Raw genomic sequence first — 144,179 nt, 5'->3', positions numbered from 1 at the left:
TAGCTATGAACATCAATAACAAAAAAAAAAAAATGCTATTTTTTTATCTATTTATTTTTATTTTTTTCTATAAAGAGTGTTATTTGTGGGTTTTAACGTTTTGGTACTTAAGGAACTTAAAAACACACATAATACACGTTTCTCGTTATGTCCTTTCGTTTCCCAAACATAAAGTTCTTTGCATCTATTTAAGCGTTTTTATAGGTAACATGATCAAAAACACTGAAAATACGTTTTTGGTAATGTTATTCTGTTTCTCCATAAAAGGTTTTTTGCTTGCGTTTTAGTATTTCCGTATGTAAGGATCTCAAAAACACTTCAAGGCAAGTTTTTGGTAAAAGTTGTTTTTATTCACATGTAATGTGATTGCTTTGTTTTTTAGTGCTATATTGCCTAACACGCTCAAAAACACTCAAAAGACATTTCTGGTAATGTCATTTTTTTCCCACATAAAGCTAGTTTCGCAAGCTATTTGGGGTTTTGCTACGAATGTGAAAAACACTCAAAATACACGCAATTGGTAAGGTTGTTCTGTTTCTGTATTAAGATTGTTATTCATGTTTCAGCATTTTGGTATTTAAGAAACTTCTTTATATACACGAGTTTTTGCGTTTTTCTACGTAAAACACTGAGAAGATACGTTTTCAGTAATTTCGTTTTGGATTCCCATATACAGTGAGTTCCTTATTATTTATCGTTTTGGTGCCTAACATGCAGAAAAACACTTAGAGGACAGATTTCTGGTAGGGTCGTTGAATTTTCTCGTATAGGAGGCTTTGCATGCATTTTAGGGTTTGGTACATAAAGTCCGAAAAAAAATCTACAATTAACTTTTTTGATAAAATTCTTTTATCATATAATTGCCGTGAATTTTCTCAGAATTTTGGCTTCTCAGTACCTATGGAGATGAATAACAAAAAAAAAAAAAATCCTAATTTTTATTTTTTTATTTATTTTTTATTTTTTTTCTAAATAAAGAGTGTTATTTGTGGGTTTTAGCTTTTTGGTACTTAAGGAACTTAAAAACACTCATAATACACGCTTCTCGTAATGTCCTTTCGTTTCCCAAACATTAGGTTTTTTACGTGTATTTAAGCGTTTTTATAGATAACATGATTAAAAACACTGAAAATACGTTTTTGGTAATGTTATTCTGTTTCTCCATAAAAGGTTTTTTGCTTGCGTTTTAGCATTTCCGTATGTAAGGATCTCAAAAACACTTCAAGGCAAGTTTTTGGTAAAAGTTGTTTTTATTCACATGTAATGTGATTGGTTTGTTTTTTAGTGCTATATTGCCTAACACGCTCAAAAACCCGCAAAAGTCACTTTTCTGGTAATGTCATTTTTTTCACACATAAAGCTAGTTTCGCATGGAATTTGGAATTTTGGTAACTAAGAATGTGAAAAACACTCAAAATACACGCATTTAGTAAGGCTGTTCTATTTCTTAATTACGAGTGTTTTTCATGAGTTTCAGCATTTTGGTATCTTAGAAACTTTTCCATACACACGAGTTTTTGCGTTTTTTGCCTTGTGATTCTTGTGAAACTATGAAACACTGATTATACACGTTTCTCGTGATGTCCTTTCTTTTTTTTCCTAATATAGACTGCTTTGCATCCATTTTCGCGTTTTTTTTATGTAACAAGCTCAAAAACACTCAAAATATACCTTTTTGGTAATGTTATTTTATCTCTTCATATTGGTTTCATTGCATCCGTTGTAGCGTTTTTCTACGTTAAACTTTGAAAAGACACGTTTTTAGTAATTTTGTTTTGGATTTTCATATAGAGTGACTTTCATATTATTTATCGTTTTGGTGCCTAACATGCGGAAAAACACTCAAAAGACAGGTTTCTTGTAAAGTCGCTTAATTTCCCCATATAGATGGCTTTGCATACACTTTAGGGTTTGTTAGTAAACTCAGAAAAAAAAGCTAAAATTAATTTTTTCGATAATGTTCTTTTTTCCACATAATTTCATTGAATTTTGGCAGAATTTTGGCATCTTGGTAACTATGAGCATCAATAAAAAAAAAAATGGTATTTTTTTATTTATTAATTTATTTTTTTTTCTCTCTATAAAGAGTTTTTTTATTGGGTTTTAACGTTTTGGTACTTAAGGAACTTAAACACACACATAATACACGTTTCTCGTAATGTCCTTTCGTTTCATAAACATAGGGTTCTTTGCATGTATTTAAACGTTTTTATAGGTAACAAGATCAAAAACACTTTAAACACATGTTGGTAATGTTATTCTGCTTCTCCATAAAGGAGTGTTTTGCATGCGTTTTAACGTTTTGGTATATAAGGAGTTCAAATACACTTAAAGGCAAATTCTTGGTAAAAATTGGTTTTATTCCTATGTAATGTGATTGCCCTGCTTTTAAGTGCTTTATTACCTATCACCCTCAAAAACACTCAACAGACATTTTTCTGGTAATGTCATTTTTTTCTCCCATAAAGCTGGTTTTGCATGCAATTTGGGGTTTTGGTAATTAAGAATGTGAAAAGCACTCAAAATACAGGCATTTAGTAAGGTTGTTCTGTTTCTCAATTAAAAGTGTTATTCATGAGTTTCAGTATTTTGGTATCTAGGAAACTTCTCCATATACAAGAGTTTTTGCGTTTTTTGCCTTTTTGTTCTTTTGAACTATAAAATACTCATTATCCTGTTTTCTTGCAATGTCCTTTTTTTCTTAATATGGAGTGCTTTGCATCAATTTTCGCGTTTTTTGTAGGTAACAAGCTCAAAAACACTCAAAATATACCTTTTTGGTAATGTTTTTCTATTTCTTGATATTGGTTGATTTGCATCCGTTTTAGCGTTCTTCTACGTAAAACACTGAGAAGACACGTTTTTAGTAATTTTTTTTTGGATTCCCATATAGAGTGAGTTCCTTATTATTTATCGTTTTGGTGCTTAACATGCTGAAAAACACTCAAAACACAGATTTCTGATAAGGTCGTTTCATTTCCTCACATAGGAGGCTTTGCATGCACTTTAGGGTTTGGTACATAACACTCCAAAAAAAAGCTAAAATTAACTGTTTTGATAATATTCTTTTATCATATAATTGCCCTGAATTTTCCCAGAATTTTGGCATTTCAGTACCTATGAATATAAATAAAAAAATAAAAAATAAATAAATACAACCTAATTTTTTTATTTTCTATTTCTTTATTTTTTTTTCTAAATAAAGAGTGTTATTTGTGGGTTTTACCTTTTTGGTACTCAAGGAGCTTAAAAACACTGTTAATACACATTTCTCGTAATGTCCTTTCGTTTCCCAAACATAAGGTTCTTTGCATGTATTTAAGCCTTTTTATAGAAAACATGATCAAAAACACTCAAAATACATGTTTCTGGTAATGTTATTCTGTTTCTCCATAAAAGGTGTTTTGCATGCGTTTTAGCGTTTCGGTATGTAAGGAGCTCAAAAACACTTAAAGGCAAGTTCTTGGTAAAAGTTGGTTTTATTTCCATGTAAAGTGATTGCCCTGCTTTTTAGCACTTTATTGCCTAACACGCTCAAAAACTTGCAAAAGACACTTTTCTGGTATTGTCATTTTTTTCACACATAAAGCTATTTTCGCATGGAATTTGGGGTTTTGGTAACTAACAATGTGAAAAACACTCAAAATATACACATTTAGTAAGGTTGTTCTTTTTCATAATGAAGAGTGTTATTCATGAGTTTCAGCTTTTTGGAATCTGAGAAACTTTTCCATACACACGAGGTTTTGCGTTTTTTTGCCTTGTGATTCTTGTGAAACTATGAAACACACATTATGCACGTTTCTCGTTATGTCCTTTTTTTTTTTTTCCTAATATAGAGTGCTCTGCATCTATTTTCGCATTTTTTTTTTATATAACAAGCTCAAAAACACTCAAAATATAACTTTTTTGTAATGTTATTCTATTTCTTCATATTGGTTGGTTTGCATCCGTTTTAGCGTTTTTCTACGTAAAACTTTGAAAAGACTCGTTTTTAGTATTTTTTTTTTTTTTGTTTTCCATATAGAGTGACTTTCATATTATTTATCGTTTTGGTGCCTAACATTCGGAAAAAACACTCAAAAGACAGGTTTCTTGTAAAGTCGTTTAATTTCCCCATATAGATGGCTTTGCATACACTTTAGGGTTTGGTACAAAACTCAGAAAAAAAAGCTAAAATTAACTTTTTCGATAATGTTTTTTTTTCCACATAATTTCTCAGAATTTTGGCAGAATTTTGACATCTTGGTAACTATGAACATCAATAAAAAAATAAAAAAAATCGCTATTTTTTATTTTTTTATTTTTTTCTCTCTATAAAGAGTGTTATTTTTTGGGTTTTAACGTTTTGGTACTTAAGGAACTTAAAAACACACATAATACACGTTTCTCGTTATGTCCTTTCGTTTCATAAACATAGGGTTCTTTGCATGTATTTAAGCGTTTTTATAGGTAACATGATCAAAAACACTTAAAACACATGTTGTTGGTAATGTTATTCTGCTTCCCCTTAAAGGAGTGTTTTGCATGCGTTTTAGCGTTTTGGTATGTAAGGAACTCAAAAACACTTAAAGGCAAGTTTTTGGTAAAAATTGGTTTTATTTCTATATAATTTGATTGCCCTGCTTTTTAGTGCTTTATTGCCTATCACGCTCAAAAACACTCAAAAGATATTTTTTTTCTGGTAATGTAATTTTTTTTTTCTCATATAAAGCTGCTTTGCATGCAATTTTGGGTTTTCAGTAACTAAGAATGTGAAAAGCACTCAAAATACACGCATTTAGTAAGGTTGTTCTGTTTCTCAATTAATAGTGTTATTCATGAGTTTCAGGATTTTGGTATCTAGGAAACTTCTCCATATACAAGAGTTTTTCCGTTTTTTGCCTTTTGGTTCTTTTGAACTATAAAACACTCATTATCCACTTTTCTTGCAATGTCCTTTTTTTCTTAATATAGAGTGCTTTGCATCAATATATGCGTTTTTTGTAGGTAACAAGCTCAAAAACACTCAAAATATACCTTCTTGATAATGTTATTCTATTTCTTCATATTGGTTGGTTTGCATCCGTTTTAGCGTTTTTCTACGTAAAACACTGAGATGACACGTTTTCAGTAATTTTGTTTTGGATTCCCATATAAAGTGAGTTCCTTATGTTTTATAGTTTTCGTGCCTAACATGCTAAAAAACACTCAAAAGACAGATTTCTGGTAAGGTCGTTTAATTTCTTCAAATAGGAGGCTTTTCATGCATTTCAGGGTTTAGTACATAACAGTCCGAAAAAAAAGCTAAAATTAACTTTTTTGATAATTTTCTTTTATCATATTTTCCCAGAATTTTGGCATCTCGGTACCTATGAAGATGAATAACAAAAAAAAAAAATACTATTTTTATATATTTTTATATATTTTTCTTCTAAATAAAGAGTGTTATTTGTGGGTTTTAGCTTCTTGGTACTTAAGGAACTTAAAAACACTCATAATACACGTTTCTCGTAATGTCCTTTCGTTTCCCAAACATAAGGTTCTTTTCATGTATTTAAGCGTTTTTATAGATAACATGATCAAAAACACTCAAAATACATGGTTTTGGTAATGTTATTCTATTTCTCCATAAAGTGTGTTTTGCATGCGTTTTAGCGGTTTGGTATATAATGAGCTCAAAAAACCTTTAAGGCAAATTCTTGGTAAAAATTGGTTTTATTCCAATGTAATGTGATTGCATTGCTTTTTAGTGCTTTATTGCTTATCACGCTCAAAAACACCCAAAAGACACTTTTCTGGTAATGTCATTTTTTTTTCATACAAAGCTGGTTTCGGATGCAATTTTGGGTTTTAGTAACTAAGAATGTGAAAAGCACTCAAAATTCACGCATTTAGAAAGGTTGTTCTGTTTCTTAATTGAAAGTGTTATTCATGAGTTTTAGCATTTTGGTATGGAAGAAACTTCTCTAATACACACATTTGGTAAAGTAGTTCGGTTTCTGAATTAAAAGTTATTCATGAGTTTCAGCTTTTTGGTATGTAAGAAACTTCTCTATGTAAACGAGTTTTTCGTATTTTTGCCTTGTGGTTCTTGTGAATCTATAAAACACTCATAATACACGTTTCTCGTAATGTCCTTTCTCAATTTAGAGTGCTTCTCCATCCATTTTCGCATTTCTTGTAGGTAAAAAGTTGAAAAACAAAAAAATATATATCTTTTTGGTAATGTTATTCTGTTTCTTCATATTGGTTGATTTCCATCCGTTTTAGCGTTTTTCTACGTAAATCACTAAAAAGACACTTTTTCAGTAATATTGTTGAAATTGCTGAAAAACACTCAAAAGACAGGTTTCTGGTAAAGTTTTGTAATTTCCGGAAAAAAGCTAAAATTGTTTTTTTTTATATAATGATTATTTTACAAAATTTCCCTGAATTATGCCAGAATTTGGGCATCTCGGTACCTATGAAGATAAATAACAATTTTTTTAAAATTTTTTTCTCTCTATAAAGAGTGTTATTTGTGGGTTTTAGCTTTTTGGTACATAAGGAACTTAAAAACACTCATAATACACGATTTTCGTAATGTTCTTTTGTTATACAAACATAGTGTTCTTTACATGTATTTAAGCGTTTTTATAGGTAATATGATCAAAAACACTCAAAATACATGATTTTGGTAATGTTATACTGTTTCTCCATAAAGAGTGTTTTGCATGCGTTTTAGCGTTTAGGTATGTAAGGAGTTAAAAAAAACACTTAAAGGCAATTTCTTCGTAAAAGTTGGTTTTATTCTCATGTAATGTGATTGTTCTGCTTTTTAGTGCTTTGTTGCATATCACGCTCAAAAACACTGAAAATAAACTTTTATGGTAATGTCATTTATTTTTCCCACATAAAGCTAATTTTGCATGTAATTTGGCATTTTCGTAACTATGAATGTGAAAAACATTCAAAGTACACAATTTGGTAAGGTGGTTCTATTTCTCGATAAAAAGTGTTATTTAGGCATTTCATCATTTTGGTATGTAAGAAACTTCTTTATATACCCGAGTTTTTGCGTTTATTGCCTTGTGGTTCTTGTGAAACTATAAAACACTCATTATACACGTTTTTCGTAATGTCCTTTTTGTATCCTAATATAGTGTGCTTTCCATTCATTTTTGCATTTTTTGTAGGTAACAAGCTCAAAAACACTCAAAATATATCTTTTTGGTAATGTTATTCTATTTCTTCATAATGGTTGGTTTGCATCCGTTTTAGCGTTTTTTACGTAAAACACTGAAAAGACACGTTTTCAGTAATTTTGTTTTGGATTCACATATTGAATGACTTCCCTGTTATTTATCGTTTTGGTGCCTAACATGCTGAAAAACACTGAAAAGACAGGTTTTTGGTAAAGTCGTTTAACTTCCCTATATAGATGGCTTTGCATGCACTTTAGGGTTTGGTACATAACAATCCGAAAAAAAAGCTATAATTAACTTTTTTGATAATGTTTTTTTTCCAAATAAATTCTTTGAATTTTGGAAGAATTTTGGAATCTAGCTACCTATGAAGATGAATAACAAAAAAAAAAAAATCCTATTTTTTAATTTTTTTTATTATTTATTTATTTTTTTTCAATAATGAGTGTTATTTGTGTTTTTGCTTTTTAGTACTGAACGAACTTAAAAAAAGCACTCATAATACACGTTTCTCGTAATGTCCTTTCGTTTCCCAAACATAAGGTTCTTTGCATGTATTTAAGCGTTTTTATAAATAACATGATCAAAAACACTCAAAATACATGTTTCTGGCAATGCAAAAGGTGTTTTCCATGCGTTTTAGCGTTTTGGTATGTAAGGAGGTAGAAAACACTTAAAGGCAAGTTATAGGTAAAATTTAGTTTTATTCCCATGTAATGTGATTGCCCTGCCTTTTAGGGCAATTTTTATTGCCTAACACGCTCAAAAACACTTAAAAGACATGCAAAGCCTCTCATATGAGGAAATTAAACGACCTTACCAGAAATCTGTCTTTTGAGTGTTTTTCAGCATGTTAGGAACCAAAACTATAAATAATAAGGAACTCACTCTATATGGGAATCCAAAACAAAATTACTGAAAACGTGTCTTCTCAGTGTTTTACATAGAAAAACGCTAAAACGGATTCAAACCAACCAATATCAAGAAGTAAAAAAACATTACCAAAAATGTCTATTTTGAGTTTTTTTGAGCTCGTTACCTACAAAAAAAAAAAAAAAACGCGAAATTTGATAAAAAGCACTCTATATTGGGAAAGAAAGGGACATTGCAAGAAAAGTGTATAATGAATGTTATATAGTTGAAAAGAACCACAAGGCAAAAAACGCAAAAAGTCATGTATATGGAGAAATTTCCTAGATACCAAAAAGCTGAAACTCATGAATAACATTCTTAATTGAGAAACAGAAAAACCTTACTAAATGCGTGTCAAAAACACTTAAAGGCAAGTTCTAGGTAAAAGTTTGTTTTATTCCCATGTAATGTGATTGCCCTGGTTTTTAGTGCTTTATTGCCTAACACGCTGAAAAACACTCAAAGACACTTTTCTGGTAATGTTATTTTTTTCCCACAAAGTTAGTTTCACATAAGATTTGGGATTTTGGAAACTAAGAATGTAAAAAAAACACTCAAAATACACGCATTTAGTAAGTTTGTTCTGTCTCTTAATTAAGAGTGTTATTCATGAGTTTCAGCATTTTGGTATCTTGGAAAATTCTCCTTACACACGAATTTTTGCGTTTTTTGCCTTGTCATTCTTGTGAAACTATAAAACACTCATTATACATGTTTCTTGTTATGTCCTTTTTTTCATAATATACAGTGCTTTGCAGCCATTTTGGCGTTTTTTTACATTTTTATATAACAAGCTCAAAAACACTCAAAATATACCATTTTGGTAATGTTATTCTATTACTTCATTTTGGTTGGTTTGCATCCGTTTTAAGCGTTTTTCTGCGTAAATCTTTGAAAAGACACCTTTTTTTTAGTAATTTTGTTTTGGATTTCCATATAGAGTGACTTTCATATTATTTATCGTTTTGGTGCCTAACATGCGGAAAAACACTCAAAAGACAGGTTTCCTGTAAAGTCGTTTAATTTCCAAATTGCATACACTTTAGGGTTTGATACATTACTCCGAAAAATTAAAAATTAAAATTAACTTTTTCTATAATGTTCTTTTTTCCACATAATTTCCCTGAATTTTCACAGAATTTTGGCATCTTGGTACCTATGAACATCAATAAAAAAAAATTGCTATTGTTTTATTTATTTATTTTTTTTTTCTCTATAAAGAGTGTTATTAACGTTTTGGTACTTAAAGAACTTAAAAATATTCATAATACACATTTCTCGTAATGTCCTTTCCTTTCACAAATATAGGGATCTTTGCATGTATTTAAGCGTTTTTATAGGTAACATAATAAAAAACACTCAAAACACATGTCTTTGGTAATGTTATTCTGATTTTCCATAAAGAAGTGTTTTGCAAGCGTTTTACCGTTTTGGTATGTAAGGAGCTCAAAAATACTTCAAGGCAAGTTCTTGGTAAAAGTTGGTTTTATTCCTATGTAATGTGATTGCCCTGCTTTTTAGTGCTTTATTGCCGAACACGCTGAAAAACACTCAAAAGACACTTTCGGTTATATCAATTTTTTTCCCACATAAAGCTAGTTTCGCATGCTATTTCGGATTTTGCTAAGAAGTTGAAAAACACTCTAAATACACGCATTTGGTAAGGTTCTTTTGTTTCTCAATTAAGATTGTTATTCATGAGTTTCAGCATTTTGGTATCTAAGAAACTTCTTTATATACACGAGTTTTTGCGTTTGTTGCCTTGTGGTTCTTGTGAACCACAAGTTCTTTTGTCCGAAAATATTAAGACACTCATTATACACATTTCTCGTAATGTCCTTTTGTTTCCCAATAAAAAGTGCTTTGCATCCATTTTCGCGTTTTTTGTAGGTAAGAAGCTCAAAAACACTCAAAATATAGCTTTTTCGTAATGTTATTCTATTTCTTCATATTGGTTGGTTTGTATCCGTTTTAGCGTTTTTCTACGTAAAACACCGAAAAGACACGTTTTCAGTAATTCCCAAAGAATTTTCCCAGAATTTTGGCATCTCGGTACCTATGAAGATAAATAAAATAAAAAAAAATATATATTTTTTTTTCTCTATAAACAGTGTTATTTGTGGGTTTTAGCTTTTTGGTACAAAAAGAAATTAAAAACACTCATAATACACGTTTCTCGTAATGTCCTTTAGTTTCCCAAACATAATGCTCTTTGCATGTATTTAAACGTTTTTATAGATAACATGATCAAAAACACTCAAAATACATGTCTTTGGTAATGTTATTCTTTTTCTCCATAAAGTGTGTTTTGCATGCGTTTTAGCGTTTTGGTATGTAAGGAGTTAAAAACACTTAAAGGCAAGTTCTTCGTCAAAGTTGGTTTTATTGCCATATAATGTGATTGTTCTGCTTTTTAGTGCTTTTCTGCATATCACGCTCAAAAACACTCAAAAGACACTTTTCTGATAATGTCATTTTTTTTTCCATATAAAGCTAGTTTCGCATGTAATTTGGGATTTTCGTAACTAAGAATGTGAAAAACACTCAAAATACACACATTAGGTAAGGTAGTTCTGTTTCTCAATTAAAAGTGTTATTCATGCATTTCAGCATTTTGGTATGTAAGAAAATTTTTTTTTGCGTTTTTTTTTTTGCGTTTTTTTTTTGCGTTTTTTGCATAATGGTTCTTGTTAAACTATAAAACAATCATTATACACGTTTCTCGTAATGTCCTTTTGTTTCCCAATATAGAGTGTTTTCTATCCATTTTCGCATTTTTTGTAGGTAACACGCTCAAAAACACTCAAAATATATCTTTTTGGTAATGTTATTTTATTTCTTCATATTGGTTGGTTTACATCCGTTTTAGCGTTTTTCTTAGTAAATCTCTGAAAAGACACGTTTTCAGTAATATTGTTGAAATTGCTGAAAAACACTCAAACGACAGGTTTCTGGTAAAGTCGTGTAATTTCCCCATATAGGTGGCATTGCATGCACTTCATTGTTTGGTACATAACTCCGAAAAAAGCTAAAATTATTTTTTTTGACAATGATTTTTTTTATCTAATTTCCCTGAATTTTGCCAGAATTTTGGCATCTCCGTATCTATGAAGATGAATAACAAAAAAAAAATCTTATTTTTTTATTGATATATTTATTTATTTATTTATTTTTTTTTTCTCTATAAAGAGTGTTATTTGTGGGTTTTAGCTTTGGTACTTAAGGAACTTAAAAACACTCATAATACACAATTTTCATAATGTCGTTTCGTTTCACAAACATAGGGTTCTTTGCATGTATTTAAGTGTTTTTTATAGGTAACATGATCAAAAACACTCAAAATTCATGTTTTTGGTAATGTTATTTTGTTTCTCCATAATGGGTGTAATGCATGCGTTTTAGTGTTTTCGTATGTAAGGAGTTCTGTTTCACCATAAAGGGTATTTTGCCTGCGTTTTAGTGTTTTGGTATATAAGGAGTTAAAAAACACTTAAAGGCAAGATCTTGGTAAAAATTGGTCCTATTCCAATGTTTTTTTTTTTTTTTTTTTTTATGTAGGAAGGACACTGGCCAAGGGCAACAAAAATCTAATAAAAAAAATGCCCACTGAAATGCCAGTCCCTAAAAGGGTCAAAGCAGTGGTCAAAAATTGGTGGATAAGTGTCTTGAAACCTCCCTCTTGAAGGAATTCAAGTCATAGGAAGGTGGAAATACAGAAGCAGGCAAGGAGTTCCAGAGTTTACCAGAGAAAGGGATGAATGATTGAGAATACTGGTTAACTCTTGCGTTAGAGAGGTGGACAGAATAGGAGTGAGAGAAAGAAGAAAGTCTTGTGCAGCGAGGCCGCGGAAGGAGGGGAGGCATGCAGTTAGCAAGATCAGAAGAGCAGTTAGCATGAAAATAGCGGTAGAAGACAGCAAGAGATGCAACATTGCGGCGGTGAGAGAGAGGCTGAAGACAGTCAGTTAGAGGAGAGGAGTTGATGAGACGAAAAGCTTTTGATTCCACCCTGTCTAGAACAGCAGTATGAGTGGAACCCCCCCAGACATGTGAAGCATACTCCATACATGGACGGATAAGGCCCTTGTACAGAGTTAGCAGCTGGGGGGGTGAGAAAAACTGGCGGAGACGTCTCAGAACACCTAACTTCATAGAAGCTGTTTTAGCTAGAGATGAGATGTGAAGTTTCCAGTTCAGATTATAAGTAAAGGACAGACCGAGGATGTTCAGTGTAGAAGAGGGGGACAGTTGAGTGTCATTGAAGAAGAGGGGATAGTTGTCTGGAAGATTGTGTCGAGTTGATAGATGGAGGAATTGAGTTTTTGAGGCATTGAACAATACCAAGTTTGCTCTGCCCCAATCAGAAATTTTAGAAAGATCAGAAGTCAGGCGTTCTGTGGCTTCCCTGCGTGATATGTTTACCTCCTGAAGGGTTGGACGTCTATGAAAAGACGTGGAAAAGTGCAGGGTGGTATCATCAGCATAGGAGTGGATAGGACAAGAAGTTTGGTTTAGAAGATCATTAATGAATAATAAGAAGAGAGTGGGTGACAGGACAGAACCCTGAGGAACACCACTGTTAATAGATTTAGGAGAAGAACAGTGACCGTCTACCACAGCAGCAATAGAACGGTCAGAAAGGAAACTTGAGATGAAGTTACAGAGAGAAGGATAGAAACCGTAGGAGGGTAGTTTGGAGATCAAAGCTTTGTGCCAGACTCTATCAAAAGCTTTTGATATGTCCAAGGCAACAGCAAAAGTTTCACCAAAGTCTCTAAAAGAGGATGACCAAGACTCAGTAAGGAAAGCCAGAAGATCACCAGTAGAGCGGCCTTGACGGAACCCATACTGGCGATCAGATAGAAGGTTGTGAAGTGATAGATGTTTAAGAATCTTCCTGTTGAGGATAGATTCAAAAACTTTAGATAAGCAGGAAATTAAAGCAATAGGACGGTAGTTTGAGGGATTAGAGCGGTCACCCTTTTTAGGAACAGGTTGAATGTAGGCAAACTTCCAGCAAGAAGGAAAGGTAGATGTTGACAGACAGAGCTGAAAGAGTTTGACTAGGCAAGGTGCAAGCACGGAGGCACAGTTTCGGAGAACAATAGGAGGGACCCCATCAGGTCCATAAGCCTTCTGAGGGTTTAGGCCAGCGAGGGCATGGAAAACATCATTACGAAGAATTTTAATACGAGGCATGAAGTAGTCAGAGGGTGGAGGAGAGGGAGGAACAAGCCCAGAATCGTCCAAGGTAGAGTTTTTAGCAAAGGTTTGAGCAAAGAGTTCAGCTTTAGAAATAGATGTGATAGCAGTGGTGCCATCTGGTTGAAGTAGAGGAGGGAAAGAAGAAGAAGCAAAGTTATTGGAGATATTTTTGGCTAGATGCCAGAAATCACGAGGGGAGTTAGATCTTGAAAGGTTTTGACATTTTCTGTTAATGAAGGAGTTTTTGGCTAGTTGGAGAACAGACTTGGCATGGTTCCGGGCAGAAATATAAAGTGCGTGAGATTCTGGTGAAGGAAGGCTTAAGTACCTTTTGTGGGCCACCTCTCTATCATGTATAGCACGAGAACAAGCTGTGTTAAACCAAGGTTTAGAAGGTTTAGGACGAGAAAAAGAGTGAGGAATGTACGCCTCCATGCCAGACACTATCACCTCTGTTATGCGCTCAGCACACAAAGACGGGTCTCTGACACGGAAGCAGTAGTCATTCCAAGGAAAATCAGCAAAATACCGCCTCAGGTCCCCCCAACTAGCAGAGGCAAAACGCCAGAGGCACCTTCGCTTAGGGGGATCCTGAGGAGGGATTGGAGTGATAGGACAAGATAAAGATATGAGATTGTGATCGGAGGAGCCCAACGGAGAAGAAAGGGTGACAGCATAAGCAGAAGGATTAGAGGTCAGGAAAAGGTCAAGAATGTTGGGCGTATCTCCAAGACGGTCAGGAATACGAGTAGGGTGTTGCACCAATTGCTCTAGGTCATGGAGGATAGCAAAGTTGTAGGCTAGTTCACCAGGATGGTCAGTGAAGGGAGAGGAAAGCCAAAGCTGGTGGTGAACATTGAAGTCTCCAAGAATGGAGATCTCTGCAAAAGGGAAGAGGGTCAGAATGTGCTCCACTTTGGAAGTTAAGTAGTCAAAGAATTTCTTATAGTCAGAGGAGTTAGGAGAGAGGTATACAGCACAGATAAATTTAGTATGAGAATGACTTTTCTGGTATTGTCATTTTTTTCACACATAAAGCTATTTTCGCATGGAATTTGGGGTTTTGGTAACTAACAATGTGAAAAACACTCAAAATATACACATTTAGTAAGGTTGTTCTTTTTCATAATGAAGAGTGTTATTCATGAGTTTCAGCTTTTTGGAATCTGAGAAACTTTTCCATACACACGAGGTTTTGCGTTTTTTTGCCTTGTGATTCTTGTGAAACTATGAAACACACATTATGCACGTTTCTCGTTATGTCCTTTTTTTTTTTTCCTAATATAGAGTGCTCTGCATCTATTTTCGCATTTTTTTTTTATATAACAAGCTCAAAAACACTCAAAATATAACTTTTTTGTAATGTTATTCTATTTCTTCATATTGGTTGGTTTGCATCCGTTTTAGCGTTTTTCTACGTAAAACTTTGAAAAGACTCGTTTTTAGTAATTTTTTTTTTTTTGTTTTCCATATAGAGTGACTTTCATATTATTTATCGTTTTGGTGCCTAACATTCGGAAAAAACACTCAAAAGACAGGTTTCTTGTAAAGTCGTTTAATTTCCCCATATAGATGGCTTTGCATACACTTTAGGGTTTGGTACAAAACTCAGAAAAAAAAGCTAAAATTAACTTTTTCGATAATGTTTTTTTTTCCACATAATTTCTCAGAATTTTGGCAGAATTTTGACATCTTGGTAACTATGAACATCAATAAAAAAATAAAAAAAATCGCTATTTTTTATTTTTTTATTTTTTTCTCTCTATAAAGAGTGTTATTTTTTGGGTTTTAACGTTTTGGTACTTAAGGAACTTAAAAACACACATAATACACGTTTCTCGTTATGTCCTTTCGTTTCATAAACATAGGGTTCTTTGCATGTATTTAAGCGTTTTTATAGGTAACATGATCAAAAACACTTAAAACACATGTTGTTGGTAATGTTATTCTGCTTCCCCTTAAAGGAGTGTTTTGCATGCGTTTTAGCGTTTTGGTATGTAAGGAACTCAAAAACACTTAAAGGCAAGTTTTTGGTAAAAATTGGTTTTATTTCTATATAATTTGATTGCCCTGCTTTTTAGTGCTTTATTGCCTATCACGCTCAAAAACACTCAAAAGATATTTTTTTTCTGGTAATGTAATTTTTTTTTTCTCATATAAAGCTGCTTTGCATGCAATTTTGGGTTTTCAGTAACTAAGAATGTGAAAAGCACTCAAAATACACGCATTTAGTAAGGTTGTTCTGTTTCTCAATTAATAGTGTTATTCATGAGTTTCAGGATTTTGGTATCTAGGAAACTTCTCCATATACAAGAGTTTTTCCGTTTTTTGCCTTTTGGTTCTTTTGAACTATAAAACACTCATTATCCACTTTTCTTGCAATGTCCTTTTTTTCTTAATATAGAGTGCTTTGCATCAATATATGCGTTTTTTGTAGGTAACAAGCTCAAAAACACTCAAAATATACCTTCTTGATAATGTTATTCTATTTCTTCATATTGGTTGGTTTGCATCCGTTTTAGCGTTTTTCTACGTAAAACACTGAGATGACACGTTTTCAGTAATTTTGTTTTGGATTCCCATATAAAGTGAGTTCCTTATGTTTTATAGTTTTCGTGCCTAACATGCTAAAAAACACTCAAAAGACAGATTTCTGGTAAGGTCGTTTAATTTCTTCAAATAGGAGGCTTTTCATGCATTTCAGGGTTTAGTACATAACAGTCCGAAAAAAAAGCTAAAATTAACTTTTTTGATCATTTTCTTTTATCATATTTTCCCAGAATTTTGGCATCTCGGTACCTATGAAGATGAATAACAAAAAAAAAAAATACTATTTTTATATATTTTTATATATTTTTCTTCTAAATAAAGAGTGTTATTTGTGGGTTTTAGCTTCTTGGTACTTAAGGAACTTAAAAACACTCATAATACACGTTTCTCGTAATGTCCTTTCGTTTCCCAAACATAAGGTTCTTTTCATGTATTTAAGCGTTTTTATAGATAACATGATCAAAAACACTCAAAATACATGGTTTTGGTAATGTTATTCTATTTCTCCATAAAGTGTGTTTTGCATGCGTTTTAGCGGTTTGGTATATAATGAGCTCAAAAAACCTTTAAGGCAAATTCTTGGTAAAAATTGGTTTTATTCCAATGTAATGTGATTGCATTGCTTTTTAGTGCTTTATTGCTTATCACGCTCAAAAACACCCAAAAGACACTTTTCTGGTAATGTCATTTTTTTTTCATACAAAGCTGGTTTCGGATGCAATTTTGGGTTTTAGTAACTAAGAATGTGAAAAGCACTCAAAATTCACGCATTTAGAAAGGTTGTTCTGTTTCTTAATTGAAAGTGTTATTCATGAGTTTTAGCATTTTGGTATGGAAGAAACTTCTCTAATACACACATTTGGTAAAGTAGTTCGGTTTCTGAATTAAAAGTTATTCATGAGTTTCAGCTTTTTGGTATGTAAGAAACTTCTCTATGTAAACGAGTTTTTCGTATTTTTGCCTTGTGGTTCTTGTGAATCTATAAAACACTCATAATACACGTTTCTCGTAATGTCCTTTCTCAATTTAGAGTGCTTCTCCATCCATTTTCGCATTTCTTGTAGGTAAAAAGTTGAAAAACAAAAAAATATATATCTTTTTGGTAATGTTATTCTGTTTCTTCATATTGGTTGATTTCCATCCGTTTTAGCGTTTTTCTACGTAAATCACTAAAAAGACACTTTTTCAGTAATATTGTTGAAATTGCTGAAAAACACTCAAAAGACAGGTTTCTGGTAAAGTTTTGTAATTTCCGGAAAAAAGCTAAAATTGTTTTTTTTTATATAATGATTATTTTACAAAATTTCCCTGAATTATGCCAGAATTTGGGCATCTCGGTACCTATGAAGATAAATAACAATTTTTTTAAAATTTTTTTCTCTCTATAAAGAGTGTTATTTGTGGGTTTTAGCTTTTTGGTACATAAGGAACTTAAAAACACTCATAATACACGATTTTCGTAATGTTCTTTTGTTATACAAACATAGTGTTCTTTACATGTATTTAAGCGTTTTTATAGGTAATATGATCAAAAACACTCAAAATACATGATTTTGGTAATGTTATACTGTTTCTCCATAAAGAGTGTTTTGCATGCGTTTTAGCGTTTAGGTATGTAAGGAGTTAAAAAAAAACACTTAAAGGCAATTTCTTCGTAAAAGTTGGTTTTATTCTCATGTAATGTGATTGTTCTGCTTTTTAGTGCTTTGTTGCATATCACGCTCAAAAACACTGAAAATAAACTTTTATGGTAATGTCATTTATTTTTCCCACATAAAGCTAATTTTGCATGTAATTTGGCATTTTCGTAACTATGAATGTGAAAAACATTCAAAGTACACAATTTGGTAAGGTGGTTCTATTTCTCGATAAAAAGTGTTATTTAGGCATTTCATCATTTTGGTATGTAAGAAACTTCTTTATATACCCGAGTTTTTGCGTTTATTGCCTTGTGGTTCTTGTGAAACTATAAAACACTCATTATACACGTTTTTCGTAATGTCCTTTTTGTATCCTAATATAGTGTGCTTTCCATTCATTTTTGCATTTTTTGTAGGTAACAAGCTCAAAAACACTCAAAATATATCTTTTTGGTAATGTTATTCTATTTCTTCATAATGGTTGGTTTGCATCCGTTTTAGCGTTTTTTACGTAAAACACTGAAAAGACACGTTTTCAGTAATTTTGTTTTGGATTCACATATTGAATGACTTCCCTGTTATTTATCGTTTTGGTGCCTAACATGCTGAAAAACACTGAAAAGACAGGTTTTTGGTAAAGTCGTTTAACTTCCCTATATAGATGGCTTTGCATGCACTTTAGGGTTTGGTACATAACAATCCGAAAAAAAAGCTATAATTAACTTTTTTGATAATGTTTTTTTTCCAAATAAATTCTTTGAATTTTGGAAGAATTTTGGAATCTAGCTACCTATGAAGATGAATAACAAAAAAAAAAAAATCCTATTTTTTAATTTTTTTTATTATTTATTTATTTTTTTTTCAATAATGAGTGTTATTTGTGTTTTTGCTTTTTAGTACTGAACGAACTTAAAAAAAGCACTCATAATACACGTTTCTCGTAATGTCCTTTCGTTTCCCAAACATAAGGTTCTTTGCATGTATTTAAGCGTTTTTATAAATAACATGATCAAAAACACTCAAAATACATGTTTCTGGCAATGCAAAAGGTGTTTTCCATGCGTTTTAGCGTTTTGGTATGTAAGGAGGTAGAAAACACTTAAAGGCAAGTTATAGGTAAAATTTAGTTTTATTCCCATGTAATGTGATTGCCCTGCCTTTTAGGGCAATTTTTATTGCCTAACACGCTCAAAAACACTTAAAAGACATGCAAAGCCTCTCATATGAGGAAATTAAACGACCTTACCAGAAATCTGTCTTTTGAGTGTTTTTCAGCATGTTAGGAACCAAAACTATAAATAATAAGGAACTCACTCTATATGGGAATCCAAAACAAAATTACTGAAAACGTGTCTTCTCAGTGTTTTACATAGAAAAACGCTAAAACGGATTCAAACCAACCAATATCAAGAAGTAAAAAAACATTACCAAAAATGTCTATTTTGAGTTTTTTTGAGCTCGTTACCTACAAAAAAAAAAAAAAAACGCGAAATTTGATAAAAAGCACTCTATATTGGGAAAGAAAGGGACATTGCAAGAAAAGTGTATAATGAATGTTATATAGTTGAAAAGAACCACAAGGCAAAAAACGCAAAAAGTCATGTATATGGAGAAATTTCCTAGATACCAAAAAGCTGAAACTCATGAATAACATTCTTAATTGAGAAACAGAAAAACCTTACTAAATGCGTGTCAAAAACACTTAAAGGCAAGTTCTAGGTAAAAGTTTGTTTTATTCCCATGTAATGTGATTGCCCTGGTTTTTAGTGCTTTATTGCCTAACACGCTGAAAAACACTCAAAGACACTTTTCTGGTAATGTTATTTTTTTCCCACAAAGTTAGTTTCACATAAGATTTGGGATTTTGGAAACTAAGAATGTAAAAAAAACACTCAAAATACACGCATTTAGTAAGTTTGTTCTGTCTCTTAATTAAGAGTGTTATTCATGAGTTTCAGCATTTTGGTATCTTGGAAAATTCTCCTTACACACGAATTTTTGCGTTTTTTGCCTTGTCATTCTTGTGAAACTATAAAACACTCATTATACATGTTTCTTGTTATGTCCTTTTTTTCATAATATACAGTGCTTTGCAGCCATTTTGGCGTTTTTTTACATTTTTATATAACAAGCTCAAAAACACTCAAAATATACCATTTTGGTAATGTTATTCTATTACTTCATTTTGGTTGGTTTGCATCCGTTTTAAGCGTTTTTCTGCGTAAATCTTTGAAAAGACACCTTTTTTTTAGTAATTTTGTTTTGGATTTCCATATAGAGTGACTTTCATATTATTTATCGTTTTGGTGCCTAACATGCGGAAAAACACTCAAAAGACAGGTTTCCTGTAAAGTCGTTTAATTTCCAAATTGCATACACTTTAGGGTTTGATACATTACTCCGAAAAATTAAAAATTAAAATTAACTTTTTCTATAATGTTCTTTTTTCCACATAATTTCCCTGAATTTTCACAGAATTTTGGCATCTTGGTACCTATGAACATCAATAAAAAAAAATTGCTATTGTTTTATTTATTTATTTTTTTTTTCTCTATAAAGAGTGTTATTAACGTTTTGGTACTTAAAGAACTTAAAAATATTCATAATACACATTTCTCGTAATGTCCTTTCCTTTCACAAATATAGGGATCTTTGCATGTATTTAAGCGTTTTTATAGGTAACATAATAAAAAACACTCAAAACACATGTCTTTGGTAATGTTATTCTGATTTTCCATAAAGAAGTGTTTTGCAAGCGTTTTACCGTTTTGGTATGTAAGGAGCTCAAAAATACTTCAAGGCAAGTTCTTGGTAAAAGTTGGTTTTATTCCTATGTAATGTGATTGCCCTGCTTTTTAGTGCTTTATTGCCGAACACGCTGAAAAACACTCAAAAGACACTTTCGGTTATATCAATTTTTTTCCCACATAAAGCTAGTTTCGCATGCTATTTCGGATTTTGCTAAGAAGTTGAAAAACACTCTAAATACACGCATTTGGTAAGGTTCTTTTGTTTCTCAATTAAGATTGTTATTCATGAGTTTCAGCATTTTGGTATCTAAGAAACTTCTTTATATACACGAGTTTTTGCGTTTGTTGCCTTGTGGTTCTTGTGAACCACAAGTTCTTTTGTCCGAAAATATTAAGACACTCATTATACACATTTCTCGTAATGTCCTTTTGTTTCCCAATAAAAAGTGCTTTGCATCCATTTTCGCGTTTTTTGTAGGTAAGAAGCTCAAAAACACTCAAAATATAGCTTTTTCGTAATGTTATTCTATTTCTTCATATTGGTTGGTTTGTATCCGTTTTAGCGTTTTTCTACGTAAAACACCGAAAAGACACGTTTTCAGTAATTCCCAAAGAATTTTCCCAGAATTTTGGCATCTCGGTACCTATGAAGATAAATAAAATAAAAAAAAATATATATTTTTTTTTCTCTATAAACAGTGTTATTTGTGGGTTTTAGCTTTTTGGTACAAAAAGAAATTAAAAACACTCATAATACACGTTTCTCGTAATGTCCTTTAGTTTCCCAAACATAATGCTCTTTGCATGTATTTAAACGTTTTTATAGATAACATGATCAAAAACACTCAAAATACATGTCTTTGGTAATGTTATTCTTTTTCTCCATAAAGTGTGTTTTGCATGCGTTTTAGCGTTTTGGTATGTAAGGAGTTAAAAACACTTAAAGGCAAGTTCTTCGTCAAAGTTGGTTTTATTGCCATATAATGTGATTGTTCTGCTTTTTAGTGCTTTTCTGCATATCACGCTCAAAAACACTCAAAAGACACTTTTCTGATAATGTCATTTTTTTTTCCATATAAAGCTAGTTTCGCATGTAATTTGGGATTTTCGTAACTAAGAATGTGAAAAACACTCAAAATACACACATTAGGTAAGGTAGTTCTGTTTCTCAATTAAAAGTGTTATTCATGCATTTCAGCATTTTGGTATGTAAGAAAATTTTTTTTTGCGTTTTTTTTTTTGCGTTTTTTTTTTGCGTTTTTTGCATAATGGTTCTTGTTAAACTATAAAACAATCATTATACACGTTTCTCGTAATGTCCTTTTGTTTCCCAATATAGAGTGTTTTCTATCCATTTTCGCATTTTTTGTAGGTAACACGCTCAAAAACACTCAAAATATATCTTTTTGGTAATGTTATTTTATTTCTTCATATTGGTTGGTTTACATCCGTTTTAGCGTTTTTCTTAGTAAATCTCTGAAAAGACACGTTTTCAGTAATATTGTTGAAATTGCTGAAAAACACTCAAACGACAGGTTTCTGGTAAAGTCGTGTAATTTCCCCATATAGGTGGCATTGCATGCACTTCATTGTTTGGTACATAACTCCGAAAAAAGCTAAAATTATTTTTTTTGACAATGATTTTTTTTATCTAATTTCCCTGAATTTTGCCAGAATTTTGGCATCTCCGTATCTATGAAGATGAATAACAAAAAAAAAATCTTATTTTTTTATTGATATATTTATTTATTTATTTATTTTTTTTTTCTCTATAAAGAGTGTTATTTGTGGGTTTTAGCTTTGGTACTTAAGGAACTTAAAAACACTCATAATACACAATTTTCATAATGTCGTTTCGTTTCACAAACATAGGGTTCTTTGCATGTATTTAAGTGTTTTTTATAGGTAACATGATCAAAAACACTCAAAATTCATGTTTTTGGTAATGTTATTTTGTTTCTCCATAATGGGTGTAATGCATGCGTTTTAGTGTTTTCGTATGTAAGGAGTTCTGTTTCACCATAAAGGGTATTTTGCCTGCGTTTTAGTGTTTTGGTATATAAGGAGTTAAAAAACACTTAAAGGCAAGATCTTGGTAAAAATTGGTCCTATTCCAATGTTTTTTTTTTTTTTTTTTTTTATGTAGGAAGGACACTGGCCAAGGGCAACAAAAATCTAATAAAAAAAATGCCCACTGAAATGCCAGTCCCTAAAAGGGTCAAAGCAGTGGTCAAAAATTGGTGGATAAGTGTCTTGAAACCTCCCTCTTGAAGGAATTCAAGTCATAGGAAGGTGGAAATACAGAAGCAGGCAAGGAGTTCCAGAGTTTACCAGAGAAAGGGATGAATGATTGAGAATACTGGTTAACTCTTGCGTTAGAGAGGTGGACAGAATAGGAGTGAGAGAAAGAAGAAAGTCTTGTGCAGCGAGGCCGCGGAAGGAGGGGAGGCATGCAGTTAGCAAGATCAGAAGAGCAGTTAGCATGAAAATAGCGGTAGAAGACAGCAAGAGATGCAACATTGCGGCGGTGAGAGAGAGGCTGAAGACAGTCAGTTAGAGGAGAGGAGTTGATGAGACGAAAAGCTTTTGATTCCACCCTGTCTAGAACAGCAGTATGAGTGGAACCCCCCCAGACATGTGAAGCATACTCCATACATGGACGGATAAGGCCCTTGTACAGAGTTAGCAGCTGGGGGGGTGAGAAAAACTGGCGGAGACGTCTCAGAACACCTAACTTCATAGAAGCTGTTTTAGCTAGAGATGAGATGTGAAGTTTCCAGTTCAGATTATAAGTAAAGGACAGACCGAGGATGTTCAGTGTAGAAGAGGGGGACAGTTGAGTGTCATTGAAGAAGAGGGGATAGTTGTCTGGAAGATTGTGTCGAGTTGATAGATGGAGGAATTGAGTTTTTGAGGCATTGAACAATACCAAGTTTGCTCTGCCCCAATCAGAAATTTTAGAAAGATCAGAAGTCAGGCGTTCTGTGGCTTCCCTGCGTGATATGTTTACCTCCTGAAGGGTTGGACGTCTATGAAAAGACGTGGAAAAGTGCAGGGTGGTATCATCAGCATAGGAGTGGATAGGACAAGAAGTTTGGTTTAGAAGATCATTAATGAATAATAAGAAGAGAGTGGGTGACAGGACAGAACCCTGAGGAACACCACTGTTAATAGATTTAGGAGAAGAACAGTGACCGTCTACCACAGCAGCAATAGAACGGTCAGAAAGGAAACTTGAGATGAAGTTACAGAGAGAAGGATAGAAACCGTAGGAGGGTAGTTTGGAGATCAAAGCTTTGTGCCAGACTCTATCAAAAGCTTTTGATATGTCCAAGGCAACAGCAAAAGTTTCACCAAAGTCTCTAAAAGAGGATGACCAAGACTCAGTAAGGAAAGCCAGAAGATCACCAGTAGAGCGGCCTTGACGGAACCCATACTGGCGATCAGATAGAAGGTTGTGAAGTGATAGATGTTTAAGAATCTTCCTGTTGAGGATAGATTCAAAAACTTTAGATAAGCAGGAAATTAAAGCAATAGGACGGTAGTTTGAGGGATTAGAGCGGTCACCCTTTTTAGGAACAGGTTGAATGTAGGCAAACTTCCAGCAAGAAGGAAAGGTAGATGTTGACAGACAGAGCTGAAAGAGTTTGACTAGGCAAGGTGCAAGCACGGAGGCACAGTTTCGGAGAACAATAGGAGGGACCCCATCAGGTCCATAAGCCTTCTGAGGGTTTAGGCCAGCGAGGGCATGGAAAACATCATTACGAAGAATTTTAATACGAGGCATGAAGTAGTCAGAGGGTGGAGGAGAGGGAGGAACAAGCCCAGAATCGTCCAAGGTAGAGTTTTTAGCAAAGGTTTGAGCAAAGAGTTCAGCTTTAGAAATAGATGTGATAGCAGTGGTGCCATCTGGTTGAAGTAGAGGAGGGAAAGAAGAAGAAGCAAAGTTATTGGAGATATTTTTGGCTAGATGCCAGAAATCACGAGGGGAGTTAGATCTTGAAAGGTTTTGACATTTTCTGTTAATGAAGGAGTTTTTGGCTAGTTGGAGAACAGACTTGGCATGGTTCCGGGCAGAAATATAAAGTGCGTGAGATTCTGGTGAAGGAAGGCTTAAGTACCTTTTGTGGGCCACCTCTCTATCATGTATAGCACGAGAACAAGCTGTGTTAAACCAAGGTTTAGAAGGTTTAGGACGAGAAAAAGAGTGAGGAATGTACGCCTCCATGCCAGACACTATCACCTCTGTTATGCGCTCAGCACACAAAGACGGGTCTCTGACACGGAAGCAGTAGTCATTCCAAGGAAAATCAGCAAAATACCGCCTCAGGTCCCCCCAACTAGCAGAGGCAAAACGCCAGAGGCACCTTCGCTTAGGGGGATCCTGAGGAGGGATTGGAGTGATAGGACAAGATAAAGATATGAGATTGTGATCGGAGGAGCCCAACGGAGAAGAAAGGGTGACAGCATAAGCAGAAGGATTAGAGGTCAGGAAAAGGTCAAGAATGTTGGGCGTATCTCCAAGACGGTCAGGAATACGAGTAGGGTGTTGCACCAATTGCTCTAGGTCATGGAGGATAGCAAAGTTGTAGGCTAGTTCACCAGGATGGTCAGTGAAGGGAGAGGAAAGCCAAAGCTGGTGGTGAACATTGAAGTCTCCAAGAATGGAGATCTCTGCAAAAGGGAAGAGGGTCAGAATGTGCTCCACTTTGGAAGTTAAGTAGTCAAAGAATTTCTTATAGTCAGAGGAGTTAGGAGAGAGGTATACAGCACAGATAAATTTAGTATGAGAATGACTCTGTAGTCGTAGCCAGATGGTGGAAAACTCGGAAGATTCAAGAGCGTGGGCACGAGAGCAGGTTAAGTCATTGCGCACATAAACGCAGCATCCAGCTTTGGATCGAAAATGAGGATAGAGAAAGTAGGAGGGAACAGAAAAGGGGCTACTGTCAGTTGCCTCAGACACCTGAGTTTCAGTGAGGAAAAGAAGGTGAGGTTTAGAAGAGGAGAGGTGGTGTTCTACAGATTGAAAATTAGATCTGTGATTGCCCTGCTTTTTAGTGCTTTATCAGGCTCAAAAACACTCAAAAGACATTTTCCTGCTAATGTCATTTTTTTCCCACATAAAGCTTGTTTCGCATGCAATTTAGGGTTTTAGTAACTAAAAATGTGAAAAGCACTTAAAATACACGCATTTAGTAAGGATGTTCTGTTTCTCAATTAAGAGTGTTGTTCATGAGTTTCAGCATTTTGGTATCTAGGAAACTTCTTCATTTACAATATTTTTTGTATTCTTTGCCTTGTGGTTGTTTTGATCTATAAAACACTCATTATACACTTTTCTTGCAATTTTCTTTTCTTTCCCATTATAGAGTGCTTTCCATCAATTTTCCCGTTTTTTATAGGTAAGAAGCTATAAAACACTCAAAATATACCTTTTTGGTAATTTTTTTCTATTTTTTTTATATTGGTTGCTTTGCATCACTTTTAGCGTTTTTATACGTAAAACACTGAGAAGATACGTTTTCAGTAATTTTTTGAATTCCCATATAGAGTGAGTTCCTTATTATTTATCTTTTTGGTGCCTAACATGCTGAACAACACTCAAAAGACCGATTTCTGATAAGGTCGTTTAATATCCTCTTATAGGAGGCTTTGCAAGCACTTTAGGGTTTGGTACATAGGAGTTCGAAAAAAAAACTAAAATTAACATCATTTTCTTTTATCATATAATTAACTTGAATTTTCCCAGAATTTTGGCAACTCGGTACCTATGAAGATGAATAACAAAAAAAAATCCTATTTTTTTATTGATTTTTATTTCTAAAGAGTGTTATTTGTGGGTTTTAGCTTTTTCGTACTTAAGGAACTTAAAAACACTTATAATACACATTTCTCGTAATGTCCTTTCGTTTCCCAAACATAAGGTTCTTTGCATGTATTTAAACGTTTTTATAGAGAACATAATCAAAAACACTCAAAATATATGTTTTTGGTAATTTTATTCTGAATCTCCATAAAAGGATTTTTGCATGCGTTTTAGCGTTTTGGTATGTAATGAGCTCAAAAACACTTAAAGGCAAGTTTTGGTAAAAGTTCTTTTTATTCCCATGTAATGTAATTCCTCTGTTTTTTAGTGCTTTATTGCCTAACCCGCTCAAAAACACTCAAAAGACACCTTTCTGTTAATATAATTTTTTTCCCACATAAAGTTAGTTTTGCATGGAATTTGGGGTTTTGGTAACTAAGAATGTGAAAAACACTCAAAATACAGGCATTTAGAAAGGTTGTTCTGTTTCTTAATTAAAAGTGTTATTCATGAGTTTCAGCATTATGGTATGTAAGAAACTTTTCTAAAACACACATTTGGTAAGGTAGTTCTGTTTCTCAATTAAAAGTGTTATTCATGAGTTTCAGCATTTTGGTATGTAAAAAACTTCTCTATGTATATGAACTTTTGAGTTTTTTGCCTTGTGGTTCTAGTGAAACTATAAAACACTCATTATACACGTTTCTCGTTATGTCCTCTTTTTCCCAATATAAAGGGCTTTTCATCCATTTTCGCATTTTTTGTAGGTAACAAGCTCAAAAACACATCAAAATATATCTTTTTGGTAATGTTATTCTATTTCTTCATATTGGTTGGTTTATATCCGTTTTAGCGTTTTTCTACGTAAATCACTGAAAAGACACGTTTTCAGTAATATTGTTGAAATTCCCCCAAAAAAAAATACACTCAAAAGACAGGTTTCTGGTAAAGTCGTGTAATTTCCCCCTATAGGTGGCTTTGCATGCACTTCAGGGTTTTGGTACATAACTCCGGAAAAAAGCTAAAATTATTGTTTTTATAATGATTTTTTTTTTTTTACAAAATTTCCCTGAATTTTGCCAGAATTTTGGCATCTCGGTACCTTTGAAGATGAATAACTAAAAAAAAAAAGATTTCTCTATAAAGAGTGTTATTTGTGGGTGTTACCTTTTTGGTACTTAAGGAACTTAAAAACACTCATAATACACGATTTTCGTAATGTCCTTTTGTTATACAAACATAGGGTTCTTTACATGAATTTAAGCGTTTTTATAGGTAACATCATCAAAAACACTCAAAATACATGTTTTTGGTAATGTTATTTTGTTTCTTCATAAAGGGTGTTTTGCATGCGTTTTAGCGTTTTGGTATGTAATGAGTTAAAAAAAAACACTTAAACGCAAGTTCTTCGTAAAAGTTGGTTTTATTCCTATGTAATGAGATTGTTCTGCTTTTTAGTGCTTTGTTCCATATCACGCTTAAAAACACTCAAAAGACACTTTTCTGGTAATGTCATTTTTTTCCCACATGAAGCTAGTTTCGCATGTAATTTGGCATTTTCGTAACTAAGAATGTGAAAAAACATTGAAAGTACAAAATTTGGTAAGGTAGTTCTGTTTATCGATTAAAAGTGTTATTCATGCATTTCATCATTTTGGTATGTAAGAAACTTCTCTATATACCCGAGTTTTTGCGTTTATTGCCTTGTGGTTCTTTTAAAACCATAAAACACTCATTATACACGTTTCTCGTAGTGTCCTTTTGTTTCCTAATATAGAGTGCTTTACATCCATTTTTGCATTTTTTGTAGGTAACAAGCTCAAAAACACTCAAAATATATATTTTTGGTAATGTTATTTTATTTCTTCATATACTCGTAGGTAGGTTTGCATCCTCTTTAGCGTTTTACTACGCAAAACACTGAAAAGACATGTTTTCACTAATTTTGTTTTGGATTTACATAATGACTGACTTCCATATTATTTATCGTTTTGGTGCCTAACATGGTGAAAAACGCTGAAAAGACAGGTTTCTGGTAAAGTCGTTTAACTTCCCTATATGTCTTTGCATGCACTTTAGGGTTTGGTACATAACAATCGGAAAAAAAGCTATAATTAACTTTTTTGATAATGTTCTTTTTTCCACATAAATTCCCTGAATTTTTAAAGAATTATGGCATCTCGATACCTATGAAGATGAATAACAAAAAAAATCCTTTTTTTTTTTTATTTTCTTATTAAAAGAAAGTGTTATTTGTGTGTTTTAGCTTTTTGGTACTAAAGGAACTTAAAAAACACTCTTAATACACGTTTCTCGTAATGTCCTTTCGTTTCCCAAACATAAGGTTCTTTGCATGTATTTAAGCGTTTTTATAGATAACATAATAAAAAAACATTCAAAATACATTTATTTGTTAATGTTATTTTGTTTGTCCATAAAATGTGTTTTTCATGCATTTTAGCGTTTTCGTATGTAGGGAGCTCAAAAACACTTAAAGTTCTTGTTATAATTTGGTTTTATTCCCATGTAATGTGATTGCCCTGCCTTATAGTGCTTTATTGTCTAACACGCTCAAAAACACTCAAAAGACATGCAAAGCCTCCCATATGAGGAAATTAAAGAACTTTCCAGAAATCTGTCTTTTGAGTGTTTTTCACCATGTTAGGCATCAAAAAGATAAATAATAAGGAACTCACTCTATATTGGAATCCAAAACAAAATTACTGAAAACATGTGTTCTTAGTGTTTTACGTAGAAAAACGCTAAAACTGATGCAAACCAACTAATATCAAGAAGCAGAAAAACATTACCAAAAATGTATATTTTGAGTGTTTTTGAGCTTGTTACCTACAAAAAAAAAACGCAAAAATTGATATAAAGCACTCTATATTGGGGAACAAAGGGACATTGCGAAAAAAAGGGAATGTTTTATAGTTAAAAAAAAAAAAAAAACACAAGGCAAAAAACGCAAAAACTCCTGTATATGGAGAAGTTTCCTAGATACCAAAATGCTGAAACTCAAGAATAACACTCTTAATTAAGAAACAGAACAACCTTACTAAATGCGTGTCAAAAACACTTAAAGGCAAGTTCTTGGTAAAAGTTGGTTTTATTCCCATGTAATGTGATTGCCCTGCTTTTTAGTGCTTTATTGCCTAACACGCTCAAAAACACTCAAAGACACTTTTCTGGTAGTAATTTTTTTCCCACGTAAAGCTAGTTTCGCATGGAATTTGGGGTTTTGGTAACTAAGAATGTAAAAAACAATCAAATTACACGCATTTAGTAAGGTTGTTCTGTTTCTTATATAAGAGTGTTATTTCCTGAGTTTCAGCATTTTGGTATCTTAGAAACTTCTCCATACACACGAGTTTTTGCGTTTTTTGCCTTGTGATTCTAGTGAAACTATAAAAGACTCATTATACACGTTTTTAGTTATGTCCATTTTTTTTCCTAATATAGAGAGCTTTGTATCCATTTTCGCGTTTTTTTTTTTTTATTTAACAAGCTCAAAAACATTCAAAATATACCTTTTTTGTAATATTGTTCTATTTCTTCATATTGGCTGGTTTGCATCCGTTTTAGCGTTTTTCTACGTAAATCTTTTAAAAGACACGTTTTCATTAATTTTATTTTGGATTTCCATATAAAGTGACTTTCATATTATTTATCGTTTTTTGTGCCTAACATGCGGAAAAACACTCAAAAGACAGGTTTCTTGTAAAGTCGTTAAATTTCCCCATATAGGTGGCTTTGCATACACTTTAGGGTTTGGTACATAACTAAAAATTAACTTTTTCGATAATGTTCTTTTTTCAACATAATTTCCCTGAATTTTGGCAGAATTTTGGCATCTTGGTACCTATAAACATCAATAACAAAAAAATAAAAATGCTATTTTTTTATTTATTTTTAAATTTTTTTCTCTATAAAGAGTATTATTGGTAGGTTTTAACGTTTTGGTACTTAAGGAACTTAAAAACATTCATAATACACATTTCTCGTAATGTCCTTTCGTTTCCCAAATATAAGGATCTTTGCATATATTTAAGCGTTTTTATAGATAACATGATAAAAAACACTCAAAACACTTGTTTTTGGTAATGCTATTTTGCTTCTCAATAAAGGAGTGTTTTGCATGCATTTTAGCGATTTGGTATGTAAGGAGCTTAAAACACTTCAAGGCAAGTTCTTGGTAAAAGTTGGTTTTATTCCCATGTAATATGATTGCCCTGCTTTTAAGTGCTTTATTGCCTAACACGCTCAAAAACACTCAAAAGACACTTCTGGTAATGTCATTTATTTTCCCACATAAAATTGTTTCGCATGCTATTTGGGGTTTTGCTAACTAAGAATTTGAAAAAAAAAACACTCAAAATACACGCATTTGGTAAGGTTGTTCTGTTTCTCAATTAAGATTGTTATTCATGAGTTTCAGCATCTTGGTATCTAAGAAAGTTCTTTATATACACGAGTTTTTGCGTTTTTTGCCTTGTGTTTCTTTTGAACCACAAGTTCTTTTTGGCCGAAATTAATAAGACTCTCATTATATACGTTTCTCGTAATGTCCTTTTGTGTCCCACTAGGGAGTGCTTTGCATCCATTTTCGCGTTTTTTGTAGGTAACAAGCTCAAAAACACTCAAAATATACCTTTTTGGTAATGTTATTCTATTTCTTCTTATTGGTTGTTTTCATCCGTTTTATCGTTTTTCTACGTAAAACACCGAAAAGACACGTTTTCAATATTTTTGTTTTCGATTCCCAAAGAATTTTGCCAGAATTTTGGCATCTCAGTACTTATGAAGATGAATAAGAAAAAAAAAATGTATTTATTTATTTATTTATTTTTTCCCTCTATAAAGAGTGTTATTTGTGGGTTTTAGCTTTTTGGTACTTAAGGAACTTAAAAACGCTCACGTTTCTCGTAATGTCCTTTCGTTTCCCAAACTTAAAGTTCTTTGTATGTTTTTAAGCGTTTTATGTAAGGAGTTAAAAACACTCAAAAGCAAGTTCTTCGTAAAAGTTGGTTTTATTGCCATATAATGTGATTGTTCTGCTTTTTAGTGCTTTGTTGCATATCACGCTCAAAAACACTCAAAAGACACTTTTCTGATAAAGTCTTTTTTTTCCCGCATAACGCTTGTTTCGCATGTAATTTGGGATTTTTATAACTAAGAATGTGAAAAACACTCAAAATACACACATTTGGTAAGATAGTTTTGTTTCTCAATTAAATGTGTTATTCATGTATTTCAGCAATTTGGTATGTAAAAAACTTTTCTCTATACACGAGTGTTTGCGTTTTTTGCCTTGTGGTTCTTGTGAAACTATAAAACACTCATTATACACGTTTCTCGTAATGTCCTTTTGTTTCCCAAAATAGAGTGCTTTCCATCTATTTTCGCATTTTTTTTTAGGTAACATGCTCATAAACATTCATTATCTATCTTTTTGGTAATTTTATTCTATTTCTTCATATTGGTTGGTTTGCATCGGTTTTAGCGTTTTTCTTCGTAAATCTCTGAAAAGACACGTTTTCAGTAATATTGTTGAAATTGCTGAAAAACACTTCAAAGACAGGTTTCTGGTAAAGTCGTGTAATTTTCCCATATAGGTGGCTTTGCATGCACTTCAGGGTTTGGTATATAACTCCAGAAAAAAATCTAAATTATTTTTTTTGCTAATGTTTACTTTTTTTTTATCCCATTTCCCTGAATTTTGCCTGAATTTTGGCATCTCGGTACTTATGAAGATGAATAACAAAAAAAAATCATTTTATTTATTTATTTATTTATTTATTTTTATTTATTTATTTATTTTTTTTTTTTTTTGTCTATAAAGAGTGTTATTTATGGGTTTTAGCTTTTTGGTACTTAAGGAACTTAAAAACACTCATAATGCACAATTTTCGGAATGTCCTTTCGTTTCACAAACATAGAGTTCTTTGCATGTATTTAAGCGTTTTTATAAGTAACATAATCAAAAACACTCAAAATTCATGTTTTTGGTAATGTTATTTTTTTTTCTCCATAAAGGGTGTTTTGCATGCGTTTTAGCGTTTTGGTATATAAGTAGTTAAAAAACACTTAAAGGCAATTTCTTGATAAAAGTTGGTTTTATTTCCATGTAATGTGATTCTTCTGCTTTTTAGTGCTTTGTTGCATATCACGCTCAAAAACACTCAAAAGACACTTTTCTGGTAATGATTTCTCGTAATGTCCTTTCGTTTCCCAAACATAAGGTTCATTGCATGTATTTAAGCGTTTTATAGATAACATAATCAAAAACACTTATAATATATGTTTTTGTTAATTTTATTCTGTTTTTCCATAAAAGGTGTTTTGAATGCGTTTCAACGTTTCGGTATGTAATGAGCTCAAAAACATTTAAAGGCAAGTTCTTGGTAAAAGTTGTTTTTATTCCCATGTAATGTGATTCCCCTGAGTTTTAGTGCTTTATTACGTAACACGCTCAAAAACACTCTAAAGACACTTTTCTGTTAATATCATTTTTTCCCACATAAAGCTAGTTTTGCATGGAGTTTGGGGTTTTCGTAACTAAGAATGTGAAAAACACTCAAAATACAGGCATTTAGGAAGGTTGTTCTGTTTCTTAATTAAAAGTGTTATTCATGAGTTTTAGCATTTTGGTATGTAAGAAAATTTTCTAATACACACATTTGGTTAGGTAGTTCTGTTTCTGAATTAAAAGTGTTATTCATGAGTTTCAGCATTTTGGTATGTAAGAAACTTCTCTATGTACACGAGTTTTTTAGTTTTTTGCCTTGTGGTTCTAGTGAAACTATAAAAGATTCATGATACACTTGTCTGGAATGTCCTTTTCTTTCCCAATATAATGTGTTTTCCATCCATTTTCGCATTTTTTGTAGGTAACAAGCTCAAAAACACATCAAAATATATCTTTTTGGTAATGTTATTCTATTTCTTCATATTGGTTGGTTTACATCCATTTTAGCGTTTTAACGTAAATCACTGAAAAGACACGTTTTCAGTAATATTGTTGAAATTGCTAAAAATACATAGAAGTTTCCTAGATACCAAAATGCTGAAACTCATGAATAACACTCTTAATTGAGAAACAGAACAACCTTACTAAATGCGTGTCAAAAACACTTAAAGGCAAGTTCTTGGTAAAAGTTGGTTCTATTCCCATGTAATGTGATTGCCCTGCTTTTTAGTGCTATATTGCCTAACACGCTCAAAAACACTCAAAGACACTTTTCTGGTAATGCCATTTTTTTCCCACATAAAGCAAGTTTTGCCTGGAATTTGGGGTTTTGGTAACTAAGAATGTAAAAAACACTCAAAATACACGCATTTAGTAAGGTTGTTCTGTTTCTTAATTTAGAGTGTTATTTCATGAGTTTCAGCATTTTGGTATCTTAGAAACTTCCTCATACACACGAGTTTTTGCGTTTTTTGCCTTGTGATTCTAGTGAAACTATAAAAGAGTCATTATACACGTTTCTCGTTATATCCTTTTTTTCCTAATATAGAGAGCTTTGCATCCATTTTCGCGTTTTTTTTTTTTTTATGTAACAAGCTCAAAAACACTCAAAATATACCTTTTTGGTAATGTTATACTATTTCTTCATATTGGTTGGTTTGCATCCGTTTTAGCGTTTTTCTACGTAAATCTTTTAAAAAACACGTTTTCAGTAATTTTGTTTTGGATTTCCATATAGAGTGACTTTCATATTATTTATCGTTTTGGTGCCTAACATGTGGAAAAACACTCAAAAGACAGGTTTCTTGTAAATTCGTTAAATTTCCCCAAATAGGTGGCTTTGCATACAGTTTAGGGTTTGGTACATAACTCCGAAAAAAAAACTAAAATTAACTTTATCGATAATGTTTTTTTTTTTCCACATAATTTCCCTGAATTTTGGCAGAGTTTTGGCATCTTGGTACCTATGAACATCAATAACAAAAAAATAAAAATGCTATTTTTTATTATTTATTTATTTATTTTTTTCTCTATAAAGAGATTTATTTGTAAGTTTTAACGTTTTGGTACTTAAGGAACTTAAAAACATTCATAATACACATTTCTCGTAAAGTCCCTTCGTTTTCCAAATATAGGGATCTTTGCATGTATTTAAGCGTTTTTATAGGTAACATGATAAAAAACACTCAACACACTTGTTTTTGGTAATGTTATTCTGTTTCTCCATAAAGGGGTGTTTTGCATGCGTTTTAGCGATTTGGTATGTAAGGAGCTCAAAACACTTCAAGGCAAGTTCTTGGTAAAAGTTGGTTTTATTCCCATGTAATATGATTGCCCTGCTTTTTAGTGCTTTATTGGCTAACACGCTCAAAAACACTGAAAAGACACTTCTGGTAATGTCATTTTTTTCCCCACATAAAGCTAGTTTCGCATGCTATTTGGGATTTTGCTAAGAATGTGAAAAAACACTCAAAATACAGGCATTTGGTAAGGTTGTTCTGTTTCTCAATTAACATTGTTATTCATGAGTTTCAGCATTTTGGTATCTAAGAAAGTTCTTTATATACACGAGTTTTTGCGTTTTTTGCCTTTTGACTTCCATATTATTTATCGGTTTGGTGCTTAACATGCTGAAAAACATTGAAAAGACAGGTTTTTGGTAAAGTCGTTTAATTTCCTCATATAGGTGGCTTTGCATGCACTTTAATGTTTGGTACATAACAACCCGAAAAAAAAGCTATAATTAACTTTTTTGATAATGTTCTTTTTTCCAATTCCAAATTCCAATTTTCCAAAAATTCTGCGAAAATTCCATGAATTTTGGCAGAATTTTTGGCATTTCGGTACCTATGAAAATCAATAAAAAAATGCTATTTTTTTTTTTTTTCTCTTTAATGTGTGTGTTATTTGTGGGTTTTAACGTTTTGGTACTTAAGGAACTTAAAAACAGTCATAATACACGTTTCTCGTAATGTCCTTTCGTTTCTCAAACATAGGATTCTTTGCATGTATTTAAGCGTTTTTATAGGTAATATAATCAAAAACACTTAAAACACATGTTTTCTGTAATGTTTTTCTGCTTCTCCATAAAGGAGTGTTTTGCATGCGTTTTTGCGTTTTGGTATGTAAGGAGCTCAAAAACACATAATGACAAGTTCTTGGTACAAGTTGGTTTTATTCCCATGTAATGTGATTGCACTGCTTTTTAGTTCTTTATTGCCTAACACGCTCAAAAACATTCAAAAGACACTTCTGGTAATGTAATTTTTTTCCCACATAAAGCTAGTTTTGCATACTTTTTGGGATTTTGCTAATAATGTGTAAAACATTGATAATACACACAGTATGTAAGGTTGTTCTTTTTCTCAATTAAGATTGTTATTGATGAGTTTCAGCATTTTGGTATCTAGGAAACTTCTTTATATACACGAGTATTTTGCGTTTATTGCCTTGTGGTTCTTGTGAACCACAAGTCCTTTGCCCGAAAATAATAAGACAGTCATTATACACGTTTCTCGTAATGTCCTTTTGCTTCTCAATAGGGAGTGCTTTGCATCAATTTTCACCTTTTTTGTTGGTAACAAGCTCAAAAACACTCAAAATATACCTTTTTTTGGTAATGTTATTCTATTTTTTTTTATATTGGTTGGTTTGCATCCATTTTAGAGTTTTTCTACGTAAAACACCGAATAGACATGTTTTCACTAATTTTGTTTTGGATTCCCATATAGAGTGACTTCCATGTTATTTATCGTTTTGGTGCCTAGCATGCTGAAAAACACTCATAAGACAGTTTTCTGGCAAAGGCGTTTAATTTCCCCATATAGGTGGCTTTAAATGCACTTTTAGCTAAAATTAACTTTTTTGATAATGTTTTTATTTCACAAAATTTCCAGAATTTTGCCCGAATTTTGGCATCTTGGTACCTTTGAAGATGAATAAGAAAGAAAAAAAATATCGTATGTTTTTATTTATTTATTTATTTTTTTCTCAATAGAGAGTGTTATTTGTGGGTTCTAGCTTTTTGGTACTTAATGAATTTAAAAACACTCATAACACACGTTTCGCGTAATGTCCTTTCCTTTCCCACAAATAGGGTTCTTAGCATGTATTTAAGCGTTTTATTGGTAACATGATCAAAAACACTCAAAATACATGTTTTTGGTAATGTTATTCTGTTTCTCCATAAAGTGTGTTTTGCATGCGTTTTAGCGTTTTGGTATATAAGGAGTTCAAAAACACTTAAAGGAAAGTTCTTTGTAAACATTGGTTTTATTCCCATGTAATGTGATTGCCCTGCTTTTTAGTGCTTTATTGCCTATCACGCTCAAAAACACTCAATAGACACTTTTCTGAAAATGTCTTTTTTTTTACCACATAAAGCTGGTTTCGCAAGCAATTTGGGTTTTTGGTAACGAAGAATGTGAAAAGCACTCAAAATTCACGCATTTAGTAAGGTTGTTCTGTTTCTCAATTAAGAGTGTTATTCATGAGTTGCAGCATTTTGGTATCTAGGAAACTTCTCCATATACACGAGTTTTTGTGTTTTTTGCCTTGTGGTTCTTTTGAACTATAAAACACTTATTATACACTTTCCTTGTAATGTCCTTTTCTTTCCCAATATAGAGTGCTTTGCATTAATTTTCGCGTTTTTTTGTAGGTAACAAGCTCAAAAACACTCAAAATATACCTTTTTGGTAATGTTTTTCTATTTCTTGATATTGGTTGGTTTGCATCCCTTTTAGCGTTTTTCTACGTAAAACACAGAGAAGACACGTTTTCAGTAATTTTGTTTTGGATTCCTTATTATTTATCGTTTTGGTGCCTAACATGCTGAAAAACACTCAAAAGACAGATTTCTGGTAAGGTCGTTTAATTTCCTCATATAGGAGGCTTTGCATGCACTTTATAGTTTGGTACATAACAGTCCGAAAAAAAAAAAAAGCTAAAATTAACTTTTTTGATGATATTCTTTTATCATATAATTGCACTGAATTTTCCCAGAATTTTGGCATCTCTGTACCTATGAAGATGAATAAAAAAATAAAAAAATTCCTATTCTTTTATTTATTTATTTATTTATTTTTTCTAAATAATGAGTGTTATTTGTGGGTTTTAGCTTTTTGGTACTTAAGGAACTTAAAAACACTCATAATACACGTTTTTTCGTTGTCCTTTCGTTAACCAAACGAAAGATTATTTGCATGTATTTAAGCGTTTTTATAGATAACATGATTAAAAAACACTCAAAATACATATTTTTGGTAATGTTATTCTGTTTCTCCATAAAATGTTTTTTGCATACGATTTAGCGTTTTGGTATGTAAGGAGCTCAAAACACTTAAAAGTTGGTTTTTATTCCCATGTAATGTGATTCCCCTGCTTTTTAGTGCTTTATTGCCTAATTCGCTCAAAAACACTCAAAAGACACTTTTCTGGTAATGTCATTTTTTTCTCACATAAAGCTAGTTTCGTGTGCAATTTGGGGTTTTGGTAACTAAGAATGTGAAAAGCACTCAAAGTAGTAAGGTTGTTCTGTTTCTTAATTAAGAGTGTTATTCATTAGTTTCAGCATTTTGGTATCTTAGAAACTTCTCCATACACACGAGTTTTTACGTTTTTTGCCTTGTGATTCTTGTGAAACTATAAAACACTCATTATACACGTTTCTCGTAATGTCCTTTCGTTTCCTAATATAGAGTGCTTTGTATCCATTTTCGCGTTTTTTTTTTTTTTTATGTAAGAAGCTCAAAAACACTCAAAATATATCTTTTTGGTAATGTTATTCTATTTCTTCATATTGGTTGGTTTGCATCCGTTTTAGCGTTTTATTATGTAAAACTTTGAAAAGACACGTTTTCAGTAATTTTGTTTTGGATTTCCATCTAGAGTGACTTTCATATTATTTATCGTTTTGGTGCCTAACATGCAGAAAAACACGCAAAAGACAGGTTTCTTGTAAAGTCGTATAATTTCCCCATATAGGTGGCTCTGCATATACTTTAGGGTTTGCTACATAACTCCGAAAACAAGCTAAAATTAACTTTTTCGATAATGTTCTTATTTCTGCATAATTTCCTTGAATTTTGGCAGAATTTTTTTTCATATCGGTACTTATGAAAATCAATAAGAAAAAAAAAATTGCTATTTTTTTATTTATTTATCTGTTTTTTTTTTTCTCTCTCTATAAAGAGTGTTGTTTGTGGGTTTTAACGTATTGGTACTTAGGGAACTTAAAATCATTCATAATACACGTTTCTCGTAATGTCTTTTAATTTCTAAAATATAATGTTATTTGCATATATTTAAGCGTTTTTATAGGTAACATGATCAAAAACACTTAAAACACATGTTTTTGATAATGTTATTCTATTTCTCCATAAAGGGTGTTTTGCATGCGTTTTAGCGTTTTGGTACGTAAGGAGCTCAAAAACAATTAAAGGCTAATTCTTGGTAAAAGTTGGTTTTATTCCCATGTAATGTGACTGCCCTGCTTTTTAGTGATTTATTGCCTGACACGCTGAAAAAAAAAAAATCTCAAACGGCACTTCTGGTAATGTCATTTTTACCCACATAATGCTAGATTCGCATGCTATTTGGGGTTTTGGTAACTAAGAATGTGAAAAAAAAACACTATAAATTCACGCATTTGGTAAGGTTGTTCATTTTCTCAATTAAGAGTGTTATTTATGAGTTTTAGCATTTTGGTATCTAAGAAACTTCTCTATATACACGAGTTTTTTGCGTTTTTTGCCTTGTGGTTCTTGTGAAATTATAAGACACTCATTATACACGTTTCTCGTAATGTCTTTTTGTTTCGCAATATAGAGTGCTTTGCATCCATTTTTTCGTTTTTTTGTAGGTAACAAGCTCAAAAACACTCAAAATATCCATTTTAGCGTTTTTCTACGTAAAACAACGAAAAGATACATTTTCAGTAATGTTGTTTGGATTCCATATATTGAGTGAATTCCATATTTTTTAGCGTTTTGGTGCTTAATATGCAGAAAAACACTCAAAAGACAAGTTTCTGGTAATGTCTTTTAATATCCCAGTATAGGTGGCTTTGCATGCACTTTAGGGTTTGATACATAACAGTCCGAAAAAAAAGCTAAAATTAACTTTTTTTAATAATGTTCTTATTTCAAATAATTTTCCAGAATTTTTACCACAATATTGGCTTCTCGGTACCAATGAAGATGAATCGAAAAAAAAAAAAAAAATCGTATTTTTTAAATTTATTTATTTATTTTTCTCAATAAAGATTTGTGGCTTTTAGCTTTTTGGTACTTAAGGAACTTAAAAACACTCATAATATATGTTTCTCGTAATGTCCAATCGTTTCCCAAACATAGGGTTCTTTGTATGTATTTATGCGTTTTTTATATGTAACATGATCAAACGCAATCAAAATACATGTTTTTGGTAATGTTATTCTGTTTCACCATAAAGGCTGTTTTGCATGCATTTTATCGTTTTGGTATATAAACACTTAAAGGCAAGTTCTTGGTAAAAGTTGGTTTTATTCCCATGTAATGTGATTGCCGGGCTTTTTAGTGCTTTATTGCCTTTCACGCTCAAAAACACTCAAAAGACACTTTTCTGGTAATGTCATTTTTTTACCATATCATACTAGTTTCGCATGCTATTTGGGATTTTGGTAACTAAGAATGTGTAAAGTTTTCAAAATACACGGATTAAGTAAGGTTGTTCTCTTTCTCAATTAAGAGTGTTATTCATGAGTTTCAGCATTTTGGTATCAAGAAATTTATCCATATATACGAGTTTTTGCGTTTTTTCCCTTGTGGTTCTTGTGAAACTATAAAAGTCATTATACACGTTTCTCGTAATGTCCTTTTCTTTCCCAATATAGAGTGCTTTGCATCCAGTTTCGCGTTTTTTGTGGTTAACAGACTCAAAAACACTCAAAATATACCTTTATGGTAATGTTATTCTATTTTTCATATTGGTTGGTTAACATCCGTTTTTGCGTTTTCCTACGTAAAACACGGAAAAGACATATTTTCAGTAATTTTGTTTTGCATTCCAATATTGAGTGGCTTCCATATTATTTATCCTTTTGATGCCTAACATGCTAAAAAAGAAAAAAACTCAAAAGAGAGGTTTCTGGTAAAGTCGTGTAATTTCCCCATATAGGTGGCTTTGGATGCACTTTAGGGTTTGGTACATAACAGACGGAAAAAAAAAGCTAAAATTAACTTTTTTGATAATGTACTTTTTTCCACATAATTTTCCTGAATTTTGGCAGTCTTTTGGCATCTCAGTACTTATGAATATGAATAACAAAAAAAAAATTGTTTTTTTTTTTATTTATTTATTTATTTTTTTCTCTATTGTCACGATCGCCTACTTACCTGCGATCGTACGATCCCGGTTATCTCTCCAAGAAAGTGGACGTTACACTGATCCCGGAAAGTTTTAAAGGTCTGGATTTTTAAAGGCTTCGAGTGCCTACCCGACCTATCCGACCTTATTTCTCGCTCCGCCTTTACCTTGACTCAGCACACCTGGAATTACCTCTAATACCAGATTGTTGTTGGGGGAGTAGAAAACACGATTATTCTATGTTACAAGCACATATATTAATACTAATAATAATTCACAAACAACATGAGGTAGTACACGTTACTACATGACGTTCTCGTCACTTCCCACGTCACCAGAACCCGTTTACACCTCCACCAGTCACAGAAATATTTCCCCTCAACCGCAGGAATTTACTCAGACGCCACTACCGCGTCCCCAGACAATAATTCCCGTATTTCACCTCCTCAAGCCTCACAAGAGATTAGCATTATCACCAAAGATTACCCATAACACCATAACATCGTCCCCAAAATCACCAATACACCACAACACCAACTTCCAAGGAATACACCACAACCTCCACTCACAAAATGGCTGCCAGTTTGACCTATGACCCCTCCCAACAGCGTCACCGGCACAACTCAACAACCGAATTTCAGCGGACAAGAGCTCTTGGTACCACAAAAGACTCACTAACCTGATCCTGGATATCAAGGTTATACCGCTACACCACTAATACCTCCACAAACTCACTCCATCACCAATCCACACCAAAATCCTCCCCTGAGAAACGCCATCTTCTTCCCTACTTCACGACCCAAGGCGTTCTGATTTTTCCCCTCCTTGGAATGTGTTGTTGCCCACTCAAGCTCCCCTCGTTTTCAACGTATTTCACCTCAATTATACTCCCTTCCTTATATATATATAAAGATATAGAGAACTTAAGTTATGAAGAGAATAATACTACATGATATAAAATGGGTAAATAAGCCTTACACTACTTATAACAATAATAAGGATAATGTCCGAATGGCAGGTAACCGGAACACGGGGACACTAAGAAAACATGATCCCATTCAAGGTAAACTCGGCCAATAACATGACACTATAAAGAGTGTTATTTGTGACTTTTAGCTTTTTGGTGCTTAAGAAACTTAAAAGAAGAAGAAAACTTATTGGAGATATTTTTGGCCAGATGCCAGAAGTCACGGGGAGAGTTAGTTCTTCAAAGATTTTGACACTTTCTGTTAATGAAGGAGTTTTTGGCTAGTTGACTTGGCATGGTTCCGGGCAGAAATATAAAGTGCATGAGATTCTGGTGATGGAAGCTTAAGTACCTTTTGTGGGCCACCTCTCTTTCATGTATAGCACGAGAACAAGCTGTGTTAAACCAAGGTTTAGAAGGTTTAGGACGAGAAAAAGAGTGAGGAATGTACGCCTCCATGCCAGACACTATCACCTCTGTTATTCGCTCAGCACACAAAAGATGGGTCTCTCACACGGAAGCAGTAATCATTCCAAAGAAAATAAGCAAAATACCTCTTCAGTTCCCCCCAACTAGCAGAGGAAAAACGCCAGAGGCACCTTCGCTTAGGGGGATCCTGAGGAGGGATTGGAGCGATAGGACAAGATACAGATATGAGATTGTGATCGGAGGAGCTCAACGCAGAAGAAAGGGTGATAGCATAAGCAGAAGAATTAGAGGTCAGGAATATGTCAAGAATGTTGGGCGTATCTCTAAGACGGTCATGAATACAAGTAGGGAGTTGCACCAATTGCTCTAGGTCGTGGAGGATAGCAAAGTTGAAGGATAGTTCACCAGGATCGTCAGTGAAGGGAAAGGAAAACCAAAGCTAGTGGTGAACATTAAAGTCTCCAAGAATGGAGATCTCTGCAAAAGGGAAGAGGGTCAGAATGTGCTCCACTTTGGAAGTTATGTAGTCAAAGAATTTCTTACAATCAGAGGAGTTAGGTGAAAGGTATACAGCACAGATAAATTTAGTTTGAAAGTGACTCTGTAGTCGTAGCCAGATGGTGGAAAACTCTGAAGATTCAAGAGCGTGGGCACGAGAGCAGGTTAAGTCATTGCGCACATGAACGCAACATCCAGCTTTGGATCGAAAATGAGGATAGAGAAAGTAGGAGGGAACAGAAAAGGTGCTACTGTCAGTTGCCTCAGACACCTGAGTTTCAGTGAGGAAAAGAAGATGAGGTTTAGAAGAGGAGATGTGGTGTTCTACAGATTGAAAATTAGATCTTAGACCGCGAATGTTGCAGAAGTTAATGAAGAAAAAGTTGAGTGGAGTGTCAAGACACTTAGGGTCGTCGACAGAAAGGCAGTCCGACCTGGGGACATTTATGGTCCCCTCCCCAGATGGGGATAAAATAATAAAAAAAAATAATAACGTTTCTCGTAATTTGTTTTCCTTTCCTTATATTCGGTTATTTGCAAGGATTTTGATGATCTGGTACCAAACGAGGTCAAACGCACTCGCAATACACTTTTTTGATAAGTTTGTTCTCTTTCATCAAACAGCGTGCTTTTCATAGATTTTTGAGTCTTATTATCTAACAAGGTGAAAAATTCTCAAAACACGGTTTTGGTGATGTTGTTTTGTTTCTCCATATAAAGTGCTTTTCACACGTTTTAGTGTGCACAGTTTCGGAGAACAATAGGAGGGACCCCATCAGGTCCATAAGCCTTCCGAGGGTTTAGGCCAGCGAGGGCATGGAATACATCATTGCGAAGAATTTTAATACGTGGCATGAAGTAGTCAGAGGGTGAAGGAGAGGGAGGAACAAGCCCAGAATCGGCCAAGGTAGAGTTTTTAGCCCTATATGAGGAAACGAAAAGAAATTACGAGAAACGTTTATTATGACTGTTTTTGAGCTTCTTAGGTATCAAAAGGATTAAGCGCATAAAAAGCAAAATCGACATCCCCAGAAACGTGTCTTTTCAGGGATTCTGAGCATGTTAGGCACCAAAACCCTAAAAGTTATACATTCACCATTACGAAAAACGTGCTTTCAAGTATTTTTTAACTTGCTACGTACGAAAACGCTTATTATCATGCAAAACACACTTAATGGGAAAACAGAATATCACCAAAAATGTGTATTTTAATGCGTTTTTAACATTGTTAAGCAGCAAAACACCGAGACGCATGCAAATCACCCTATATGAGGTAAGGAAACGTGATATCCAAAAATCGTGTCTTTTTAGTGTTTTTGATCGTGTTAGGTACCAGAACGCTAAGAAGTATGGAAAGAACCCTCCTTATATGGGAAGATAAAACATTACCAAAAACGTCACTTTTCAGAGTTAATCAGCTACTTTCGTCCAAAAATGGAATAACGCAAGTAAAAGACCCTTCATCGAGAAGAAAATAACATTATCAAAAATAAATATTTTGAGATTTTCTGAGCTTGTTATTTAGAAAAACGCCAAAATGCATGGAAACCACCCTATATGGGGAAAAGAAACATGATTTAAAGAAACGTGTCTTTTTAGTGTTTATGTGCGTGCTAGGCACCAAAACCCTTAAAAGCTAGGAAAGTACCCTATACGGGAAAACAAAACATCATTAACAATAAAGTCTCTTGTCTGTGTTTGTCCGCTAATTGTGTACCAAAACGCTACAACACATGCAAAAGACCCCTTATGGAGAAAGAGAATAAAATCACTAAAGTACATAATTTGTACTGTACATACTTGTACAGTACTGTACAAGTATTTTGAATGTTTTTGCTCTTTAATACGTAGAAAAACGCCAACATTCATAGAAAGTACCAACTATAGGGAAACGAAAAGACATTATTAGAGACATATATTATGAGTGTTTTTAGCTAAAATACATGAATAACACTATATATAGTAGAACAAATTAACATTACGAAAAACGTGAATTTCGAGTGTTTTTCACATTGTATGCAAAACCTTCTATATGGGAAGAGGAAACGACATTACCAGAAACGTGTCTTTTGGGTGTTTTTAAGAGTATTAGGCATCAATACGCTAAAAAGTATAGAAATCACCCAATATGGGAATAGAAAACAACATTACCAAGAAAACGTGTCTTTTTAGCTATTTGAATTTCTTACGTATCAAAACGTTAAAACGGACAGAAAACACACTTATATAGAGAAACATAGTAAAATTACTTAAAACAAGTATTTGAAGTGCTTTTGAGCTAGTTACGTACAAAAACGACAAAACCATGCAAAGTATGGGGAAGTATGCGGAAACGAAAAGACATTAAGAGAAACGTGTATTTTAAATGTTTTTGAGCTTCTTTTGTACAAAAACGCTAAAACACCTGAATAGCACTATGTATGGAGAAACATAATAATACCACCAAAAACGTGAATTATCAGTATTTTACATTGTTAGGTACCAAAAGACCAAATATATGTGGAACACCCGATATTAGAAAAGAAATTACATTTGAAGAAACGTGTCCAAAGAGTGTTTATGAGCGTGTTAGTCACCAAAACACTAAAAAAGCATGGAAAAAACCCTATAGGGTGAAACAAAGTAACATAACTAAAAATGTCTCTTTTGAATCTTTTCCAGCTACTTTCTTTCCTAAACGCTAAAACGCATGCAAAACACCCTTTATGGATAAACTGTTTTCTTTTTTTTTTTACTTCATATGTACACAAACACCAAATGTATGGAAAGTACGCTGTATGTGGAAACGAAAAAACTTTACGAGAAACGTGTATTATGAATGTTCTACACTTTGTAAGTACAAAAATGCTAAAGAGCATAAATAAACATGAAGAAATAAAACATTACTAAAAACGTGTATTTTCATAGCATTTCACAGTTAGGTACTAAAAAGCGTCAAAATGCATGGAATACGCTATATATGTGGAAAGGAAACGGGATTTCCAGATACGTATCTTTTTAGTGTTTAAGAGCGTGTTAGTCACCAAAGCGCTATAAAAAGCATGGGAAGCACCCTTTTTTGGGAATACCTTACGAAAAACATATCCTTTGAGTGTTTTGAGCTACTTATGTAATAAAACACTTAAACGTATGAAAAGCATTCTTTATGAAAACAAAATAACTACAAAAAAATTCATACGTACAAAAACTCCAAAAATGTATGAAAAGTACAAAGTATGTGGAAACGAAAAGACATTACGAAAAACGTGTATTATGAGGTTTTTTGAGCTTCTTAGGTACCAAAACGTTAAGACGAATAAATAAAATTTTATATGAAAAAAAAACTACAAAATTACCAAAAACATATATTTTGAGTATTTTACTGTTACGTGCCATAACGTCAGAATGCATGCAAAACTCCTTATACGGGAAATGGAAACATTTCCCAAAATGCGTCTTTTGAGTGTTTATCAGCGTGTTAAAGACTAAATCACTTAAAAACACGAAAATAATTATATTCGGGAAAAAAAGAAAACCACATAAATAAATACGGGTCCTTTGAGAGTTTATGAGCTACTTACGTAGGAAAACACTAAAATGCACACAAAACACACATTAAGGAGAAACATAATCACCTTACCAAATACCTGTATTTTTAGAGTTTTGAACTTGTTACTTACCAAAACGTCAAAGTGCATGAAAAGTACCCTATTTTTGGAAACGAAAGAACGTTACTATAAACATGTATTACAATTTTTTTTTTTTCAGCTTCCTAGCTATCAAAACGCTAAAACGAATGAATAACACTCTATATGAAGAAATTGAACACCATTAACAAAAACATGTATTTTGAGTGTATTTTACATTATAAATTGCATGCAAAGCACCCCGTGTGATGAACGGAAAAGAAATTTCCAAAAAATCGTGTCTTGTGATTGTTTATGAGCGTGTTATGCATCAAAACACCAAAAAGTATGAAAAGAGCCATATATGGGAAAAAAAAATAATAAATAAATAAAAACGTCTCTTTAGTGTTTTTGAGCTAATTACGTATCAAAACGAAAAAAAATAAAATCATGCAAAACAACTCTTATGGAGAAACAGAATTATATTACCCCAAAAAAAACAAATATTTTGAGTGTGTTTGAGCTTGTTAAGTAAAAAACGTCAAAATAAATGCAAAGTACCCTATATAGGTATAGGAAACGAGATATCCGGAAACTTGTCTAATAAGTTTTTTTTTCTTTTTTATGAGCGTGTTTGGGACGAAAACGCTGAATAGCATGAAAATCTCCCTTTATGGGAATATAAAACATTACGAAAAACATGTTTTTCGAGCGTTTTGGTGCCTAATATGCACAAAAACACTGAAAAGATACATTTCTGGGAATGTCGTTTCGTTTCGCCATGTAAGGGGCTTTCCATGCATTTTGGTGATTTGGTACCAACTAATATGAAAAACACTTAAATTACACGTTTTTGGTAATGTTATTCTGTTTCTCCATATAGAGTGATATTAACGAGTTTTTGCGTTTGGTACAAAAAAAATAAAAAAAATCTTAAAAACATTCAAAATACACGTTTTTCGTAAAATATTTTCTTTCTTAATAGAGGGTACTTTAACTTAAAAAAAAAAGCTCAAACACACTAAAAAGACGTGTTTTATAAAGTTGTTTTGTTTCCCTATACAGGGTGCTTTTTCATGCCTTTTTAGCTTTTTGGTGCCTGACGCGCTTTTAAACACTCAAAAGACAAGTTTCTGGATGTCATTTCTTTTTCTTATATACAGTGCTTTGCATGCATTTTGGTGTTTTGGTGCCTAACAATGTGAAATACATTGAAAATACATGTTTTTGGTAATGTTATTCTGTTTTTCCATATAGAGTTCGTTTTAGTACCGAAGAATCTCAAACAACAGATAAATACGTTTCTCGTAATGTCTTTTCGTTTATCCATATACAGTACTTTGCATTTATACGTTTTTGTGCATAACAAACTCAAAATCACCTCAAAATCATTGTTTTTGGTAATGTTATTGTCTTTCTTTTTTTTTCTAAAATGAGTTGCATGAGTTTTAGTGTTTTATACGTAAAACGCTGAAGAACACTCAAAATGTACGTTTTTGGTAATGTTGTTTTCTATTCCTGTATAAGCTGCTTTCCATGAACTTTAGCGTTTTGGTGACTAACATGCAAAAAAGTATTCAAAAAACAAATTTCCTGGAATGTCGTTTCGTTTCCCTATATAAGTGGCTTTCTATGCATTTCAGCGTTTTGGTATCTAACAATGTGAAAACAACTAACACGTTTTTGGAAATGTTTTGTTTCTCAATATAGAGTGGTACCAACAGTTTTCCGCGAATGGTACCAAAAAACAAGCTCAAAAACATTGATAATAGACGTTTCTCGTAATGCCTTTTCGTTTCCCATATTGTATACTTTGCATGCAGTTTGGCTCTTTTCTACGTAAGAAGCTCAAAAACACTCGAGAATTGTTGCTGTTGGTACTGTTACTCTTTTTCTCCATAAAATGCGTTTTACATGTGTTTTAGCGTTTTGGTACGTAAAAAGTAAAAAAAAAAAAAAACACCCAATAGACACGATTTTCATAATGTTTCTTGCATTCACATAGAGGGTGGATTCCATTCTTTTTAGGATCTTAACGCCTAACACATTGAAAAAACACTCAAAAGACACGTTTCTAGTAATGTTTCCCCATATATGGGGCTTTCTATGCCTTTTTTGGTGTTTTAGTACTAAAGAATGTGAAAAACACTCAAACTACACTTTTTTTTTTTAATGTTCTGTTTCCATATAGAGTGCTATTCATGCCTTTTAGTATTTTGGTGATTAAGAAACTCAAAAACACTCATAATACACGTTTCGTATCCTCATATAAGGTATTTTCCATGCATTTTGGCGTTTTTGTACGTAAGAATCTCAAAAATCTTCAACATGATTGTTTTTTTTTGGGGGTGGGTAATGTTATTCTTTTTCTCCAAGCGTGTTTTACATTCGTTTTAGTGTTCTGGTACGTAAGTAGCTCAAAAAACACTGAAAAAGATACGTTTTTTGGCAATGTTTTCTTTCCATGCTCTTTCCATGCTCTTGATTTTTTTTTTTTTCTGCATGACACGCTCATGAACTCTCAAAAGAATGTTTCCTCATATATGGTGTTTTCACCATATACGAGTGTTTTGTTACCCATATATGGTGTTTTCATGCATTTTGGTGTTAGGGCACATAAAATTGTGAAATACACTCAAAATACTCGTTTTTGATAATGTTCTGTTTCCCCATATAGAGTGCTATTCATGCGTTTTAGCGTTATGGTATAAATGAACCTCAAAAACACTTTTAATACACATTTCTCGTAATGTATTTTTGTTTCTCCATGTAGGGTACTTTGCATGTATTTCTGCGTTTACGTACGTAACAAGCTCAAACACACCCAGCATGCTTACTTTTGGTAATGGTATTCTTTGGTATTCTGTTTCTCCAGAAATGGATTTTTGCATGCCTTTTAGCGTTTCAGTGATAAAAGGCACTCAAAATACACGTTTTTCGTAATATTCTTTTATAACCCATATAGGGTGATATCCATGTTTTATTAGCGTTTTGGTGCTCGCCACGCTCATAAACTTTCAAAAGATATGTTTATGGTAATATCATTGCGTTTCCTCATATTGGGTGCTTTGCATACATTTTGACGTTTTGCTGCCTGAAAATGTGAAAAACACTCGAAATACACGTTTTTTTTTTTTTATGGATTACTATTCATGCGTTTTAGCATTTTGGAAACTAAAAAAAAAAATAAAAACTCCCATAATACAAGGTTCTCTTAATGTTTTTTTCGTTTCTTCACGTAGAGTACTTTGAATGCCTTTTGGCATGTTTTGCAAGTAACAAAGTCAAAAGCACAAAAAAAATACACGTTATTCGTAATATTGTAATGTTTCTCCATTAAAGGATTTTTTGCTTATTTTTCAGCGTTTTGGTACATAAGTAGCTCAAAAACAATCAAAAGACAAGTTTTTGGTAATGTTTTATTTTTTATTTATTTATTTATTTATTTTATTTTATTTATTTTTTTTTCATATACGGTGCTTTCCATACTTTGTATCATTTTGGTGCCTACAAACATTCAAAACACACTTTTCTGGAAATTTCGTTTCCTTATGCCATTTAGGGTGATTTGCATGCATTTTGGCGATTTTGTACTTAGCAATTTGAAATACACTTAAAATACGCGTTTTTGGTTATGGTCTGTTTTTTTTTTTTTTTCATGTAACATGCTATTCATGCGTTTTCGAGACTTGGTACCTAAGACGATCAAAAACACACATAATACATTTTATTGTAATTTTTTTTTTATTTTCGTTTTCCCTTATAAGGTGCTTTCCATGGATTTGGGCGTTTCTGTACGTAAGAAGTAAAAAAAAAAATACCTGTTTTGGTAATGTTATTCTCTTTCTCCATAAAGGGTATTTCACATGCGTTTTAACTTTTCGGTACGGAAATAGCTGAAATTCACTGAAAATACTTGATATGGTGATGTTACTCTCTTTCTCGATTCTGAGTCTTTTTGAATGTGTTTTAGTGTTTCGGTACGTAACGTAAGAAGCTGAAAAACACTCGAGACATCTTTTATAATGTTTTTTTATATTCTCATATAAAGTGCTTTCCATGGTTTTTAGGGTTTTTGTGCCTAACATGCAAAAGGTACGCTTCTTGGAATGTCGTTTCGTTTCTCTATACAAGTATAATCAAGTATATAAACTTTTTAGCGTTTTCGTGCCTACCACGCTCAAAAACACTCAAAAGACACGTTTCTTGAAAGGTTACAACGTTTTCCATCATAAAGGGCTTTGCATGCATTTTGGCGTTTAGGTACCTAATAATATGAAAATCACTCAAAATACACGTTTTTTGGTAATATTGTTCTGTTTTTCGATATATTCATGCGTTTTAGCATTTTGGTACATAAGAAGCTCAAAAAAAAAAAACTCATATTACACGCTTCCTGTAATGTCTTATCGTTTTCCCATACAGTCTACTTTCTATGCATTGCGGTGTTTTGCTACATAACAAGCTCTAAATTATTCACTATCCTTGTTTTTGGTGTTTTTTTTTTTTTTTTTTCTTAAAGGGTGTTTTGCATGCGTTTCAGCATTTGGTGCGTAAGTAGCTCAATAAGACAGAAACGAGAGGTTTTTGTTAATGTTTTGTTTTCATATATAGGGTGCTTTCCATGCTTTTTAGCGTTTTGGTGATACCACGCTCTTAAGCATTCAAAAGACACTTTTCTGGAAATCTCGTTCCCTTCCTCAATATAGGGTGCTTTGCGTGCATTTTGGGGTTTTGTCACCTAACGATGTAAAATGCACTCAAAATGTTCTGTCTCCACATAAAGTGTTATTCATGCGTTTTCGAGTTTTGGTACCTAAGAAACTTAAAAACAGTCATAATGCACGTTTCTCGTAATGTCTTTTCGTTTCCCATTATAGGGTACTTTTCATGTATTTTACAGTTTTTCTACATAACATTCAAAATACTTTTTCTTTTTATGTTATTGTATTTCTCTGTAAAGGGTGTTTTGCATTAGTCTTTTCGTTTTGATACGTAAGTAGATAAAAACTCAAAAAAATTTTTTTTTTCCTTCTTCCATATAGGTTGGTTTTCATGCTGTGTACCGTTTTGCTGCTTAACAAGCTCATAAATACGCAAAAAAACACGTTTCTGGAAACCTAATTTGCTTTTCCAATATAGGGTGATTTGCATGCATATTGATGTTTTGCTACTTTAACGATGTGAAATGCGCTCTAAAATTCACGTTTTTGGTAATGTTTTTATCTGTTTCTCCATATAGAGTGCTATTAATGCGTTTTAGCGTTTTGGTATCTAATAAGCTGAAAAAGCAATTATAATTCACGTTTATAGTAATGTTCTTTAATTTCCCCAAATACAGTACATTCCATGCATTTAAGCGTTTTTAAACGTAACAGCTTCAAAAACACTCAAAACACAGGTTTTTTGTTAAAGTGACTGCTTCTTCTTAAAAGGGTTTTTCATGCGCTTTAGCGTTTTCGTACGTAAGTAACTCAAAAACACTCAAAAGGCACGTTTTTTATAACGTTGTTTTATTTTCCCATATAGGGTGCTTTCCATGCTCTTTTAACTTTTTGGTGCGTAACACCCTCATAAACACACAGAATACACGTTTCTGGAAATGTAGTTTCCTTTCTTTATATAAGATGCTTTGCATGCACTTTGAAATACACTCAAAATACATGCTTTTTGGTAATTTTGTTCTGTTTCTCTTTATAGAGAGTTTTTAGTCTTTTGTTACCGAAGAAGCTCAAAACACTCATAATACATTTCTCGTAATGTCTTTTCTTTTCCCAATACAGTGTACTTTGAATGCATTTTTTTCACGTAACAAGATGAAAACACACAAAATACTTCTGTTTTTTTTTTCTAGTTATTCTGTTTTGCACTCTGTGTTTTACAGGCGTTTTATCGTTTTGTTACGTAAGTACCTGAAAACACTGAAAAGAGATGTTTTGGGTAATGTTTTGTTTTTCCCATATAACATGTTTTCCATGCTTTTTAGCGTTTTGGTGCCTAGTACGCTCATAAACATACAAAAGACATGTTACTGGAAATTTCGTTTCCTTTCCTCATATAAGGAGCATTGCAGGTAATTTGGCGTTTTGCTACTTAACTAAGTGAAATACACACAAAATACGTCTTTGGTAATGTTCTGTTTGTCCATATAGAATGGTATTCATGTGTTTTAGCGTTTTGGTACCTAAGAAGTTCAAATGCACTTATAATACACATTCCTCATTTCCTCATATTGGATACTTTGTATGGCTTTTTTGCGTTTTAGTAACAACCTCAAAACACTCAAAATACTTGTTTTTTTTTTTTTTATGCTATTCTCTTTCTCCATAAAGTGTGTCTGTATGCGTTTAAGCGTTTTGGTACATAACAAAAAAAAAGACTCAAAAGACACGTTTTTGGTAATGTTTTCTTTCCAAATATAGAGCGCTTCCATTGCTTTTTAACGTTTTGGTGCCTAACACGCTCATAAACACCCAAAAAGGCACGTTTCTTGAAATATGATTTTTGTTCACCATTTAGAGTACTTTGCATTCATTTGTGCGTTTTCATACGAAAAGCCTTAAAAATACTTAAAATACTTATTTTTTGGTAATATTATTCTGTTTCTCTATAAAGGGTGTTTTTCTATGCGTTTCAGCGTTTTGGTGTGTAAGAAGTTATAAAAACACTCAAAAGATATGTTTTTTATTAATTTTGTTTTTTTATTCCTATATAGGAAATCTTCCCATGCCTTTCAGCGTTTCCTAATACCAGGGGCTTTCCATGCGTTTTGGTTTTTCGGTACCTAACAATGTGATAAACCCAAATTACACGTTTTTGGTAATGTTGTATATACATGTATGTTGTATATATATATATATATATATATATATATATATATATATATATATATATATATATATATATATATATATATATATATATATATATATATATATATATATATATATATATATATATATATATATATATATATATATATATATATATATATATATATATATATATATATATATATATATATATATATATATATATATATATATATATATATATATATATATATATATATATATATATATATATATATATATATATATATATATATATATATATATATATATATATATATATATATATATATATATATATATATATATATATATATATATATATAGAGAGAGAGAGAGAGAGAGAGAGAGAGAGAGAGAGAGAGAGAGAGAGAGAGAGAGAGAGAGAGAGAGAGAGAGAGGGCTCTTTATATCTTTTAACGTCTTGGTACCTAAGAAGCATAAAAACACTCATAGTATACGTTTGTCGTAATGTGTTTTCATCTCACGATATAGGGTTCTTTACATGCATTTTGGCGTTGTTTTACGTAAGAAGCTCAGAAACATAAAAAAAATACTTCTTTTTCGTAATGTTATTCAGTTTCTCCATAAATGGTGTTTTGCATGGGTTTTAGCATTTTTTGTACGTAGGTACCTAAAAAAAAAACGTTTTTGTGAATGTTGTTTTGTTTTATTATGTAAGGTGCTTTCCATGCATATTAGCGTTTTGGTGCCTAACAAGCTCATAAACACTCAAAAGATACGTTATATAGAAATCTTCTTTCCTTTCCCCATATATATATATATATATATATATATATATATATATATATATATATATATATATATATATATATATATATATATATATATATATATATATATATATATATATATATATATATATATGCTTTAGCGTTTTGCTACCTATGAATGTGAAATACACCCAAAAATACACTCTTTTGATTATGCTGTTTTTTTTTATTTTTTTATTTAGAGTACTATTGATGCGTTTTAGATTTTTGGTACTTAAGATACAAAAACAATTATAAAACACGTTTATTGTAATGTTCTTTTGTTTCCTTTTATAAGGTAGTCTCCATGCATTTTTGCGTTTATGTACGTAACAAGCTCTAAATTTTTTTTTTTTTTTTTTTTTTGTAAAGATATTGTTTCTTCATAAAGGAAATTTTGCGTGCATTTTAGCATTTTGGTACGTAAGTAGCTCAAAAACAATCAAAAGTCAAGTTTTTGGTAATGGTATCCTTTTACCATATAGGGCAGCTTTCCATGATTCTTAGCGTTTTAGTGCCTAACACGCTGATTAACACTCAAAAGACACGTTTCTGGAAATGTTTTTTTTTTTTTTCATACAGAGTGCTTTGCATGCAATTTAGAGTTTTGGTACCTAACTGTGAAATACAATCAAAATACACTTTTTTTTTGGTAATATTTTGTTTATCCATATAGAGTGCTATTCATGCGCTTTAGGAATTTGGTACGTAAGAAACTCAAAAAACACTTACAATACAATGAATTTTGGCACTATTCTACGTAATAAGCTCAAAAACAATCGAAATGCTTGTTTTTGGTAATATTATTGCTTCTCCATAAAGGGTATTTTCATGCGTTTTAGCGTTTTGGTACGTAAGAAACTCAAAAATATTCAAAAGACACGTTTTACGTTTTTTTTTTTTATTCAAAATGTAGTGTGATTTCCATGCTTTCTATCGCTTTGGTGCCTAACACGCTCAGAATATTGAAAAGAAACGTATCCGGTAATGCCTTTTCCTTTCTATATATATATATATATATATATATATATATATATATATATATATATATATATATATATATATATATATATATATATATATATATATATATATATATATATATATATATATATATATATATATATATATATATATATATATATATATATATATATATATATATATATATATATATATATATATATATATATATATATATATATATATATATATATATATATATATATATATATATATATATATATATATATATATATATATATATATATATATATGAGGCATGACAAGAATATTCGCGTTTTGGTACCTAACAATGTGAAAAAGACTCAAAATACACTTTTTTTTTTATAATGTTCTGTTTCTTCATATATAGTGTTTTCATGCGTTTTAGCGTTTTCATACCTAGGAAGCTCAAAAACACTTATAATTCACGTTTTTTCGTAATGTCGTTTCCCCATATAAGGTACTTTCAATGCATTTTGGCATTTTTCTATGTAAACTTAAAAACAAAAAAAAAACCATACTCAAAAGACTTGTTTTTGGTAATGTTATTCTCGCTCTCCAGAATGGGTGCTTTGCATGCGTTTTAGTATTTTGGTACGTAGGTAGCTCAAAAACACTTAAAAGACACTACTTTTTATTTTTTCCCCATATAGCGTTTTGGTGCCTAACACGTTTAGAAACACTTGAAACACACTTTTCTAGAATTTTGGTTTCCTTTTCCCATATGGGGTGCTTTGCATGCATTTTGGCGTTATGGCACCTAAAAATGTGAACTATACTATAATACACATTTTTCATAGTATTACTGTTTTTTGTTTTTTTTCATATAAGGGGCTATTCTTCTAATGCCTTTTCGTTTTCCTCCTAAAACGCTGAAAAAAAAAAACACTGAAAAGGCAGGTTTCTGGTAATGTCGTTTTGTTTTCCCATATAAAGAAAGTCCTTCGCATTCATTTTTGCGTTTTGGTACCTAACAATGTGAAAAAAAAAATGAAAATACGTTTTTTTTGTAATGCCGTTTTGTTTCTCGTTATAAAGTGCGATTAACGCGTTTTAGCGTTTTGGTATATAAGAATCTACAAAGAACACTCATCATAACGATATTTCGTTTTGTTTCTCCACATAGGGTACTTTGCATGCATTTTTCCATTTCGGCACCTAACAAGCTCAAAAATACTCAAAATGCACATTTTTAATAATGTTATTCTGCTTCTCCATGAAACGTGTTTTGCATATGCTTTAGCTTTTTGGTACGTAAGAAGCTCAAAAACACTCAAAAGACACACTTTTGATAATGTTGTTTTGTATTCCAATAAAAATACTTTAAATGCGTTTTAGCATTTTCGAGCATAAAACGCTGAAAAACAATGAAACGGCACGTTTTTACTAGTCTCTTCCTTTCCGCATATAAAGTGTTTTGCATGCATTTTGTTGTTTTGGTACCTAACAATGTGAAAACAGTCAAAACACACGATTCTTGGTAATATAGCTGTGTTTCTTTATATAGACTATGATTTTATATAGACTATTTTTATATAGACTACGTTTTAGCGTTTTGTTACATAAGAATAACGTACTTTGCATGCATTTCGGAATTTCTGTAACTAAGAAGCCCAAAAATATTCAAAATACACAATTTTTGTAATGTTATTCTGTTTCTCGGTAAAGAGTTGCACGCAATTTAGCATTTTGATTCGTAAAAAGCTCATAAACAGTGAAAACACATTTTTTGGTAAAATTGTGCTTTCCATGTATTTTAGCGTTTTGGTGCCTAAAACGCTCAAAAACACAAAAAAGACATGTCTCTGGTAGTGTATATAATTTTTTTCTTTATACAGTGTTCTGCAAACATATTGGCGTTTTGGTACCTAACAATGTGAAAAACGCTCAAAATACACGTTTTTGGTAATGTTGTACTGTTTCTCCATATAGAATGCTATTCACACATTTTTTTTTTTTTTACTTTTTACGTACCTAAGAATCTCAAAAACACTTATACACGTTTATATATATATATATATATATATATATATATATATATATATATATATATATATATATATATATATATATATATATATATATATATATATATATATATATATATATTATCATTTATTTGATTACATAGGGTAATTTGCGTGAATTTTGACTTTTACCTAACAAACTCAAAAATACTCAAAACACACATTTTTGCTGATGTTATTCTGTTTCTCCATTAAGGGTTTTTTTTTTTTTTTACATGCGCTTTAGCGTTTCTGGACATAAGCTCAAAAACACTCAAAAGACACCTTTTTCATCATATTGTTTTTGTATTCCAATATACGGTGCTTTTCATGCGTTTTAGTGTTTTCGTGCCTAACACGCTCAAAAACACTCAAGACACGTTTCTTGTTTTCCCATATAGAGTGGTTTCCATGCATTTTTCCATTTTGGGACCTAACAATAAAAAAAAAACACTTTTGGCAGTTATTAATTTTCTTCATATAGAGTGATATTCACGTGTTTTAGACATTTTGGTACGTAAGAAGGTCAAAAGCACTTGTAATACATGTTTCTCGTAATGTCCTTTCGTTTCCCCATATAGAATACTTTGCATACATTTTGGCGTTTTAGTACCTAACAATGTAAAAAAAAAAAAAAGCCAAAAAAAAGTCACTTTTGGTAATGTTCTGTTTTTTTCCCTATAATACACGTTTTTGGTAACTTTCTTCTGTTTTTCAAATCACTTGCTTTGTATGCATTTTGGCATTTTGGTATCCAAGAATGTGAAAATTCTCAAAACCCGTTTCGTTTAATGAATGTTTTTGAGATTAGCTATAAAAACACTAAAACGAGCGAAAAACATATGGAGAAAAAGAACAAAATTAAACAATAATTTTGTTCTTTTCTCCATATAGAGTGTTTTTCACTCGTTTTAGTGTTTTTATAGCTAATCTCAAAAACACTCATTAAACACGTTTCTGGTGATATCGTTTCGTTTCTCAGTATAGGGTACTTTACATGTATTTTGGTGTTTTTCTACGTAAGAAGCTGAAAAACACTCATCTTCCACGATTTTGGTAATGTTATTCTCTTTGTCCATAAAGGGTGTTTTGCATTCGTTTGGGCCCTTTGGTATGGAAGAAGGTTAAAAAGACACAAAAGACATGTTTATGTTAATGTTGCTTTGTAGTCCCATATAGGATGCTTTCCAGATTTTTTTACGTTTTAGTGACTAACACGGTGAAAAACACTTAAAAGACACGTTTTCTGTTGATGCCATTTCGTTTCCCTCTATAGAGTGTTTTGCATGCATTATGGAGTTTTGGTACCTAACAATGTAAAACAAACACTCACAATACACTTTTTTCGTAATGTTCTTTTGTTTCTCCATTTTGATTGTTATTCATGCGTTTTAGCATTTTGGTACCTAAGAATCTAAAAAAAAAAATCATAATACACGTTTCTGATAATTTCGTTTTCTTTTATCATATAGGGTACTTTACATGCATTTTGAAGTTTCTCTTCAAACTAAAATATACCTAAAATACATATTTTTGGTAATGTTATTCAGTTTCTTCATAAGAATGTTTTATATCCGTTTTAACATTTTGGTACGTAAGAAGTTCCTAAACACTCCAAAGACATGTTTTTGGTAATCTTGTTTTGTATTCTCATATAAGGTGTTTTCCATGCTTTTTAACGTTTTGGTGCCTAACACGTTCAAAAACCCTCAAACGACACATTTCTGGTCATCTCATTTTTTTTCCTAATATGGAATGTTTTGCATGCATTTTCGCGTTTTGGTACTAACAAAGCGAAAACACTCAAAATAAACGTTTTTAGTAATGTTGTTCTGTTTCTCCATCTAGAATGTTATTCACGCATTCACGCATTCACGAGTTTTGTTACCAAACAATCTTAAAAAACATTTGTGATACGCGTTTCCCGTAATGTCCTTTCCTTTTACGTATATATATGCTGCTTTGCATACATTTTGACGTTTTGTTACCTAACAATGTAAAAAGCACTCAAAACGGACGTTTTTTGGCAATGTTGTTCTGTTGTTGCATGTCTCCCTTCACAGCATCCATAAACCTTCTCTTTGGTCTCCCTCTCCTCCTGCCAGGTAGGTCTATATCCAGCATCCTCCTCCCCACATACCCCTCGTCACTCCTCCTAACATGTCCAAACCACCTCAGCCTAGCCTCCCTTGCTTTGTCCCCAAACCGACGTATGTGTGTTGTTCTGATTTTTATTCATCCTCGTCACTCCAAGAGCAAATCGCAACATCTTCAATTCCGCATTACTAAATGCGTTTTTTTTTATCTTCATAGTTACCAAAACCCTAAAAGACATGAATAGCTCTCTGTATAAACAGAACATTACCAAAAACATATATTTTGAGTGTATTTCACATTGTTAGGTACCAAAAACGACTAAATGCATGCAAACCACCCTATATGTGGAAAGGAAACGTAAAGTCCAAAAACGTGTATTTTGAGTTTTTATGAGTGTGCTAGGCTTGTAAATGATAGAAAAAAGAAAAAAAAATGCATGGAAAACACTCTATATGGGAAAACAAAATAATTTTACCAAAAACGTCTCTTTTTAGTGTTTCTAACCTTCTTATGTACCAAAACGCTGAAAAACATGCAAAAACACGCTTTATGGAGAAGCATTATATCTTTACCAAAAGAGTGCAGTTTGAATATGTTTGAGCTTGTTACGCAGAAAATTAGAAAATGCATGCAAAACACTCTATATATTGAAACAAAAAGACATTACAAAAAAGGTGTATTATAGCAATTTTTGAGCTTCTTAGGTACCAAAATGCTAAAACACATGAATAGCACTCTACATCGAGAAACAGAACAACATTACCAGAACGTGCATTTTGAGTGTTTTTTTTCCATTATTAGGTAACAAAACGCCACAATGCTTGGAAACCCCAACATATAATGAAACGCTAAAACGCATGCATAAACACCCATTATGGAGAAACATTACCAAAAACAACTATTTTCAGTATTTTTGAGCTTGTTACGTACAAAAATGCCAAAATGCATCCAAGGTACCCTATATGAGAAAACGACAAGACAGTACGAAGAACGTGTATCATGGGTGTTTTTGAGCTACTTACGTACCAAAACAATAAAATGTATCAATAGCACTCTATTTGGAGAAACGCAATATCATGACCAAAAGAGGGTATTTTAAGTGTATTTCACAGTTAGGTATCAAAACGCCAAAATGCATGCAAAGCACTCTATATGGCTAAATGAAACGAGATTTCGATAAAAATGTCTTTAGAGTGTTTATGAGCGTTGCAGACACCAAAACGATAAAAAGCATAGAAACACCGTATATGGTAAAAAAAAAAAAAAAAAAAAAAAAAAAAAAAAAAAAAAAAAAAAACTTGTCTTTTCATCGTTTTTAGGCTAGTTATGTACCAAAAAGCTGACAAGCATGTAAAAACCCTTTGTTGAGAATCAGTATAACTTTACCAAAAAACGTGTTTTTTTTATTTATTTATTTATTTAATTTTTTTTTCTTACGTAGAAAAATGCATGGAAAAGCATTTTTCTCGAGACGAAACGACATTCCAAGAATCGGATTTTTTGCTTGTTTTTGTGCATACTAGGCTCCAAAACGCTAAAAAGCATTGAAATCATTCTACATGAGAATAAAAACAAACATTACCAAAAATGTGTTTTCGACTTTTTCCGTTTCTTACCTATCAAAACGCTTAAACGCATTTAAAAGGACCCTTTATTGAGAAACAGAATAACATTATCAAAAACAAGTATTTTGTGTGTATTCTAGTTTGTTACCTACAAAAATGCCAAAATAGATGGAAAGGAAGATATGGGAAAACGAAATTACATTACAAGAGATGTGTATTTTGAGCTTCATAGATACGAAAATGTTACAACGAATGAATAGCACGCTATATCGTGAAACAGAACAACATTACCAAAAACATGTATTGGGTGTTTTTTTTTTTTCAATTATTATGTACCAAAACTTCAAAATACATGGAAAGCCCACCATATAGAAAAGAAAACAACGTGTCTTTTGAGTGTTTTTAAGGCACTTACGTACCAAAACACTAAAATGCATTCAGAAACACCATTTTATGGAGAAACAGAAGAACATTACCTAAAATAACTAATTTGAGTGTTTTTTAGCTTTTTACGTACAAAAAAAAACGCAAATTGCATGCAAAAGTACCTTTTATTGCGAAACGAAAAGACATTACGAAAAAAGTGTATTATGGGCGTTTTTTTAGCTTTCTAGTTACCGAATCGATCAAAGGCATCAATAGCAATTTATATGAAGGAACATGATATGAGAAAAAAAAAAGTTTATTTATTTAAAAAAATAATAAAATAAAGTAAAATAAAATAAATAATTTTATTTTACTTTATTTTATTATTTTTTTCTATTTATTTATTTATAGTTTTTTTTGTGTGTGTGTATTTCACAAACATCAAAACACCAAAATACATGCAAAGCATTCTATATGAGGAAATGATACGAGATTTACAGAAACGTGTCTTTTGAGTGTTTATGAGCGATATAGGCACCAAAACGATTAAAACATGGAAAGCACCGTCTATATGAAAAGGAAACAATATTACCAAAAACGTCCCTTTTAATTGTTTTTAAGTTACGTATGTACCAAAACGCTGAGAAGCATGTAAAAAATCCTTAATGGGGAAACAGCACATCTTTACGAAAAAACGTGTATTTTGAGTGTTTTTCAGCTTGTTACGTAGATAAATTTATAAAATGCATGCAAAGTTCTCTACATAAGGAAGCTAGAATACACTACGAAGAATATGTATTATGAGAGTTTTTCAGCTTCTTAAGTATCAAAACGCTAAAACGAATAAATATCACTGGAAATGGAGAAACAGAATAAAATAAACAAAAAAGTATATTTTGAGTGATTTCACATTATTACGTACCAAAACGCCATGATGCATCCAAAGACACCGATATTGGGAAAAGAAACGAAATTACCATATATGTGTCTTTTGAGTGTTTTGGAGCGTATTAGGCACAAAAACGCTAAAAAGCATGAAAGTCACCCTATATGGATATACAAAACAACATTAAGAAAAAGGTATCTTTTGAATGTTTTTTTTTTTTTTAACTTCTTACATACCAAAATCACAAAACTCAAGGAAAACACAGTTTATAGAGAAACAGAATAACATTACCAAAAACAAGTATTTAGAGTGTTTTCAGCTTGTTGCGTAGAAAATTACCCCGAATGCATGCAAAAAAATTTAAATGTAGAAAACAAGCCATTGTGAGTGTTCTTTAGCATCTCAGTTACGGAAACAAGAAAACGCGTTGATACCACTCTATATTTAAAAACAGAACATTACAAAAATAAAGTGTTTTTCACATTGTTAGATACCAAAACGCCAAAATACATAGAAAAATTTCCTTATATGTAGAAACGAAACGACCCTCTGAGAAACTTATCTATTGCGTGTTTTTTGTCCATGTTAGGCACCAAAACCCTAAAAAGTATGAAAAGCACCATATATTAGAAAACAACATTACCAAAAACGATTTTTTTTTCTCAGTTTTTTACATACCATAACGCTAAAACGCATGCAAAACTTCCTTTATGAAGAAACAGAATGACATTATCAAAAACAAGTATTTTGAGTGTTTTTTTTTAACATGTTATGAACAAAAACGACAAAAATGCACGCAAAATAACCTATATAAAGAGCAAAAATGAACATTACCAGAGACGTGTATTATTAGTGTTTTGAGCTTCTTAGGTGCCAAAACCCTAAAACGGGTAAGTAGCACTTTATATGAAGGAACAGAGAAACATTACCAAAAAACGTGTATATTGAGTGTAATAAAAAAATAATATTGGAAAATATGAGTATTTATAGAATTTAAATGCATGCAAAATACCCTATATGGGAAAACGAGAGAACATTACCAGAGACGTGTACGAGTATTATATGCGTTACTAAAACTCTTAAAAGCAAGGATAGTATTTTATATGGAAAAAGAGAACATTAACGAAAATGCATATTTTGAGTGTTTTTTACATTGTTAGTTACCAAAACGCGAAAATGCATGCAAAGCCTCTGATATGAGGAAACGTAACGACATTACCAGAAACGTGTCTTTTGAGTGTTTTTGAATGTGTTCGACACCAAAACGGTAAAAAAACATGGAATTAACCTTGTGTGCCAATAAAAAGACAAAATTACGAAAAACGAGTCTTTTGGGTGTTTTCGATCTTCTTACGTACCAGAACATTAAAATGCATGCAAAACACACTTATGGAGAAAGATAATAACATTACCAAAAACAAGTATTTTGAGTGTTTTTTTCAGCTTGTAACGTACAAAAACGTCAAAAGCATGGAAAGTACCTTATATAAGGAAACGAAAAGGCATTACGAGAAACGTGTATTATGAATGATTTTTTTTTTTTTTGCTTCTTAGGTACAAAAACTTGAAAGAGATTGAATAGCACTCTATATTTATGGAAAGGAATGCATGCAAAATGCATGAAAAGCACACCATATGTGGAAAGATATTGGCATTTCCACAAACGTGACTTTTGAGTTATTATGAGCGTATTATTCAGAAAAAAACGCATAAAAGCATATAAAGCATTCTATACGAAGAGAAAACATTATGAAAAACGTGTCTTTTGAGTGTTTTAAACTAATTACGTAACAAAACGTTAAAACACATGTAAAAAAAAATTTTTATGAAAAAAAAAAAATATTTTCTTTGTCTTACAGATTGTTACGTACAAACATATCAAAAAGCATGGAAAGTACTTTATATGACGAAACGAAAAGACATTACGAGAAAAGTGTATTATGAGTGTTTTTGAACTTCTTAGGTAAAAGAAAAAAATTTTTTTAAATATTAAAAGCGCTAGAAAAGACATCTATATAGAGAAACAGAAAAAAAAAAAAAATTACTAAAAACGTGTATTTTGAATGTATTTCACATTGTTATGTACTAAAACGGCAAAATGTACGTACATCACCCTATACTGGTAAAATAAACAAGACTTTTAGAAATGTGTCTTTTGAGTTTTTAGGAGCGTGTTAGGCAATAAAAAATTAAAAAGCAAGGGAAGCGCCCAATGTAAGACAGCAAAACAACAATACCAAAAACATTTATTTTCAGTACCTACGTGCGAAAACTCTAAAACGCCTCAAAAACCACGCAGAAACAGAATAACATTACCAAACATTAGTATTTTGATTGTTTTGATTGTCTTGTTACGTACAAAAACGCTAAAATCAGTGCACAGTACCCTATAATATGAGGAAACGAAAAGACATTACAAGAAACCTGTATTATTAGTGTTTTTCAACTTCTTAAGTACCAAAACACTGAAACACATAAATAACCCTCTGTATGAGAAACAGAACACAATACCAAAAAAATGTAATTTGGGTGTATTCCACATTGTTAGGTACCAAAACGCAAAAAAAAAAAAAAAAGCAAAGCACCTTATACGTGCAAAGGAGGCGAGATTTCTAGGAATGTGTCTTTTGAGTGTTTATAAGAGTACTAGGCACCAAAACACTAAAAAGCATGAAAATCACCGTATGCTGGAAAACAAATTAACTACCAAAAACGTCTCTTTTCAATTTTTTTTTTTTAGTTATTTGCGTACTAAAACAGTAAAATGCATGCAAAACATCTTTTAACAGAAAAAAAAAAACATTACAGAAAAAAGTATTTTGAGTATTTCGGATCTTGGTAGGTAGAAAAACGCCAAAATGCATGGAAAGTACCCTGTATGGAGAAACGAAAAGACATTATGAGAAATATGAATTAAAAGTGTTTTTGAGCTTATTACCTTTGAAAACACTAAAACGCATGAATAATTCCCTATATGGAGAAACAGAACATTCTCAAAAAAAAAAAAAAAAACGTGTATTTCAAGAGTTTTTCACATTATTAGGTACCAAACTGACAAAATGCATCCAAAGCCCTTATATAGGAAAACGAAGCGACATTAAAAGAAACGTGTCTTTTGAGTGTTTTTTGAGAGTCTTAGGCACATAAACGCTAAAAAGCATGGAATTTACTCCATATGCCAATACAAAACAAAAATACGAAAAAAAGTGTTTTTTCAGTCTTTCTGAACTTCTTAAGTACCAAAACGCTAAAAAGGCATACAAAACACACTTTATGGAGAAATATTATCATTAAAAAAAAGTTTTTTTGTGTTTATTAAGTAGAAAAACGTCAAAATATATGCAAAGTACCCTATATGGGGAAACGAAAAGATGTTTCGAGAAACGTGTATTTCTCGTATGAGTGTTTTTAAGTTTCTTGGGTAAGAAAACACTAAAAGCCATGAATAGCACTCTATATTGAAAAACATAAGAACATTACCAGAAACGTGTATTTTTAGTGTATTTCATATTGTTTAGTAACAAAACGTCAAAAAAGTATGCAAAGCATCCTCAATAAGCAAAATAAACTAGATTTCAAGAATCGTGTCTTGAGTGTTTATGAAGAAAAAACACCCTATATGGGGAAAAAATAAAAAAAATTGACTAGTGTTTCCAACTACTTACATACGAAAACGCTAAAATGCATGTAAAACACCCTTTATGGAGTAACGCAATAACATTAGCAAAAAAAAAAAAAAGTATTGTGAATGTTTTCAGGTTGTTACGTACAAAAACTAAAAAAAAAAAATATATATATATATATATATATATATATATATATATATATATATATATATATATATATATATATATATATATATATATATATATATATATATATATATATATATATATATATATATATAAAACTTCCTATATGAGGAAACGAAAAGACTTTACGAGAAACGTGTATTTTCACGTTTTTGAAGTTCTTATGTATTAAAACATGAATAATGCATGAATAGCTAGCACTCTCTCTCTCTCTCTCTCTCTCTCTCTCTCTCTCTCTCTCTCTCTCTCTCTCTCTCTCTCTCTCTCTCTCTCTCTCTCTCTCTCTCTCTCTCTCTCTCTCTCTCTCTCTCTATATATATATATATATATATATATATATATATATATATATATATATATATATATATATATATATATATATATATATATATATATATATATATATATATATATATATATATATATATATATATATATATATATATATATAAAACATTACTAAATTTTAAGCGTATTTCACATTGTTAGATATAAAAATACCAAAAATGTGTGCAAAGCATCATATATGGGTAAGGAAACGAGATTTCTAAGAAACTGGAAAATCTTTTGAGTGTTTATGAGTGTTTAGCACCAAAACGAAAAAGAGCATGAAAACACCCTATGTGAATAAAAAAAAAAGGAAGATTCTGTTGAGTGTTTTTGAACGTCTTTTTACCAAAGAAGCTAAAACGCATGTAAAACACCCTTTATGGAAAAACAGAATAACTTGACAAAAAAAAAAAAAAAAAAAAAAAAAGTATTTTGAGTGTTTTGAGATTCTTACGTTAAAAAACGCCAAAATGCATAGAAAGTACCCTTAATGGGGCAATGAAAACACATTCCGAGAAACGTGTATTAAGATTGTCTTAGAGCATCTTAGGTACCAAAAGGCTGAAACGCATAAATAACACTCTATAAGTAGAAACAGAACGGTATGATCAAAATGTGTATTTTTTGTATTTTTCATATTTTTAGGTACCAAAACGCAAAAATGCATACAAAGTCTCCTATGTGGTTAAACAATACGGCATTACCAGAAACATGTCTTTTGATTGTTTTTGAGCCTGTTACGCAGCAAAACGATATATGGAAATACAAGATAACATTACGAAAAACGTCTATTTTCAGTGCTGTTGAACTTCATACGTAACAAATCGATTTATCGCATGCAAAACACACTTTATGCAAAAAATAATAACATTACCAAAAATAACTATTTTCGAGTGTTTTTGAGGATGTTACGTAGAAAAACGGCAAAAGCATGTAAATTACTCTATATGGGGAAACGAAAAGACATTACCAGAAACATGTAGGTATTATAAAATGATTTTGAGCTTTTATGGTACCAAAACCCGAAAACCCGTTAATGTAACTCTATTTCAAGAAACAAAATAATACTACGAAAAGATGTAATTTCAGTGTTTTTCACATTGGTAGGTAGCATTATGCCAAAATACATGTAAAGCAACCTCTATCTGTGAAAGAAACGACCTTTCCAGATACGTGTCTTTAGAGTGCGTGCGTGTTTTGCACCAAAACTCTAAAAAGTATGGAAAGCACCCTATATAGCGAAACAAAACAACTTTATAAAAAAATAAATAAATAAAAAACGTGTCTTTTAAGTGTTTTTCAGTTACTTACGTATCAGAATGTTAAAACGCATGCAAAACACCTTCATGGTGAAACAAAATAACATAAACAAAAACAAGTATTTTGAGTGTTCTTGAGCTTGTAACGTATAAAAACGCCAAAATGCATGCAAAGTACACTATATGGGGAAATCAAAAGACATTACGGTAGACGTGTATTTGAGTGTTTTTTGAGCTTCTTACGTACCAAAACGCTAAAACACATGAATAGCACTATATATGGAAAAACAGAACAACTTACCCCAAAAAAACGTATTTTTGGAGTGTAATTCATTGTTAGGTTCCAAAACATCAAAATGCTTGGAAATTACCCTATATGATGAAATAAAACGATATTATCAGAAAGTGAGTGTTTTTAAGATTCCTAGGTACTGAAATGATGAAACGTGTAAATAGCATTCAATATGGAGAAACATTACGAAAAAAGTGTGTTTTGACTTTTTTTTTTTTTTTAATGCTAGGCACCAAAATGTCAAAATGCATGGAAAGCACTCTGTGTGGGGAAAAGAAATGACATTACCTGAAAAGTGTGCAACCTATTACGAAATACAAATCAACATCAACAAAAACGTGTTTTTTTTTTTGTGTGTGTGTGTGTGTGTTTTTTCAAGCTTCTTTCATAGCAAAATGCTGAAATGCATGCAAAATACCCTTCATGAACAAACATAATAACATTACTAAAATCTTGAATTTTGAATGTTTTGAACTTCTTACGTATAAAAACGCCAAAATGAATGTAAAATACCTTATAATGGGGGAAAAAAAAAAACGATTTTGTCAGAAACGTATATAATGATTGTTTTTCACTTTCTCAGGTAGGAAAACGCTAAAATAAGTGAACAGCACTTTATATGAAGAAAAAGAACAATAATACCAAAAAAGTCCGTTTTAAGTGTCTTTCACCTTATCTGGTAGCAAAACACAAAAATGCATGCATAACACGTCATTTGAAGCAAGAGAGCAACGTTACGAAAAACTTATATTTTAAGTGTGTTTAAACTCGTTAGATATCAAAACGCGAATATGCATGCAAACCACTCCATACAAGGAAACAAAAGGACATTATGAAAATTGTGTATAAGTATTTTTGAGCTTCTTAGGTACCAAAAAGCATATGCATGAATAGCACTCTATATGGAGAAACAGAAAAATATTACTAAAAACGTGTATTTTGAGTGTTTTTCACAATGTTAGGTACCAAACCGTAAAAATACACAAAAAGCACTCTATATTGGGAAATAAACGACGCTATCAAAAACGAGTATTTTTAGTGCTTTTGAGCGTGCTAGGTACCAAAACGCTAAAAAGAAAGAAAATGTGAAATAAAATGTTACTTCCAGATACTTCTTATTTCATTGTTTTGAGCTCCTTAGGTACCAAAAAAAAAAAAGCAAAAATGCCTGAATAACACTATATGAAAAAAAAAAAACAGCATTACGAAAATCACATATTTTGAGTCTTTTTGAGATTCTTAGGTATCAAAACGTTAAAAACATGCAAAACACCCTATACTGACAAATAGAATAACATTACCATAAAATTTCATTTTGAGTAATTTTGAACTAGTTAGGTACCAAATTGGGAAAAAAGAATGCAAAATACCCGATATGGTGAAACAAAACTTAATTACCAGAAACGTTTATTATGAGTGTCATTCACCATAAGTAACAAACCGTTAAAGCACGTGTATAATACTCTATATGTATAAAAAGAACATTAAAACGTTTTTTTTTTTGTAATTTTTCATAAAATGTTAAAACGCATGCAAAGAACTTTCTATGGGTAAACGAAACGACAACCTGCCTTTTTAATGTTTTTCATCGTTTTAGGCACTAAAACGCTAAAAAGTATAGAAATAACCAAAAAACGTGTTTTGAGTGTAAAGAAAAAAACGTGTCTTTTGTGTGTTTTTGAGCTTCTTACGTACGAAAACACAAAAATGAATCCAAGCACCATTTATTACGAAACAGAATAACATTACCATAAAAGTTATTTTTTTACTGCTTTTGCTTTTTTTCCGTACGAAACGATATTACAACGATATTACAACGATATTACAAGTCTTTTTCAGATTTTTAGGTAGAAAACGATTGCAGAGCACTTTATATGGAGGAACAGAACATTCATTAAAATGTATATTTTGAGTATTTTTACAATGTTACGTACTTAGGTACCAAAGCGCCAAAATGCATGAAAAGCACTCTATATGGGGAAAAGAAACGACATTACTAGAAAAATGTATTTTGACTAAACGCCAAAATGTATGGAAAGTACTCTACATGGGAAAGCGAAACAATATTACCAGAAACGTGTATAATGAGTGTATTTCTGAGCTTCATAGGTATCAAAATACTAAAATGCCTCAAAACACTGTATGTTAACACAGAACAACAAGTATTTTGAGTGTTTTTCACCTCGTTAGGTACCAAAACACTAAAATTAATCTAAAGCACGTGATTTCAAGAAACAGAATAAAGTTTCCAATAACGTATATTGTAATATGGTTTGAGCTCGTTAGGTCTCAAAACGCAAAAATGCATGCAAACCACTATATAAGGGAAAGAAAAGACATTATGAGAAACGTGTATAATAATTATTTTAGAGCTCCTTAGGTACCAAATAGCAAAATTGCGTGAATAGCACTCTATATGGAGAAACAGAATAACATTACCAAAACCGTGTATTTTGAGTGTTTTCACATTGTTAGGTACCTAAACGTAAAAATACATGAAAATCACTCAATATGGGGAAAAGAAATAACCTTACCAGAATCGTGTGTTTTAAGGTGATTTTAAGCGTTATAGGTACCAAAACTCTAAAAATCATGTGAAATAAAACTATACTTTAAGAAACATATATTTTGATTGATTTAAAGTACTAAAACGCGAAAATATTTGAATATACGAGAAACGTGTGTTATGAGAGTTTATGAGCTTCTTAGGTACCAAAATGGTAAAACGCATGAATAGCACTCTAAATCGAGAAACAGAACATTACCAAAAAGGTGTCCCTTGAGTGTTTTCAGCGTATTACGTACAAAAAAGTAAAAATACATGCAAAGTACCCTATATGGAAAACAAACAGTTATTACAAGAAACGTGTATTATAAGTACTTCTGAGCTTCTTAGGTACCAAGACACTAAAGCGCGTAAAATGCAATCCATATGGAGAAAAAGAAAAACATTAGTAAAAACGTGTCTTTTGAGTTTTTATCACCTTTTTAGGTACCAAAACTCCAAAACGTATCCAAACCACGTGATTTGAAGAAAGAGAACAAAGTTAACAAAAACATGTATTGTGAATGAGTTTGAGCTCGTTAGGTACCAAAACCTTACAATGCATACAAATCACCCAAAATAGGTAAACGAAAAGACTTTATGAGAAACGTTTATAATATATATATATATATATATATATATATATATATATATATATATATATATATATATATATATATATATATATATATATATATATATATATATATATATATATATATATATATATATATATATATATAATCTTCTTAGTTACCAAATTGCAAAAGCGCGTGAATAACATTCTATAAGAAGAAAATAAACCACCAAAAATATATATTTTTATTACTTTTCACATTTTTAGCTGCCAAATTGCCAAAGTCTATGAAAAAGAACTCTATATGGGGAAATAAAACATTATCATAATTATGTTTTTTTTACTGTTTTTGAGATTCATACATACAAAAACACTAAAGTATCCTTTTATGGAAAAAGAAACAATATTACAAGAAACGAGTATTACAAGTGTTTATGAACATCTTAGGTAACAAAACGTTTAAACATGCGAAAAGAAATTGATATGGAGGAACATAACAACTTTGCAAAAAAAAAAAAAAAATGTGTTTTGAGTGTTATTTTTTTTTCTTTTTTTTTTTTTTAACATTGTTATGCACCAAAACGGCAAAATGAATGCAGAGCACTTTATATGGGGAAACAAGACATGACGAAAAAACGTGTATCGTGAGAGTTTTTTGAGCTTCTTAAGTACCAAAAGTCTAAAATGCGTGAAGAGCACTTCATAAGGAGGAGCAAAACATTACCAAAAACGTTTATCTTGAGTGTTTTTTTTTTCACATTGTTACGTACCAAAGCAACGAAATGTATGGAAAGCACTGTATATGAGGAAAAAAAATTACATTACCTAAAGCATGTGTTTTGAGTGTTTTTGAGCTTGTTAAGCACCAAAATGCTACAAAGAATGGAAAGCACTCAATATTGGACTACAAAAACACAACGAAAAGAGTGTCTTTTGAGTGCTTTTCAGTTTCTTACGTACAAAAGCACTACTAAAACGCATGGAAATCACCTGTTCTGCAGAAACAGAATAACATTACCAAAAGTATGTATTTCGAGTGTTTTGAGCTTGTTAGGTACAAATATAGGAAAATGCCTACTAAATACCTTATGTAGTGAAACAAAGCAATATTACCAGAAACATGCATTAAATGTGTTTTTGATATTCTCAGGTAACAAAATGCTAAAATGCGTGAATATCACTACATATGTAGAAACTGAACAACATGACCAAAAACGTGTTTTGAGCATTTCCATAATGTTAGGTACCAAAACGCCAAAATACATACAACGCATATCATATGGGGAAACGAAACGACATAATCTGAGGTTGTTGTTTTTTCAGTATTTTTAGTGTTTTAGGCACCAAAGTGCTAAAATACGTAGAAAGCACCCTACATTAGGATATAAAAGAACAATACGAAAAATATGCCTTTTGGGTGTTTTGTATTTTTCAGCTTCTTACGTATCAAAACGCTCAAAAAAGCATGCAAAAAATTTTTATAGAGAAACAAAATAACATTACTGAAAACCTATATTTTCAAAGTTTTGAGTTTGTTACGTACAAAAATATCAAAATTCATTGAAAGTACACCATTGAAAAATAAATAAATCAATGAAATAAGATAAGCGATATTACAAAAAAAAAAAAAAAAAAAACGAGTATTATAATTGTTCCTGAGCTTCTTAAGTATCAAAACACCAAAACACGCGAATATCACTTTATATGGAGAAAAGAACAACATTACCAAAAACGCCAGTTTTGAGATCGTTTTACATTGTTAGATACCGAAAGGCCAAAATTCATGCTAAGTACCCTATGTGGGGAAAGGAAAGGAAATTACGAGAAATGTGTATTATGAGCGTTTTCCAGAATATTAGTTACCAAAATTCTAAACCGCGTGAATCGCACTCTAAGCAGAGAAAGAGAACAATACTTAAAACGTTTATTATAAGTGTTTTTCACTTTGTTAGGTTCCAAAACGCCAAAATGTATGCAAAGAACTCTATGTGGTGAAACGAAATGATGTGACAAGAAACATGTCGTTCGTCTGTTTTTGAGCGTGTAAGGCACCAAAACGTTAAAAAGCATGGAAACGATCCTATATAGCTTAAAAACATGAAAAATACACTTTTTGGAGACACAGAACAACATTACCAAAAGCAAGTATTTTGAGTGTTTTTATCTTGTTACGAAGAAAACGCCAAAATGCATGTAAAGTACAAAGAACACTCATCATAACGATATTTCGTTTTGTTTCTCCACATAGGGTACTTTGCATGCATTTTTCCATTTCGGCACCTAACAAGCTCAAAAATACTCAAAATGCACATTTTTAATAATGTTATTCTGCTTCTCCATGAAACGTGTTTTGCATATGCTTTAGCTTTTTGGTAGACTCAAAAAGACACACTTTTGATAATGTTGTTTTGTATTCCAATAAAAATACTTTAAATGCGTTTTAGCATTTTCGAGCATAAAACGCTGAAAAACAGTGAAACGGCACGTTTTTAGTAGTCTTTTCCTTTCCGCATATAAAGTGTTTTGCATACATTTTGTTGTTTTGGTACCTAACAATGTGAAAACAGTCAAAACACACGATTTTTGGCTGTGTTTCTTTATATAGACTATGATTTTATATAGACTATTTTTATATAGACTACGTTTTAGCGTTTTGTTACATAAGAATAACGTACTTTGCATGCATTTCGGAATATCTGTAACTAAGAAGCCCAAAAATACTCAAAATACACAATTTTTGTAATGGTATTCTGTTTCTCGGTAAAGAATGTTTTACACACGTTTTAGCATTTTCATTTGTAAGAAGCTCCTAAACAATGAAAACACATTTTTTGGTAAAATTGTGCTTTCCATGTATTTTAGCGTTTTGGTGCCTAAAACGCTCAAAAACACAAAAAAAAGACATGTATCTGGTAGTGTGTATCATTTTTTTTCTTTATACAGTGTTCTGCAAACATATTGGCGTTTTGGTACCTAACAGTGTGAAAAACGCTCAAAATACACGTTTTTGGTAATGTTGTACTGTTTCTTCATATAGAATGCTATTCACACGTTTTTTTTTTTTTTACTTTTTACGTACCTAAGAATCTCAAAAACACTTATACACGTTTTTTTTTTAATATATTATCATTTATTTGATTACATAGGGTAAATTGCGTGAATTTTGACGTTTACCTAACAAACTCAAAAATACTCAAAACACATTTTTGCTGATGTTATTCTGTTTCCCCATTAAGATTTTTTTTTTACATGCGCTTTAGCGTTTCTGGACATAAGCTCAAAAACACTCAAAAGACACCTTTTTCATCATATTGTTTTTGTATTCCAATATACGGTGCTTTTCATGCTTTTTAGTGTTTTCGTGCCTATCACGCTCAAAAACACTCAAGACACGTTTCTTGTTTTCTCATATAGAGTGGTTTCCATGCATTTTTGCATTTTGGGACCTAACAATAAAAAAAAAAAAAACACTTGGCAGTTCTTCCTTTTCTTCATATAGAGTGATATTCACTCTATATGAAGCACTCGTAATACATGTTTCTCGTAATGTCCTTTCGTTTCCCCATATAGAGTACTTTGCATACATTTTGGCGTTTTAGTTCCTAACAATGTAAAAAAAAAAAGCCTCCCAAAAAAGTCACTTTTGGTAATGTTTTGTTTTTTTTCCCTATAATACACGTTTTTGGTAACTTTCTTCTGTTTTTCAAATCACTTGCTTTGTATGCATTTTGGCATTTTGGTATCCAAGAATGTGAAAATTCTCAAAACACGTTTCGTTTAATGAGTGTTTTTGAGATTAGCCATAAAAAAACACTAAAACGAGTGAAAAACATATGGAGAAAAAGAACAAAATTAAACAATAATTTTGTTCTTTTTCTCCATATAGAGTGTTTTTCACTCGTTTTAGTGTTTTTATAGCTAATCTCAAAAACACTCATTAAACACGTTTCTGGTGATCGTTTCGTTTCTCAGTATAGGGTACTTTACATGTATTTTGGCGTTTTTCTACGTAAGAAGCTGAAAAACACTCATCTTCCACGATTTTGGTAATGTTATTCTCTTTGTCCATAAAGGGTGTTTTGCATTCGTTTGAGCCCTTTGGTATGGAAGAAGGTTAAAAAGACACAAAAGACATGTCTATGTTAATGTTGCTTTGTAGTCCCATATAGGATGCTTTCCAGATTTTTTTACGTTTTAGTGACTAACACGGTGAAAAACACTTAAAAGACACGTTTTCTGTTGATGCCATTTCGTTTCCCTCTATAGAGTGTTTTGCATGCATTTTGGAGTTTTGGTACCTAACAATGTAAAACAAACACTCACAATACACTTTTTTGGTAATGTTCTTTTGTTTCTCCATATTGATTGTTATTTTAGCATTTTGGTACCTAAGAATCTAAAAAAAAAAAATCATAATACACGTTTCTGATAATTTCGTTTTCTTTTATCATATAGGGTACTTTACATGCATTTTGAAGTTTCTCTTCCGACTAAAATATACCTAAAATACATATTTTTGGTAATGTTATTCAGTTTCTTCATAAGAATGTTTTACATCCGTTTTAACATTTTGGTACGTAAGAAGTTCCTAAACACTCCAAAGACACGTTTTTGGTAATCTTGTTTTGTATTCTCATATAAGGTGTTTTCCATGCTTTTTAACGTTTTGGTGCCTAACACGTTCAAAAACCCTCAAACGACACATTTCTGGTCATCTCATTTTTTTTCCTAATATAGAATGTTTTGCATGCATTTTCGCGTTTTGGTACTAACAAAGCGAAAACACTCAAAATAAACGTTTTTAGTAATGTTGTTCTGTTTCTCCATTTAGAATGTTATTCACGCATTCACGCATTAACGAGTTTTGTTACCAAACAATCATAAAAACATTTGTGATACGCGTTTCCCGTAATGTCCTTTCCTTTTACGTATATATATATGCTGCTTTGTATACATTTTGAGGTTTTGGTACCTAACAATGTAAAAAGCACTCAAAACGGACGTTTTTTGGCAATGTTGTTCTGTTGTTGCATGTCTCCCTTCAGAGCATCCATAAACCTTCTCTTTGGTCTCCCTCTCCTCCTCCTGCCAGGTAGGTCTATGTCCAGCATCCTCCTCCCCACATACCCCTCGTCACTCCTCCTGACATGTCCAAACCACCTCAGCCTAGCCTCCCTTGCTTTGTCCCCAAACCGACGTATGTGTGTTGTTCCTCTGATGTAATCATTTCTGATTTTTATCCATCCTCGTCACTCCAAGAGCAAATCGCAACATCTTCAATTCCGCTAATTCCAACTCCGCTTCCTGCTTTTTCGTTAGTGGTACTGTTTCCATACCGTACAGCATGGCGGGTCTCACTACTGTTTTATAAATCTTTCCCTTTCTTCTTGTGGAAACCTTTCTGTCACATGTCACTGCTGCCGTCCTCCTCCACCCATTCCATCCCGCTTGCACTCTCTTCTTTACCTCCCTACCACAGTCTCCATTACTTTGTACCGTGGGCCCCAAATATCTAAATTAGTCTACCTTTGTCATTTGCACACCTAGTAGCCTTATTGTCTCCCTATCACCTCCATTGAGACAGATGTACTCAGTCTTGGTCCTGCTAACTTTCAATCCCCTTCTATCTAGTGCATATCTCCAAACAGAATAACATTACCAAAAATGTGTATTTTGACTATTTTTGCGCTTATTAAGTACAGAAATGGGAAAAATGAATGCAAAGTACCTTATATGGTGAAACAAAACAATATAAACAGAAAACTTGTATCATAAGTGTTTTTGATGTTCTCAGATAACTAAAACCTAAAACGCGTGAATAGTACTCTATAAGTAGAAATTGAACATCACCAAAAACGTATGTTATGAATAGTTTTCACAATTTTAGGTACCAAAGCGCCAAAATACATACCAAGCACTTCGTATGGGGAAACGCGAAAATACATAGAAAGCAACTTATATTCGAATATAAAATGTATTTTAAGTGGTGATTTTTAGCTTATTACGTTCTAAACGTAAAAAAAAAAAGAAAGAAAGAAAAAGAAAAAAAAAACATTCCAAACATCGATAATATATAGTAAGTGTTTTTTTTTAACTTAATATTTGAACTTAGGTAACAAAACAATAAAATGCGTGAAAAGCACTCAATATGGAGAAACAGAACAAAATTACCAAAAAAACGCATGTTTTATGTATTTTCACCTTGTTCGGTACAAACACGACAAAATGCATACAAACAACGTGATTTAAAGAAAAGAACAGTTATCAAAAACGTGTATTGAGTGTCTTTGAGCTCATTAGGTACTAAAACACTAGAATGTGTGCAAACCATATTATATGAAGAAGCGAAAGGACACTATGAGAAACGTGCATAATAAGTGTTTTTAAGCTTCTTAGGTGCCAAAACGTTAAAGCACATGAATAGCTCTCCATATCGAGAAACAGAACATTACTAAAAATTTTCTTTGTTTTTATTTTTTGTGTGTATTTTTCTCATTGTTAGGTACCAAAACGCCAAAATGCTTGTAAAGCCCTCTATATGGGGAAACCGAAAGACATTACCAAAAACATATTTTTTATGTTTTTACGAACAAGCTTGGCACCAAAACGATCTAAAAAAAAACATGGAAAGCACCCTCTTTGGGAAAACAAAACAGTATTATCAAAAACGTGTCTTTTAAGTGTTTTTTTTATGTATTTATGTACCAGAATGCTAAAACGTAATGCAAAAACCCCTTAATGGAGAAACAGTATAACTTTACTAAAAAAGTATATTTTGAGTATTTTCTTAGCTAGTTACCTATATAAACACCAAAATTAATTCAAACTACCCTATATGGGTAAACAAAATACCACGAGAAACGAGTATTATTCTTATTCTTAGGTGCCAAAACGTTAATACTGATAAATAGCACTTCAGATTGAGAAACAAAACAACATTAACAAAAAAGTGTATTTTGTGTTTTTTTTTCTCACATTATTAGGTATCAAACACCAAAATCCATGCAAAGTGAGTGTATGAGCTTTTTACTGAGTAGTAGGCATCAAAACTCTAAAAACTTGGAAATCCCTGTAAATGGGAATACAAAACAACATTATGAAAAAGTATCTTTTGAGTGTTTTTGAACTTACTTCTTACGCAAGCAAAATACCCCTTATGAAGAAAATAACTTTATGAAGAAAATAAATTACTAAAAGCTACTTACGTACAAAAACGCTAAAACGTAAGCAAAACATCCTTTACGGAGAAACAATGACCAAAAAACAAGCATTTTGAGTGTTTCTGAGCTTGTTGGTTACTAAAACTTGAAAACTATATATGAAGAATCAGAACAACATTACCAAAAACTAGTGTTTTGAGTGCATTTCACATTGTTAGATAACAAAACGCCATAATGCATGCCAATCACCTTATATAGGGTAAAGAAACGATGTTTCCAAAAGACTTCTCTTTTGAGTGTTTATGAACGTGATAGGCACCAAAACATTAAAACGGATGGAAAGCATTCTACTTGAGAAAACGAAACAGCGTTTTTGAGCTCTTTACGTACAAAAAAATGAAAAATAAATAAAAAAATAAATAAATAAAATGCATGTAAAACACCCTTAATAGAAGAAACAATATTATAATAAAAAAAAACAAGATTTCGAGCGTTTTTGGGCTTCTTACATAGAAAGATGCTATGAGGAAACGAAAAGACACTAGTCGAAACATGTATTATGAATGTTTTTGAGCTTCTTAGATACCAAAACGAGCGCATGAATAGCATTATATATTGAGAAACAGAATAACATTACGAAAAACGTGTATTTTTTTTTAACATAGATACCAAAACGCCAAAAATTTATGCAAATTTTCTTATATGGGAAAACGAAACGACGTTACCAGAAACGTGTTTTTTTTTTTTTTTTCAGTGTTTTGAGCGTGTTGGCACCACAACGCTTAAAAGCATGCAAATCACTCTATATGGAAATAGAAAACAACATTATAAAGAGCGTGACTTTTAAACACTTTTCACATTACGTGTGAAACGCCTCCAAAAACGCATGCAAAACACCCTCAATGAAGAAAGAAAATAACATTATTAAAAAGAAGTATTTCGATTGTTTTCAGGTTGTTACGTACAAAAACGCCAAAATGCATGTAAACTACTCTGTTTGGCGAAGGGAAAGAACTTTACGAGAAATTTGTATTATGACTATTTATGAGGTTCTTAGGTACAAAAACGCTTGAACGACATTCTATAAGGAGAAAAGGAATAACATATACAAACACTTATAGTTTGAGTGTTTAACATTATTAGGTAACAAAACGTCAAAATGCATGTGAAGCACCCTATACGGGGAAAGAAAATGATATTTCAAGAAACGTTTTGTTTGAGTGTTTATGAGCGTCCTTGGCACTAAAAGGATATACGAGTATAGGGTGGAAAGCACCCTTTATGGGAATACAAAACAATATTCCCAAAAACGTCTCTTAGTATTTTTGAGCTACTTACGTACCAAATCTCTGAAACGCTTGCAAAAAAATCCTGTATGGAGAAAAGTATAATTTTACCGAAAACGTATTTTCAGTTTTTTTTTTTTTTTTTTTCCTCTAGTTACGTAGAAAAGAGACGTTCATTATGAGAGTTTCTTAGTTTCTTAGGTATCAAAACGCTAAAACGCCTGAATAGCACTCTGTATGGAGAAACAAAATAACATTACTAAATGCGTTTTTTTTATCTTCTTAGTTACCAAAACCCTAAAAGACATGAATAGCTCTCTGTATAAACAGAACATTACCAAAAACATATATTTTGAGTGCATTTCACATTGTTAGGTACCAAAAACGACTAAATGCATGCAAACCACCCTATATGTGGAAAGGAAACGTAAAGTCCAAAAACGTGTATTTTGAGTTTTTATAAGCGTGCTAGGCTTGTAAATGATAAAAAAAAAAAGAAAAAAATGCATGGAAAACACTCTATATGGGAAAGCAAAATAATTTTACCAAAAACGTCTCTTTTCAGTGTTTCTAACCTTCTTATGTACCAAAACGCTGAAAAACATGCAAAAACACGCTTTATGGAGAAGCATTATAACTTTACCAAAAGAGTGCAGTTTGAATGTTTGAGCTTGTTACGTAAAAAATTAGAAAATGCATGCAAAACACTCTATATAGTGAAACAAAAAGACATTACAAAAAAGGTGTATTATAGCAATTTTTGAGCTTCTTAGGTACCAAAATGCTAAAACACATGAATAGCACTCTACATCGAGAAACAGAACAACATTATTACCAGAACGTGCATTTTTAGTGTTTTTTTTTCATTATTAGGTACCAAAACGCCAAAATGCTTGGAAACCACAACATATAATGAAACGCTAAAACGCATGCAAAAACACCCATTATGGAGAAACATTACCAAAAACAACTATTTTCAGTGTTTTTGAGCTTGTTACGTACAAAAATGCCAAAATGCATCCAAGGTACCCTATATGAGAAAACGACAAGACAGTACGAAGAACGTGTATCATGGGTGTTTTTGAGCTACTTACGTACCAAAACAATAAAATGTATCAATAGCACTCTATTTGGAGAAACGCAATATCATGACCAAAAGAGGGTATTTTAAGTGTATTTCACAGTTAGGTATCAAAACGCCAAAATGCATGCAAAGCAGTCTATATGGCTAAAGGAAACGAGATTTCGATAAAAATATCTTTAGAGTGTTTATGAGCGTTGCAGACACCAAAATGATAAAAAAAAAACATAGAAACACCGTATATGGTAAAAAAAAAAAAAAAAAAAAAATTACCAAAAACTTATCTTTTCATCGTTTTTAAGCTAGTTATGTACCAAAAAGCTGACAAGCATGTAAAAACCCTTTGTTGAGAATCATTATAACTTTACCAAAAAAACATGTTTTTTTTTATTTATTTATTTTTTTTTTTCTTACGTAGAAAAATGCATGGAAAATCATTTTCCTCGAGACGAAACGACATTCCAAGAATCAGATTTTTTGCTTGCTTTTGTGCATACTAGGCTCCAAAACGCTAAAAAGCATGGAAATCATTCTACATGAGAATAACAACAAACATTACCAAAAATGTGTTTTTGACTTTTTCAGTTTCTTACCTATCAAAACGCTTAAACGCATTTAAAAGGACCCTTTATTGAGAAACAGAATAACATTATCAAAAACAAGTATTTTGTGTGTATTCTAGTTTGTTACGTACAAAAATGCCAAAATAGATGGAAAGGAAGATATGGGAAAACGAAATTACATTACAAGAGATGTGTATTTTGAACTTCATAGATACGAAAATGTTACAACGAATGAATAGCACGCTATATCGAGAAACAGAACAACATTACCAAAAACATGTATTTGGGTGTTTTTTTTTTTCCAATTATTATGTACCAAAACTTCAAAATACATGGAAAGCCCACCATAGGGAAAAAAAAACAACGTGTCTTTTGAGTGTTTTTAAGGTACTTACGTACCAAAACACTAAAATGCATTCAGAAACACCATTTTATGGAGAAACAGAACAACATTACCTAAAAGAACTAATTTGATTGTTTTGAGCTTTTTACGTACAAAAAAAAAAAAACGCAAATTGCATGCAAAAGTACCTTTTATTGCGAAACGAAAAGACATTACGAAAAAAAGTGTATTATTGGCGTTTTTTTAGCTTTTTAGTTACCGAATCGTTCAAAGGCATCAATAGCAATTTATATGAAGGAACATATGACAAAAAAAAAGTTTATTTATTTATTTTATTTTACTTTATTTTATTATTTTTTATTTCTATTTATTTATTTTTTTTTTTTTGTGTGTGTATATTTCACAAACATCAAAACACCAAAATACATGCAAAGCATTCTATATGAGGAAAGGATACGAGATTTACAGAAACGTGTCTTTTGAGTGTTTATGAGCGATATAGGCACCAAAACGATTAAAACATGGAAAGCACCGTCTATATGAAAAGGAAACAATATTACCAAAAACGTCCCTTTTAATTATTTTTAAGTTACCCATGTACCAAAACGCTGAGAAGCATGTAAAAAATCCTTAATGGGGAAACAGCATATCTTTACGAAAAAACGTGTATTTTGAGTGTTTTTCAGCTTGTTACGTAGATAAATTTATAAAATGCATGCAAAGTTCTCTACATAAGGAAACTAAAATACATTACGAAGAATATGTATTATGAGAGTTTTTCAGCTTCTTAAGTATCAAAACGCTAAAACGAATAAATATCACTGGACATGGAGAAACAGAATAAAATAAACAAAAACGTATATTTCGAGTGATTTCACATTATTAGGTACCAAAACGCCATGATGCATCCAAAGCCACCGACATTGGGAAAAGAAACGAAATTACCATATATGTGTCTTTTGAGTGTTTTGGAGCGTATTAGGCACAAAAACGCTAAAAAGCATGAAAGTCACCCTATATGGATATACAAAACAACATTAAGAAAAAGGTATCTTTTGAATGTTTTTTTTTTTTTTAACTCCTTACATACCAAAATCACAAAACTCAAGGAAAACACACTTTATAAAGAAACAGAATAACATTACCAAAAACAAGTATTTAGAATGTTTTCAGCTTGTTGCGTAGAAAATTACCCCGAATGCATGCAAAAAAATTTAAATGTAGAAAACAAGCCATTGTGAGTGTTCTTCAGCATCTCAGTTACGGAAACAAGAAAACGCGTTGATACCACTCTATATTTAGAAACAGAACATTACAAAAATAAAAAAGTGTTTTTCACATTGTTAGATACCAAAACGCCAAAATACATAGAAAAGATCCTTATATGTAGAAACGAAACGACCCTCTGAGAAACTTTTCTTTTGCGTGTTTTTTGTCCATGTTAGGCACCAAAACGCTAAAAAGTATGAAAAGCACCATATATTAGAAAACATTACCAAAAACTTTTTTTTTTCTCATTTTTTTACGTACCATAACGCTAAAACGCATGCAAAACTTCCTTTATGAAGAAACAGAATGACATTACCAAAAACAAGTATTTTGAGTGTTTTTTTTAACATGTTATGATAAAAAAACGACAAAAATGCACGCAAAATAACCTATATAAAGAGCAAAAAGAACATTACCAGAGACGTGTATTATTAGTGTTTTGAGCTTCTTAGGTGCCAAAACCCTAAAACGGGTATGTAGCACTTTATATGAAGGAACAGAGAAACATTACCAAAAAACGTGTACATTGAGTGTAATAAAAGAATAATATTGGAAAACATGAGTATTTATAGAATTTAAATGCATGCAAAATACCCTATATGGGGAAACGAGAGAACATTAACAGAGACGTGTATTATATGCGTTACTAAAACTCTTAAAAGCAAGGATAGTATTTTATATGGAAAAAGAGAACATTAACGAAAATGTATATTTTGAGTGTTTTTTACATTGTTAGTTACCAAAACGCGAAAATGCATGCAAAGCCTCTGATATGAGGAAACGTAACGACATTACCAGAAACGTGTCTTTTGGGTGTTTTTCAGTGTGTTCGACACCAAAACGCTAAAAAAAAGTATGGAATTCACCTTGTGTGCCAATAAAAAAAACAAAATTACGAAAAACGAGTCTTTTGGGTGTTTTCGATCTTCTTACGTACCAGAACATTAATATGCATGCAAAACACACTTATGGAGAAAGATAATAACATTACCAAAAACAAGTATTTTGAGTGCTTTTTTTTCAGCTTGTAACGTACAAAAACGTCAAAAGCATGGAAAGTACCTTATATAAGGAAACGAAAAGGCATTACGAGAAACGTGTATTATGAATGATTTTTTTTTTGCTTCTTAGGTAAAAAAATTGAAAGAGATTGAATAGCACTCTATATTTATGGAAAGGAATGCATGCAAAATGTATGAAAAGCACACCATATGTGGAAAGAAATTGGCATTTCTACAAACGTGACTTTTGAGTTATTATGAGCGTATTATTCAGAAAAAAACGCATAAAAGCATATAAAGCATTCTATACGAAGAGAAAACATTATGAAAAACGTGTCTTTTGAGTGTTTTAAACTAATTACGTAACAAAACGTTAAAACATGTAAAAAAAACTTTTATGAAAAAAATAATATTTTCTTTGTTTTTCAGCTTGTTACGTACAAACACATCAAAAAGCATGGAAAGTACTTTATATGACGAAACGAAAAGACATTACGAGAAAAGTGTATTATGAGTGTTTTTGAACTTCTTATGTAAAAGAATCTTTTTTTTTTAAATATCAGAAGCGCTAGAATAGACATCTATATGGAGAAACAGAAAAAAAAAACTACTAAAAACGTCTATTTTGAATGTATTTCACATTGTTATGTACTAAAACGGGAAAAAGTACGTAAATCACCCTATACTGGTAAAATAAACAAGACTTTTAGAAATGTGTCTTTTGAGTTTTTAGGAGCGTGTTAGGCAATATAAAATTAAAAAGCAAGGGAAGCGCCCTATGTAAGACAGCAAAACAACAATACCAAAAACATTTATTTTCAGTACCTACGTGCGAAAACTCTAAAACGCCTCAAAAACCACGCAGAAACAGAATAACATTACCAAACATAAGTATTTTGATTGTTTTGATTGTCCTGTTACGTACAAAAACGCTAAAATCAGTGCACAGTACCCTATATGAGGAAACGAAAAGACATTACAAGAAACCTGTATTATTAGTGTTTTTCAACTTCTTAAGTACCAAAACACTGAAACGCATACATAACCCTCTATATGAGAAACAGAACACATTACCAAAAAAATGTAATTTGGGTGTATTCCACATTGTTAGGTACCAAAACGCAAAAAAAAAAAAAAAAAAAAGCAAAGCACCTCATACGTGGAAAGGAGGCGAGATTTCTAGGAATGTGTCTTTTGAGTGTTTATAAGAGTACTAGGCACCAAAACACTAAAATGCATGAAAATCACCGTATGCTGGAAAACAAATTAACTACCAAAAACGTCTCTTTTCAATTTTTTTTGAGTTGTTTGCGTACTAAAACGCTAAAATGCATGCAAAACATCTTTTAACAGAAAAAAAAACATTACAAAAAAAAAGTGTTTTGAGTATTTCGGATCTTGGTAGGTAGAAAAACGCCAAAATGCATGGAAAGTACCCTGTATGGAGAAACGAAAAGACATTACGAGAAATATGAATTAAAAGTGTTTTTGAGCTTATTACCTTTGAAAACACTAAAACGCATGAATAATTCCCTATATGGAGAAACAGAACATTCTCAAAAAAAAAAAAGTGTATTTCAAGTGTTTTTCACATTATTAGGTACCAAACTGACAAAATGCATCCAAAGCCCTTATATGGGAAAACGAAGCGACATTAAAAGAAACGTGTCTTTTGAGTGTTTTTTGAGAGTCTTAGGCACAAAAACGCTAAAAAGCATGGAATTTACTCCATATGCCAATACAAAACAAAAATACGAAAAAAAGCGTCTTTTCAGTCTTTCTGAACTTCTTAAGTACCAAAACGCTAAAAAGGCATACAAAACACACTTTATGGAGAAATATTATCATTAAAAAAAGTTTTTTTGTGTTTATTAAGTAGAAAAACGTCAAAATACATGCAAAGTACCCTATATGGGGAAACGAAAAGATGTTTCGAGAAACGTGTATTTCTCGTATGAGTGTTTTTAAGTTTCTTAGGTAACAAAACACTAAAAGCCATGAATAGCACTCTAAATTGAAAAACATAAGAACATTACCAGAAACGTGTATTTTTAGTGTATTTCATATTGTTTAGTAACAAAACGTCAAAAAAGTATGCAAAGTATCCTCAATAAGCAAAATAAACTAGATTTCAAGAATCGTGTCTTGAGTGTTTATGAAGAAAAAACACCCTATATGGGGAAAAAATTGAAAAAAATTGACTAGTGTTTCCAACTACTTACATACGAAAACGCTAAAATGTATGTAAAACACCCTATATGGAGTAACGCAATAACATTAGCAAAAAAAAAAAAAAAGTATTGTGAATGTTTTCAGCTTGTTACGCACAAAAATAATAAAAAAAAAAAAAACTATGTGTATAAAACTTCCTATATGAGGAAACGAAAAGACTTTACGAGAAACGTGTATTTTCAGCGTTTTTGAAGTTCTTATGTATTGAAACATGAATAATGCATGAATAGCTAGCACTCTATACATATATATATATAAAAAAAAAAAAACATTACTAAATTTTAAGCGTATTTCACATTGTTAGATATAAAAATGCCAAAAATGTATGCAAAGCATCATATATGGGTAAGGAAACGAGATTTCCCAAAAACTGGAAAATCTTTTGAGTGTTTATGAGTGTTCAGCACCAAAACGAAAAAGAGCATGAAAACACCCTATGTGAAAAAAAAAGGAAGATTCTGTTGAGTGTTTTTGAACGTCTTTTTTACCAAAGAAGCTAAAACGCATATAAAACACCCTTTATGGAAAAACAGAATAACTTGACAAAAAAAACAACAAAAAAAAAGAGTATTTTGAGTGTTTTGAGACTCTTACGTTAAAAAACACCAAAATGCATAGAAAGTACCCTTAATGGGGCAATGAAAACACATTCCGAGAAACGTGTATTAAGATTGTTTTAGAGCTTCTTAGGTACCAAAAGGCTGAAACGCATAAATAACACTCTATAAGTAGAAACAGAACAGTATGACCAAAATGTATATTTTTTGTATTTTTCATATTTTTAGGTACCAAAACGCAAAAATGCATACAAAGTCTCCTATGTGGTTAAACAATACGGCATTACCAGAAACATGTCTTTTGATTGTTTTTGAGCCTGTTACGCAGCAAAACGATATATGGGAATACAAGATAACATTACGAAAAACGTCTATTTTCAGTGCTGTTGAACTTCATACGTAACAAATCGATTTATCGCATGCAAAACACACTTTATGCAAAAAATAATAACATTACCAAAAATAACTATTTTCGAGTGTTTTTGAGGATGTTACGTAGAAAAACGGCAAAAGCATGTAAATTACTCTATATGGGGAAACGAAAAGACATTACCAGAAACATGTAGGTATTATAAATGATTTTGAGCTTTTATGGTACCAAAACCCAAAAACCCGTTAATGTCACTCTATTTCAAGAAACAAAATAATATTACGAAAAGATGTAATTTCAGTGTTTTTCACATTGGTAGGTAGCATTATGCCAAAATACATGTAAAGCAACCTCTATCTGTGAAAGAAACGACCTTTCCAGATACGTGTCTTTTGAGTGCGTGCGTGTTAGGCACTGAAACTCAGGTGTCTGAGGCAACTGACAGTAGCCCCTTTTCTGTTTCCTCCTACTTTCTCTATCCTCATTTTCGATCCAAAGCTGGATGCTGCGTTTATGTGCGCAATGACTTAACCTGCTCTCGTGCCCACGCTCTTGAATCCTCCGAGTTTTCCACCATCTGGCTACGACTACAGAGTCACTCTCATACTAAATTTATCTGTGCTGTATACCTCTCTCCTAACTCCTCTGACTGTAAGAAATTCTTTGACTACTTAGCTTCCAAAGTGGAGCACATTCTGACCCTCTTCCCTTTTGCAGAGATCTCCATTCATGGAGATTTCACTGTTCACCACCAGCTTTGGCTTTCCTCTCCCTTCACTGACCATCTTGCTGAACTAGCCTACAACTTTGCTATCCTCCATGACCTAGAGCAATTGGTGCAACACCCTACTCGCATTCCTGACCGTCTTGGAGATACGCCCAACATTCTTGACCTTTTCCTGACCTCTAATCCTTCTGCTTATGCTGTCACCCTTTCTTCTCCGTTGGGCTCCTCCGATCACAATCTCATATCCTCTTGTCCTATCACTCCAATCCCTCCTCAGGATCCCCCTAAGCGAAGGTGCCTCTGGCGTTTTGCCTCTGCCAGTTGGGGGGACCTGAGGAGGTATTTTGCTGATTTTCCTTGGAAAGACTACTGCTTCCGTGTCAGAGACCCGTCTTTGTGTGCTGAGCGCATAACAGAGGTAATAGTGTCTGGCATGGAGGCGTACATTCCTCACTCTTTTTCTCGTCCTAAACCTTCTAAACCTTGGTTTAACACAGCTTGTTCTCGTGCTATACATGATAGAGAGGTGGCCCACAAAAGGTACTTAAGCCTTCCATCACCAGAATCTCATGCACTTTATATTTCTGCCCGGAACCATGCCAAGTCGGTTCTCCAACTAGCCAAAAACTCCTTCATTAACAGAAAATGTCAAAACCTTTCAAGATCTAACTCCCCTCGTGATTTCTGGCATCTAGCCAAAAATATCTCCAATAACTTTGCTTCTTCTTCTTTCCCTCCTCTACTTCAACCAGATGGCACCACTGCTATCACATCTATTTCTAAAGCTGAACTCTGCTCAAACCTTTGCTAAAAACTCTACCTTGGAAGATTCTGGGCTTGTTCCTCCCTCTCCTCCACCCTCTGACTACTTCATGCCACGTATTAAAATTCTTCGCAATGATGTTTTCCATGCCCTCGCTGGCCTAAACCCTCGGAAGGCTTATGGACCTGATGGGGTCCCTCCTATTGTTCTCCAAAACTGTGCCTCTGTGCTTGCACCTTGCCTAGTCAAACTCTTTCAGCTCTGTCTGTCAACATCTACCTTTCCTTCTTGCTGGAAGTTTGCCTACATTCAAACTGTTCCTAAAAAGGGTGACCGTTCTAATCCCTCAAACTACCGTCCTATTGCTTTAATTTCCTGTCTATCTAAAGTTTTTGAGTCTATTCTCAACAGGAAGATTCTTAAACATCTGTCACTTCACAACCTTCTATCTGATCGCCAGTATGGGTTCCGTCAAGGCCGCTCTACTGGTGATCTTCTGGCTTTCCTTACTGAGTCTTGGTCATCCTCTTTTAAAGATTTTGGTGGAACTTTTGCTGTTGTCTTGGACATATCAAAAGCTTTTGATAGAGTCTGGCACAAAGCTTTGATTTCCAAACTACCCTCCTACGGTTTCTATCCTTCTCTCTGTAACTTCATCTCAAGTTTCCTTTCTGACCGTTCTATTGCTGCTGTGGTAGACGGTCACTGTTCTTCTCCTAAATCTATTAACAGTGGTGTTCCTCAGGGTTCTGTCCTGTCACCAACTCTCTTCTTATTATTCATTAATGATCTTCTAAACCAAACTTCTTGTCCTATCCACTCCTACGCTGATGATACCACCCTGCACTTTTCCACGTCTTTTCATAGACGTCCAACCCTTCAGGAGGTAAACATATCACGCAGGGAAGCCACAGAACGCCTGACTTCTGATCTTTCGAAAGTTTCTGATTGGGGCAGAGCAAACTTGGTATTGTTCAATGCCTCAAAAACTCAATTCCTCCATCTATCAACTCGACACAACCTTCCAGACAACTATCCCCTCTTCTTCAATGACACTCAACTGTCCCCCTCTTCTACACTGAACATCCTCGGTCTGTCCTTTACTTATAATCTGAACTGGAAACTTCACATCTCATCTCTAGCTAAAACAGGTTCTATAAAGTTAGGTGTTCTGAGACGTCTCCGCCAGTTTTTCTCACCTCCCCAGCTGCTAACTCTGTACAAGGGCCTTATCCGTCCATGTATGGAGTATGCTTCACATGTCTGGGGGGGTTCCATTCATACTGCTCTTCTAGACAGGGTGGAATCAAAAGCTTTTCGTCTCATCAACTCCTCTCCTCTAACTGACTGTCTTCAGCCTCTCTCTCACCGCCGCACTGTTGCATATCTAGCTGTCTTCTACCGCTATTTTCATGCTAACTGCTCTTCTGATCTTGCTAACTGCATGCCTCCCCTCCTTCCGCGGCCTCGCTGCACAAGACTTTCTTCTTTCTCTCACCCCTATTCTGTCCACCTCTCTAACGCAAGAGTTAACCAGTATTCTCAATCATTCATCCCTTTCTCTGGTAAACTCTGGAACTCCCTGCCTGCTTCTGTATTTCCACCTTCCTATGACTTGAATTCCTTCAAGAGGGAGGTTTCAAGACACTTATCCACCAATTTTTGACCACTGCCTTGACCCTTCTACGGGACTGGCATTTCAGTGGGCATTTTTTTTATTGATTTTTGTTGCCCTTGGCCAGTGTCCTTCTTACATAAAAAAAAAAAAAAAATACACGAAAAGCACTCTATATTGGGAAATAAACGACACTATCAAAAACGAGTATTTTTAGTGCTTTTGAGCGTGCTAGGTACCAAAACGCTAAAAAGAAAGAAAATCTGAAATAAAATGTTTCTTCCAGATACTTCTTATTTCATTGTTTTTGAGCTCCTTAGGTACCAAAAAAAAAAAAGCAAAAATGCCTAAATAACACTATATGAAAAAAAAAACAGCATTACGAAATTCGCATAATTTGAGTACTTTCGAGATTCTTAGGTATCAAAACGTTAAAAACATGCAAAACACCCTATACTGACAAATAGAATAAAAGTACCATAAAATTTCATTTTGAGTAATTTTGAACTAGTTAGGTTCAAAAATGGGAAAAATGAATGCAAAATACCCGATATGGTGAAACAAAACTTAATTACCAGAAACGTTTATTATGAGTGTCATTCACCATAAGTAACAAACCGTTAAAGCATGTTAATAATACTCTATATGTATAAAAAGAACATTAAAACGTATTTTTTTTGTGTTTTTTTTCATAAAATGCCAAAACGCATGCAAAGAACTCTCTATGGGTAAACGAAAAGACAACTTGCCTTTTTAATGTTTTTCATCGTTTTAGGCACTAAAACGCTAAAAAAAGTATGGAAATAACCAAAAAACGTGTTTTGAGTGTAAAGAAAAAAACGTGTCTTTTGAGTGTTTTTGAGCTTCTTACGTACGAAAACACAAAAATGTATCCAAGCACCATTTAATACGAAACAGAATAACATTACCATAAAAGTTTTTTTTTTACTGTTTTTGCTTTTTTTACGTACGAAACGATATTACAACGATATTACAATGATATTACAAGTCTTTTTGAGATTTTTAGGTAGAAAACGATTGCAGAGCACTTTATATGGAGGAACAGAACATTCATTAAAATGTATATTTTGAGTATTTTTACAATGTTACGTACTTAGGTACCAAAGCGCCAAAATGCATGAAAAGCACTCTCTATGGGGAAAAGAAACGACATTACTAGAAAAATGTATTTTGACTAAACGCCAAAATGTATGGAAAGTACTGTACATGGGAAAGCGAAACAATATTACCAGAATCGTGCATAATGAGTGTATTTCTGAGCTTCATAGGTATCAAAACACTAAAATGCCTCAAAACACTGTATGTTAACACAGAACAACATTACCTAAAAACATGTATTTTGAGTGTTTTCACCTCGTTAGGTACCAAAACACTAAAATTAATCTAAAGCACGTGATTTCAAGAAACAAAATAAGGTTTCCAATAACGTATATTGTAAGATGGTTTGAGCTCGTTAGGTACCAAAACGCAAAAATGCATGTAAACCACTATATAAGGGAAAGAAAAGGCATTATGAGAAACGTGTATGATAATTATTTTAGAGCTCCTTAGGTACCAAATAGCAAAATTGCGTGAATAGTACTCTATATGCAGAAACAGTATAACATTACCAAAACAGTGTATTTTGAGTGTTTTCACATTATTAGGTACCTAAACATAAAAATACATGAAAATCACTCAGTATGGGGAAAAGAAATAACCTTACCAGAATCGTGTGTTTTAAGGTAATTTTAAGCGTTATAGGTACCAAAAGTCTAAAAATCATGTGAAATAAAACTATACTTTAAGAAACATATATTTTGATTGATTTAAAGTACTAAAACGCGAAAATATTTGAATATACGAGAAACGTGTGTTATGAGAGTTTATGAGCTTCTTAGGTACCAAAATGGTAAAACGCATGAATAGCACTCTAAATCGAGAAACAGAACATTACCAAAAAGGTGTCCCTTGAGTGTTTTCAGCGTATTACGTACAAAAAAGTAAAAATACATGCAAAGTACCCTATATGGAAAACAAACAGTTATTACAAGAAACGTGTATTATAAGTGCTTCTGAGCTTCTTAGGAACCAAGACACTAAAATGCGTAAAATGCAATCCATATGGAGAAAAAGAAAAACATTAGTAAAAACGTGTCTTTTGAGTTTTTATCACCTTTTTAGATACCAAAACTCCAAAACGTATCCAAAGCACGTGATTTGAAGAAAGAGAACAAAGTTAACAAAAACATGTATTGTGAATGAGTTTGAGCTCGTTAGGTACCAAAACCTTACAATGCATGCAAATCACCCAAAATAGGTAAACGAAAAGACTTTATGAGAAACGTTTTTATTATATATATATATATATATATATATATATATATATATATATATATATATATATATATATATATATATATATATATATATATATATATATATATATATATATATATATATATATATTATCTTCTTAGTTACGAAATTGCAAAAGCGCGTGAACAACATTCTATAAGAAGAAACTAAACCACCAAAAATCTATATTTTTATTACTTTTTCACATTTTTAGCTGCCAAATTGCCAAAGTCTATGAAAAAGAACTCTATATGGGGAAATAAAACATTATCAGAATTGTTTTTTTTTTTTACTGTTTTTGAGATTCATACATACAAAAACACTAAAGTATCCTTTTATGGAAAAAGAAACGATATTACAAGAAACGAGTATTAGAAGTGTTTATGAACATCTTAGGTAACAAAACGTTTAAACATGCGAAAAGAATTTGATATGGAGGAACATAACAACTTTGCCAAAAAAAATAAAGTGTTTTGAGTGTTATTTTTTTTCTTTTTTTTTTAACATTGTTATGCACCAAAACGGCAAAATGAATGCAAAGTACTCTATATGGGGAAACAAGACATGACGAAAAACGTGTATCGTGAGAGTTTTTTGAGCTTCATAAGTACCAAAAGTCTAAAATGCGTGAAGAGCACTTTTAAGGAGCAAAACATTACCAAAAACGTTTATCTTGAGTGTTTTTTTTTCACATTGTTACGTACCAAAGCAACGAAATGTATGGAAAGCACTGTATATGAGGAAAAAAATTACATTACCTAAAGCATGTGTTTTGAGTGTTTTTGAGCTTGTTAAGCACCAAAATGCTAAAAAGAATGGAAAACACTCAATATTGGTCTACAAAAACACAACAAAAAGAGTGTCTTTTGAGTGTTTTTTCAGTTTCTTACGTACAAAAGCACTACTAAAACGCATGGAAATCACCTGTTCTGCAGAAACAGAATAACATTACCAAAAGTATGTATTTCGAGTGTTTTGAGCTTGTTAGGTACCGAAATAGAAAAATGCCTACTAAGTACCTTATGTAGTGAAACAAAGCAATATTACCAGAAACATGCATTAAATGTGTTTTTGATATTCTCAGGTAACAAAATGCTAAAATGCGTGAATATCACTACATATGTAGAAACTGAACAACATGACCAAAAACGTGTTTTGAGCATTTCCATAATGTTAGGTACCAAAACGCCAAAATACATACAACGCATATCATATGGGGAAACGAAACGACATAATCTGAGGTTGTTCAGTGTTTTTAGTGCTTTAGGCACCAAAGTGCTAAAATACATAGAAAGCACCCTACATTGGGATATAAAAGAACAATACGAAAAATATACCTTTTGGGTGTTTTGCGTTTTTGAGCTTCTTACGTATCAAAACGCTCAAAAAAGCATGCAAAAAAATGTTTATAGAGAAACAAAATAACATTACTGAAAACCTATATTTTCAAAGTTTTGAGTTTGTTACGTACAAAAATATCAAAATTCATTGAAAGTACACCATTGAAAAATAAATAAACCAATCAAATAAGATAAACGATATTACAAAAAAAAAAGAGTATTATAATTGTTCCTGAGCTTCTTAAGTATCAAAACACCAAAACACGTGAATATCACTTTATATGGAGAAAAGAACAACATTACCAAAAACGCCCGTTTTGAGATCGTTTTACATTGTTAGATACAGAAAGGCCAAAATTCATGCTAAGTACCCTATGTGGGGAAAGGAAAGGAAATTACGAAAAAAAAATGTGTATTATGAGCGTTTTCCAGAATATTAGTTACCAAAATTCTAAACCGCGTGAATCGCACTCTAAGCAGAGAAAGAGAACAATACTTAAAACGTTTATTATAAGTGTTTTTCACTTTGTTAGGTTCCAAAACGCCAAAATGTATGCAAAGAAGTCTATGTGGTAAAACGAAAAGATGTGACAAGAAACATGTCGTTCGTGTGTTTTTGAGCGTGTTAGGCACCAAAACGTTAAAAAGCATGGAAACGATCCTATTTGGCTAAAACACATGAAAAACACATATATATATATATATATATATATATATATATATATATATATATATATATATATATATATATATATATATATATATATATATATATATATATATATATATATATATATATATATATATATATATATATATATATATATATATATATATATAAACGAGTCGACATGACCGGAAACGTTTTTTTTTTCAGTATTTTTGACTGAGTTAAGAACCAAAACGATAGAAAGCATGAAATTCATCCTGTATGGGAATGCATAACAACATTACGAAAAACATGCATTTTTAGTATTCTTAAACTTCTTACGTACAAAAAAGCAAAACGCATGCAAAACATATTTTATGGAGAAACAGAATAACATTACCAAAAGGAGTATTTTGGATGTTTTTGAGCTTGTTACGTAGAAAAACGCCCAAACCATACAAAATACCCTTAACAGGGTAACAAAAACATTAAAAGAAACGTGTATTTTTATTGTGTTTTACATTCTTAGGTTCTAGGTTCATGTAAAGCAAGCTATATATGGAAAGGAAATGAGATTTCCAGAAACGTGTCTTTTCAGTGTTTAAGACAGTGATATGCATCAACACGGTAAAAACCATGGAAATCACCCTATACGGAGGAAAAAAAAAAATACGTAAAATGTCTCTTTTGGGTGTTTTAGTACGTACTTACGTACGTACTAAAACGCTAAAAGTCATCCATATAACCTTTAAGGAGAAACAGAATATTATTACCAAAAATAATTAAATAAATAAATAAATAAATGTTTTTGAGCTTGTTACGTAGAAAAACGCCAAAATGCATGCAAAGTACCCAACATGTGAAAACGAAAAGACATTACGAGAAACGTGTATTATGAGTGTTTTTGAGCCTCTTAAGTACATAACCTCAAAAACGGATGAATAGCACTCTATATGGAGAAACAGAACACCATTACCGAAAACGTGTATTTTGAGTGTATTTTGCATTCACTATATGGGGAAAAGAAACAATATTTCCAGAAAAACGTCTTTTTAGTGTTTATGTGTGTGTATTAGGTATCAAAACGCTAAAAAGCATGGAATGCACCTTCTATGGACAAAGAAATCAGCTTCGTATAAAAACGTGTCTTTTGAGTGTTTTTGAACAAACTACGTATAAAAAAGCTAAAGCGCATGCAAAACACCCGTCATTGAGAAAGAAAAAGAAATTAGCAAAAAAAAGTTTTTGAATGTTTTAGAGTTTGTTAAGTGCATAAACGCAAAAATGCATGCAAAGTACTCTAAATGGAGAAACAAAAATGCATTACGAGAAACGTGTATTATGAGTGTTTTTTTGAGTTCCATACGCACCATAATGCGAAAATGCTAAAATACCAATCTAGATGAAGAAACAGAACATTATCAAAAACGTGTATTCTGAGTGTTTTTTGCACTTTTAGGTGTCATAACGCCAAAATGCATGAAAAGCACAATATATGTGGAAAGAAAACATTACCAAAAATGTTTATTTTCAGTGTTTTCACGTTATTAGGTACCAAAAGACTAAAATACATGCAAAGCACTAAATATGGGGAAGCGAAATACGAGAAACGAAGTCTTTAGAGTGTTTTAAGCGTGTTAGGCATCAAAAAGCTAAAAAGCATGGGTAGTACGTTATATGGGATTTGGGACGTGTATTTTAATTTTCTTTTCTTAAGACTTTTCCATACCAAAACGCTAAAGCGCGTGCAAAACACCCTTTGTGAAAAAAAAAAAAAAACTGAATAATATTATCAACACCGTGGATTTAGAGTGTTTTTGAGCTTTTAACACAAAAATGCAAAAATCCATGCCAAGAACCCTATATTGTCATAGAAAAACATATTACCAGAAACATGTATTATAAATGTTATTAACCTTTTAAGGTAACAAAATGCTAAAACGCGTAAATAACACTATATATGTAGGAACAAAAAAACATTACCAAAAAACGTGTTTTGAGTTTTTTTTTTTTTTAATTGTTAGGTACGAAAATGCGAAAATGCGTGAAAAGTGCCCTATATGGGAACCGAAACGATATTACAAAAAGCGTGTCTCATATGTGATTTTGAGCTTTTTATGTACCAAAACGATATAACGCGTGAATAGCACCTTATGTGGGAAAACAGAATAACATTACGAAAAACATGTTTTAAGTGTTTTTTTTTTTTTTTTTTTTACATTTTTATGTACCAAAACGTCGAAATGGAATTAAATCACTCTATTTAGGGAAATGAAATGACATTACGAAAACGCCAAAATAAATGCAAAGCACCATATATGGGGAAACAAATGATGTTACGAGAAATATATATTATGAGCGTGAATGAGCGTTAATAGCACTCTATATGAAGAAAAGAATAACTTTACATATATGGAGAAACTCTATTTGGAGAAAAGAATAACATCTGTCTTCAATGTTTTTTTTTTTTACATTGTTAGGTAACAAAACGGCAAAATGCATTCAAAGCACTCTATAAAGGAAAAGGACAGATACGTGTGATTTGAGTGTTTTCATAGTGTTAGGCAACAAACTGCTTAAAAGTATGAAAAGCTCACTTTAATGGATTACAAAACAGCATTTCCAAAAAATTGTCTTTTGAGTGTTTATTTCATAACGAAACGCTAAAAACACATCCAAAACACCTGTTAAGAACAAGCAGAATAATATTATGAAAACCGTGGATTTTAAGTGTTTTTGAGTTTCATACATACAAAACGCCAAAATGCATGTAAAATACCCTATTATGTGAAACGAAAAGAAGTTACAGGAAACGTGTATAATAAGTTTTTTTTTTTTACATCTTATGTACCAAAACACTAAAAACACTAAAATCCTAAAACATATATTTTCAGTATTTTCATCTTTCAGGTATAAAAACTAAATATATTCATAGTACCTTAATAATGAAACAAAAAATGTGATCAGAAACGTGTTAATTGTGTTTTTTTTTTTTTTTTTTTTGAGATTCATATGTACCTAAGTGCGAAAGCGTTTGAATTACACCTCATATGGATAAATAGAAAAATATCACCAATAACGTGTATTTTGTGTTTTTCACCTTGTTAAGAACCAAAAAGTCACAATGCATGCAAAGCACTATTTGAAGAAAAGAACATTACAAGAAAATTACCTTTTCATTGTTTTGAGCGGTTTTAGGCACCAAAACGCGAAAATTGATACAAGTACCTTCAATGATGAAACAAAACGTTATCGTCAGAAATATGTATTTTGAGTATTTCTGTTTACGTATCGAAACGCTAAAACATATACAAAACACCATTTATAGAGAAACAATAACATAAAAAAAAAAAAGCATTTTGAGAGTTTATAAGTTTCTTAGGTACAAAAACTCGAAAACTCATTATAGAGAATCAGAAAAAAACATTACCCCCAAAAACGTGTATTTTGAGCATATTTCACATTGTTAGGTAACAAAACGCCAAAATGCATGAAAAACATCCTATAAGGGGTAAGGAAATGAGGTTTCCAAAAAAAAACCCTTCTCTTTCGAGTGTTTATGAGCGTGCTAGGGACCACAACGGTAAAAAGCATGTAAAGCAGCACCCTGCATAAAAAAAACAAAACATTTTGAAAATTGTTTCTTTTCAGTGCTTTTCAGCTACTTACGTACAAAAGCGAGCAAAACACCTTTAACGGAAAAAAAAAGCATAATAAAAAATAAAAAAAAAAGGGTTTCGAGGGTTTTTGAGCTTGTTACGGAGAAAAAAGGACAAAATTCACGGAAATTACCAACTATGGGGAAACGAAAAGACATTAGTTGAAACTTGTATTGTAATTGTTTTCTGAGCTTCTTAGGTACCAACACGATAAAACGCATGAATACCACTCTGTATGAAGAAACATCATAACGTTGCCAAAAACGTTTTTGATCTTAGGTACCAAATCGCTAAAACGCATGAATAGCTCTCTATAGAGAGAAACAGAACAACATTACCAAAAAACGTGTATTTTGAGTGTATTTTACATTGTTAAATCCCAAAACGCTAAATTCTATGGAAAGCACCCTATATGAGGAAAGGAAACGAAGTTTCCTGAAACGTGTATTTTTGAGTTTTTATAAGCGTGCTAGGCATCTAAACAAGAAAAAAAAACACCCAATATGGGAAAACAAAACGATGTTCTAACAAAATTATATTCTAACTCACTTATGTACCAAAACACTAGAAAGGATACAAAAATTTTTTATGGAGAAACATTATAACTTTATCCAAAAACGTATATTTTGCATGCTACTTTACAAAAATGACAAAATGCATGCAAAGCACTCTATATGGGAAGAAGAAAACAAGAAACGTATATTATGAGAGCTTTTGAGATTCCTAGTTACCAAAATGGTAAAACGCATTGAATAACACTCTATATCGAGAAATAACATTACCAAAAACGAGTATTTTGAGTGTTTTTTTTTTCATTACTAGGTATCACAAGGCCAAAATGCTTACAAAGCCGACCATATGACGAAATAAAAAAAAGTACAAAACACGTCGTCTTTTGAGTATTTTTGAGCTACTTAACATAACGCTAAAAAGCATACAAATTACACTTTAATGGAGAAACGGAGTAACAATACCAAAATCAAGTATTTTTGAGTGTTTTGAGCTTGTTACGTACAACAACGCCAAAATGCATTCAAAGTATAAGGGGAAACAAAAAAGACATTACGAGAAACGTGTATTGTGGGTGTTTTTGAGTTACTTACGTACCTAAACAATGAAACGCATCAATAGCACTCTATGTGGAGAAACTATATCATGATCAAAAACGTGCATTTTGAGTGTATTTCACAGTTAGTTATTAAAAACCCTAAAATACATGCAAAGAACCCTGTATGATTTTCAGAAACGTTTCTGAAAATATCTTTCCCTTTCCCCATATAGATTTCTTCTCCCCCATACAGTCTTTAGAGTGTTTATGAGTGTTTTAAGCACCAAAACGGAAAAAAAGTCTGTAAAGCACCGTATATATTCAAAGAAAACAAGATTACCTAAAACGTCTTTTAGCGTTTATGAGCTAGATATGTACCAAAATGGTGAAAAGCATGTAAAAAAAAAAGGGAAAAACAGCATAACTTTACGAAAAAAACCTGCATTTCGAGTGTTTTTGGACTTGTTACGTAAAACAATGCATGTAAAGCTATTTATATGGGGAAACAAAACGACATTCCAAGAAACATATCTTTTGCGTGTTTTTATGCATGTTAGGCAGCAAGACGCTAAAAAGCATGGAAATCACCCTATTTGAGAATAGAAAAGAACATTAACATAAACGTGTCTTTTGAGTGTTTTTTTTTTTAGCTTCTTACCTACCAAAACACTAAACCTTTATGGTGAAACAGAATATCATTACAAATAAAAAAAAATAAATAAATAAAAAGGTATTTTGAGTATTTTTGATCCTGTTACATACATAAACGCTAAATTGGATGCAAAGGACCATATTTAGGGAAACCAAAGGACATTACGACAGATATGAATTACGAGTGTTTTTTTCAGCCTTTTAGGTACCAAAATCCTAAAACGCATTAATAGCACATAATATCGAGAAACAGAACAGCATTACCAAACATGTATTTTGAGTAATTTTTCTTATTTTTTCTAATAATCAGGTACCAAAACGCCAAAATCCATGGAAAACCCATCATATGGGAAAACTAAATATTCAAAATAGTGTCTTTTCAGTGTTTTTCAGCTATATATATATATATATATATATATATATATATATATATATATATATATATATATATATATATATATATATATATATATATATATATATATATATATATATATATATATATATATATATATATATATATATATATATATATATATATATACTTAAAACAACTATTTTCAGTGTTTTTGAGCATCTTACGTACAAAAACGAAAAAAAAAGAAGCTTGTAAATTACCTTATATGGGGAAAAGAAAAGTCATTACGAGAAATGTGTATTATGGGTTAAAAAAAAAGTAACAATACGACTTTATACTTTTTTGTTGCCCTTAGACAGTGTCCCTTCTACACCAAAAAAAAAAAAAAATGGAGAAACATTACAAAGACGAAAAACCTGTATTTTGATTGTATTTTACAATTAGGTATCAAAAACGACAAAATACATGCAAAGCACTCTATATGGGGATAGGAGACGAAATTTCCAGCAACGTGTCTTTTGAGTGTCTATGAGCGTTCTAGGCACCAAAACGATAAAAGCTCGGAAAGCACTGTATTTGGGAAAAGAAAACGATGTTACAAAAAACGTCACTTTTATTGTGTTTTTAGCTATTTATGTACCAAAACTCAGAAAAGCATATAAAAATCCCTTTATGGATAACATTATCCCTTTACCAAAAACGTATATTTTCATTGTTTTTGAAATTACATAGAAAAATCCCAAAATGTAATTCAAAGAACTCTACATAGGGAAACAAAAAGAAATTACGAAAAACGTGAATTATGAGAGTTTTTGAACTTTTTAGGTATCAAAACACTAAAACGGATGAATATCACTGTATATGGAGAAACAGAATAAAATAAACAAAAACGTGTACATTTAGTGTTTACACATTATTAAGTACCAAAACACTAAAATGCATCCAAAACCTCCAATATTGGGAAATGAAATGACATTACCAGAAACGAGTCTTTCGAGTGTTATTGAGCGTGTTAGGCACCTAAAACGCCTAAAACATGTATTTTGAGTGTTTTTTTTTTCTAGGTACCAAAACGGCAAAATATATATATATATATATATATATATATATATATATATATATATATATATATATATATATATATATATATATATATATATATATATATATATATATATATATATATATATATATATATATATATATATATATATATATATATATATATATATATATATATATATATATATATATATATATATATATATATATATATATATATATATATATATATATATATATATATATATATATATATATATATATATATATATATATATATATATCCCATATGATGGGTTTTCCATGCATTTTGCCGTTTTGGTACCTAGAAAAAAAAAACACTCAAAATACATGTTTGGTAATGCTGTTCTGTTCCTCGATATAATGTCCTATTAATACGTTTTAGGATTTTGGTACCTAAGAGGCTGAAAAAACACTCATAATTCATATCTGTCGTAATGTCCTTTGGTTTCCCAACATATGGTCCTTTGCATCCATTTTAGCGTTTCTGTACGTAACAGGATCAAGATTACTCAAAATACCTTTTTATTTATTTATTTTTATTTGTAATGTTATTCTGTTTCACCATAAAGGTTTAGTGTTTTGGTAGGTAAGAGGCTGAAAAAAAAAACACTCAAAAGACACGTTTATGTTAATGTTCTTTTCTATTCTAAAATAGAGTGATTTCCATGCTTTTTAGCGTCTTGGTGCCTAACATGCATAAAAACACGCAAAAGATATGTTTCTTGGAATGTCGTTTTGTTTCCCCATATAAATAGCTTTACATGCATTGTTTTACATAAGAAGTTCAAAACCACTCGAAATGTACGTTTTTTAGTAAAGTTATGCTGCTTTTCCATGTTTTTTTTTTTTAATGCTTTTCACCATTTTGGTACATATCTAGCTCATAAACGCTAAAAGAAAGACGTTTTTATAATCTTGTTTTCTTTGAATATATACGGTGCTTTACATGCTTTTTTTTTTCGTTTTGGTGCTTAAAACACTCATAAACACTCTAAAGACTGTAAGGGGGAAAAGAAAACTATATGGGGAAAGGGAAAGATATTTTCAGAAACGTTTCTGAAAATCATACAGGGTTCTTTGCATGTATTTTAGGGTTTTTGATAACTAACAGAAATACACTCAAAATGCACGTTTTTGATCATGATATAGTTTCTCCACATAGAGTGCTATTGATGCGTTTCATTGTTTAGGTACGTAAGTAACTCAAAAACACCCACAATACACGTTTCTCGTAATGTCTTTTTTGTTTCCCCTTATACTTTGAATGCATTTTGGCGTTGTTGTACGTAACAAGCTCAAAACACTCAAAAATACTTGATTTTGGTATTGTTACTCCGTTTCTCCATTAAAGTGTAATTTGTATGCTTTTTAGCGTTATGTTAAGTAGCTCAAAAATACTTAAAAGACGACGTGTTTTGTATTTTTTTTTATTTCGTCATATGGTCGGCTTTGTAAGCATTTTGGCCTTGTGATACCTAGTAATGAAAAAAAAACACTCAAAATACTCGTTTTTGGTAATGTTATTTCTCGATATAGAGTGTTATTCAATGCGTTTTACCATTTTGGTAACTAGGAATCTCAAAAGCTCTCATAATATACGTTTCTTGTTTTCTTTTTCCCATATAGAGTGCTTTGCATGCATTTTGTCATTTTTGTAAAGTAGCATGCAAAATATACGTTTTTGGATAAAGTTATAATGTTTCTCCATAAAAAAGTTTTTGTATCCTTTCTAGTGTTTTGGTACATAAGTGAGTTAGAATATAATTTTGTTAGAACATCGTTTTGTTTTCCCATATTGGGTGTTTTTTTTTCTTGTTTAGATGCCTAGCACGCTTACCAAAACTCAAAAATACACGTTTCAGGAAACTTCGTTTCCTTTCCTCATATAGGGTGCTTTCCATAGAATTTAGCGTTTTGGGATTTAACAATGTAAAATACACTCAAAATACACGTTTTTTGGTAATGTTGTTCTGTTTCTCTTTATAGAGAGCTATTCATGCGTTTTAGCGTTTTGGTACCTAAGATCAAAAACGTTTTTGGCAACGTTATGATGTTTCTTCATACAGAGTGGTATTCATGCGTTTTATCGTGTTGGTACCTCAGAAGCTCAGAAAACACTAACAATACTAGTTTCAACTAATGTCTTTTCGGTTCCCCATAGTTAATAATTTCCGTGAATTTTGTCCTTTTTTCTCCGTAACAAGCTCAAAAACCCTCGAAACCCTTTTTTTTTATTTTTTTATTATGCTTTTTTTCCATTAAAGGTGTTTTGCACGCTTTTGTACGTAAGTATCTGAAAAGCACTGAAAAGAAATAATTTTCAAAATGTTTTGTTTTCTTATGCAGGGTGCTTTACATGCTTTTTACCGTTGTGGTCCCTAACACGCTCATAAACACTCGAAAGAGAAGTTTTTTTTTTTTTTTGGAAACCTTATTTCCTTACCCCATATAGGATGTTTTTCATGCATTTTGGCGTTTTGTTACCTAACAATGTCAAATATGCTCAAAATACACGTTTTTGGAGGTAATGTTTTTTTCTGATTCTCCATAATGAGTTTTAAGTTTTTGTACCTAAGAAACTTATAAACTCTCAAAATGCTTTTTTTTTTTTTTGTAATGTTATTGTTTCTCCATAAATGGTGTTTTGCATACGTTTTAGCGTTTTGATACGTAAACAGATGAAAAACTCAAAAGACACGTTTTTAGTAATATTGTTTTCTTTTCCTACATAGGGTGCTTTTGATTCTTTTTAGCGTTTTGGTGCCTAACATGCTCATAAGCACTCAAAAGAAACGTTTCTGGAAATGTATTTTTTCCCCATATAGGTTGCTCTCCATGTATGTTTTGACTTATATCACCTAACAATATGAAACAATCTGAAAATGCACGTTGTTGGTAATGTTTCTTTTCTCCATATATCATGCTATTTATACGTTTTAGCGTGTCGGTTCCTAAGAAGCTCAAAACACTCATTATACATGTTTCTTGTAATGTTTTCTCGTTTCCCCATTCAGGGTAATTTGCATGTATTTTGGCGTTTTTATACGTGCAAAGCTCTAAAACCCTAAATAGCTGAGAAACACTCAAAAAAAAAAAAAAACACGTTTTTAGTAATATTGTTTTCTTTTCCCATATATGGTACTTTTGATGTTTTTTTTTTTTTTAATGTTTTGATGCCTAACACGTTCTTAATGCTCCTTTTCTCCGTATACTGATATTTATACGTTTTTTCCGTTTTAGTTCCTAAGAAGCTCAAAAACATTCATAATACATGTTTGTTTGTTTTTGGTAATGTTATTGTATTTTCTCCTTAAAGGGTGTTTTGCATCACTTTTAGCGCTTTGGTAAGTAACAAGTTCGAAAATACTCAAAAGACATTTTTTTTCGTACTGTTTTGTATTCCCATATGCGGCGATTTCCATTCTTTTTAGGATTTTCATGGCTACCACGTTGTAAAACACTCAAAAGACACATTGATGGTAATGTCGTTTCCTTTACCGATATAGGAGCTTTTTCATTCATTTTGGTTTTGATACATAATTACATGAAAAAAAAAAACACTCAAAATACACGTTTTTGTTAATATTTTGTTTCTCGATATAAAGTGCTATTAATACGTTTTAGCTCAAAAAACTCTCATAACACGTTTCTCGTGATGTCTTTTCGTTTCCTCACATACGGTAATTTGCATTCATTTTGGCGTTTTTATACGTAGCTCAAAAATATTCAAAATACACGTTTTTGATGAAGTTATACTTTTCTCAATAGTTTTTTTTTTTTTTTTTGCATGCGTTTTAAAAACAGTAAAAAGACGTTTTTGGTAACAGTTTTGTTTTTTCATAGTGTGCTATCTATTATTTTATTCTCTTGCTCTTAAACACATAAAAGACACGTTTGTGGTAATGTCTTTTCGTTTCCCCATATAGAAGGCTTTATATGCATTTTGGCGTTTTGATACCTAACAATATGAATTACACAAAAAAAAACTTTTTTTTTTCGGTGATGTTCTTTCTCGATATAGGGAGGTATTCATGTGTTTTAGCATTTTGGTACTTAAGAAGCCAAAAAAAAAAAACACTCATTATACACGTTTCTCATAACGTCCCTTAGTTTTCCTAAATAAGGTAGTTTGCGTGTATTTTTGCATTTTAGTACCTAATGTGCTCAATCACACTCACAATACACGTTTTAGGTAACTTTGTTCATTTTATTCAAATCACTTTCCTTATATGCATTTTGACGTGTTGGTGCTGAACTAGGTGAAAAACACTTAAAAGAAACGTTTTTGGTAATGTTGTTCTCCATATAGAATGCTTTTCAAGCATTTTATTATTTCGGTATGTATGTTAAAATATTAAGTTTAAAAACACTTATTATATATAAGCGGTGATTTACATGCTTTTTAGCGTTTTGCTACGCAGGAAGCTCATAAACACAAAACACGCAAAAGACACATTTTCATAATGTTTTTTTTTTTTTTTTTTTGCATTAGAATATAGGGTGTTTTCTGTTTTTTTTTCTTAATTTGTCGACAAAAAAAGTAAAAAACATTGAAAAGACACCTTTCTGGTAATGTCGTTTCGTTTCTCCTTATAATGTGGCGTTTTGGTACCTAACATTGTTAAAACAATACTAAAAAAAAAACACACATTTTTTAGTAATGATGTTCAGTTTCTACATATGGAGTGCTATTCAACATATGTTCACCATATGTTACTTTTACATGCATTTTTTTTTCCATTTCTGTATCTAACAAGCTCAAAAAAAAAAAAAAGTAAAAATACAAAGGAAGTTTTGCATGCGTTTTAGAATTTTGGTACGTTAAAAGCTTAAACAACACGGAAAAAAAAAATCACGCTTTTTGTAATGCATTTTTGTATTCCAGTATCGAGTGCTTTCCATGCATTATAACGTTTTGATGCCTAACAGGCTGAAAACACTGAAAACACATGTGTCTGGTATTGTCGTTTCTTTCCTTCATTTCCCTGCATTTTGGCACTTTCGTACCTAACAGTATGAAAAATATTGAAAATAGACGTTTTTGGAAGTTTTTTTTTTTTTGTTTGTTTCCCTATATAGAATGTTATTGACGCATTTTAGAGTTTTAGTACTTAAGAAGCTCAAAAACACTATCAATACACGTTTCTCCTAATGTCCTGTCGTCTCATATAGGATGTCTCGCATGCATTTTGGCGTTTTAGTACTTAACAATATAAAAAAAAACACACTAAAAAAAGATGTTTATGGCAATGTCGTTCTGTTTTAATAATAAAAAAAATAAAATAAAATAAAAAAAATACTATTTACGCGTTTTACCGTTTCGGTATCTAAGAAGTTCGGAAACACTTGCAATAGGTAATTCTTGTAACACTTGTACGTAAGAAGCTCAGAAACACTCAAAAGACACGCTGGTGTTTTTTGTAATCCATGCAATATTTTTGTATTGTATTTTGTATATATTTCATGCATTATTCCATGCATTTTAGCGTTTTGGTACATAAAAGACTCAAACCACTCAAAAGACATGTTTCTTTTAATATCGTTTTGTTTCCCATATAGGGTAAATCACGTGAATTTTGGCGTTTTTGTACGTAAGAAGCTCAAAAACACTGAATATGCACGTTTTTCGTTGTATTATTCTGTTTCGCCATAAAGTGTGTATTGTAGTTGTTTTAGCGTTTTGGTACGTAAGAAGCTAAAAAAAAAAAGCAATCAAAAGACAAATTTTTGGTAATGTTTTGTATTCAATGCACGTAACATGCTTTAAATGCTTTTTGATATTGTGGTGCTTAAAACGCTGAAAAACACTGAAAACGTACGTTTCAGGTAATGTCGATTCGTTTTTCTATAAAAAAAATAATAAACTTCTTTGTGTGCATTTTAGCGTTTTGATACCTAAAAATGTGAAAAAAACGTTTTTTTTTTTTTTGTAAAATTGGTCAGTTTCTACTTGTAGAGTGCTCTTAACGCGCTTTAGAGTTTATTTACTTAAGATCAATAACACTCACAATACACGCGTCTGGTAACTACGTATTTTTTCACCATATAGGGTGCTACGCATGCATTTTGCCGCTTTTGTATTTAATAAGTTCAAAAGCACTGAAAATGAACATTTTTGGTAATGTTATTCTGTTTTTCCGTTTTTTTTTTTCATGCGTTTTAGCATATTGATATATAAGAAGCTCCTTATCAATAAAAAGACACTTTTTTGGAAATATTGTTTTATATTCTAATATTGGGTACTTTCCATGGATTTCAGTGCTTTGTTGAAAAAAAAAAAAAACTCTAACAACACTGAAAAGACACGTCTCTTGTAATGTCGTTTCGCTTCCCAATACATAGTGCTCTGCATGGATTTTGGCGTTTTGGTACTTAACAATGTCAAAATATAAAATAGAATAAAATAAATAAAAAAAAGATAAACAAAATTAATAAATAAATAAAATAAAATGAATAAATCAAAATACGCTTTTTTGGTAATGGTGTTCTGTTTCTCCATACATACACGCGTTTTGACTCTTAGTACCTAAGAATCTCAAAAACACTTATAATACACGTTTCTGATAATATCGTTTATATCATCATATAGGGTAATTTGCATGCATTTTGAGGTTTCTCTACCTAATAAACTTAAATATACTGAAAATATACATTTTTCCTTATGTTATTGTTTCTTCATAAAAGCTCTTTTGCATGCGTTTTAGTGTTTTGATAAGTAAGAAACACAAAAACACTCAAAAGACACGTTTTATTGGTTATATTATTTTGTATTTTTTAATGTGGGGTTCTTTTACATGCTTTTCAGCGTTTTCGTGCCTAACACACTCAAAGACACTCAAAAGACACGTTTCTGGTAATATGATTTCGTTTCCCCTAAATATTGTTTTGCATGGATTTTGGTGGTTTGGTATCTAACAATGTAAAAAAAAAAAAAAAAACTCATAAATGTTTTTGATGATATTGTTCTGTTTCTCCATATAAAGTGCTATTCACGTCTTTTATAGTTTTGGTGCCTAAATAGCTCAAAAGCACTCACAATACACGTTTTTCATAATGATCTTTTGTTTCCCTTTATAGGGTACTTTGCATGCATTTGGTGTTTTAGTACCTAAAAAAAAGTTGTTTCTGGCAATTTTGTTTTGTTTCTCCCTATTAAGTGCTATATATGCGTTTTAGCGTTTTGGTACCAAAGAATCTAAGAGACACTTATAATACACGTTTCTTATAATATCACTTTATTTCCTAAATAAGGTTGTTTCATGCATTTTGGTGTTTTTGTACGTAACAAGCTCGAAAAAAAAAAGACACGTTTCTGGTAATGTCACTTTGCCTCCCTTTATAGAATGGTTCGTATGCTTTTTAACGTGTTGGTACTTAACAATGAAAAAAAAAACTCAAAACACACATTTTTTGTAATGTTGTTCTGCTTTCCAGTATGGAGTGATAATCAAGGGTTTTTATGTTTTGGTACCTAAGTAGCTCAGAAATACTTATTATGCAGGTCTCTCATAATGGCTTTTCGTTTCCCCATATAGAGTTATTTGCATGCATTTTGGTGTTTTTCATACCTAACGTTGTCAAACACACTAACAATATACGTTTTTTGGGAACATTTTTCTGCTTCTTCAAATGAATTGCTTTGTATGCATTTTGGTGTTTTGTTACTTAACAAAGTTAAAAACACCCAAAACGCTCGATTTTGGTAATGTTCTGTTTCTCCGTATAGAGTTTTTTTTTTTTCTCGCGTTTTAGCGTTCTGGTATCTAAGGTGGTCAGAAACACTCATTATACACATTCCTGGTAATAGTATTTCATTTCCCAGTGTATAGTTTTGCATGTATTTTGGCGTTTTTCTATGTAAGAAGTTAAAAAACACACTCATAATCCACGATTTCGGTAATGTTATTTCGTTTGACCATAAAGGGTGTTTTGTATGCGTTTGAGCGTTTTGGTATGGAAGAAGCTTAAAAAAACAAATTATACACGTTTTTGTTAATCTTAGATTGTATTCCCATATTGGGTGCTTTCATGCTTTTTAACGTTTTCGTGACTAATATTCTCAAAAACACTCAAAAGACACATTTCTGGTTTTTATTTCACAATATAGAGTGCTTTCCATGCATTTTTGGCGTTTTGATTACTGGCAATGTGAAATACGTGTTTCGTTATGTTCTGTTTCTTCATGATAAATGCTTTTCACCCATTTTAGCAATTTGGTGCCTAAGAATCTAAAAAAAAAAACATTCATAATATACGTTTCTGATTATATCGTGTTGTTTCATCTTATAGAATACTTTGCATGCATTTTGACGTTTCTGTTCCTAAGAAGCTAAAAATACTCAAAATACACATTTTTGGTAAGGTTATTTTATTTCTCCATTAGAATGCTTTGCATGCATTTTAGCATTTTGGTACGTAAGAAGCCCCTAAATATTTTAAAGACACGTTTTTGGCAATGTTTTATGTTTTTATATAAGGTGATTTCCATGCTTTTTAGTGTTTTGGTGCCTAATACGCTCAAAAACACTCAAAAAACACGTTTCTGGTCATGTCATTTCGTTTCACCATATACAGTGCTTTACATGCATTTTAGCGTTTTGGTACCTAATAAAGTAAAATAACACTAAAGAATAAAATTTTTTTTTATAGTAATGTTGTTCTGTTTCTTCAGATAGTGTGCTACTCATGCGTTTTACAGATTTAGTACCTAAAAACCTAAAAAAAAAATAATCGTAATAGGCATTTCTCGTAATGTCTTTCCGTTTCCCCATATAAGGTGCTTTGTGTATATTTTGGCGTTTTGATACCTAACAATGTAAAATGCACTCAAAACAAACGTTTAGGTAAATTTCTATTTCTCAATATAAAGTGCTGTTTACGCGTTTTAAAAGCTCAGCATCATTTATAATACACTTTTAATATCGTTTAATTTCCAAAATAGATTATTATTAATATGCATAATAGCATTTTTTTTTGCATGTAACAAGCTCAAAACATTGAAAATATACGTTTTTGGTAATGCTATTTTGTTTAAAAATAACATTTTGCGTTCTTTTTTTGCGTTTTGGTGCTTAAGAAGCTCATAAACACAAAACACTCAAAAGACACATTTTTTGTAATGTTGTTTTGTAATGCAATATAGGGTGCTTTCTGTGCATTTTATGGTTTTGGTGACTAAAACACTGAAAAGACACTATTCTGGTAATGTTTATTCTTCTTATATAAAGTGGTTTGTAGGTATTTTGGCATTTTGGTACCTAACATTGTGAAAAATACCCAAAACATACCTTTTTTGGTAATGTTCAGTTTCTACAATGGAGTGCTATTCACGCGTTTTAGGATATTGATACCTGAGAAGGTCAAAAACGCAATAATACACGTCTCCGGTAATGTCGTTTTGTTTCAACTTATAAATTCATATTTTTGGTAATGTTATTCTGTTTCTCCATAATGGATGTTTAGCATGCATTTTAGCTTTTTGTTACGTAAGAAGCCAAAACCACTCAAAAGATAGGCTTTTCGTAATGTGCTTTTGTATTCCAATATAGAGTGCTTTCCTTGCATGTTGGTGCTCATAAACACTCTAAAAACATGTTTCTAGGAATGTCGTTTCGTTTCCCCATATAGGGAGCTTTGCATGCATTTTATCTCTTTGGTACCTAACAGTATGAAAAAAACAAAATAAATAAATAAATAATAAAAACTTTTTTGATGATGTTGTTTTGTTCCTCCATAAAATTCATGCTTTCCATGCATTTTATCTCTTTGGTACCTAACAGTATGAAAAAATAAATAAATAAATAAAAAATAAAAATAAACATTTTTGATGATGTTGTTTTGTTCCTCCATACAGGGTACTATTGACGTATAGTGGAATTTTGGTACTTAAGTAGATTAAAAACACTTATAATACACGTTTCTCGTAATGTCCTTCTGTTTTTCCATAAAGAGTGTTTTACATGTATTTTGGCGTTTTGATACATAACAATAAAAAAAAAAAAGCTGGAAAGACGTATTTGTCAATTTTCTTCTTTTATCTCCATAGAAGGTGCGATTCATGCGTTTTACCGTTTTGGTACCTAAGAAATTCAGAAACATTTGTATTACATGTTTCTTTAATATCATATCGTTTCCCATAAAGGGTATTTTCCATGCATTTTGCCGTTTTTGTGTGTAAGAATCTCAAAAAGTCGTTTTTGGCAGTGTTATTTTGTTTCAGCATAAAGGGTGTTTTGCATTCGTTTTAGCGTTTGGGTACGTAAGAAGCTCAAAAACAGAGAAGACACGATTTTGATAATGTTGTTTTGTTTTTAAATCTATAATGGTTTCCATTCCTTTTAGCGTTTTGGTGCCTAAAACGCTAAAAACCCTGAAAAAGGACGTTTTAGATAATATTGATTCGTTTCTCTATAAAAGGTGCTTTTCATCCATTTTCACGTTTTGGTACCTAGCAATGCGAAAAAAAAAAACAGTTTCAAAATATAGAGTTCTTTTCACGCGTTTTAGCGTTTAGTTACCTTAGTTCATACACGCATTTTGTTTTAATATATAAGGTTCTTTGCATGCATTTTGCTGTTTTTATAATTAACAAGCTCAAAAACACTCACAATACACGTTTTTGGTAATGTTATTCTGTTACTATTTTGCATGGGTTTTAGCGTTTTTGTACATACGAAGCTCAAAAACACTCAAAAGACAATTTTTTTTTTTTTTTTGTATTCTAATATATAGTGCTTTCAATGCAATTTAGCGATTTGGTACCTAACACTCTAAAAAACTCTTAGGAGACACGCTTCTGATAATATTGTTCTTTTTTCCCATATACATTGCTCATTTTGGTATTTGTAGCTAACAATATGAACTACACTTAAAATATCGTTTATGGTTATGTTGTTATGTTTCTCCTTATACAGCTATTGACGTGTTTTTTTTTTTTTGTTTTTTTTTTGCGGTTTGGTAACTATGAAGCTCAAAAAAAAAGAAACAAAATAAAATAAATATTTTTTACGTTTCTCGTAATTAGTTTTCGTTTCCTTATACTGGAGTTATTTGCATGGATTTTGATGATCTGGTGCCATACTATGTCAAACACACTGACAATACACGTTTTTGATAAGTTTGTTCTTTTTCATCATTTGACGTGCTTTCCATACATTTTTGAGTTTTGATACCTAACAAGATGAAAAATACTCAAAACACACGTTTTTGGTATTGTTGTTCTGTTTCTTCATATAAAATGCTTTTCACACATTTTAGTGTTTTTGTACCTAAGAAGCTCAGAATCATTTCACACGTTTTTTCTAATAACGGTTTGTTTTCCATATAGGGTACTTTTCTTCCATTTTGGCGTTTTTGTACGAAACAAGCCCAAAAACACTGAAAATAAACGTTTTTGGTAATGTTATTTAGTTTCGCATTAAAGGGTGTTTTGCATGTGCTTTAGCGTTTTGGTACGTAAGGCACGCAAAACACTCAAAAAACATGTTTTGGTAATATTGTTCTGTTTCTCGATATAGAATGCTATTCATGCGTTTTAGCATTTTTGTAACTAAGAAGCTCAAACAGCTCTTATTAAACCGCTTCTCGTAATGTATTTTCGTTTCCTCGTGTAGAGTACTTTGCATGCATTTTGGCATTTTTCTGCGTAACAAGCTGAAAAACGCTCAAAATACACGTTTTTTGGTATATTCATGGTGTAAATATAAAATTTGCACTGAAAAGACACGTTTCTGGAAATCTCTTTCCCTTTCCCCATATAGGGTGCTTTGAGTGCATTTTGGCGTTTTGAGACCTAACAATATGAAATACACAGATAAATACTCGTTTTTGGTAGTATTGTTCTGTTTCTCCATATTTCCATTCATGCGTTTTAGCGTTTTGATACCTATGAAGCTCAAAAACACTCAACTTCGCGTAATGTCTTTTCGTTTCCATATATAGGGTAGTGTTCATGAATATTGACGTTTTTGTATGTAAGAAGATGAAAAACACTTAAAATACTTGTTTCTGGTAATGTTATTCTGTTTTTCCATAAAAAAAAAAAAAACGTGTTGTGCATGCGTAGTAGCGTTTTCGTACGTAATAACAATAATAATAAGAAACACTCGAAAAAGATGTTTTTCATAATGTTTCATAAAGGGAGATTTTCATGCTATTCAGCGTTTTCGTCCGAAACACGCTCATAAAAAAAAAAAACAACTTATTAGACAAGTTTCCGGATATCTCGTTTCCTATCCCTATATACTTTGCATTTATTTTGGCGTTTTTTACTTAACAAGCTCACACTCAAAATACTTTTTTTTTTTTTTTGGTAATATAATTCTGTTTCTCCATAAGAGTTGTTTTGCATGATTTTTTTTTCGTTTTGGTACGTAATTAGCTCAAAAACACTGAAAAGAGACGTTTTTATTTTTTAATTTTATTTTTTTTTTCAATATATGGCTCTTTTCATACTTTTTGGTGTTTTGGTGCATAATACGCTCATAAACAATCACAAGACACGATTTTTTGGAAATTTCTTTTCCGTTCATCACACGGGGTGCTTTGCATGCATTTTATAATGTAAAATACACTCAAAATACACGTTTTTGTTTATGTTGTTCAATTTCTTCATATAGAGTGTTATTCATTCGTTTTAGCGTTTTGATACCTAGGAAGCTGAAAAAAAAAATTGTAATACATGTTTATAGTAACGTTCTTTCGTTTCCAAAAATAAGGTACTTTTCATGCACTTTGTCGTTTTGGTAAGTAACAAGATCAAAAACTCTAAAAATACAGGTATTTGGTACGGTGATTGTGTTTCTCCTTAAAGTGTGTTTTGTGTGCATTTTAGTGTTTTCCTACGTAAGTAGCTCAAAAACTCTCAAAGGACCCGTTTTTATTTATGTGGTTTTCTTTTTTCCCGAATATAATTCTTTTCGTGTTTTTAAGTGATTTCATCCTTAACACGCTGATAAACACTCAAAAGACGCATTTTGGAAAATGTTTCCATTTCCCGTATAGGGAGTTTTGCATGCATTCTGACGTTATGGCACGTAACAGTAAAAAACTCAAAATATATGTTTTTGGTAATGTTGTAGTTTTTTTTTTCATATAAAATTTTATTCATTCGTTTTAACGTTTTGGTACCTAAGAAGCTCAAAAAAACTCATAATACACGTTTTTCGTAATGTCTTTACGTTTCCACATACTTTGTACTTTTCATACATTTTGGAGTTTTTGTACGTATGAATTTTTTTGTAGCTATTTTGTTTTCATAAAGAATGCTTTTCCTACGTTTAAGTGTTTTATTACATAAGTAGCTCAAAACACCCAAAGAATATGTTTTTCGTAAGGTATTCCGAAAAAAGGGTGCTTCCCATGCTTTTTATAGCGCTTTGGTGACTAACACGCTCTTAAACACTAAAAAGATACGTATCTGGAAATCCCTTTTCCTTTCCACATATATAGCGTATTCCATGGTTTTTGGCGCTTTTTAGTACCTAACTGTGAAATACTATGAAAATACACGTTTTTAGTAATGTTTTATTTCTCCATGTTTATTAATGCTCTTTAGCATTTTGGTACCTAAAAAGTGTAGAACATTCATAATACACGTTTCTCGTAAAGTTCTTTCGTTTCCACATACAGCGTACTTTCCATGCATTTGGTGTTTGTGTACATATGAAGTAAAGAAAAAAAAGAAAACAGTTTATCCATAAAGGGTGTTTTGCATGCGTTTTAGCGTTTAGGAAAGAAAGTAGCTGGAAAAGATTCAAAAGAGACATTTTTGTAATGTTACTTTGTTTCACCCTATAGGGTTTTTTCCATGCTTTTTTAGTGTTTTGGTGCCTAACACGCTCATAAACACTCTTTGGACACGTTTCTTCAAATGTAATTTCTTTTCTAATATCGGGTGCTCCACATATATTTGGTCTTTTGGTACCTAACAATGTAAAATACTGATAATTCACGTTTTTGGTAGTATTATTGTTTCTCCATACATAGTGCTATTCAGGTGTTTTAGCGTTTTTGTACAAAAGAAGCTCAAAAACATTTAAAATACACGTTTCTCTTAATGTCTTTTCGTTTCCGCATACTTCCCCACACTTTGCATGTATTTGTCGTTTTTGTACGTAACTTGCTCAAAAGCACTTCAAATACTTGTTTTAAGTAATTTTACTATGTTTCTCTATATAAGTGTGTTTTCTGTCCGTTTTACCGTTTTGATAAGTAAGAAATTCAAATAGCTTAAAAGACACGTTTTCTTGGTAATGTTTTCTGTTCCCATATTGGGTGATTTCTATACTTTTTAGCGTATTGATGCCTAATACTCTTAAAAACACCCAAAAGACACGTTTCTCGTAATGTCGTTTCCTCTTCCCATATAGAAGGTTTTGCATACAATGTGAAAAACACTCGAAATTCACGTTTTTCGTAATGTTAATTTGTTCTACTATATATAGTGTTATTCAAGTATTTTAGCTAAAAACACTCATAATATATGTCTCTAATAATGTCTTTTCGTTTCCCTATAGTTGGTACTTTCTATGAATGTTGGCGTTTTTCTACGTATTAAAGAGCAAAAACATTCAAAATACTTGTACAGTACTGTACAAGTATGTACAGTACAAATTATGTACTTTAGTAATTTTATTCTCTTTCTCCATAAGGGGTCTTTTGCATGTGTTGTAGCGTTTTGGTACACAATTAGCGGACAAACACAGACAAGAGACTTTATTGTTAATGATGTTTTGTTTTCCCGTATAGGGTACTTTTCCTAGCTTTTAAGGGTTTTGGTGCCTAGCACGCACATAAACACTAAAAAGACACGTTTCTTTAAATCATGTTTCTTTTCCCCATATAGGGTGGTTTCCATGCATTTTGGCGTTTTTTCTAAATAACAAGCTCAGAAAATCTCAAAATATTTATTTTTGATAATGTTATTTTCTTCTCGATGAAAGGTCTTTTACTTGCGTTATTCTGTTTTTGGACGAAAGTAGCTGATTAACTCTGAAAAGTGACGTTTTTGGTAATGTTGTTTTGTCTTCCCATATAAGGAGGGTTCTTTCCATACTTCTTAGCGTTCTGGTACCTAACACGATCAAAAACACTCAAAAGACACGATTTTTGGAAATCACGTTTCCTTACCTCATATAGGGTGATTTGCATGCGTTTCGGTGTTTTGCTGCTTAACAATGTTAAAAACGCATTAGAGTACATATTTTGGGTAATATTCTGTTTTTCCATTGAGTGTGTTTTGCATGAGCATGCGAAACTAGTTTGATATGGTAAAAAAATGACATTACCAGAAAAGTGTCTTTTGAGTGTTTTTGAGCGTGATAGGCAATAAAGCACTAAAAAGCCCGGCAATCACATTACATGGGAATAAAACCAACTTTTACCAAGAACTTGCCTTTAAGCGTTTATATACCAAAACGATAAAATGCATGCAAAACAGCCTTTATAGTGAAACAGAATAACATTACCAAAAACATGTATTTTGAGTGCGTTTGATCATGTTACATATAAAAAAAGCATAAATACATGCAAAGAACCCTATGTTTGGGAAACGAATGGACATTACGAGAAACATATATTTTGAGTGTTTTTAAGTTCCCTAAGTACCAAAAAGCTAAAAGCCACAAATCTTTATTGAGAAAAATAAAAAAATAAATTAAAAAATACGATTTTTATTTTTTTTTATTTTTGTTATTCATCTTCATAGGTACCGAGAAGCCAATATTGTGGAAAAATTCTGGAAAATTATGTGAAATAAGAACAAAATAAGAATAAAATTAAAAAAGTTAATTTTAGCTTTTTTTTTGGACTGTTATGTACCAAACCCTAAAGTGCATGCAAAGCCACCTATATTGGGATATTAAAAGACATTACCAGAAACTTGTCTTTTGAGTGTTTTTCAGCATATTAAGCACCAAAACGATAAATAATATGGAGGTCACTCTATATATGGAATCCAAACAACATTACTGAAAATGTATCTTTTCGTTGTATTACGTAGAAAAACGCTAAAACGGATGCAAACCAACTAATATGAAGAAATAGAATAACATTACCAAACAGGCATATTTTGAGTGTTTTTGAGTTTGTTACCTACAAAAAAACGAAAAAATGGATGCAAAGCACTCTATATTGCTAAACAAAAGGACATTACGGGAAACATGTATAATGAGTATCTTATAGTTTCACAAGAACCTCAAGGCAAAAAACGCAAAAAACTCGTGTATATAGAGAAGTTTCTTAGATACCAAAATGCTGAAACTCATAAATAACACTCTTCATTGAGAAAATGAACAACCTTACCAAATGCGTGAATTTATAGATTTTTTTTTTCACATTCTTAGTTACCAAAATCCCAAATAGCATGCGAATCTAGTGTTATGTGGGAAAAAAAAATAATATTACCAGAAGTGCCTTTTGAGATTTTTTTTTCAGCGTGTCAAGCAATAAATCACTAAAAAGCAGGGCAGTCACATTACATGGGAATAAAACCAACTTTTACCAAGAATTAGCCTTTAAGTGTTTTTGAGCTCCTTACGTACCAAAACGCTAAAACGCATGCAAAACACCCTCTATGGAGAAACAGAATAACATTATCAAAAACATGTGTTTTAAGTGTTTTTGATCATGTTACCTATAAAAACGCTTAAATATATGGAAATAACATTATGTTTTAGAAACGAAAAGACATTACGAGAAACGTGTATTATGAGTGTTTTTAAGTTCCTTAAGTACCAAAACGTTAAAACCGACAAATAACACTCTTTATAGAGAAAAAGAAGAGATAAATAGATAAAAAAATATTTTTTTTTTTCTTATTGATGTTCATAAGTACCGATATGCCAAAATTCAAGGAAATTATGCAGAAATAAGAACATTATCGAAAAAGTTCATTTTAGCTTTTTTTCGGAGTTATGCACCAAACCCTAAAGTATATGCAGAGCCACCTATATGAGGAAATTAAACGACTTTACAAGAAACCTGTCTTTTGAGTGTTTTTCGGCATGTTAGGCACCAAAACGTTAATTAATATGAAAGTCACAAAATTACTGAAAACGTGTCTTTTGAAAGTTTTACATAATGAAACACTAAAACGGATGGATACCAACCAATATGAAGAAATAGAATAACATTACCAAAAAGATATATTTTGAGTGTTTTTGAGCTTGTTACATAAAAAAAAAAAAACGCGAAAATGGATACAAAACACTCTATATTAGGAAACAAAAGGACATTAAGAGAAACGTGTATAATGAGTGTTTTATAGTTTCACAAGAATCGCAAGGCAAAAAAAAGCAAAAACTCGTGTGTATGGAGAAGTTTCTAAGATACCAAAATGCTGAAACTAATGAATAACACTCTTAATTAAGAAACAGTACAACCTTACTACTTTGAGTGCTTTTCACATTCTTAGTTACCAAAACCCCAAATTGCACACGAAACTAGCTTTATGTGAGAAAAAAATGACATTACCAGAAAAGTGTCCCTTGAGTGTTTTTGAGCGAGTTAGGCAATAAAGCACTAAAAAGCAGGGCAATCACATTACATGGGAATAAAAACCAACTTTTACCAATACCTTGCCTGTAAGTGTTTTTGAGCTCCTTACATACCAAAACGCTAAAACGCATGCAAAAACTTTTTATGGAGAAACAGAATAACATTACCAAAAAACATGTATTTTGAGTGTTTTTTTATCATGTTATCTATAAAAACGCTTAAATACATGCAAATAATCTTATGTTTGGTTAACGAAAGGACAACGAGAAACGTGTAAAATGAGTGTTTTTAAGTTCCTTAAGTACCAAAAAGCTAAAACCCACAAATAACACTCTTTATTTAGAAAAAAAAATAAAAATAAATAAATAAATAAAACAATACGATTTTTTTTTTTTTTGTTAATCATCTTCATAGGTAAAGAGATGCCAAAATTCTGGGAAAATTCAGTGCAATTATATGATGAAAGAATATTAAAAAAAAAGGTAATTTTAGCTTTTTTTTCGGACTTATGTACCAAACCATAAAGTGCATGCAAAGCCTCCTATATGAGGAAATTAAACGACCTTACCAGAAATCTGTCTTTTGAGTGTTTTTCAGCATGTTAGGCACTAAAACGATAAATAATAAGGAATCCAAAACAAAATTACTGAAAACGTGTCTTCTCTGTGTTTTACGTAGAAAAACGCTAGAACAGATGCAAACCAACCAATATCAAGAAATAGAAAAACATTACGAAAAAGGTATATTTTGAGTGTTTTTGAGCTTGTTACCTACAAAAAAACGCAAAAATTGATGCAAAGCACTCTATATTGGGAAAGAAAAGGACATTACAAAGAAAGTGTATAATAAGTGTTTTATAGTTCAAAAGAACCACAAGGCAAAAAACGCAAAAACTCGTGTATATGGAGAAGTTTCCTAGATACCAAAATCCTGCAACTCATGAATAACACTCTTAATTGAGAAACAGAACAACCTTACTAAATGCGTGTATTTTGAGTGCTTATCACATTCTTAGTTACCAAAAACCCAAAATGCTTGCGAAACCAGCTTTATGTGGTAAAAAAATGACATTTTCAGAAAATTGTCTATTGAGTGTTTTTGAGCGTGATAGGCAATAAAGCACTAAAAAGCAGGGCAATCACATTACATGGGAATAAAACCAATGTTTACCAAGAACTTGCCTTTAAGTGTTTTTGAGCTCCTTATATACCAAACCGCTAAAACGCATGGAAAACACTCTTTATGGAGAAACAGAATAACATTACCAAAAACATGTATTTTGAGTGTTTTTGATCATGTTACCAATAAAACGCTTAAATACATGCTAAGAACCCTATTTGTGGGAAAGGAAAGGACATTACGAGAAACGTGTATTATGAGTGTTTTTTAAATTCATTAATTACCAAAAAGCTAAAACCCACAAATAACACTCTCTATTGAGAAAAAAATAAATAAATAAACAAAAAAATACGATATGTTTTTTTTCTTTCTTATTCATCATCACAAGTACCGAGATGCCAAAATTCGGGCAAAATTCTGGAAATTTAGTGAAATAAGAACATGATCAAAAAAGTAAATTTTAGCTAAAAGTGCATGCAAAGCCACCTATATAGGGAAATTAAACGTCTTTGCCAGAAAACTGTCTTATGCGTGTTTTTCAGCATGTTAGGCACCAAAACGATAAATAACATGGAAGTCACTCTATATGGGAATCCAAAACAAAATTAGTGAAAACATGTCTATTCGGTGTTTTACGTAGAAAAACGCTAAAATGGATGCAAACCAACCAATATGAAAAAAATTGAATAACATTACCAAAAAATATATATTTTGAGTGTTTTTGAGCTTGTTACCTACAAAAAAGGTGAAAATTGATGCAAAGCACTCTCTATTGGGAAGCAAAAGGACATAATGAGAAACGTGTATAATGAGTGTCTTATTATTTTCGGGGAAAAGAACTTGTGGTTCACAAGAACCAAAAGGCAAAAAACGCAAAAACTCGTGTATAGTAAGAATTTTTTTTAGATACCAAAATGCCGAAACTCATGAATAACAATCTTAATTGAGAAATAGAACAACCTTACCAAATGTGTGTATTTTCAGTGTTTTACACATTATTAGCAAAATCCCAAAAAGTATGCGAAACTAGCTTTATGTGGGAAAAAAATGACATTACCAGAAGTGTCTTTTGAGTGTTTTTGAGCGTGTTAGGCAATAAAGCACTAAAAAGCAGTGTAATCACATTACATGGGAATAAAACGAACTTATAAGAAGAAGAACTTGCCATTATGCCAAGAACTTGCCATTATGCAGTGTAATCACATTACATGGGAATAAAACGAACTTATAAGAAGAACTTGCCATTATGCCAAGAACTTGCCATTATGTGTTTTTGAGCTCCTTACATACCAAAACGCAAAAACGCATGCAAAACACTCCTTTATGGAGAAGCAGAAAAATATTACAGAAAATATGTGTTTTAAGTGGTTTTGATCATGTTACCTATAAAAACGCTTAAATACATGCAAAGAATCCTAACTTTGAGAAACGAAAGGACATTACAAGAAACGTGTATTATGACTGTTTTTAAGTTCCTTAAGTACCAAAACGTTAAAACCCACAAATAACACTCTTTAAAGAGAAAAAAATAAATAAATAAATAAATAAATAGCATTTTTTTATTGATTTTCATAGGTACTGAAATGCCAAATTCTGCTAAAATTCAGGGATTTTATGTGGAAAAAAGAACATTATCAAAAAAGTTAATTATAACTTTTTTTTAGGATTGTTATGTAACAAACACTAAAGTGCATGCAAAGCCACCTATATGAGTAAATTAAACGACTTTACCAGAAACCTGTCTTTTCAATGTTTTTCAGCATGTTAAGCACCAAACCGATAAATAATATGGAAGTCAGTCAATATGTGAATCCAAAACAAAATTACTGAAAACGTGTCTTTCCAGTGATTTACGTAGAAAAAACGCTAAAACTAATGCAAACCAACGAATATGAAGAAATAGAATAACATTACCAAAAAGTGTTTTTGAGCTTTTTACCTACAAAAAACGCGAAAATGATTGGAAAACACTCTATACTGGGAAGCAAAAGGACATTACGAGAAACGTGTATAATGAGCGTTTTATAGATTCACAAGAACCACAAGGCAAAAAATGCAAAAACTCGTGTATAGAGAGAAGTTTCTTACATACCAAAATGCTGAAATACATGAATAACATATTTAATTGAGAAACAGAACTACCTTACCAAATGTGTGTATTTTAAGTGTTTTTCACATTCTTAGTTACGAAAATCCAAAATTACATGCGAAACTAGCCTTATTTTGGAAAAAAAAATGTCTTTATCAGAAAAGTGCCTTTTGAGTGTTTTTGAGCTTGATATGGAACAAAGCACTAAAAAGCAGAACAATCACATTATATGGGAATAAAACCAACTTTTACGAAGAACTTGCCTTTAAGTGTTTTTAACTCCTTACATACCAAAACGCTAAAACGCATGCAAAACACATTTTATGGAGAAACAGAATAACATTACCAAAAACATGTTTTTTGAGTGTTTGTGATCATGTTATCTATAAAAACGCTTAAATACATGCAAAGAACTTCATGTTTGGAAAACGAAAGGACATTACGAGAAACGTGAGCGTTTTTAAGTTCCTAAAGGACCAAAAAGCTAAAACCCACAAATAACACTCTTTATAGAGAAAAAATAAATAAATAAATTTTTTTTTTTTGTTATTCATTTTCATAGGTACTGAGATGCCAAAATTCTGGCAAGAATTACTGAAAACGTGTCTTTTTGGTGTTTTACGTAGAAAAACGATAAAACGGATGAAAAACCAACCAATATGAAGAAATAGAATAACATTACCAAAAAGGTATATTTTGAGTGTTTTTGAGCTTGTTACCTACAAAAAAACGCGAAAATGGATGCAAAGCACTCCCTATTGGGACACAAAAGGACATTACGAGAAACGTGTATAATAAGTGTCTTATTATTTTTGGCCAAAAGAACTTGTGGTTCACAAGAACCATAAGGCAAAAAACGCAAAAACTCGTGTATATAAAGACCTTCTTAAATACCAAAATGCTGAAACTCATGAATAACAATCTTAATTGAGAAACAGAACAACCTTACCAAATGCGTGTATTTTGAGTGTTTTTTTTTTTTTTCAAATTCTCAGTTAGCAAAACCCCAAATAGCATGCGAAAATAGCTTTATGTGGGAAATAAAATGACATTACCAGAAGTGTCTTTTGAGTGTTTTTGAGGGTGTTAGGCAATAAAGCACTAAAAAGCAGGGCAATCATATTTTATGTGAATAAAACCAACTTTTACCAAGAACTTCCCTTGAAGTGTTTTAAGCTCCTTACATACCAAATCGCTAAAACGCATGCAAAACACTCCTTTATTGACAAGCAGAATAACATTGCCAAAAACAAGTGTTTTGAGTGTTTTTTATCATGTTACCTATAAAAACGCTTAAATATATGCAAAGATCCTTATATCTGGGAAACGAAAGGACATTACGAGAAATGAGTATTATGAAAGTTTTTAAGTTCCTTAAGTACCCAAACGTTAAAACCTACAAATAACACTCTTTTTAGAGAAAAAAATAAAAATAAAAAATAAATAAAAATATAGCATTTTTATTTTTTTTTTTTTGTTATTGATGTTCATAGGTACCAAGATGCAAAAATTCTGCCAAAATTCAGGGAAATTATGTTGAAAAAAGAACATTATTGAAAAAGTTAATTTTAGCTTTTTTTTTCGGAGTTATGTACCAAACCCTAAAGTGTATGCAAAGCCATCTATATGGGGAAATTTAACGACTTTACAAGAAAACTGTCTTTTGAGTGTTTTTCCGCATGTTAGGTACCAAAACGATAAATAATATGAAAGTCACTCTATATGGAAATCCAAAATAAAATTACTGAAAAAGTGTCATTTAAAAGATTTACGTAGAAAAACTCTAAAACGGATGCAAATCAGCTAATATGAAGAAACAGAATAATATTCCAAAAACGGTATATTTTGAATGTTTTTGAGCTTGTTAAAAAAAAAAAACGCTAAAATGGATGCAAAGCTCTTTATATTAGGAAAAAAAATGGACATAACGAGAAACGTGTATAATGAATCTTTTATAGTTTCACTAGAATCACAAGGCAAAAAACGCAAAAACTCGTGTGTATGGAGAAGTTTCTAAGATACCAAAATGCTGAAACTCATGAATAACACTCTTAATTAAGAAAAACAGAACAACCTGACTAAATGCGTATAATTTGAGTGTTTTTTACATTCTTAGTTACCAAAACCCCAAATTCCATGCGAAACTAGCTTTATGTGGGAAAAAAAATGACATTACCAGAAAAGTGTATTTGAGTGTTTTTGAGCGTGTTAGGCAATAAAGTACTAAAAAGTAGGGCAATCACATTACATGGGAATAAAACCAACGTTTACCAAGAACTTGCCTTTTTTTTTGACATGTATTTACTAAAGTTGTTCTGTTTCTTGATTAAGAGTGTTATTCATGAGTTTCAGCATTTTGGTATCTAGGAATCTTCTCTATATACACGAGTTTTTCCGTTTTTTGACTTGTTTTTTTTTTTTTTTACTATAAAACATTCGCTTTTCTCGCAATATCCCCTTGTTTTCCAATATAGAGTGCTTTATATCAATTTTTGCTTTTTTTTTTGTAACAAGCTCAAAAACACTCAAAATATACATTTTTGGTAATGTTTTTCTGCTTCTTGATATTGGTTGGTTTGCATCAGTTTTAGCGTTTTTCTACGTAAAACACTGAGAAGACACGTTTTCAGTAATTTTGTTTTGTATTCCCATATAGAGTGACTTCCTTATTATTTATCGTTTTGGTGCCTAATATGCTGAAAAACACTCAAAAGACAGATTTCTGGATAGATCTTTAATTTCTTCATATGGGAGGCTTTGCATGTCTTTAGAATGTTTTTGAGCGTGTTAGGCAATAAAGCACTAAAAGGTAAGGTAATCACATTACATGGGAATAAAACCAAATTTTACCAAGAACTTGCCTTTAAGTGTTTTTGAGCTCCTTACATACCAAAACGCTAAAATGCATGCAAAACACATTTTATGAACAAAATTCAGGGAAGTTAGATTAAAAATATCATTATAAAAAAATAATTTTAGCTTTTTTCGGAGTTATGTACCAAACCGTGAAGTGCATGCAATGCCACCTATATGGGGAAATTACACGACTTTACCAGAAACCTGTCGTTTGAGTGTTTTTCAGCAATTTCAACAATATTACTGAAAACGTGTCTTTTTAGAGATTTACTAAGAAAAACGCTAAAACGGATGTAAACCAACCAATATGAAGAAATAGAATAACATTACCAAAAAGATATATTTTGAGTGTTTTTGAGCGTGTTATTTACAAAAAAATCGAAAATGGATGGAAAACACTCTATATTGGGAAACAAAAGGACATTACGAGAAACGTGTATAGTAAGTGTTTTATAGTTTAACAAGAACCACAAGGCAAAAAACGCAAAAAAAAAAAAAAAACGAAAAAAAAAACGAAAAAAAAGTTTCTTACATACCAAAATGCTGAAACGCCTGAATAACACTTTGAATTGAGAAACAGAACTACCTTACGTAATGTGTTTCTATTTTGAGTGTTTTTCACATTCTTAGTTACGAAAATCCCAAATTATATGCGAAACTAGCTTTATATGGAAAAAAAAATGACATTATCAGAAAAGTGTCTTTTGAGTGTTTTTGAGCGTGATATGCAATAAAGCACTAAAAAGCAGAACAATCACATTATATGGCAATAAAACAACTTTTACGAAGAACTTACCTTTAAGTGTTTTTAACTCCTTACATACCAAAACGCAAAAAACGCATGCAAAACACACTTCATGGAGAAACAAAATAACATTACCAAAGACATGTATTTTGAGTGTTTTTCATCATGTTATCTATAAAAACGCTTAAATACATGCAAAGAGCATTATGTTTGGGAAACTAAAGGACATTACGAGAAATGTGTATTATGAGTGTTTTTTAAGTTCCTTTTGTACAAAAAAGATAAAACCCACAAATAACACTGTTTATAGAGAAAAAATAAAAAAAAAAAATTTTTTTTTTTTTTTGTTATTCATCTTCAGAGGTACCAACATGCCAAAATTCTGGCAAAATTCTTTGGGAATCCTAAACAATATTACTGAAAACATGTGTTTACGGTGTTTTACGTAGAAAAACGGTAAAACTGATGCAAACTAACCAATATAGAATAACATTACGAAAAATCTATATTTTGAATGTTTTTGACCTTGTTACCTACAAAAAACGCGAAAAAGGATGCAAAGCACTTCCTATTGGGAAACAAAAAGACATTACGAGAAATGTGTATAATGAGTGTCTTGATATTTTCGGACAAAAGAACTTGTCGTTCACAAGAACCAGAAGGCAACAAACGCAAAAACTCGTGTATATAAAGTTTTTTAGATACCAAAATGCTGAAACTCATGAATAACAATCTTACCAAATGAGTGTATTTAGAGTGTTTTTCAACTTCTTAGCAAAATCCGAAATAGCATGCGAAACTAGCTTTATGTGGGAAAAAAAAATGACATGACCAAAAGTGTCTTTTGAGTGTTTTTGAGCGTGTTCGGCAATAAAGCACTAAAAAGCACGGCAATCACATTACATAGGAATAAAACCAACTTTTACCAAGAACCTGCCTTGAAGTGTTTTTGACCTACTTACATACCAAAATGGTAAAACGCATGCAAAACACTTTTTTATGGAAAAGCGGAATAACATTACCAATAACATGTGTTTTGAGTGTTTTTTATCATGTTACCAATAAAAACGCTTAAATACATGCAAAGATCACTATATTTGTGAAAGGAAAGGACATTACGAGAAATGTGTATTATGAATATTTTTAAGTTCTTTAAGTACCAAAACGTTAATAACACTCTTTATAGTGAAAAAAAAATAAATAAAACAATAGCATTTTTTTTTTGTTATTGATGTTCATAGGTACCATAGTTATAGATACATAGTTATGTATCAAACCCTAAAGTGTATGCAAAGCCACCTATATTGGGAAATTAAACGACTTTACAGGAAACCTGTCTTTTGAGTGTTTTTTCGCATGTTAGGCACCCAACGATAAATAATATGAAAGTCACTCTATATGAAAATCCAAAACAAAATTACTAAAAAAAAAGGTGTCTTTTCAAAGATTTACGTAGAAAAACGCTAAAACGGATGCAAACCAACCAATATGAAGTAAAAGAATAACATTACCAAAAAAGGTATATTTTGAGTGTTTCTGAGCTTTTTATATAAAAAAAAACGCGAAAATGGCTGCAAAGCACTGTATATTAGGAAAAAAGACATAACAAGAAACGTGTATAATGAGTGTTTTATAGTTTCACAAGAATGACAAGGCAAAAACTCGTGTGTAAGGAGAATTTTCCAAGATACCAAAATGCTGAAACTCATGAATAACACTCTTAATTAAGAAACAGAACAAACTTACTAAATGCGTGTATTTTGAGTGTTTTTTACATTCTTAGTTTCCAAAATCCCAAATCTTATGTAAAACTAACTTTATGTGGGAAAAAAAATAACATTACCAGAAAAGTGTCTTTGAGTGTTTTTCAGCGTGTTAGGCAATAAAGCACTAAAAACCAGGTCAATCACATTACATGGGAATAAAACCAACTTTTACCAAGAACTTGCCTTTAAGTGTTTTTGACACGCATTTAGTAAGGTTGTTATGTTTCTTAATTAAGAGTGTTATTCATGAGTTTCAGCATTTTGGTATCTAGGAAATTTCTTTATATACATGAGTTTTTTTGTTTTTTGCCTTGTGGTTCTTTTGAACTATAAAACATTCATTATACACTTTTCTTGCAATGTCCCTTTCTTTCCCAATATAGAGTGCTTTTTATCAAGTTTCGCGTTTTTTTTTTTTTTTTTTTTTGTAGGTAACGAGCTCAAAAAAACTCAAAATATACATTTTTGGTAATGTTTTTCTAATTCTTGATATTGGTTAGTTTGCATCCGTTTTAGCGTTTTCTATGTAAAACACTGAGAAGACTCGTTTTCAGTAATTTTGTTTTGGATTCCCATGCAGAGTGAGTTCCTTATTATTTATAGTTTTGGTGCCTAACATACTGAAAAACACTCAAAAGACAGATTTCAGGTAAGGTCGCTTAATTTCCTCATATGGGAAGCTTTCCATGTCTTTTAAGTGTTTTTGAGCGTGTTAAGCAATAAAGCACTAAAAGGTAGGGCAATCACATTACATGGGAATATGTATATTTTTCTATGTAAAACACTGAGAAGACTCGTTTTCAGTAATTTTGTTTTGGATTCCCATGCAGAGTGAGTTCCTTATTATTTATAGTTTTGGTGCCTAACATACTGAAAAACACTCAAAAGACAGATTTCAGGTAAAGTCGCTTAATTTCCTCATATGGGAAGCTTTCCATGTCTTTTCAGTGTTTTTGAGCGTGTTAAGCAATAAAGCACTAAAAGGTAGGGCAATCACATTACATGGGAATAAAACCAAATTTTACCTAAAACTTGCCTTTAAGCGTTTTTGACCTCCTTAAATACCAAAACGCTAAAACGCGTGGAAAACACCTTTTGCATTACCAGAAACATGTATTTTGAGTGTTTTTGATGATGTTATTTATAAAAACGCTTAAATACATGCAAAGAACCTTATGTTTGGGAAAGGAAAGGATATTACGAGAAACGTATATTATGAGTGTTTTTTTTAAGTTTGTTCAGTACTAAAAAGCAAAAACACACAAATAACACTCATTATTTAAAAAATAATAAAAAAATAATAAAAAAAATAAAAAAATAGGAATTTTTTTTTGGTTATTCATCTTCATAGGTAGCGAGATTCCAGAATTTATGTAGAAAAAAGAACATTATCAAAAAAGTTAATTATAGCTTTTCTTCGGATTGTTATGTACCAAAACCTAATGTGCATACAAAGCCATCTATATAGGGAAGTTAAAAGACTTTACCAAAAACCTGTCTTTTCAGTGTTTTTCAGCATGTTAGGCACCAAAACGATAAATAATATGGAAGTCAGTCAATATGTGAATCCAAAACAAAATTACTGAAAACGTGTCTTTTCAGAGTTTTGCGTAAAAAACACTAAAACGGATGCAAACCAACCAATATGAAGAAATAGAATAACATTACCAAAAAGATATATTTTAAGTATTTTTGAGCTTGTTTCCTAGAAAAAAATGCAAAAATGGATGGAAAGCACATTATATTAGGAAATAAAAGGACATTACGAAAAACGTGTATAATGAGTGTTTTATAGTTTTACAAGAATCACAAGGCAATAAACGCAAAAACTCGGGTATATAGAGAAGTTTCTTACATACCAGAATGATGAAATGCATAAATAACACTTTTTATCGATAAATAGAACTACCTTACCAAATTTTGTACTTTCAATGTTTTTTCACATTCTTAGTTACGAAAATACCAAATTACGTGCAAAACTAGCTTTATGTGGGAAAAAAAATGACATTACCAGAAAAGTGTCTTTTGAGTGTTTTTGAGCGTGATATGGAACAAAGCAGTAAAAAGCAGAACAATCACATTACATGAGAATAAAACCAACTTTTACGAAGAACTTGCCTTTAAGTGTTTTTTTTAACTCCTTACATACCAAAACGCTAAAACGCATGCAAAACACCCTTTATGGAGAAACACCATAACATTACCAGAATCATGTATTTTGAGTTTTTTTGATTATGTTACCTATAAAAACGCTTAAATACATGTAAAGAACACTATGTTTGTATAACAAAAGGACATTACGAAAATCGTGTATTATGAGTGTTTTTAAGTTTCCTAAGTACCAAAAAGCTAAAACCCACAAATAACACTCTTTAGAGAGAAAAAAAAAATATTATCTTCATAGGTACCGAGATGCCCAAATTCTGGCAAATTTCAGGGAAATTTTGTAAAAAAGAAATCATTATAAAAAAAATAATTTTAGCTTTTTTCCGGAGTTATGTACCAAACCCTGAAGTGCATGCAAAGCCACCTATATGGGGAAATTACACGACTTTACCAAAAAACTGTCTTTTGAGTGTTTTTCACCAATTTTAACAATATTACTGAAAAAGTGTCTTTTTATTGATTTACGTAGAAAAACGCTAAAACGGATGCAAATCAACCAATATGAAGAAACAGAATAACATTACCAAAAAGATATATTTTTTTTGTTTTTGAACTTTTTACCTACAAGAAATGCGAAAATGGATGGAAAAGCACTCTATATTGAGAAAAAAAGGACATTACGAGAAACGTGTATAATGAGTGTTTTATAGTTTCACAAGAACCACAAGGCAAAATTCTTAAAAACTCGTGTACATAGAGAAGTTTCTTACATACCAAAATGCTGATTCTCATGAATAACTTTTAATTGAGAAACAGAACTACCTTACCAAATGTGTGTATTACAGAAGTTTCTTACATACCAAAACGCTAAAACTCATGAATAACAAGTTCAATTATGAAACAGAACGACCTTACTAAATGCATGAATTTTAAGTGCTTTTCATATTCTTAGTTACCAAAACCCAAAATAGCATCCGAAACCAGCTTTGTATGAAAAAAAATTACATTACCAGAAAAGTGTCTTTTGCGTGGTTTTGAACGTGATAGGCAATAAAGCTCTAAAAAGCAGGGCAATCACATTACATTAGAATAAAACCAATTTTTACCAAGAATTTGCCTTGAAGGTTTTTTGAGCTCATTATATACCAAACCGCTAAAAAGCATGCAAAACACACTTTATGGGGAAACACAATAACATTACCAAAAACATGTTTTTTGAGTGTTTTTGATCATGTTATCCATAAAAACGCTTAAATATATGAAAAGAACCTTATGTTTAGGAAACAAAAGGACATTACGAGAAACGTGTATTATGAGTGTTTTTAAGTTCCTTACGTACCAAGAAGCAAAAACCCACAAATAACACTCTTTATTTAGAAGAAAAAATAAAAAAAAATATATAAAAATAGTATTTTCTTTTTTTTTTTGTTATTCATCTTCATAGGTACCGAGATGCCAAAATTCTGGGAAAATTTGTTATAAGAAAATTATCAAAAAGTTAATTTTAGCTTTTTTTTCGGTCTGTTATATACCAAACCCTGAAATGCATGCAAAGCCTCCTATTTGAGGAAATTAAACGACCTTACCAGAAATCTGTCTTTTGATTGTTTTTCAGCATGTTAGGCACGAAAACGATAAATCATAAGGAACTCACTCTATATGGGAATCCAAAACAAAATTACTGAAAACGTGTCTTCTCAGTGTTTTACGTAGAAAAACGCTAAAACGGAGGCAAACCAACCAATATCAAGAAATAGAAAAACATTACCAAAAAGGTATATTTTGAGTGTTTTTGAGCTTGTTACCTACAAAAAACGCAAAAATTCATGCAAAGCACTCTATATTAAGAAAAAAAAGGACATTGCAAGAAAAGTGGATAATGAGTGTTTTATATTTCCAAAGAACCAAAAGGCAAAAAACGCAAAAACTCTTGTATATGAAGAAGTTTCCTAGATACCAAAATGCTGAAACTCATGAATAACACTCTTAGTTGAGAAACAGAATAACCTCACTAAATGCGTGTATTTTGAGTACTTTTCACATTCTTAGTTATTAAAACCCCAAATTGCATGCAAAGCAGCTTTATATGAGAAAAAAATGACATTGCCAAAAAAAATAGCTTTTGAATGTTTTTGAGCGTGATAAGCAATAAAGCACTAAAAAGCAGGACAATCAAGTTATATAGGAATAAAACCAATTTTTACCAAAAACTTGCCTTTAAGTGTTTTTGAGCTCCTTACATACCAAAACGCTAAAACGCATGCAAAACACTCCTTTATGGAGAAGCAGAATAATATTACCAACAACATGTGTTTTAATTGTTTTTGATCGTGTTACCTATAAAAACGCTTAAATACATGCAAAAAACCCTATGTTTATGAAACGAAAGGACATAACGAGAAACGTGTATTATGTGTGTTTTTTTTTAAGTTCCTTAAGTACCAAAACGTTAAAACCCAAAAAAATAACACTCTTCATAGAAAGAGAAAAAAAAGAATAAATAAAAAAATAAAAAAATAGCGATTTTTTTGTTATTGATGTTCATAATTACCAAGATGTCAAAATTCTGCCAAAATTCAGGGAAATTATGTGGAAAAAAGAACATTATCGAAAAATTTAATTTTAGCTTTTTTTTCTGAGTTTTGTACCAAACCCTAGTGTATGCAAAGCCATTTATATGGGGAAAATAAGCGACTTTACAAGAAACCTGTCTTTTGAGTGTTTTTCCGAATGTTAGGCACCAAAACGATAAATAATATGAAAGTCACTCTATATGGAAAACCAAAAAAAAAAAAAAAAAAAAATACTGAAAACGAGTCCTTTCAAAGTTTTACTTAGAAAAACGCTAAAACGGATGCAAACCAACCGATATAAAGAAATAGAATAACATTACCAAAAAGCTATATTTTGAGTGTTTTTGAGCTCGTTACATAAAAATAAAAAAACGAGAAAATGGATGCAGAGCACCCTATATTAGGAAAAAAAAGGACATAACGAGAAACGTGTATAATGTGTGTTTCATAGTTTCACAAGAATCACAAGGTAAAAAAACGCAAAACCTCGTGTGTATGGAAAAGTTTCTAAGATACCAAAAAGATGAAACTCATGAATAACACTCTTAATTATGGAAAAGAACAACCTTACTCAATGTATTTTGAGTTGTTTTTCACATATTTAGTTACCAAAACACCAAATTTCATGCGAAACTAGCTTTATGTGTGAAAAAAAAAATGACATTACCAGAAAAGTGTCTTTTGCAAGTTTTTAGCGTGTTAGGCAATAAAACGCTAAAAAGCAGGGCAATCACATTACATGGGAATAAAACCCACTTTTACCAAGAACTTGCCTTTAAGTGTTTTTCAGCTCCTTATATACCAAAACGCTAAAACGCATGCAAAACACCTTTTATGGAGAAACAGATTAACATTACCCAAAACATGTATTTTGAGTGTTTTTGATCATGTTTTCTATAAAAAGGCTTAAATACATGCAAAGAACCTAAAGTTTGGGAAACGAAAGGACATTACGAGAAACTTGTATTATGAGTGTTTTTAAGTTCCTGAAGTACCAGAAAGCTAAAACCCACAAATAACATTATTTATTTAGAAAAAAAAAAAAAAAAATTAAAAAATTAAAAAAAGTTTTTTTTTTTTATAATTATATTCATAGATACCAAAATGCCAAAATTCTGGGAAAATTCAGGGCAATTATATAATAAAAGAATATTATCAAAACAGTTAATTTTAGCTTTTTTTTTCGGAGTGTTATGTACCAAACCCTAGAGTGCATGCAAAGCCTCCTATGTGAGGAAATGAAACGACCTTATCAGAAATCTGTGTTTTGAGTGCTTTTCAGCTTATTAGGCACCAAAACGATAAATAATAAGGAACTCACTCTATATGTGAATCCAAAACAAAATTACTAAAAACGTGTCCTCTCGGTGTTTTACGTAGAAAAACGCTAAAACGTATGCAAATCAACCAATATCAAGAAATAGAAAAACATTACCAAAAAGGTATATTTTGAGTGTTTTTTGAGCTTGTTACCTACAAAAAACACGAAAATTGATGCAAAGCACTCTATATTAAGAAAAAAAAAGGACATTGCAAGAAAAGTGGATAATGACCGATTCATAGTTCAAAAGAACAAAAAGGCAAAAAACGCAAAAAACTCTTATATATGGAGAAGTTTCCTACATACAAGATGCTGAAACTCATGAATAACACTCTTAATTGAGAAACAGATCAACCTTACTAAATGCGTGTATTTTGAGTGCTTTTCACATTCTTAATTACCAAAACCCCAAATTGTATGCAAAACCAGCTTTATATGAGAAAAAAATGACATTACTAGAAAAATGTCTTTTGTGTGTTTTTGAGGGTGATAGCCAATAAAGAACTAAAAAACAGGGCAATCACATTACATAAGAATAAAACCATTTTTTACCAAGAACTTGCCTTTAAGTGTATTTGAACTCCTTACATACCAAAACGCTAAAACGCATGCAAAACACTCCTTAAGGAGAAGCAGAATAACATGTGCTTTAAGTGTTTTTGATCGCGTGGACACAACGAGAAACGTGTATTATATGTGTGTTTATTTAAGTTCCTTAAGTACCAAAACGTTAAAACACAAAAATTAAACTCTTTATAGAGAGAAAAAAATTTGATCAATAAATAAAAAATACCATTTTTTTTTATTGATGTTCATAGTTACCAAGATGCCAAAGTTCTGCCAAATTTCAGGAAAATTTTGTGGAAAAAAAAAAACATTATCGAGAAAGTTAGGTTTAGCTTTTTTTTTCAGAGTTTAGTACCAAACCCTAAAGTGTATGCAAAGCCATCTATATGGGGAAATTAAGCGACTTTAAAAGAAACCTGTCTTTTGAGTGTTTTTCCTCATTTTAGGCACCAAAACGATAAATAATATGAACGTCACTCTATATAATAATCCAAAACTAAATTACTTAAAACGTGTCTTTTCAAAGTTTAACGTAGAAAAACACTACAACGGATGCAAACAAACCAATATGAAGAAATAGAAAATCATTACCAAAAAGGTATATTTTGAGTGTTTTGAGCCTGTTACATAAAAAAAAAACGCGAAAATGGATGCAAAGCACTCTATATTAGGAAAAAAAAAAAGAAAGGACACAACGAGAAACGTGTATAATCAGTGTTTCGTAGTTTCACAAGAATCACAATGCAAAAAACACAAAAATTCGTGTGTATGGAAAAGTTTCTAAGATACCAAAATGCTGAAACTCATGAATAACACTTTTAATTAAGAAACAGAACAACCTTACTAAAAGTGTTTATTATGACTGTTTTTCACATTTTTAGTTACCAAAACCCCAAATTCCATGTGAAACTAGCTTTATGTGTGAAAAAAATGACATTACCAGAAAAGTGTCTTTTGTGGGTTTTTGAGCGTGTTAGGCAATAAAGCACTAAAAGGCAGAGCAATCACATTAAATGGAAATAAAACCAACTTTTACCAAGAACTTGCCTTTAAGTGTTTTTGGGCTCCTTATATACCAAAACGCTAAAACACATGAAAAACACCTTTTATGGAGAAACAGAATAACATTACTAAAAACATGTATTTTGAGTGTTTTTGATCATGTTTTCTATAAAAAGGCTTAAAATACATGCAAAGAACCTTATGTTTGGGAGACGGAAGGACAATATGAGAAACGTGTATTATGATTGTTTTTAAGTTCCTTAAGTACGAAAATGCTAAACCCCATAAATAACATTTTATTTAGAAAAATAAATAAATAAAAAAAATATAAAATTATTATTATTTTTTTTTTTGTTATTCATATTCATAGGTACCGAGATGCCAAAATTCTGGGAAAATTCAGGGCAATTATATGATAAAAGAATATTATCAAAACAGTTAATATTAGCTATTTTTTTCGGACTGTTATGTACTAAACCCTAAAGTGCATGCAAAGCCTACTATGTGAGGGAATTAAACAACCTTATCAGAAATCTGTGTTTTGAGTGTTTTTCAGCATGTTAGGCACCAAAACAATAAATAATAAGGAACTCACTCTATATGGGAATCCAAAACAAAATAACTGAAAACGTGTCTTCTTAGTGTTTTCCGTAGAAAAAATGCTAAAACGTATGCAAATCAACCAATATCAAGAAATATAAAAACATTACTTTTTGGTAATGTTTTTATATTTTACATTTTACATTTTGAGTGTTTTTGAGTTTGTTACCTATAAAAAACGCGAAAATTGATGCAAAGCACTCTATAATGGGAAACAAAAGGACATTGCAAGAAAAGTGTATAATAAGTGTTTTATAGTTTAAAAGAACCACAAGGCAAAAAATGCAGAAACTCGAGGAAGTTTTCTTGATACCAAAATGCTGAAACTCATGAAGAACACTCTTAATTGAGAAACAAAACAACCTTACTAAATGCGTGTATTTTGAGTGCTTTTCACATTATTAGTTACCAAAACCCCAATTTGTATGCGAAACCAGCTTTATGTGGGAAAAAAAATGACATTACCAGAAAAATGTCTTTTGAGTGTTTTTGAGCTTGATAGGCAATAAAGGATTAAAAAGCGGGGCAATCACATTACATTGGAGTAAAACCAATTTTTACCAAGAACCTGCCTTTAAGTGTTTTTGAGCTCCTTATATGCCAAAACACTAAACCGCATGCAAAACACACTTTATATTGATACAGAATAACATTACCAAAAACATGTATTTTGAGTGTTTTTGATCATGTTGCCAATAAAAACGCTTAAATACATGCAAAGAACCCTATTTTTGAGAAACGAAAGGAAATAAAGAGAAACGTGTATTATGAGTATTTTTAAGTTTATTATTTACCAAAAAGCTAAAAGCCACAAATAACACTCTTTATTGAGAAACAATAAATAAATAAAAAAATACGATATTTTTTTTTCCTTCTTATTCATCTTTACAGGTACCGAAATGCCAAAATTCGGGGGAAATTAAGGAAATTATGTGAAATAAGAACATTATCAAAAAAGTTAAATTTAGCTTTTTTTTTTTTGGACTTATGTACCAAACCCCTCAAGTGCATGCAAAGCCATGCCATGTTTTTGAAATTGTTAACTAGAAAAAACGCGGAAATGGATGGAAAGCATTCTATATTGGGAAGCAAAAGTACATTAAGAGAAACGTGTATCATGAGTGTTTTATAGTTTCACAAGAACCACAAGGCAAAACAACGCAAAAACTCGTGTATATAGAGAAGTTTCTTACATTCCCAAAAAATGTGTTTTGAATGTTTTTTATCCTGTTACATATGAAAACGCTTAAATACATGCAAAGATCCCTATATTTTGAAAACGAAAGGACATTCCGAGAAATATGTATTATAAATATTTTTAAGTTCTTTAAGTATCAAAACGTTAATATCAATCTTTATAGAGGAAAAAAAAAAAAAAGTAAAAAAAAATAGCATTTTTTTTTTCTTATTGATGTTCATAGGTACCAAGATGCCAAAATTCTGCCAAAATTCAGGGAAATTATATGGACAAAGAACATTATAGAAAAACAATTTTAGGTTTTTTCGGAGTTATGTACCAAACCCTAAAGTGTATGCACAGCCACCTATATGGGGAAATTAAACGACTTCACAAGAAACCTGTCTTTTGAGTGTTTTCCCGCATGTTAGGCACCAAAACGATAAATAATATGAAAGTCACTCTATATGGAATTCCAAAACAAAATTACTAAAAAAAGCTGTCTTTTCAAAGATTTACGTAGAAAAACGCTAAAACGGATGCAAACCAACCAATATGAAGAAATATAATAACATTACCAAAAAGGTATATTTTGAGTGTTTTACAGCTTGTTATATACATAAAAAAAAAAGAACGCGAAAATAGATGCAAAGTACTCTTTATTAGGAAAAAAAAAGGAGATAACGAGAAACGTGTATATTGAGTGTTTTATAGTTTCACAAGAATCAGAAAGCAAAAAACGCAAAAACTCGTGTGTATGGAGAAGTTTCTAAGATACCAAATGAATAACACTCCTAATTAAGAAACAGAACAACTTTACTAAATGCGTGTATTTTGAATGTTTTTTACATACTTAGTTACCAAAATCCCAAATTCAATGTGAAACTAGCTTTATGTGGGAAAAAAAATAACATTACCAGAAAAGTGTCTGAGAGTTTTTGAGCGTGTTAGGCAATAAAGCACTAAAAAGAAGGTCAATCACATTACATGGGAATAAAACCAACTTTTACCAAGAACTTGCCTTTAATGTTTTTGACATGCATTTGGTAAGGTTCTTCTGTTTCTTAATTAACTGTGTTATTCATGAGTTTTAGCATTTTGGTATTTAGGAAACTTCTCTATATACGCAAGTTTTTGCGTTTTTTGCTGTGTGTTTCTTTTGAACTATAAGACATTCATTGTACACTTTTCTCGCAATGTCCCTTTGTATCCCAATATAGAGTGCTCTGTATCAATTTTCGTGTTTTTTTTTTTTTTGTAGGTAACAAGCTCAAAAAAACTCAAACTATACACTTTTGGTAATGTTTTTCTACTTCTTGATATTGGTTGGTTTGCATCCGTTTTACCGTTTATCTACGTAAAACACTGAGAAGCCACGTTTTCAGTAATTTTGTTTTGGATTCCCATATAGAGTGAGTTCCTTATTATTTATCGTTTTGGTGCCTAACATGCTGAAAAAAACACTCAAAAGACAGATATCTGGTAAGGTCGTTTAATTTCCTCATATGAGAGGCTTTGCATGTCTTTTGAGTTTTTTTTGAGCGTGTCAAGCAATAAAGCACTAAAAGGTAGGGAAATCACGTTACATGGAAATAAAACCAAATTTTACCAATAACTTGCCTTTAAGTGTTTTTGACATCCTTACATACCAAAACGCACATGCAAAACACCTTTTCCATTACAAAAATTATGTATTTTGAGTGTTTTTGAACATGTTATCTATAAAAACGCTTAAAAACATGCAAAGAACCTTATGTTTGGGAAGAGAAAGGACATTACGAGAAACGTGTATTATGAGTGTTTTTAAGTTCCTTCAGTATCAAAAAGCTAAAACCCACAAATAACACTGTTTATTTAGAAAAAAAATAAAATAAATAAATAAAAAAAATAGGAATTTCTTTTTTATTCATATTCATAGGTACCGAGATGCCAAAAATCTGCCAAAATTCAGGGAATCTATGTGGAAAAAAGAACATTATCAAAAAAGTTAATTATAGCTTTTTTGGGGATTTTTATGTACCAAACCCTAAAGTGCATGCAAAGCCACCTATAGAGGGAAGTTAAACGACTTGACCAGAAACCTGTCTTTTCAGTGTTTTCAGCATGTTAGGCACCAAAGGATAAATAATAATAATGTCTTTTCAGTGTTTTACGTAGAAAAACGCTAAAATGGATGCAAACCAACCAATATGAAGAAATAAAATAACATTACCAAGAAGATATATTTTTAGTGTTTTTGAGCTTGTTACCTACAAAAAATGCAAAAATGGATGGAAAGCACACTATATTAGAAAACAAAAGGACATTACGAGAAACGTATATAATGAGTGTTTTATAGTTTCACAAGAACCACAAGGCAATAAACGTTAAAACTCTTGTATATAGAAAAGTTTCTTACATACCAAAGTGATGAAATGCATAAATAACACTTTTTTTTTTATCGAAAAATAGAACTACCTTATCAAACTGTGTACTTTGAATGTTTTTCACATTCTTAGTTACGAAAATGCCAAATTACATGCGAAACTAGCTTTATGTGGGAAAAAAATTATATTACCAGAAAACTGCTTTTTGAGTGTTTTTGAGCACTAAAAAGCAGAACAATCACATTTCATGGGAATAAAACCAACTTTTACGAACAACTTGTCTTTAACTGTTTTTTTTAACTCCTTACATACCAAAACGCTAAAACGCATGCAAAACACCCTTTATTGAGAAACAGAATAACATTACCAAAAACATGAATTTTAAGTGTTTTTGATCATGTAACCTATAAAAACGCTTAAATACATGTAAAGAACACTATGTATTACAAAAGGACATTACGAAAATCGTGTATTATGAGTGTTTTCAAGTTCCTTAAGTACCAAAAAAGCTAAAAGCCACAAATAACAGTCTTTACAGAGAAAAAAAAAATTATTTGTTAATCATCTTCATAGGTACCGAGATGCCAAAATTCTGTCAAATTTCAGGGAAATATTGTAAAGAAAGATCATTATAAAAAAATAATTTTACCTTTTTCCGGACTTATATACCAAAACCTGAAGTGGATTCAAAGGAAAATGAAATTACATGACTTTACCAGAAACCTTTGTTTTGAGTGTTTTTCAGCAATTTCAACAGTATTACTGAAAAAGTGTCTTTTTAGTGGTTCACGTAGAAAAACGCTAAAATGGATGCAAACAAACCAATATGAAGGAAGAGAATAACATTACCAAAAAGTTACCTATAAGAAAAGCGAAAATTGATGGAAAGCACTCTATATTGAGAAAGAAAAGGACATTACGAGAAACGCGTATAATGAGTGTTTTATAGTTTCTCAAGAACCACAAGGCAAAAAACTCAAAAACTCGTGTACATAGAGAATTTTCTTACATACCAAAATGCTGAAACTCATGAATAACACTTAAATTGAGAAACAGAACTACCTTACCAAATGTGTGTATTAGAGAAATTTCTTACATACCAAAATGCTGAAACTCATGAATAACACTTTTAATTAAGAAACAGAACAACCTTACTAAATGCCTGTATTTTAAGCTTTTTTCACATTCTTGGTTACCAAAACCCGAAGTTGCATGTGAAACCAGATTTGTGGGAAAAAAGATGACATTACCAGAAAAGTGTCTTTTTAGTGTTTTTCAGCGTGATAGCCAATGAAGCACTAAAAAGCAGGTCAATCACGTTACATTGGAATAAAAGCAATCTTTATCAAGAACTTCCCTTTAAGAAAATTTGTAATTTTTTTTTTTTTTGTTATTCATCTTCATAGGTACCGAGATGCCAAAATTCGGGAAAATTTCAGGAAATTATGTGAAATAAGAACATTATCAAGAAAAATAATTTTAGCATTTTTTTTCGGAATGTTATGTACCAAACCCTAAAGTGCATGCAAAGCCACCTATATGGGGAAATTAAACGACTTTGCAAGAAAACTGTCTTATGAGTGTTTTTCAGCATGTTTGGCACCAAAACGATATATAACATCGAAGTCACTCTATATGGGAATCAAAAACAAAATTACAGAAAACGTGTCTTTTCGGTGTTTTACGTAGAAAAACGTTAAAATGGATGCAAACCAACATATATGAAAAATAAAATAACACTACCAAGAAGGTATATTTTGAGTGTTTTTGAGCTTGTTTACCTACAAAAAAACGCAAAAATTCATGAAAAGCACTACCTATTGGGAAACAAAAAGGACATTACGAGAAACGTGTCTTATTATTTTCGGGTAAAAGAACTTGTGGTTCAGAAGTACCACAAGGCAAAAAACGTAAAAACTCGTGTATATAAAGAAGTTTCTTAATGCCAAAATGCTGAAACTCATGAATAACAATCTTAATTGAGAAACAGAAAAGCCTTACCAAATGCGTGTATTTTGAGTGTTTTTCACATTCTTAGCAAAACCCCAAAGAGCATGCGAAACTAGCTTTATGTGGGAAAAAAATGACATTACTAGAAGTGTCTTTTCAGTGTTTTTGAGCGTGTTAGGCAATAAAGCACTAAAAAGCAGGGGAATCACATTATATGGGAATAAAACCAACTTTTACCAGAAACTTGCCTTGAAGTGTTTTTGACCTTCTTCCATACCAAAACGATAAAACGCATGCAAAACAGTCATTTAAGGGGAAGCAGATTAACATTAACAACATGTGTTTTAAGTGTTTTTGATCATGTTACCTATTAAAACGCTTAAATACATGCAAAGAATCGTATGTTTATGAAACGAAAGGACATAAGAAGAAACGTGCATTGTGTGTTATTAAGTTCCTTAAGTACTAAAACGTTAAAACCCACAAATAACACTCTTTATGGAGAAAAAATAATAATAAATAAATAAAAAAATAGCAATTTTTTTTTGTTATTAATGTTCATAGTTACCAAGATGCCAAAATTCTGCCAAAATTCAGGAAAAATTATGTTGTAAAGAAGAACATTATCGAAAAAGTTAATTTTAGCTTTTTTTCGGAGTTATGTACCAAACTTTAAAGTGTATGCAAAGCCATCTATATGGGGATATTAAACGACTTTACAAGAAACCTGTCTTTTGAGTGTTTTTATGCATGTTAGGCACCAAAACGATAAATAATATGAAAGTCACTCTATGTGAAAATCAAAAAGAAAATTACCGAAAACGTGTCTTATCAAAGTTTTACGTAGAAAAAAGCTAAAACGGATGTAAACCAACCAATATGAAGAAATAGAATAACATTACCAAAAAGATATATTTTGAGTGTTTTTGAGCTTGTTATATAAAAAAAAAATACGAAATGGATGCAAAACACTCTATATTAGGAAAAAGATAAGGACATAACGAGAAATGTGTATAATGAGTGTTTCATAGTTTCACAAGAATCACAAGGCAAAAAACGCAAAAACTCATGTGTATGGAATAGTTTCTAAGATAACAAAATGCTGAAACTCATGAATAACACTCTTAATTAAGAAACAGAACAACCTTACAAGTGCGTGTATTTTCAGTGTTTTTCACATTCTTAGTCACCAAAACCCCAAATTGCATGCGAAACCAGCTTTATAGCGGAAAAAAAATGACATAAATAGAAAAGTGTCTTTTAATGGTTTTTGAGCGTGTTAGGCAATAAAGCACTAAAATGCAAGGCAATCACATTACATGGGAATAAAACCAACTTTTACAAACATTTTACCTTTAAGTGTTTTTGAGCCAAAACGCTAAAACGCATGCAAAACATCTTTTATGGAGAAAAAGAATAACATTACCAAAAACATGTATTTTGAGTGTTTTTGATCATGTTTTCTATAAAAACGCTTTAAATACATGCAAATATCCTTATGTTTGGGAAACGAAAGGACATTACAAGAAACGTGTATTATGATTGTTTTTAAGTTCCTTAAGTACCAAAAAGCTAAATCCCACAAATAAAACTCTTTATTTAGAAAAAATAAATAAATAAAAAAAAAATGGGATTTTTTTTTTCTTGTTATTCATTTTCATAGTTACCGAGATCCCAAATTTCTGGGAAAATTCAGGGCAATTATATGATAAAAAATATTATCAAAAAAGTTAATTATAGTTTTTTTTTCAGACTGTTATGTACCAAACCCTAAAGTGCATGCAAAGCCATCTGTATAGGGAAATTAAATGACTTTACAAGAAACCTGTCTTTTGAGTGTTTTTCTGCATGTTAGGCACCAAAACGATAAATAATATGAAAGTCACTCTATATGGGAATTCAAAACAACATTATAGAAAAAGTGTCTTTTCAAATTTTATGTAGAAAAAAGCTAAAACGGATGGAAACCAACAAATATAAAGAAATAGAACAACATTACAAAAAAGGTATATTTTGAGTGTTTTAAGCTTGTTACCTATAATAAACGCGAAAATTGATGCAAAGCACTCTATAATGAGAAAGAAAAGGACATTGCAAGAAAAGTGTATAATGAGTGTTTTATAGTTCAAAAGAATCATAAGGCAAAAAATGCAAAAACTAGTGTATATGAAGAAGTTTCCTAGATACCAAAATGCTGAAACTCATGAACAACACTCTTAATTGAGAAACAGAATATCCTTACTAAATGCGTGTATTTTGAGTGCTTTTCACATTCTTAGCTACCAAAATCCCAAATTGCATGCGAAACCAGCTTTATGGGGAAAACAAATGACATTACCAGAAAAATGTCTTTTGAGTGTTTTAGAACGTGATAGGCAATAAAGCACTAAAAATCAGGGCAATCAAATTACATTGGAATAAAACCATTTTTTACCAAGAACTAGCCTTTAAGAGTTTTTGAGCTCCTTATATACGAAAACACTAAAACGCATGCAAAATACACATTATGGTGAAACAAAATAACATTACCAAAATCATGTATTTTAAGTGTTTATAATCGTGTTACCAATAAAAACGTTTAAATATATGCAAAGAACCCTATTTTTTGAGAAACGAAAGGACATTACGAGAAACGTGTATTATGAGTGTTTTTAAGATCATTAAATACGAAAATCTAAAAGCCACAAATTTATTAAAGCAAATTTTTTTTCTCAATAAAGTCTCTCTCTATTGAAAAAATAAATAATTAATGAATAAAAAAAACGATATTTTTTTTCATTCTTATTCGTCTTCACAGGTAACGAGATGTCAAAATTCGGGCAAAGTTCAGGAAATTATGTGAAATAAGAACATTATCAAATAAGTTAAATTTAGCTTTTTTTTTCGAAATGTTATGAACCAAACCTTTAAAGTGCATGCAAAGCCACCTATATGGGGAAATTAAACGTCTTTGCCAGAAAACTGTCTTATGAGTGTTTTTCAGCATGTTATGAACCAACACGATAAAACCCATGGAAGTCAATCTATATGGGAATCCAGAGAAAAAATTACTGAAAACGAGTCTTTTTGGTGTTTTACGTAGAAAAACGCTAAAACAGATGCAAACAAACCAATATGAAGAAATAGAATAACATTACCAAAAAGGTATATTTTGAGTGTTTTTGAAATTGTTACCTACAAAAAACGCGAAAATGGATGGAAAGCACTCTATATTGGGAAGCAAAAGGACATTACGAGAAACGTGTATAATGACTGTTTTATAGTTTTACAAGAAGCACAAGGCAAAAAACGAAAAAAAATCGTTTATTAAGAGAAGTTTCTTACATTCCAAAATGCTGAAACTCATTCATAACACTTTTAATTGAGAAACAGAACTATCTTACCAAATGTGAGTATTTTGAGTGTTTTTCACATTCTTAGTTACAAAAATCCGAAATTACATGCGAAACTAGTTTTATGTGGGAAAAAATGACATTACCAGAAAAGTGTCTTATGAGTGTTTTTGAGCGTGATATGGAACAAAGCATTAAAAATAAGAACAATGACATGACATGGGAATAAAACCAACTTTTACCAAAAACTTGCCTTTAAGTGTTTTTTAACTCCTTACATACTAAAACGCTAAAACGCATGCAAAACACCCTTCATGGAAAAACAAAATAACATTACCAAAAACATGAATTTTAAGTGTTTTTGATGATGTTACCTATAAAAACGCTTAAATACTCGTACATGCAAAGAACCCTAAGTTTGTGAAACGAAAGGATATTACGAAAATTGTGTATTATGAGAGTTTTTAAGTTCCATAAGTACTAAAAAAGCTGAAACCCACAAATAACACTCTTTATAGAGAAAAAAATAAAAATAAATAAATATATCAATAGAAAAATAGATTTTTTTTTTTTTTGTTATTCATCTTCATAGGTACCGAGGTGCCAAAATTCTGGCAAAATTCAGTGAAATTAAGTAAAAAAAAACATAAAAAAAAAAAATTTAGATATTTTTCCGTAGTTATGTACGAAATCCTGAAGTGCATGCAAAGCCACCTATATGGGAAAATTACACGACTTTTCCAGAAAGCTGTCTTTGTTTGTTTGAGTGTTTTTTTTTCAGAAATTTCA

Source organism: Scylla paramamosain, chromosome 3 (genome assembly GCF_035594125.1).
Source record: "Scylla paramamosain isolate STU-SP2022 chromosome 3, ASM3559412v1, whole genome shotgun sequence".
NCBI lineage: Eukaryota > Metazoa > Arthropoda > Malacostraca > Decapoda > Portunidae > Scylla > Scylla paramamosain.
Note: the sequence above shows the minus strand (reverse complement) of the source record.